Source organism: Anas acuta, chromosome 1 (assembly GCF_963932015.1).
Source record: "Anas acuta chromosome 1, bAnaAcu1.1, whole genome shotgun sequence".
Taxonomy (NCBI): domain Eukaryota; kingdom Metazoa; phylum Chordata; class Aves; order Anseriformes; family Anatidae; genus Anas; species Anas acuta.
In genome coordinates this window covers 137,224,186-137,349,471 of record NC_088979.1, presented here as the reverse complement: position 1 = coordinate 137,349,471, position 125,286 = coordinate 137,224,186, and the positions used below count along the sequence as shown (strand labels likewise).

At 38.5% G+C, this 125,286-nt stretch overlaps 1 protein-coding gene and 2 long non-coding RNA genes across 4 annotated transcripts; 2 read left to right on the top strand and 1 right to left on the bottom strand.

Moving 5' to 3' along the window:
* The first annotated feature begins 8,338 nt into the window (after nt 1-8,338).
* AEBP2 (AE binding protein 2) lies at nt 8,339-64,982 on the top strand. 2 transcript variants are annotated; one of them, XM_068659340.1, is made up of 9 exons: nt 8,339-9,255; nt 27,324-27,531; nt 30,683-30,790; nt 39,459-39,645; nt 51,160-51,284; nt 57,404-57,471; nt 61,153-61,266; nt 61,525-61,591; nt 62,876-64,982. In XM_068659340.1, exons 1-8 carry the CDS (start codon nt 8,525-8,527, stop codon nt 61,577-61,579), a joined length of 1,596 nt encoding a protein of 531 aa, XP_068515441.1. In that variant the 5' UTR covers nt 8,339-8,524; the 3' UTR covers nt 61,580-61,591; nt 62,876-64,982. The 2 variants fall into 2 exon arrangements, with proteins under 2 accessions (XP_068515441.1, XP_068515451.1); XM_068659350.1 differs by lacking the exon at nt 61,525-61,591 and having other exon boundaries at nt 8,340-9,255.
* A 43,796-nt stretch (nt 64,983-108,778) lies between these two features.
* LOC137850248 (uncharacterized) lies at nt 108,779-109,692 on the bottom strand. The gene is made up of 2 exons (XR_011092402.1): nt 109,466-109,692; nt 108,779-109,010 (listed from the first exon to the last, which is right to left on the bottom strand). It is a non-coding gene; the product is annotated as an uncharacterized lncRNA (long non-coding RNA).
* Nucleotides 109,693-109,828: 136 nt separating this feature from the next.
* Nucleotides 109,829-113,715, top strand: LOC137850247 (uncharacterized). Its single transcript, XR_011092401.1, has 2 exons — nt 109,829-109,967; nt 113,493-113,715. It is a non-coding gene; the product is annotated as an uncharacterized lncRNA (long non-coding RNA).
* The last annotated feature ends 11,571 nt before the right edge of the window (nt 113,716-125,286 follow it).

The following is a 125,286-nucleotide window of genomic DNA, read 5'->3' as shown; positions in this document are numbered from 1 at the left end:
CTTTGCCCTTCCTGGTCTACATCATGAAGACCTCAGCCATGCAGTGATCATTTTCAGTCACTTTGGTAAAATAAAAGGTTCACTGTGAATGGAATAGTTTCACAGGTCTCCAAAAGCTGGTGCCTGTGGCAATTACCCAGCAGGGTTCCTAACTGCAGCATGAAAGACATTTCATTTACATGCAATGGAATTGCCAGAATTGACCAGATAGGATCCCACTGTTGTCAGAGTATGACCCCAAGCAGCTGACAGTGCCACAGAAATCCTCTCAGACTCTTGCCCCAAGGCTGCTGTGCAAACATCATGGCATAAGGCACACTGGCCTTTAACACCTGAGGTAACAGTAGTGACACTTGTTACACTGACGGCCTTGGATCACAGAATGTGCTGGTCCTTGGATAGGTTTTCTGCAGGTTACTGCTGCTGTCTCCAAGGCATTTTTGTTGCCAGAAAGAGGCAACAGGGAATACGGGAAGGCTAGGTGCTTCCCTGTTATACGAGATAGGTTAATTCGAGGGAAGGGGCAGGGGTACTGAAGGGGAAAGAGGTGTGCAGGAGAATTCCAGTTTTTAATAGATTGCAAGTATTTTCCAGCTTCAAAAGGCAAGAGTGGGAAAGTTTGCAAAGTCAAATGAGGGGTATTTGACAAGCAGGCACTCCCCTGGCTCTGTTGTCAGCATTGCAGACAGGCAATGTGGTTCCTTTGGCACAGAATCACTGTAGTGAGCTGATGAAGATCTTTTCAATCCCTGGGCTTCCCAGTGCTGTCATGACAACAGCTACTTTCTCGGGCCTGCTGAAACCCCTTTTCACATGCAGTGAATGCCACGCACAGAAAAGTAGGTTGTTCTCATCAATCTCCCTCTCTCTCTGAGATTTGTTTGATTGAGTGTAAGGAGGGACACTGTACATCTATGGACTTGGCTAATTTTCCATGAACATGACAGAGAGATCATTGATCTTACAGGAGAGGTTTGAAGAGTTATGAACTGGAAACATAACCCTGATAGCTCAGAAGAGAAATACACTAGCTATAATAAATATTTGTCCTTAGTGGCAAATGACAATAAAATTATATTGTAATTGTTACATTAGTTTCAATGACTTTAAGCATAATGTCTGCTGTTGAGTGAATACTGAAGTAACGGAAAAGCTAGCTTTTGGATGTAGATCTGAACTTTTCTGAAATTCAGGTACTCGATTGCTCATGCTCAAACCTACCAAATAACAGCTTCTATTTATATACACTAATGTTATCTGTCTCTAGCTGTTTGACAAACATTCCATGACTTGATTTTTTCTTGTAACATTAGCAGAGTAGGGGGGAGAGAAGAGGACTAGTCCAGCTGCTAAGGCTTTGGGAAATCTAGAGTTTGACACCCTGATCCATGACAGCATCTTGCCTGAGGCTGATCAGCCTGTGTGATAAATGCCCATCTTAAGGATAACCTCTCTGCCTTAACTTTCTAGCATGCCAAGATCTGGAAATCATGAAACATATGTATTCTCAGTTGCTGGTCACTTTTAATCTCACAGAATTTAGCAGGACCCTGAATTTGTTATACATGCTGTCACGGGAATTCTGAATTCACTTGTTAGTCTCTTAGGCTGCATCTAAATCTACCTGCAGAGGCTCACTACTTGGTCCCTGTCATGAACTGAGGTTCAGCCTCTGTAGCTGCCAACTGGGCCTCCCTTCTGCTCTTCAGAAATCCCAGTGCAAGGGATGACTGCTGTGAACATGGTTTTCAACCCCGCAGGGACATGGGACAAAGCCGGGATACATGTTTATGTCTGGGAACACAGAAAAATATTTGCTGGTTTTGCAGATTTGATGATGGCTGTGTTTTTGTGTAACTTAGGGATAAAATCTCACTAATACTGAATCACAAAATAGTTGAGGCAGGAAAGCACCTCTAGGGATCATCTAGTCCAAACCCCCTGCTCAAAGCAGTATCAGCTAGAACAGGTTGCCCAAGACCATGTCCAGAAGTGTTTTGGTTATCTTCAGGAATGGAGACTCCAAAACCTCTCTGGGCAATCTCTCCTCTGTTTGACAATGCTCAGAGTGAGAAGTTTTTTTGTTTTGTTTTGTTTTGTTTTATGTTTGAATAGAATTTTCTGTATTTCATTTTATGTCGTTGCCTCTTGCCCATCACCACTGAGAAGAGACTGGCTCTGTCTTCTTTACTTTCCTCATCAGGTATTTATACAACTTGATAAGATCTCCCTCAGCCTTCACTTCTTGGGCTGAACAATCCCAGCTGTCTCAGCCTCTCCTCATTTGACAGATACTCCAGATCCTTAAGCATCTCCAGGGCTCCTCGCCTGTCCCACTGCAGTGTGTTCTGGGAAGCCTACAACTGTGGTCAGAAAGACACGTTTTCATAAGAGTTTGATCTTGAAAAATCATGAGATTCTTTCAGGAAAACAAAAACAAACAAATCAAAACAAAAAAGAGGAAAAACACTATAACTAGATTTCTGCAAGGGAGTTTTCATTTAAATGTTGTAAACTATGAATGTAAAAAAAAAAAAAAATTAAGATCGGTCTATGAAAAACGTATATCGTTGATAGGACCACAAACTGAAGAATGGTAGTTTAAAGTAATCCTAGAAGAACATGGAAAATCTGCTGCATATTTGTACTCCTTCCAAGCTGTGATTTGTATTTAATTAGCATTCAATTCATTATTCATTTCTGTTTGGTTGTAATGGTTACACACCGGTTTTGCAACATGCAAGATCTTGATTATCTTTCTGGTTTTGAAAACATTCTCCATGTGTGCAAAGAAAGACTTGCTCTTGACATCACATCTACATTTTTAGAAAAAAAAATTAAAAAAAAAAAAGCTGTTATTTACTGGCCAGCGTGCTTGGGCAGAATCATCCCCTCTGTTGCAACAACCCATCCCTGCTTTTGCTGTAATGATCTGTAGTAACTGACCTACAGAAAACAAATGGACACAGTGGTGGCAACCCTGTATTTGTGGTTGGGTGCACACCTTCATTTAATGCTGGAACCCAGCTCTGTTTTGCATAAGAATGTAGAAAACATGCATTCCCCAAATTAACAGCATGTAAAGACTCTTTAATCTGGAAGCAAATATGTTAATTATCTCTGGTTAAATCTAATCTACATTGCAGCCTTTCAGAATGTTGATTCTTCTGAGATGCAAGAATTTTGGCTGCCTTTTATTGAAAAAGAAAAAAAAGTCAAGTAAAAAATGTACAGAAGGACGTATAGGGTATTTTGGGAGGACAAAGAAATGTCTCTGATAATTTATACAACCACATTTTTTGAATCATAATGCAAAAATATTAACAATAGTCATGACAAAAAAAATAATCTCTGTTTTCTGTTACAGTATTGCATATATATATATTTAATCTCTTCTACGATGTATTTTATTAGCTATGTAAATTTTGCAATGTGGAAAACTTTCTGAATAGTTTCAAAGGAAAGCAAAACACATTTTTAGCAAATACTTAAGCAAGTCCCTGGAACTCACAAAAATTTAGAGACAGGGTGACAGGATTAATACTCAGTTAGGTATACCAGTACAGAAGTATTGCAAGTTACTGTTCCTTTTAAAGCAAATTCTGAGCTGGTTCTCAATTCTATCTAAATATGAGTTTACCTTACCTGCACAGAATCTATTGAAATTATGTGCTTTTTTTTTAGTTCTTGTAACAAGCTAAGTTTATGTCCATTACACTTCTGTAACAGACATAAATGAACCACATTATGAGGCCTTCTAATTCCTTGAACCCAAAGTTTTAAGATCTTTCAGTTATAAGAAATATTCCTGCTTTCTTGTTTTGCTTCTTGTTTTCTTTCAGTATTATTTGACAGCAAATTTAATGTCAATTAGCATGTGTTTTAAAGAAGAGATTTAATTAATTTGTAAAATATTTTATTCCTTTCAATTGTATCAGCATACCTATAGAACTTGGGCTTCCTCTTACAGTTTGTGCCTATACACAGCTTAACACACAGATGTTCTGATCTTGCAAGTTGTTATAATAATTCAAATGCAAATATACTTAAGGTTAAGATGTGCTTTTGGATACATTCCAGAATGATAGACTGGGGTTTTCCATTCCTGAACAAACTGTTGGTTCTTTGTATGGCCTTATTTTAATGTACACAGTTTCATTCAACTGAGCTCTCCAGAGTTTTCTGAAGTTTCCTGACTCAACATCCACAGAATGACTTTTTTTTTTTTTTCCCTTCTATTACCTCTAAAATCAGTTCCTTGGTCTAGCTCATGGCATGAATGTCACAGGCAGCTGTGCTGGCAGAACAGAAGGGGCAGTGTGTCACCATGACAGCTGCAACAAAACAGGGGCAGGGAAGAGAGGGAAGAGAGGGAAGAGGGACCCTAGCAATACCTAGAATCCAAATTCTAGATACTCAGTTGCCAAAAAAGTGTTGTGCAACACCAGTGTATGTCCGTAGAGAGGCTTCACAGCCCACTGGGAACAAAAGAGGGCCTCCAGCCCAACATACATTTCTGGCTGCTTTCCTTAGGCTGAACCAACCTAAACTGGGCTTGAATTTTCCTATGGTCATGTCCCTGGTTTCAAGCAAACAATATGGGGAAAGATTAAAGGTGGCTTTAAAAAGAAAAGAGTGTGGAAGCTGAGTTTAAAGGGAGAATTAACTGGGTGCTGCAGGAGAGGGTGGGGTCAGGATTGCAGAATGAGGCAGTTTCAGTCTGGTCTGAAGGGAAGGGTGAGAAATGCGGGCTGGATGCTTATTTGAAGCAATGGTAGATTGCAGCCTCTTCCTCAGACCTTGAATTTGGATGAAGAAGGGTGGGGCAGAAAGAAGGGAAGGGTGCAGTTTCCAGAAGCTGCTGAGCAGGCAGAATATTGTGAGCAAGGTGAGTCATGAGGTGCAAGCAGCAGGAATTTCCTGCAGAGTGTTTAAGACATGCATGTGGAGGCAGGAGCAGGAGAAGAGAGCTCAATGCCTTCTACAGAATTTCCCGTGGCATCCTAGCAGGTGCATATCTTTTTTTTTTTTTTTTGTATCTTGGGCCTATGATATTTTTTTTTCTCCTCTCCTTAAAGGCCTTTCTCACTATTCTGAAGTGGTCTGATTTGCTTGCATCCCATATCATAGTATTATGAAGCTGATCAACGTTAGGAAAAAAACCTCGAAAAACCTACACTATATGGACCAAATCTTCTGATGATCTCATCTAACTGTCCTTTAAAAAGAATGGCAGAATTGTTGTGACTCAAGAAAAGAAGAAACTACTTTGGAGCGTGCTCGTTATTGATTCTGCTGTCAGTGTGAATTCCCTGCACTCATTTGATCCTGAGGTAAGAGAATAAAATGTGCACTCTTCATTTCTTCTGCCTGCTCTGCTGTGTCTGCAAAGCAATATGAGTCCCTTCCAGAGGTTTGTGTAGGCTGTTTGTTCTTGTACTAGTGGAGAATGGTTCTATGGTTCTACTTCAACTCTTTGACCATGAACAGTTTTGCTAGCTTACTGTTTTTTTTTTTTTTTTTTTTTTTTTTTCCTGTTGTACTTTGTTGCTAGGTACTTCCAAGTACCACAGATTAATATTTCTCAGCAGAACTATCTCTGCTTTAAAGTACTGTCCCGGTTGTATTGATCATGCCAAGTTAGACCGAGCATACCAGAAGCCCTTTGTGTGAATGACAGAATAACATTCACACTTGAGGTGTAACTGGACGTATAAGTTACTTTTTCTAAAGGATTTCCTAACACGACGTCTCCTGCTTTAGTCTTTTACCAGACTATTCAAACACAATTCATCTTGACATTTTTTAAGTTCTAGACTCACCTGTTCTGAGACTGATCTCTTCTTTCAAGTCGAGTCAGGGTATGAAAAAGTCAAAAACCTTGAAGAAAAAGGTGATTTGCCTTTATTAAGCTGGATAAATTGTTACAGAGGAATCTCACTAACAAGAGACTTAAGTCATCACTCCTCTTAGTGCTTGATTAAGTCTTTATTACAGTGTTTGAGGACCAAGCCCGGACGCAGAATTTTGTGGTTTTGAAAAACTGAGAGCGGGGCACCAAAGATCATCAAAGAGTCCTTGATGACTGACCTCTTCGGTGCTGATCTCTTGCTAAGTGATTTCCATTAGGCAGGTTCGTACCGTCCTTCCTATTCATTTGTGTCCCGAGGTTTCATTCCCTGACCCTCCTTGAATACACAAATTACCTAATGAGCTGGCGTCTCTACCGCTCTACTTAGGGAAGTGGAAAGTGGGCGGTCTGAATCACCCTGTCAGCTTTCGGTACACGAACAGAAGGAGCCGTGCGTGCACACATGACCTCAGGGAACCTAGCGAGACTTGAAAAAAGCATACTGTGACAGGCTTGTGAGCACACGGTGAGATGGAGCTGGACAGCGTACCTTAGGGTACACGGAGCTCTTTGAGAGACATTTTTCCTCCTTCCCTTTTTGCTCATATTCTCAAGTTATGAAAGCTGCCTTTTACCTAGCTCCATTTCGTCTTTTTGGATTCTCATGATCTGACAACTCTCCAATTCTGCCCCTCGCTACAGCTGGCACTCAGAGAACTCCAGCACGGGTCAATGGCATAGGAATGACTTCAGTTACTGCTATCTGCTGACTGAATCAAAGAGTTTCGTTTGTTTTTTAAACCTTGCTTTTTGTTTGATGAGATTAGTGACAATACCACCCACAGGAGTGCCACACCTTTACAAGCACAGAGGGAAGTATAGAGCACTTTTTTTTTTTTTTTTTGGGGGGGGGGGTGGGTACTGAGAGGCAAAGAGGATGTAGAAGCTCAGGGTTTTGTTTGGTGTCTATTTTGATAGAGCTAGAAGAGTGATACATATACTACATAGATGAAACAGCATTTCATTTTTTTTAATTTTTTTTTTTAAGCATTCTTACCAATTGCCTTTTTCTAGCTGAGGCTTGTTTCTAGAAATCTGGAAAGCTAGCATGACTTTTTTTACTGTTGTTGGTTTCATAAATTTGCGTATGCTTCTCTGCAGGTTAAAGATGTTATTCGTTTGTTTTTGAAAGATTAATTCAATATCGTGTCCCTTTGCTCCAGCGCTGTGGTGTTATTTCACCACTGTGGCATTATATTTTTGGTATTGCTACACTGTGTGTTGCTGATGTTGCTACTAACTACATATGTTGATGGGCTAGGAGCCATCCCCATTTAAGCTACTTCAGGTTTTAGGAGCACCCTTTCCAGATTTTAATCCTATGTGGTTAACTCTTCCTTGAATCTAGGATCTCTGTGGATATGCCAGGTATGCCTGCTATAACTTGAATCAGTGATATTCTTCCTATTACGCAGAATGAACAATGTTTTTCTGGAATGAGTTGTGGTTCTGTTTTGTCATTTGTTTTTAAAAGAAACTACAACCACTTCGTGATTTTTTTTCTTAAATGTAGCCAACTCTGTAAGAATTGGTTAAAAGTTGACAAATCTATATGTGATATTTTAAATCCACGCAGAATACTGTTTTCTGCTTTCAATTATTTTCGTCATCCCTCCAAAAATGTCGAATTACCTAACTTCATCTCTGTGCTCAGCTTCTACCCACCTTCCTGTTTCACTGAAAATCCCCATCCCATAAACTTTTGCTAATCGCTTCCACGTGACAATTTATCAAATCCTCTCTTGATGTCTATGCAGACAAGACACTTGGAAAGCAGCAATGCCTGGCTTGTTCCATTTTATATTAAATGTCTTCATTTTTCACTTTTTTTTTTTTTTTTCCCCGATAGTCCTGTATAGGATTGCCAACCATTCTGTTCATTTATCACTCACTTTACACATTCATAGCTATTTTTTCCTTCAGAGGGCACAATTCCCAACACAACCAAGTTAACAACCTCCACCTCGGCTTTATGAGACAAAACCAGCCCCCTCGCTTTTAGCACGTTCAACTCTTCGGGTTTACTTCCACTCAAACCAAGCAGCTTGTGCTCTGCATTCACCTCCGGCCATGCCGCTGTGCCCCGCAGCCACACAGCGCTTCCTCGCAGCAAATGGAGGCTTGAGGCGGCGTCTGTCTCACCCGCAGCTCCCCGCCTCGGGACCCCAGCATCCAGCCCGGGCCCGCCCCGTCCCACACGGGAGCCGTTGGGACCGGCCGTTGTGGCCGTTGGCTCGCCCCGCCCCGCCCCGCCCCGCCCGTTCCCGCCCCCTCCCCGCGGCCCCGCCCCGCACGGTGCCGCCACCCCGCCCTCCGCCCGTTGTTTGTCCCCGGGCGCCTCCCGTAGCGCGTGCGGCGCTGGCGGCGCTGCGGCCCCTCCTCTTTGCGGCTCGCGCCGCCGCCGCGCGATTGTGCGGGTGAGGAGGGCGCGGGGCGGGAGCAAAGGGGGGGAAGAGAGAGAGGGAGAGGGAGAGGACGCGAGAGCGAGCGAGGGAGCGAGAGCGCGCGGCCGCGCGCACGCCGGGCACGCGCGCCCGGGCCGCGCGTCCGCCCCCGCCGCCGGCCGCGCGCGCGCGCCCGGCCCCGCTCGGCTCTTAGCGACTGGCAGGCGCCATGGCGGCCGCTCGCAGCGACATGGCGGAGCCGGAGGGGCTGCTGCCCGGACAGGCGGCCGCCGACGAGGAGGAGGCGGCGGCTGCCGCCGCTGTCGCCGCCGCCGCTGTCGCCGGCAGCGGCTCCTCGTCGTCGCCCTCGTCCTCGTCGTCGGTGGCGGCCGCCGCGGAGCCGGAGCCGCTGCTGCTGCTGAACGGCGAGGCGGAGAGCATGTCGGAGCCCAGCCCGGAGAGCGCCAGCCAGGCCGGGGACGGGGAGGACGAGGACGACGAGGAAGAGGAGGAGGAGGAGGAGGAGGAAGACGAGGAGGAGGAGGAGGAAGAGGAGGAGGAGGAAGGCGGCGAGGAGGAGGCGAGCAGCCTGGTGGGCAGCAGCAGCGGCAGCACGAGCAGCGGCTGCTGCAGCGACGAGACCCGCTCGCTCAGCCCCGGCGGCAGCAGCGAGGCCGACGCCAAGGAGGAGCCCAAGGGCCCCCGGGGCAGCCAGGAGGCCGGGCTGGGCCGCGGCGGCGGCGGAGGCGGCGGCGGCGGAGGCGGCGGCGGGAGCAGCTCCAGCTCCTCCAGCTCCAGCAGCAGCAGCAGCGTGTCCAGCGGCGGCGACGAGGGCTACGGCACCGGCACCGGCGGCGGCAGCGGCAGCAGCAGCTGCAGCGCCACGTCGGGGGGCCGGCGGGGCAGCCTGGAGATGTCGTCGGACGGCGAGCCCCTGAGCCGCATGGACTCGGAGGACAGGTCAGTGCGGGGCCCGCCGGGCCCGGCCGGGCGCCATGGCCTGCGGGGCCTCCCCGCCTCGCAGCGCCGGCCCGGGGGGGGTGGGGTTGGGTGGGGGGGCCCTGCCCTGGGAGCGCCCACCCGCAGCCCCGAGGGGTCCCCGGGGCGATGCTCCCCCCTCCCCGAGCAGCCTCGGGGCTGTTCTGGGGAGCTGCTGTCGGGGGTCCCGCGGGTCGTGCCGTGCGCCCCGCCAGGCCGCCCTGGTGCGGGGAGAGGGGGGGGACGCGCTGGGCACGGGTCCTGCCCGCTCCGGGCTCAAATGAGAGCGGGGATCCCTCCCCTCCTGCCTGGGGCAAAATCCCGCTGCAGCCAACGGGAAAGGGACCGGCCTTTCAGCACTAGGCACGCGCGGGTGATTAGCATGTGCTGCATTACGCAGGGCTTGGTAATTTGAGGCTCTGGCTCCTTTTTGGTTGAATTCTGAATGAGTAAATTTTAAAGGTTACTTCTTTACTTACCACGTCCTGAAGGTACGCGTCTTTTGGTGCCATGACTTCGGCTTGATTCTTGTGGGAAGGCACAAGCAGCTTCTCACACATGGCTGAGTTCTGCATTTCAGGTCTCGTTTAGCCCACGAAGTTGAGCATTTCAAGGAACACGACTTAGCTAGTGGCTTATTTGGCAAACGGGAAACCGAACAAAAAATGGGCGTGGGAATAGAATTTTGTCACTCCCTTTGCTAGTAAGTCATTTCAAATACTTTGGGAAACTTCAGTTTTTTTAAAAAATTTCAGTTTAGCATTAAGAAAGTATCAGGCTTCATTGTAGAGTGAGTTAGTACAGTTCTGTTACTTTTCTTGAGAAGGTTTCGTTATTAATTGTGAAGAATTACATATTTTGGCCCAGACACGTACTTTAAATATGTTAGGTCAAATTCTGAGTAGCTATAGAAATACCCATGCTGCAGAAGTGTGACATCACTAGATCTAACCTCAAGGGATAAAAACAAACAAACAAAAGCCCCATGAGTCAATTCCCCAAAACTGTATAATTGCCTGAAAGCCATAATAGAGGGAAAAAAATGGTTCTTCTGGTTTCCACCTGACTTCTGAAGCTTCAGGACTCACAGGTGTTATGTTTTCTTTCTTTCAAACAAGATAGGAAAGTGGTGTTTTTTTTTTTTTTTTTTGTTTGGAACCTGAGTTTTTTTACTTGAAATCCCGTAAGTATGGATTTCTGGGGAAACAAAAGGTATATAGTTGAATTTTAGGATAACTTTTTTTTTTGGTTTTCATCAAGTTCAGTGCTAATCTCGACCATTTTTTAGTCATGTCAATTTATAGGTTAAGGAAAAGACAGAAATTAGTTGCATGGGTTTTCTGGCGGTACGACCCCATTACTTTTTGCTTGTACACTCCAGAGCTAGCGTACGTTTCTTTTTCTGTCATTGTTTTCATGCTTCTCTTGTTATAGTGGCACAATTAAATCTGTGTGCGCACTCTTCGTTGCTCCTTTCCAGTACCATTGGTGGAAATTGAGCTGCTGAGTGAGACCCTTTGTGCTTAGCGGTTTAAACGAGGGCTGCGTCTTTGGTTTTAATCTTTGCGAAGTTTCATCTTGGAACTTCCATGCTGAAAACAGAGGTGCTGAGAGGGAATTGTGTAGTGTAGTTTCACAGCCTGCTTGTTGAGTTGGGTAGGAAAAGAGAGGTGCTAACAGAGTGTCGTTTATTCCTGGTGATTAAAAAATAAAAATGTTTTGTGTACGCTCCTTGCTGCAGTGTGGTAGACTGCATTAATATTTTTGCTATGCATAGTCCAACAAGTCACTTGGCCTACTGATACAAATGATAGCTGCCCCTTATCAGCTGCTGAGAGCATAATGTGTGTCCTTAGGATGATCAACCAGACAAGCAGAGTGTTGGGAAAGGTGTAGGAAATATGCAGAAAAGCTGGGAACAGTTTGGATGTAGAGGTGGAGATGCAGGTTTATGATAATGTATTAAATTCCTTAAAGGCTTGACCGTTCATTGGTTTGGTCACATCTGCATTGAAGTATAAATTCTGTAAGTACTGGAGAATTATATTTTATCTGAAACGATGTTTTACATGAATAGTATATTGGACAGCAGTCTGTGATCTCTGCTGTCTAACTGTGTCCTGAATGAAGAATCTAACTTTTTGTCTCTGAAGTCCTAAGAAACTTGGTGCCATGTTGTCTCACAGAGTGTGGCACAGCAAGATTACCCGAGGCAGGGAGGAGAGAGGGAGGTTGCGCTAACACGCTTGAATTCACGGTCCCTAGGTTAAGCAAGAGGAAGGTGGCAGAAGGGTGTACTTGGTAAAGATTCGCCTGGTGTAGGCAGGTTTGGGAGCATTCAGATCATGCCTCTAGGCTTGGGATTTTTTTTCTTGTTTCGTCTTTAGAAAATTTGAATAAATAAGAGGGTGTGGTGAGAGTGCCTGAATTCCTTAAGTGATCAAATTCCTCTCTCTCTCTGCATACAGCCTTTATCATTCTCTTTAATTATCAATGGGTTGTCTGTTTGAATTTGTTTTAGTGGAATGAACTACAAAACAAACTACATCTAAAACTGAACAGGAAAGCTTGCATGTAATTGAGATGTAGCTACTGTTCAGCTACTTCTGATAATAATGTTTTGCAAGTATGTTGACAGTTATCTGCTAATAGAGAATAAATAATTTGGTGCATTACTCTAGGAAATCTGTAAACCTTTGAAAAATACAAGGTACAAATGGCACAGAATCAAAGGGGTTGGAAGGGACCTCGAAAGATCATCGAGTCCAACCCCCCAATTTTTTTTAACCTGTTAAATACTGATGCCCTGAAATGTGGGGTGAATTTTAACTAGCTTTTCTCATGCACATAGATGGACTTTGTTGTGTTAAAGCAGGTTTGAACACTCTCCCCCTCCCCACCCCACCCCCCCCACCCCCCCCCCCCAAAAAAAAAAAGAAAAACCCAAACTGATATCTAAGATAACCAGGTGGCATCTTCAGCTCAGTGGTATCAGTAGGGAGAGTTCAGTGCAATAACTCTGAGACGATTACAGATCAGTGAGATACCAGGCCCAGGTTTTTCCTGGGAACCATGCCGTGTTCCCGTTACTGTGCTAAAGTTTGCCTGCTATTTTTGAGTGAGCTCAGATCAGCCTGTCTCACTAATAATGGGCTGCATTCAGGTCTAGTTATCCTCCAGATTTACAGTTAGGACTAAGGGTGTTATCAGCATGTGAATGCTGGTAATTTTCTTGTGCCTTTCTCCAACTTCAGACGAGTACTGAAAGGATGGATACATTCCTTTGGAGTAAGCAAATAATCTTTCTACAATGCTAAGAAACTTTTGTTATGTCTTTAAAAGCAAAAATAATGGTTTATTTGATTATTAAAAAAAAATATATAGCTGAGCTCATCACTGGACTGTAAAGCTAGACATAAGTGTATGCAGGGATTTGGGTTTAAATAGCAGATGTGAATGCAGTGAAAGTGTGTCTGCAGCTCAGTTACTGCTGAACTACAATATTTACTTATAAACACTTAGGTTGCTGAAATTGTTTAAATGTTGTTAGGTTGAAAGCTTATTATGGAAGTGTATTTAAATCTGACATAATTCTATTATCAGGTTGTTTGATTTAGAGCAGTGGTAGACCTTGCAGTTGTAGTAAGATGTTTAGCAGAAGTTAAAATATATGACTTTTTTTTTTAACCCTTGTGAATTTGCTGTGTAGTTTGCTTGGAAGTTATACCTGGTCTTTTGTTCTTACATTAGCCTTCTTTAGAAGTTTGTCCTTTGCTCCCTCCTCTGACTGACCAGGTAACCAGGTAAGAGGTACTGAAATTATGTTTCAGCCTCAGGCATGCACGTGCTGTTCTCCTGACCAAGTACATGAGTGCTCACTGAGTAGCTGGTAGGCCAAACCTAACAGGTGGCTGCTTGACCCGTGCAGCAATCTCTTCCTTAGATGCAGTCTTTTTTACAGAACAGCTGATTTCAGCCTCTTCACCTCTATCATTACTTGCCCCTGAAATCAGTTATTGGGAGGGACTGACGATGTGACAACATAAGCCTCAGCTTTCTAAGAGAACCCAACTAAAACGAACGTTCAAGGAAACTTAACTATCTTATCACATAGATGCGTAGAATGCTTCTAGAAATAATTCTGTCCCAGTGTAATAGGTGAGCAGCTCTTCACGCAGACTTGAAAATGCCCATTTCAAGGAAGGTTTTCTTTAATAATAAACATTTTTATGCTTAAGATTTTTATGTTTTTCTTTTTATAGCTTAAGATTTTTATTTTCTTCTTTATATAGAATGAAATAAGGCAGAGTGAAACTAACAGATTGAACAATAAGATTTAGATGAAAAGATGAAGAATCCAGAATCTAGCCTTAGTTTTTAAAATGAAAGATGTAGATTTTAAAATGACGATGTAGTCAGCAATCTAATATGTGTGCCGATTTAAAAATTAGTTCTTTAGAGTTCTTATTGCAGTTCTTATGTGATCTCGTTTTTAAACCTTCAAAAGCGAGTAATTTTCAAGGCAGGCTAGGCAGTGACACATGAATTGTAAGAGTGATGTTTATGAAGGCAGAATAGTAAAACTGAAATATAATCAGGAAGGCATATGGTACTAATAGGTATGCTTCATGTATCCATGTGACCAGATTAAAAAGTGCTTCAGGCCTCTCTGCTGCATAGTCTCACTTGTTCCTATCCAGGAAGTGAAGAATCATTCATTAACGCTTATGGCAAGGTGGTTAAGTCATTAAATTTTTGTAGTATGTGTGTAATACTGATGCGTCACAGTAGGCCGTATAGGAGATTCCACAAGATTCCAAAATTCTGCTGAAAATTATATCAGTATTGTCTGCATTTGTTGTTATTTGCTTTCAAATTGCAGAATAAAACCACTGTTTCTGTAATTGTTATGCTCAGTCCTTTCTGGCACTGAAGAAAATAGCTTTTGATGGGAAGACAAAACAGCCGAGAAACTTTAAACAGCTAGTATCTTTATTACTAGAGTTGTAGCTTGGTGTAATTGAGTGGTTAACATGAGGTCTTTTTGTGGACTAGATGAAAGAGCTTGCTGTAATGAACTGTGTTTGTAGTAATATTTAAATACACTTCATAGAATTTGAGAAATAATTTCCTATTCAGTGTGAGAGATAATTGGTATGACTTTAATGTTGGGTTTGTACATTCACACAGGCCTACGTGCGTTTTGCTTAACTTTGTGACACCGTTAAGTCTGGCAATTCTTGAATGTGAGGTTTTTACTGGTGAGCAACTTTAGGGGATTTCCCAGGCAGAAGTGGAAGGAGCTGCGTTGATTTCCAACGCCCTCCACACCCAACACACACTTTCCAGTTAAGCTGCACATTGCATGCAGCCTGAGCATCTCTTTGGGAAAAGAGTGATGTGCATTTCTGAAGCCGCTCACAGATCAAAATTCTTGGGTAATGCAGTAAAAATATTCTACTTTTGCTGATGTTACTCAGATCTGCATATTTTCCAATAGCTTTATATATTTGTTTGTATTAAAACAGAAATAAAACATGCTCAATTAGGGAATAATGGTGAGGGAATGAGCAGTATGCAGAGCTGACATGGAATGTGGCAGTATAGGAGTAAGTGCAGACCCCAGTGTGTTGTGGTAGTAGTAGTTCCATCTGTTATTGGGTGAAAAGTGGGGACATAGCTTAGAAGGGAGCAGATAGAGCATTTGAGATTGGAATAGGGGTTTCCAGCAAGGGGAAAAAGTGAGATGCATGCAGAAAACTTTTCTGGTACGATAGGGAGTGAATTATACCTAACAGCCTGAGGAAAAAGTGAGAGCTTAACCTAAAAGAAATGAAAAATCGGTGCCTGCTGTAGAGGAGCCAGGTAAATTGCAGGGAAATAGGTGGGAATGTAAATCTATCTACCTTGAGCAGCAGATTTTTTTTCACCATTACCCCTCTTGCTTAAAAAAAAAAAAAAAAAAAAAAAAGGGCTTGCCAAAAAAAAAAGTGGTAGTTTTAGAAGCTTTCTCAAGTTAGAGATTTTTTTTATTTTGCTATCCAGCTATGTAATTGATTCATCTTTATCATTTTATATGCTTAATGTCCAGAGTTGTTGATATTTAGAAAATGAACATGTTCAGATAAATTTTCCTTATGGAATGTTTATATTTTCTGTTATGCCTGCTATTTATCATTGGTTTTATGATGTATTAAGATGGTGTTCACAATCAGGTTGTGATTCTGCAAAACTAAAAAATAAATCATTGGGGAAAGAAATCTTCAGCCTCTCTCTCAAGATGTAGTATGCTTTTTTCCCTTTGTGGTAGTAAAATGCCAAAAAAAAAAAAAAAGGCAATCTGGGATTTCATTTTCTATGTCTGATTTGCTTCTACATGGTTCTCTTTACACTAAAATTTAATTTTTTAACTATCGTTTGCTAAACTTCAGTTGATTACTTGTGTAGTTGTACTGGATACTTTCATTAATAGAGTATTACTTAAGGCATATGCTAAGATATTCGATAGTGATATAAAACCAAAAGATTTAATTTGATACCATCTTGAAAGTCATGTAGTCATCATGATGCACTATGTAAGGCAGCTATAATCCAAACAAGCTTGTGAAGTATCAGTAAAGTGAACCTAAGTGATCTGGGTTTACAGGCCTGTAAAAGACAAGATTATTGTCACATATTAGGGGTAGTATCATTTATGAAGTATACTTCAATAAGAATACAAATAAAGGTTTTCCACTTACTGTTAAGATTAATGTTGTTCCATGTAGCATCTTGTACAAATTAGCAGTTCCCGTGCAAAATTGCAGTGAGGTCCTTATTTTGATCGTTACAGTTAGTGTTGTAATTGTAAGTAAGGCTTCAGATATAAAAGATCTTAAGGAAATACTTTCATTACATAGTAAGCAGAGAATTGTAAACTTTTTTTTGAAATAAAAATACTTCTGGTGTTTCTTTGGTAGATTTCCTGGGGCTGATTCACATGCCAAACTGTATATTAGACAAATTTACAAGTTGTTAATTTAGCGTCAAGTGGAACAGAATCAGACCATAATTATGACCTCTCTATTATGAACTGAATGAGTTGGAGAAGTAAAACTCCACTGGTTTCTCCACTTTTGATGCCTGATTAATGCTTGAGAAGTAGCAACTCTTCACTGAAGTATGAAGTTGCTATTTCATAGAAGACTGTCCTGTCTGTATTTTTAAGTCAAACAACAGTAACTGAAATTGGAGGGGGGGTTTGCATCTCCTCTGGGGCTCGTTCATCTTTTTTTCTGGTTGTCTTCTGTTTATTTTTTTAAGTTAGATGTTCAGGAGTGGGGATGGGTATCCTGTGAATGGGACAGTAATGGTAACATATGATGGAATTTCCTTAACGCTATACCTGAAGGCTTTTATTTCCGCTTTGTATTAATCATGGTTCTTAGAATGGAAAGCATGCTAAAAGAAGTGACACTTTCTTTTTAACTACTGATTGTGTTTCAGTGAAGATCTAAAATGATGAAACACTTGTTGATGTTCCCTAACTTTTGAAGGTGATAATCAGGTTGAAGATGAATTGTTTCCCAGAAATGAAAGTCAGTGTTATTTGTATCTTTAAGGCAGAACCACTTACAGTTTCTTGATTTGTGTAATGCTTTTGCATATGTTTGCTGTTGTATCACAAGGCACACACATTTAACCTGCTGTAGTTTCTCAGTGCTCTTCTGACACTTTGCATTCCAAATTTTCTTATAATATTATCTGTTCCTCTGTATGCTACAGCTTAGATGAAAAACTGATTTTGTTAAATTAATACATAACCCAAATATTCTAGGGCTGACAATCTAAATAATCAAAGTAGGTGATTCGAGAGAGTGGAAACAGCTCTAGAGAGGTGGTGATTCATAACATGCTTTCTCAGTAGTGTTTTGTTTCCTGTACATGTTTGTTATTTTAAGTTTCTTTGATTTATCTATCTTGAAGAGCTTTTCTATCTTCTCCCAGTTTTATACCATCAAACTGAAATGTTTGCAGTGTTGCTCCCTTTTCCAGGTATTTACATTTAATCTAGAAATAGGTTTACTCTAAAATTACTATCTCCCTGACTACTTGTTTTCCACTATGTAGATTTCTTAGTAATCTACAGATACCTATACAGATACTCAATAAATAGTTTTCCAGACTTGCTTTCAAGATTGATTTATAGCATTATAGAACCATGGAATATCCTGAGTTGGAAGAGACCCACAAGGGACATGGAGTCTGACTTCTGGCTTCACACAGGACTGCCCAAAAACCAGACCCTATGTCTGACAGTGGTGTCCAAATTCTTTTTGAACTCTGGCAGGGTCAGTGCCATGACCGCTGCCCTGGGGAGCCTATCCCAGTGCCTGACCATCCTCTGGGTGCCGAACCTTTCCCTGCACCCAGCCTGACCCTCCCCTGTCCCAGCTCCATGCCGTTCCCTTGGGTCCTGTCCTGTCCCCAGACAGCAGAGCTCAGCGCCTGCCCCTCTGCTCCCTTCATGAGGGAGCTGCAGGCCGCCATGAGGCCTCTCCTCAGCCTGCTCTGTGTGGACTGAACAAACCAAGGGGCCGCAGCCGTTCCTCATACATCTTCCCCTCCAGACCCTTCACCATATTTGTAGCCCTCCTTTGGATACTAACAGTTTTAGGTCTTTCTTACACTGTTGCACCCAAAACTGCCTGCAGGACTCAAGGCTGCAGAATGCTTAAGCCTTGTTCATTTTGAAAAACTTGTGTTAGAATAACTTCATCTGTGTGAACATAGGTTTGAGTTAAAAACAAACAAAAAGCATAAATGACTCAGAAGCACAAGGTCATAAGTGCTTGAAACATGGTAGTGGACTTTTACTTCATGTAATTTTGGCTTGTTTTCAGCCAGATATGCTCATTTCTTATTGCCATATGAACGATCTTATTCTTCTGCAGCCATTTAGTATTCTGCAATCCATTTTTGTTTTGATGATGGTTTGTCTCCATGTGCTATTTTTTCTTCTGGTAGCTTTTTTATTTTGAATTCAAAAACTGATTATTATCAGTCATGAAATGGTGTTGGATGTGTTCTAAGGAGAATCGATAGGAAAGCTCAGAAATGCAGGTAGATTAAGCTATTTCAACTTCGAAAATTCTACTTGGATTACTTGCTGGATAAATGGAGGGAAAAAAAAAAAACCACAACAAAAAAACAGCCTCTGGGAGCAGCAAACCATCATGACATCTTAACGTTGCAGTCAAACTACATCCATTAACATGAGGGGAGCTGTTTTCCTTGTGGAACACAAATGTTTGATTTGGGGAGTTAAATTGATAATCCTGCAAATTTAGTAGTAGAAATATGTGTTACGTACGTAGATATATCATAAATTACTGAACTTGCCAAAGGTGGAAAGGGGAACAAATAAAGATCAGACAAATGTTAAAGTTCTTCACTCTGTTGCTGGCTCATAGTGGTCACTCATGTTTTGTGAGCTCTCTTTTTCTTTGGATCTGCTTTAATCTCACTCTTAAATTGACATGTTCATTTGGAGACCATAAAGCAAAGTGAACTGTGTTTTATTAAATACTGATAATCATGATGTTGATGTTCTGATAGTAATACTGTGAAGAGGTTGGTAGTAAAGTTTACTTGATATTCATACAAGTCAGCAGAAGTTAAATATTAATGCAAAGCTGTATTTATTCTTTCTCTGCTTTCATGTCAGAATTAACTTAGCATTTTCTGGTATTTACAACTGAAATTGTTAGCTCTTTTGAACAATGTTTGTCCTACTTCAGTTTTTAACAGCTTTGCTTTGCAGTTTCTATTGTTGAGCAGATAATCATGTGGTGGTGCTTGGAGAAGATATAGCTGCTCCTATGTTTGGAAGTGATAAGAGATTTATATAAAAAATAAAATCTTAGAGCAGATGCAGTACAGATGTATCCTATCAAGGATGGAAGCTAAGGGTTCATCACGAGATCACTTTTATACTTCGAGGATTTATCTTCACCTGTCCATTGATTACATAGGAATTCTATAGGAAATAATAAGTGTAAATCACTTTGAACTTGCTGGCTTCAGAAAGCTGAGAAACTGCTAGGTGGCCTGCAGTTTTTGTGGAACTGGTCTGTTGGTCCAAGCTGTGCCCCAGACTTCTACACCCTGTCTTGAAAAGGGATTTAGAAATGAGGTAACTTGTGAAGTGTTTCTTTTCACTCTTGATTTGTCCTGGTGAAATGAAGATTATGTAGTACTCAGGTGTGTCACTATGCGAGTCATTTTTTTTCCTTTCAATTTTTGTTCTGTTTTGAATTGGCATTTGTAACTGAATGATTGGGATTGGTGCTGTTTGTTTTGTGTGGGGATTAGTACCTAATTGTGATTTGGTCTTCCATGTTGTAAAAGCTTTTCTGTAGGAATTCCAGGTTTTAACCCTTGAAGTTGTTGTAAGAAATACCTGTCATTCACGAGTTTTCCATTATTCTAAGTTTCTTGAGTGTTCAGTTCAGTCTTTAAATTTGTCTCATACAAATTGGAACAAAATGACTGAAACTTTGTGCAAATAACAATGTACTTCACAAGCTAGTGAAGGCTAAAGAAACTAGCAGGGTATTTTTTATCTTTAAAATAGCCACCTATTTCCAGTGAGGTTCACAGTATTTGGATTCTTGAATGTTAATTATGCTTCTGTCTAGTCAGAGGCAGTCTTCTGTGGATTTGATGCTTTATGACTTAGTCATTGTGTAGTTCAGAAGAAACTTTTAAAAGATTCATCAGTCACAGTGCATCTTAATGGCTATTCTGCAGTGTTTTTAGCAACACTGCAGTGTATGTTCCCTGAAGGTCTATGTTAGTTTTAAATTTGTTCCATTACAAGATGAGTTTATTTATTATAGGATCTGTCAAGTCATTTCCCTTGGTGGTAGCTGAAATCGTCTGGGTCCTCTGCTTACGTACTGAACATCTGGGGACTGGAGGCTGAGCATTCTCAGTGGAGGTACTGTAGCTCTGCAATGAGCTCCTGTTGATCAGGCTGAACTGCTTGTTGACCCTCAAGGGCATGGTATAAGGCCCATCTGTTAGGTCTGAATTTTGCCTGAGGGAAGGTTACTTCAGTTAAGGTCTAGAGGGAGTATGTCTAGCAGACATTAAAAATATAATAGTAAATTGATTGGGCTTTTCTGCATGTGTTTGGTGCCTGGCTCTACTATTTCTTGAAGTGCCCACTGTCTAATGGGGGTTCATGGAAAGTAAAAATGCAATTATGCTCTTCTTGCTGCATTTTTTTTTTAAATTGATACTCTTTCTAGACTCCTACTGTCTGTTGTTCTGAAAGATTAAAAAGGGAAAGAAAAAATTTGGAACATTTCATTCATTAAATTCAATGGAAGGGATTACTTGCAGTAGTGAGGAAATCAGTCTCCTTGGTGAGCTAAGTGTGCGTCAGGAATGATGTGCAATACACCATTTTCTTGAATGCATTAAATCACAGGCTCGTTACATTTTCATTCATGTTTAACTGTATACAGCAGTTAGTACCCAAATGTGAATGTGGTAAGCGAAGTGGTTGGAAATTTGTGTGTCTTAAGTTGGGAAGAATTTGGAGTGTTTTTTTTTTTCTTTCCTCAAAGGAACAGTTGTACTTACATGACTCCAACAATGGCTTAATTTCACTCAAATTCTTAAAGAAGAATAACAAGCCAGGACTGAAAATGCTTGAAGAACTTTTTGTGTGTGTTCTCTTTATAAGGTAGAAATGGCTGCTAACTTCTACCAAGTTTTTAAGCTGCTATTGCTAAGGCTTTAGTTTCAGGATTGTTTCTAAATGCAGTTTGGACTGGATTTAAGCAGCAAGATGCATTTGGTTCACATACACCATAGACTGTGCAGGTACTAATGTTTTAACATGAAAGTGATGCTTAAGAAAAAGTCTTAATACATCCTTGTTATCAAGGTGATTATTTTTAGCTAGAGGTAAAATGCAAAAATAAGACCTCAAACAGCCTTTGAGGTAATGATTCCTCTACTTCAGCTTACATTAATTATGTTGCTTAATGAATGCACTTTAAATGTCAGTTTCATTTCAAGCCGTTGATCTTAATATAGGAAAAATCAGAGAAGGAGAAAAGGTCCAGCTCTTCTGAGAAGACTGTATTTTCAGTTCTACCTTGCTGGAAGGAAGGCATTGTTTGCCAGCGTTTACAGGCTTGTTAAAAATTAGGTAGTGGTTTAGTAGGCATTTTGGATTGGCGTTTGGTCCTAAAAATCTCACTTTTTTTTTTTTTAACTTCAGGTTGATTCTGATGCTTGGATTAGGATGAAAGTGGGGAATAACAAACTGGAAGACTATGTTGTTGTGCTTGCTGTAACAGTTTTAAATTTTAGTAATTAGTCAGTCTTTTGAATGGTGCTTCTTAAAAACAGCTATTGTGTATGCAGGCTCTCTCCAGCAGTGACTGTTTTTGATGCTCTATTGTTTGGGATGACCTCTGAGTTGAACTCTCTGAAACTCAAATGTCTAATGTTCTTCATCAGGCTATGGTCTATAGATCCATTACAATAGAGCTGGAGCCTGCTTACAGCTTGGGAGCAAACCCAGACCTGTCTGTCACTAGCAATAGGGGAATGCCACAAGCGCTTAAATTCGACTAGTGTCATTCTGCTTTGATATTGGCAGTCAGGATTTAAACAGATCTCCTGGCGAGGGGAAAAAGGACTGGGAGGGGTGGGGGGTGGCAAGGGAAAGCTTGCTTTAAATTATTTACCTAAAATATGTTTGTTTATATATATATTTTAATCTCTGGTTTTCCAGAATGTCTCTGCTTTCTTCACGTTTTTTCTGTTCTCTTCTTGATTCATGTTATTAGTTCCTTGTTTGGAGGTGTAGAAAGCAAGAAGAAAGCAGAGCAGGAGATGTACTTTCCATTATTACCTTCCCTTTTGTTACAGGACTTTTCCCTTTCTTGGGTCATGCTAAGCAGATAGCGTCAGATTGGATTGGAAATCCCTATTCAGAGATTGAAAGATACACAGACACTGCCATAGTGGTCCAGCCCTGTTTGGGCTGGGTTGCCATGCTTCACGTTGGGAAAATACTGAAGTGGGCTAGATAAAATGTTGGAACATGTGCACACATTTTACCCACTTGAGTGTCCTGCTCTTGTGTCCTTTCTGAAGTCCAGAGGAATGACACAGTGGGTAGGTAAATCAGCAGATCTAGCAAAAAGTATTGCAGCGAGTTCTTGACAGACTTCAGCAGCAGCCACCGTTTTGATTATGAAACCTATCATCATTTTTCTCCTTTATCTTGAAATGGCAATTGAAGAGCAGATGACCTTCCAAGTCAAGTGTCGTCTCTGATGCCGTATATACTGTGAACTTTTCTGTGAAAAGCTTCCTGATACTTCCTCAGCGTATGGCCTGCTAGAGAAAATGCACATATGCTTAAGCTGTATACAACATGTCAGATGTTGCTGGTTGTTAGGTATTTCATGGATTCTCTTCATAGGCTTTAGCTCTTTCCCAGGTGTCTCAGAACTCACTGAGAAAGACCCCCTACACCTCCCCAAAATCTAGGTTTTTAGAGTAAAGCAGTACTATATGGCTGATGACCTGCAATAGGCTGCTTCTGGAGGGGAAAGAAAAATTGGTTATTTCTTGAAAAGGAATGTATTAGAGTAGCAAGTTTCTTGCATTTTATGGGAACGTGTCAGAGAATGGCGATCTCCGGTTGTGTGACCCCTGGCCGTTTTGGTTTATAAGCAATTAACCTATTTCTATAGTAGGTTCTGTTACAGCAATATTCATCTGCACTTCCAATGTCTTGGTTAAGCAAGCTAGAAGAAAGGAAGGCGTTCTGTTGAATACTGACCTATTATCACTCATCTGGATTTCAGTTACCTATTTTTAATTTTTTATATCTCTTGAATAGACTATAGAAGCATAGTCCAGTGTAAAACTTCATCCTTTGCTTCCAAGAAATTCTGTACGTTACCTCTTATTTTAAGTGCTGTGGGCAACCTTTTTATTCCAGTTGCTCTAATGTTAAATTTTGATCTTAGAGTCATAGAGTAATCTAGATTGGAAAAGATCTTCAACATCATCAAGTCCAACTGACAGCCTGACCTACAGAGTCCCGCTGCTAAACCATGTCCCTTTGTTGTACGTCCACACGTCTCTTAAAAACCTCCAGGGATGCAACGCTAATGTTAGCCTTTAGCAAGCACTTAGGCTATTAGAACTAAACTAAGCAAACATTTAAACCGTTACAACCAGATTGCCTCCTGAAGTGTTACTGGTTTCTCCTGTCATTAATAAACTTACCCATTGTGTTGTTGGCTGGATCATTATTTCTAGTCCCAATTTTTACATATTTTTCTCCAAAAATAAGAATAATTTTCTAGAAGTAGGATAGCATATTGAAGGAAAAAAAAGCCTGAATATCTGCATTTCCTGAGCTGTAAAAACGCAGACCTGTGGTTTGGAGGAGGTCAGTGTATGTTGCATTACACTTATAATATGAAATAACCTCTCTCATGGTACAAGTTGATCAATGAGTTTTTTTCCTTGTAGTTTAGAAATTAATTGTGCTGCATGCCTGTGAACTAGTGAAACCACACATGCAGACATGCACGCACCCATCCTTCACTGAACTTGTACTGGGCTGTGCTTTGTAATTGCTTTCCCACTCAAGACCAAGCCTCAAAAGCAGGGAACCCATGAGAGAACTAAGCTGAATAACCAGCCTGAGACTGTCCTTGTGGTCGCCAGCACCATGTTGCAGCTTAGTCTTTTTGCAACAGGCGTGTTTGTGGGTTTTTGGGGAATGGTAGTAATGCTGTCAGTGAAACAGGGACTGACAGCTTGGAAGTTTGAGTTCCCGCATGAAACGTTGATTAAAATCCAGTAGGTTAGTACCTTTCAGCTGTGAGAAAGTTAGGGCTCTTTCTTTATTCCCCTGAAACGATCAGAGAGGGCTATTGTAGGAGCAGTGTGTCTGTAGTGCTTCGCCAGCCTTCATTAAGCGACTTCCTGTTGGAACCCTTGATCAATGTAATGCTGCTTTGTTCAACAGAAGTGGTCGGTCTGGGTTCAAAGCTGCTGCTGAATGCTGATTTTGTGGAAACTCTTTGGGTAACTCTAGAACTCAGGTGTGTGGGAGCTGCATTAAGTTATTTAGATAATTTTCTTTTTCATCCCGTTGGTAGATTTTGCTTCCATAACTTGATTTTTACTTTCAGAGGTAATTTTGGCATAGGTATCAGCTGAGGAAGGAATGTCAGTTCCTTGGTGCATCTATTGTAGTGGGCCTGGCATGGGGGAAAATTGGGATTGAACGCAATGTATTTTTCACTTAAAGTATGGCAATTTCGTAGAAAGATACTAATGCCTATTTCAGTAGTTTGCAGTTAGTGGCTGTTAGGTCTGTAGCTTCAACTTAGTGTTAGTTGTGTTTTTTTTGAACGGTTCTGGTGACTATAAAACAGGCTTTTGGGGAAAGACAGAAATGTGGAACAGATTCAAAACCATATCTGTAGTCTTCTGTTGGCCACCTTTGCTTTATCACTAGTCACAGATTGTGAACTTACATTATGAAAGGAACCAAGACGACTACATGTAATGCAGAAGAAAGAAGGTGGGGTGGCAGGTGGAGCATGGAAAGCTGGGTGTATTCAGGATATGGAAGATGGAAGAGTATAATCGTGGGCACATGGTAAAATGCTCTGTAGCATGTAGAAACTGCCAGTATGGCTTTCACTGAGAGAAGGCATGCCTCGTAAGTTGTTAGACCTTTTTTGAAAAATCAAAAATAAGGCATGGTATTTGTATAGTAAGTTTATTTTTGATAGATTTCTATTAAAGTCCAAACCTGTTGAAAGGGTCTCTAAAACTTTCTCATTTGGATTAATTTGGAAAACAAAAGCCTAAGAATAACTTTTCAGTTTTAATAATAGAAGGAGATTAATGAGTTGGAAGGCAATTTCTAAGGGTTGTCTGGGTAGTGGTAGTCAGCATTTTCCATAGTGTTACCTTACTGGTAACTTGCTCTTCTAGATCAAAGTTTGCTCATGAAACCGAATTACTCAGGGTAGTTAAAACTAAATCTTAATGGGAAAGCATTGCAAAGGGATTCTGTTATTTTTTTATTTATTTATTTTTTACTAGGGAATGAAATTTGATATTGAGAAATGCAGTGGAATACCTATGGTGGGTGAGGGGAGGGGAGAGGAAAAATGCAAATGAGGAAAACTATGATTTTGAAATCATCAGAAACATCAGGAAAACTGCTAACACAGTTTAAAAGAAAAAAGTACAAATGATTTGAGATTGCTAATCAAGGGTTTTAGAGCAAGGGAACAAACATCCTAATGATATGCTCTAGTTTTGAGTAATGATGCAGTTTTTGTTACATCCATCTTAAAATACGTAATACAACAGTAATGGGTATGTAAGCAGCAATGGTATGAGAAATATGGAACAGCACTGATGCATTTAAAAGCAGAATGCTCTAGCACAGAAATCTGTACAAGAGGTGGAAGGAGAAAAAGATGTATGATAAAAATTAGAAAATTATAAATACTATGTAGAAATGAATAGGAAATGATATTCTGTTCCTTTAAAGTAACAGCATTAGTTTTTTTTTTGTTTGTTTTTCCTTGCACTTCACTGAGAAGGATATCTAAAGACACTTACATAAAACACTGCCACATGCTGTGTTAGTAAAAGGGTATATGTCAGGTCAACATAAGTTATTTTCCCTCTGTACTTGGCACAATTAAGACTGTGTCTGGATCACTGTGTCTATTTTGGGGCTCATCCCAGATACTGACATACTGGGTAGTGTTCAGCAGAGGACCTCCAAAATAGATAGAAGGCTGATGCAAATCCTGTACCTGGAGAGGCTGAGAGATTCGGTTTCTTCAGTTTTAGAATAAGAAGGGTAGGCTTATTGCTGTTCTCAGTGATCTGATTAGGACTGCATAGGAAAGGAGAAGGCAGTCATCAACTGTTCAACTAAAAAAAGATGGAAGGGCAACAGTTGAGAAGTTACAACACTGGAAATTCTGATGAGACACTAGGAAATTTTTCCCTTTCTCCACAATTAGGTTACTCAGACATTGGAAAAACTGTTCAGAAAGGTAGCAGAAGCTCCAACCTTTGAAAACACCCATAAAAAACTTAACCGTATGAGACTATGAGCAGCCTGACCTCACTTGCTCCTGTTCGAGCAGCGAATTGGACCAACCGACCTCCTGAGATCCTGTCAAAGACGAGCTGTTCTTTAGTTCTGTGACTTTGTGGAAGACAGAAACATGAAGGGTTCTAAAAGGCAACAAGCAAGTTTAGAAGTTTTTAAAAAAGTTATGTCAGTAGTTACTTAATTTTTAATTCTATTATTTTAATTTTATTTTTTATTTTTAATATTAATTTTTAAGTTATTTTATCCAGGAACAATATCTGTCTATCTCTGTGCTGTTTGCCTTAATATGAAAAGAGTACTCCATGCTTTTTTTCTGCTGAGATTGAGGGCAGAACAGCTGATAAGAATGACCCTGTAAAGTGTCAAAAGACAAACACAAACCTCAGTAGTTTAGATTATATGTGTGATAGACATGCTGCTGGGCCTTGGAGTTAAGTGCAGGAGTCTCTTAAACGTTCTGTAAAACTTCACTTCTGTATTATTTTGAAGGCTTTAGTGTTAGTTGTGGATGCTGGTCTAGATATATGTCTGGTAAAAAATATGCTTAGCAAAAACAATGAATGACTGATGTTGTTTAAAAATAACTATGTTAATAAACAATTTTCTCACAAGTCAGTGAATGGGAGGAAAGTTTTCCAGCTCTCCCGTTTGTTGACAGTGTCCAGAAGAAGTTACACTATGGAGTGATAGTGGTTATGCCCTGACTGAATATTTTACTGTATTTAAGGTGATGAGCCGTAATAAATACGTTTCAAGTCTCCTTTTTATCCTGTCTTAATTAATCTGCTGCAAAGCCCTAAAGAGCTACAGTTTTTATATGTTCCATTAATGTGTAACAAATACAAACAGTCTCCTTTTCTTACAGCATAAGCAGCACTATTATGGATGTAGACAGCACAATTTCCAGTGGGCGTTCGACTCCAGTAATGATGAATGGGCAAGGAGTTCCTGCCTCCTCTGCAAAAAGCATCGCTTACAACTGTTGTTGGGACCACTGCCATGCTTGCTTCAGCTCCAGCCCGGATTTGGCAGATCATATTCGCTCCATACATGTGGATGGTCAACGAGGAGGGGTTGGTGTTAATTATTTTTCCTCCCTCTTTTTTACTGTTGTTTTATTCTGTGGTGACAGTAGTAAATTTTATGTTTTATGTTATAAAGTATCAGTAGTTTAGCTACTAGCAACTGAGATTGGGCCCTCAGTGGTGTGGCACTAAGCATTCAGCTGCTGTGTTTTCCATAACACACTTGATTTGGTGTTCTGTGGTTTTGATTGAATGATGACCTTTAAGAAAATAGTATGTTCCTAATGTTTAAATTTATTGGATATTTGATAGATTTGCTAATTTCTCAGCATCCCGAGGATGCTGGTTTTAATGCTTATATTTGGAATTCATTTTCTTACAACTTTCAGTGTATGTGCTTCTGCATATTAACTCAGGCAAAGTTATATCATGATCATTTTTACAAATATAGTTTTATTAGAAATAATATATAAACAGAATATATTATAGGGCAGATGTAAGACTGGTCATCTTGGGAGTACAAAGTCTTACCAAAAACAGTTCAGTTTGTAGTACGTACTGACAGCAGGTCTTTGGATGTTACACCTTCAATATAACTGTGTCTAGTATTATTTTTTAAATTAGGATATATATATGAGCATATATCTTTTGGTCTAATATCTGTTCAAGTGGTGCAGTTTGGGTTGGTCTCACGATTCTGTTTTAACACCTCTCCAAATAGCGTAATTTCAAATCTGTACTGAACTCTCTGCTTCCCAACTTCCCAAATTACTTTTAACGCCTGGAATATTTCAAGTAATACATATCTATATCAAACACGAGCAGGCTGCTTTCAGTGCTGTATGTTGCATGTCTTTAACTTCTTGGACAACTAATACCAACTCTTAACCTAACATAATGTTTATTTTCAACTTTTGTCTTGCTGCTTCTTTAAAATGTGAATATGTCAAATGTTAGGTCATTACGTATTATCTTAAGGATACAAGAGACTTAAATAAGGTGCAAATTTGCATCACATTATGTAGTTTATGTAACTGTGTCACTGTGACAGGTGTGACTCATTGGTTGCATTTAGCTAATCTTATTTGCTATGACTGCACTTCTAGCTTGATACTCAGTGACTCTTCTTCAAGTCCAAGCTTTAGCTGGAATCATTCAGCTAGTGAGACAGCTGTTTAGTCACTCGTGAGATAGATTTCAGTAGTTCTGTTCACAGTTTTATAAAAGTGCTATGTGAATCCTGGATGAGACAATTAAATGGATGAGGTGTATCAGTGTCCTGGGGTCTGTCAACGTAAATGCATGACTTTTGTCCCATCCATAACCCCTTTTAATTTCTTAAAAAGTGATTGGAAGATTTTTCTAGATTTTTTGTACTACTTTTCTGCTCATTCACATTATGTGGCATGATTTGTGGGTATTTTCACATTGAAAATGTTAAACTCTATTTTGTCTTTCTGAATGAGACAGTTGTTGGAATCACCAAACAAGCGCCTGAGCATTGCCCTCAGTTCACACTTTTATTCCCCGTGGTGGAGTTGGTTTCTTTTTCAAAAAGTTCTTCCACTAGATGCTGTGGAAAGGGACTGATGCTGGCTGTTTGGTTTCATGGATTTGTCTGCCACCTGCTGGCGAGGCGTTTAAGTGTTATTAGAGAGCATGTGGTTTTGGTAGGATTTCAGGTATTACTCAACTCAGTGACTATAAATTTTAAGGAAAATAGTTGTAGTATTTGCTTCTTGAGAACTTAAAAACAATGTGATAAGCTTGCTTGTATGGTTATAATGCATTTTTTTCAACTTAATATTGAGATAATGGCTCTAAACCAGCCCAGGAAGCCCAAGCCAGAACAATGAAGAGCCCAGGAGACTAATGAAATAATTTTACTTTTCTGAAATACTTTGTCAGAAATATTTTGGGTTCAGATTTTAGACAGGTTCACAAGAAGCCTTGCTAGAGTTTCTGGGGGGTTGTTGTAAAACCAAGTGGATGTTTTTTGAGGGGATTGCATTTCAACTATCTGTTGTTCTCCTTTGAGTGCTCTGCAGTTTGCAGTTGATGGTGGAAATTTTGAGATAGTTATGTAGCTGTTGCACTGACAGCAATCCCAGACTTCCGTCCTGTGGCTGCAGGGGTATCTTAAAACTGATGAGCAGTAGGCACTAAAACAGAAGTTGGGCCTTATTGGTCAGGAGACCTTGATCAGTCATACAGGCATGCATGGTTGTCAAGCTTTGCTTTAGTAAGTTGAGGTGTCTGTTATATAGCACGTACATCACTTGCTTGTCTGGCTGTTCTTTTGTTTTGAAAGTACAGTCTTCCGATAATTCATTTTTTTCTTTTTGAAAGAGAACAAGAAGCTCAAATCCAATTAGTTCCCTGTAGTTCCGAAAGGTATTCTGAAAGTATTTTGGACAACTCTATTCCTGGGGACTGTATTCTGCTGCTAAAAATTAGGGCTGTATCCCTTCCTCCTCCCCTCTGCCCTCTGACTTGTTAAAGAAATTCTAACGAAGGCCAAGTTCATTGAGCTTTTTTATTCTCTAGATTATAGTCAGACACAATGAGAGGAGAGAGAAAAGCAGCATGAGTAAGTTCTACTCTTTAATGCACTATTGTGCATATGACTAATCTGTATACCGGAATAGCCAAACACCCACAGGTTTTGAATCCTATGAAAAATTTTCCCTTTCTTCATCAGGAAGGGAGTGGAAGGCCTTAACTAGGGGTATCTAGTATTCCATAGTATAAAACTGATATTTAAATAATTGGATTTTAAGACTTTGCTATTCTCAAGGAATTAAATCATTACTTGCTTATGAGCATAAATCATCTTTCTATCTTTGCTGTCTGTAAAATGTAAATCTTACCGCTTACAAGTTTTCTATCTCAATATCTCTGGTGATACTGATATGCAGTACAAACGCAAACTGTGGCTGGATGTTGTGGCTTTTTGATTGTGTTTATCTGAAGCATCTTCTGGGTTTTGATGCTTGTTTCACTGACCTGTTTTTTTTTTTTTAATACTTGTGGTTGCAATTATTTTTGCTTTGGTGAGACAAGTGTGTTGCCAAATAAACAGTGGTTTCAGCATTCTTTGAACTAATTTGTGTTGTGGAAATAAGCTTGCTAATCTACTTCTGAAATGTTTTCTTTTTTCTTTGACTTACGTAAACTTACCATGTTTTTACATTATTAGGTGTTTGTTTGCTTGTGGAAAGGTTGCAAAGTATATAATACACCTTCAACAAGTCAAAGTTGGTTGCAGAGGCATATGCTGACACACAGTGGGGACAAACCTTTCAAGGTAAGGTTCATAGCAAGGTACATCATTTTTTTAAGAGTGATCCTATTCATTTTTTCTGATAGAATGTATTAACTGAAAAATGCCATCGCAGGAGGATTTCTTAACATATCAAGCTAGCTGAGCTTTGGTCTTCGCCTTGATGGTGCCCAAAAATCCTGTTCTGTTATGAAAACATTTGAAGATACCATTATTTCTTCTCTGTCCATGCTGCTTTTAATCTATAAATGGTAGGGGAATCTAAAACTAAATAACGATATAGTTTACTTTTGTGTACATCTTCCTGTTGAGTTGTTTATACACTGTAACAGATATTTTGCTTCATGCTTTACACTTTGGATGATGCCTAGTGGTGTGCATTCTGTGCTTGAATAAGAGCTGTTCTTGTTAACAAAATTCAGTTGAAACAGTCAGTGACTATTTATGGTTAACCTCTCTGAGAATAATAAGGAAGTCAGGAATGCAGGACCGATTGAGCTGACTGTATTTCCTGCATAGTATTTTCTAACTTTCTCTTTCTTTCTCCCCCTAATCTGTACCTGCAATTCTAGGTATAGTAGTGTTTATCATTCCCATATCCACCAATCCGTTATTAATGAGTTGCTTCATCCTCTTATGGATACAGTTGGGGCAGTTCATAGCTGTCAGTCCTGGATCATTTTATGGTAAGTTCCACCCACACTACTTCAGACTGAAGTTCTCCTTCCATCTAGGATTTAAAAAATGAATAGGGCTTTTTATTAAATGTAGGTAGCATTTTATATCTTCCTCCCCCTCCCTGCCCCAACCTCACCAAGTTTTAGTCACTACTTCTCTATTACCCTCTCCTCTCTTTCTTCTCACATAATGTCGTCTGTTTGTTTATTTTAGGTCAGTTTTATTACTAAAAAGTTTTTTTCTATTTCAGTGACCTCTTCCAGAAGTTACTGCTTCTGCACAGATTTTAACAGTAGTTATGACAGATAACAAAACTATACTCAAAGCTTAGAGAGTAAAAATAGTTCAATGCAAGTAAAAGCTTTTTTTTTTTCCTAGTCTTGTGAAGACTAGGCTTTCCAAACTGATTAATTTAGTCTGAAAACTTCTGACAGAGTGAATGACGGTGGGGGAAACTTGCTATGGAGTTTATTCCTTTGTTCAAAGGAATTAAGTTAACATACTCTTGAAAGCATAGTGTAAGGATCATAGATCCCTGAAATCTTGCAGATGTGATTGTTCTAATAACAATTTAACTGCTGATCCCTGAATCAAACTTGAAAATAAGTCATTAGAGGAAACTTGTACCTTATTTCTTCTTATTTCAGAACTAAGTAGTTTATGTGACAAAGTGTAATAGCAGGTTTCTGTCTTAAAGAAAAGCCTTGTGATAGGTTAGTGTGTAGACTTGCTTGGTGTACATCAAAGAAAGTCGATTTAGAGGCATAGGGTTTAAAAGAGGTGGGCATGCCTCAGGAAATAATAGTATTTCTTGAGTCTTGTGAGCTATCTAGTGAAGTTGGTAAAAGCTGATATCCCATTTTTTTTGGCTAAGCTGGTTACAGCTAGAGCTGTAAGACTTCAAACAGTTCTGATAAGCATCTTGTGTTAACTAGCTGGTGAAATAGTACATACTTTTCTGTAATTTCTGGTCATGCTAGGGGAAAGGATGAAACGCAGTAGTTTATCATGGCTCAAAGTCTGTTACTTCATTTTTTTTTCCTACTGTTGTTTTCAGTGTTTCTGTTTGCATTTTATCTTTGTATTTCTCGATCTGTTCCTGGGAGCTTTGAATAGATGATAATTCTGGTCCTGTAACTTCTTTTGTTCCCGTTTCATTTATACTGAATATAGGCTTCAGAGCCCCCATGACTTAGCCAAGTATGTGATTGTGATAACTTGTTAGTTACCTAGACCCCTTAATTCACTTGATCTTTTTCTTTTTCAAGCTTTTGAAATCTATTGTCTGATGCAAAAGCATTTAAGAGTGTTGAATATTAGTCTTGATCAGTTCAAGAACAGTTACTGCTTCATTTTATGGCAGTTTTTCTATAAAAAATAAGCACTTTTTGCATTTAGCTGTTCATATAAATCCTAATAGCTCAGATTTTTAGCAAAACCCAATTTTTTCTATTTGGTTGTATTAAAGACCTCTTGTTCTTGATTAGTACAGTGGCTCCCGACCCTCCTACCCTCCCCCCCCAAAAAACAAACAAACAAACAAAAAAAACATACAAAATATATAAATACATTAGTTCAAGTATAAAAGTAGGAGTCATTGTCACTTCATAGCACTTGCTGAAAATGCCAAGTCATTCAATCATTTGTTAAAAATAAATAAATGTCAGGATTTGTGAAGAATTGACTTAGAAGGCAGTGGAAATGATGGAACTGTATGCTATTTTCTAGAGAACTGTTCAGAATTGTTTTAAGAACGACAAAGAACGTTAGCTAGGAAGGTGATGAAGCTCTTGTAAAAGGAAGACTGTTGTAAAGGCAGGAGGAAAGCCAAAACTGTTTAATGATGAGTGGAGACTAATGAATATATGGCAAGCTGCTACATGCTTATACCTCTAATGAAAATAAGAGGAAAAAAGTATTTTCTTAAATTGAAAGGCAGCTGGGGACTGTCTCAGGCATAAAGCTGTCTTTTGCAGAACTATTCTGTTGAAGAATATGTCCCTGTCCTGTCTGCCTTTTGTTTGCAAACGAATTCATTTTATGTAGTTGCCCATTTTGGGTTTAATTATCAATTTTTGTGATGCATGTAATGCTGTCCTTTGATTTAAAGGCTGTATCCTACTTTAAATTAGCTTTTCTTTTAAAAGGTCTTTGTGGGTTTACCTGCCTTTTCCATGCGTGCATATGAACTACATGACTGCGTGGTTCATTTGTCACTAAGGTGAACCCACTTCTAAATTGCAAAGACATTTGTTTCATATTTTTGTGAATTCCTCCTGTGGTTCCTGTTCATGTGGTTTAGCACGTCCCCCTTGGTATTACAACACCTGTGACATAGAAAAGGTACATTTGCTTATGAATACCTATTTTTGAGATACTAGCTCTATTTCTTTACAGGGCAATTTCCTAATAGTGTGTGATCAGATAATTAGGAGACATTTTACATCTGAATAATCTGCTAAACTAAGGCAGAAAATATAGGTTTGACCTTTGGGGCAGAACTTTGGACCTTGGTTCCCCTTTAGTCATCAGATTTCTTTGCCTTTTTTTTATTTCCTCCCCTTTTCTAAACATTTTTAGTGCTGTTGGCCTTAAGCTTTATGTGGAACACATGGATGGATTTTATTTTCTTTTTATTCGAGGCCGTCATCACTAATTTCTGTTGTTTAGAAAACAGTCTTACCTAGGACACCCATGAATCCCTCCACAGTAAGTGTGTCAAATAAATGAGACACAGTTATCATTGATGATAGTTCTCAGTCTCTAATCAAGTATTTCTGCAAAGCAGTGTGCTTTTCTAGTCATTCTTTGGATGTGCTGTTTCCTAAATCTGTTTCTCTTGTCAAGAGGATCAAAGATTGGTCTTGCAAAATATTTCTGATATGAGAATTTACTGTCCTTCTTTGGGACCACTGTTACGTATTTTTGGAGTTACACTACTCTTTTTAATACCTGAAGTTCATTGCTTTTGTGCTGCTGGAAGTTCTCTTTGTTTATAACAGTCTGGTTCTAGCCATTCTTCCAGCCTTTTTTGTTGTTACAGGCGTTCATTTAATATAGGTGTGTTCAGAGCATGTAATTGTTTCTCTGAAGATATTCAGTATGTTCATGTTTGCATATCATTTTATATCCAGAGCTGAGAGAGAGAACACCTAGATATTACTTTTTTAATAGTTTTACTGCATAATTTTTGCAGTTTTTTAGAAATCGGTGGAATACTGGAAGTATCATCATCATGTAGTAGTTGTCCTATCTCAAGTTCAACAACCTTAACTTTCAGGCTTTCAGAACATACAGACAGATAGAACTAGAGGAATAGTCTACAGAGATAAATAGAAAACTGATGCTGGTAGCTGTCTTTGGCAAGCCGAGAAAGAATTGTCTTAACTTGGCTGTTAGAAACAGTTGAATAGTTATTGTGCTGTGACAATCTGCATTTTTTTAGCACTGTTTCTGGTACTCAGAATTTTTTGAAGCGCTACTTGCCGCTGCAGAAGGCATTAAAAGTTAGTTACTTGTAGACGTACCAAAATGACTCTTAGCATGTAGTGTAGATGACCAAGTACAAGGTGTTAGGCACAATGAAAGGACAAATGGTAGAGTGAGCTCAAATGTGTGGGACGTAATTATAAAAATAGTTGCTTATAGCAATCCTCTGCAGAGGAGGACTCTGAAAATAAAACTGAATATGCAACCAACTGCTTTCAACATGTGGATATGCTCTTAATGTTTAAGATCAGTCATGCAGGGTTTGTTCACATGGGGTAAATGCTTTCAGTAGCAACAACAAATAACAATAAATAAATTTATTGTAGGCTTTCATCCTTTGGTTAAAAGGGGAGAAAAAAATAGTAGTAAAAATGGAATTTTGTGCTCATTCTACCACCTGTAACTTCCAGAATTCATTAGGGAGTAATTCATTAAGGGATGACTGCACTTGATATGACTATTAATAGAGGAACATTAGTTGAAATCTAGACGACAAAGCCAAGCAAATTCAGTCCTCATTTGGAATTCATGTCAGTTATTCTTTTGGCAGGACATCTTCTGTCCATTAGAGCATTGCAGATGCAGATAGAAAATGTAAAGTCATTCTGCCTGAATGCTTAGATGATGAGACAGTAAGGTTTGTCCAGATGTCTAAAATATTATTTGTCAGATCTATTGGAAAAAAATGCATGTTAAATACTCTAAAAAGGGTACTTGATTATTTTGAATTCAATAGAAAAAATCTGTATTACTAGATATTTTATATCCTGGTTGTTAAAGCCACTGGTCACTATTGCCCATTAATAATGGTGGGTATGGGTACACTGGAGAAATTAAATTTCTTACTTGTTGACTTATTTTCTCTTGAAGTAACATATCCACCAATCCGGACCCAACCTATCATACTGCAAACTGAATGCAAAATTTTGAGATACAGGGTTTTGGGGAAAAAGTAAGAGATTGGTTTAAAGTTGTGCATAATAGTTGAGTCTGATTTATTAGAAGCCCTCTAGATCTGTATAATTATCTGGTGGGAAGCTGATTTGGTGTGACTTACCGTCCAGAGATCCTGAAGTGACAGCCTGAACTGCTCCTTTATCTTTGGAGAGAAGAGACTTTACCCGTTAGTAACGGATTGCTGGATATATTATTTTAGAGAAAAAAAGGAAAAAAACAGGTAAGATTTTTCTCCTCTTCTACTATTTTTCTGTCCACTACAAAGGCATTCTGTGTCATCTTTGATATATACACCTATATATCAGCTGTTGATTATTTGATGACATAACAGGTAGTGTCCAAATACACAATATGTGGATGTGATGGTCTTTGCAAATATTTCATACTGAGCTGCAGACTGTAAGTAGGCTTTCTGGAAAAAGATAATTCTTAGTTGGGTGTTACATATGCTGAGGACTTAACTTTTGGGGCTTTTAAGGTAAAACTTAAATTACAAGAAGTGGTAGCTTCTGTAGAGAATCTGTATTGTATGTCCATGACTTTTTTTTCTCTGTACTAGACAGAAGTCAACTTATGACATTGTGTGTAGTTAGTCATAAAACCGTATTTCTTATCTGACAAGGAATTCCACGACAGGTCTTAAGAACTTGTGATTTAGAAATGTGGCCGACGCAATGTTTATATATTATTTTCAGAAGGTATTGCCTTTTTATACTGTACTTAAGTAATTTGGCATATAGTAATGTGTGCACTGTACCAAGACTTCAGGTTGTTTTTTACTTTTAGCAGGCATTGGCAAGACTGAAAGTTTAATCTCTCAGTAAGGTTGAACTTCAGAGTAGTTCTGTGTTCATTTTCCTTTTGTCAGTGTTTGTAGAATCAGAAAGGGCTAGAAGCTTGTCAGTGGCCCTTTCATTAAAGTTAAACCTAAGCTTAGATTTAGTTGCTTAGTTTAGTTTCATGAAACTGCTTTTATGAGCAACACAGCTTCAAGAACTACGAAACTGGAGAATAAAAAATTGGTCAAACTAATGCATGCATGTATTTTGCTGCTATCTGTTGATTGTGGGTTTGTTCATCTTTAATACAATGGTGTAAATTTTCATCTTTAATATTAATTTGAAGTAATAATATTGCTTTGAGGTTCCTGTACCCTAAATAAGAGCAAGATCTCTTGTTTTATTTTGAATTTAGATGTGGTATGATGTCTTGTTGTAGGCTGTTATGGTGTAAGTGTACGGTATTGCTGTTGTTTGAATTTGGTAAATTGTAGGGCAAGGTAAAAAGTTACAGATAGGTTTTTGGTAGAGATGGGCACAAATTTAAGATGCTTATTAGTGGAGGAGACAGAGAGGAACGTACACAGTTGCATTAACATTGCATGTTTTTAGTTAGCTTAGTGCTTAAACTTCCCTTAAGCTTGCTAAAAACATTTAAATAAAATTCTCCTCCTATTTTTGTCTTTCACTGTCTTGTAATCATAGAATCATAGAATATCCTGAGTTGGAAGGGACCCTTAAGGATCATCAAGTCCAACTCTTGACACCGCACAGGTCTACCCAAAAGTTCAGACCATGTGACTAAGTGCACAGTCCAATCTCTTCTTAAATTCAGACAGGCTCGGTGCAGTGACCACTTCCCTGGGGAGCCTGTTCCAGTGTGCAACCACCCTCTCTGTGAAGAACCCCCTCCTGATGTCAAGCCTAAACTTCCCCTGCCTCAGCTTCACCCCGTTCCCGTGGGTCCTGTTGCTGGTGTTAATGGAGAAAAGGTCTCCTGCCTCTCGACACCCCCTTACTAGGAAGTTGTAGACTGCGATGAGGTTGATTGTTAATTGATTGTTAATTGATTGTTATGCTCTGGTAAAAGACGTATTCAAGTGGAGAGAATATCTGTCCAGGCTTGGAGTCAATCATATGCAGTCAGTAGAACCTGGCTCAAATAACAAAACCAGTTTCTGACACTAGGTCCTTACTGCTTCAAAAATGAGCAGCTAGGTTCATTTGATGCTAGACACTGCCCCTCTGGTAGTCTACCCAGGGCCTAGAAGGGACATACCTCCAATCTCTAATGACCTAATAGGTGGGCTGGCAGGAAACTGGCCATCCAGAAAATGACAGGTCCAACTTATATATATATTTTTTTATTCCTATAACAAGTATTATGTCCTTGGAGATTATGGAGGTTTGTCTTCAGGAATATAGCGTTCATGTTTTGTAATGATCAATGAAAACCTTTTGCTGGGATTGAGATAGAAATAAACTTTTCAGTTCTTTTACAGCGCCAGTTTGGAAACAGCAAAGTTGGGTATCAGGGACAAAACACACTGAGTGGTATTCTGCTGCTGTTGTCCTGTCTTTCAACCAAAATTCAGAGAAAATTTTACATTATGGATATAGTTGCAGCATTACTCACTGCTGAACTCTGCTGAACACTGCTGGAGGGGAGTGCTAGAGAAAAGAGATACAAACAAGAGAGCTAAGAGAAAGGATTGGGGGAAGCAAAACAGATGTGGAAGAAGGAAAGCTTTTCAATGGTTTAGAGTGGTGATGGGTCCTTGCTACTGGATAATGAATTCATTTGTCCTACTACTGTTTAATCAGGAGAAGAAAAATCAGTCGTGGATACATAATTCACTGCAGCCCAAGATGAAATGCATATCAATTATTTTTTTGTTACCCTTCTAAGCTAAGAGCACAAGAGAAAAAGTTTGTGCTTTCCACCCCAACAATATAATTTACAATTATTTTTATATAAAATAAATGTTTAAACATAAACCAAATACTTAAAAAAAAAAGTCAGTACTTGTTTAGTTGCATGTATCTTGTGATTTCTGTGTTTCTGCTTAGTTATTGGGTCTAGTCTTATTTTTCTGTTTGAAAAAGAGGCCATTTTCTTTGAGTGAGAACTTTTTTAAATACTTCTGAAGGAATTGCACCTTGCAAAATAAGTGTGTATATTGTCGTGTTAGTAGGATTTTCAAGGTAGTGAAGTCACTTCAAGCCAGAAGTGAAGGATACTGACCTTGTATAGCATTTATAGAAAGCGTTAAGCTTTGTTAAATTCAGTTTTGGTAGGGATGCTTTTTTATTTGAAAAGTTTACTTCTAATCTCTCGCAAGAAAGGAGATTAGAGAACACTGCTGTTATCTACCACTAGGGAAGACCGTAGAGCTGTTGAGAAATACAGAATAACTATGTAGTGTTTTGAAAAGCAAGGGGATAATGCTGGTCTATAGGGAAAAATCTTCAGATGTGTTTTTCTGTGAAGAGAGTTTTACTGCATTGTTCAAGATTAACATTGTTCCAGATTAATTTTATGCTATACAATATTGTAGAATATTATATAGCATTTAAAAAGGTGATTACACCACAGAAAAATTATGAGTTACAAAGTTCAGATGGAATTTTCAGATTATTTTTGTTTCTCTTTAGAAGTGCATGGTCTTTAAGAGTTTGTCTATCTTTTAGTGTGTTGGAGGCTGAGCCAGAAAAGGCAAACTGAAAAATCTATGAGTTTGATAGTGCAGAGTGCACTGATACAGTCATTTTATTTTTTTCCTCATCAGTGTGTAGTTGGTGGATGCAATGCCAGCTTTGCATCTCAGGGAGGACTTGCCCGTCATGTGCCCACACACTTCAGCCAGCAGAACTCTTCAAAAGTTGCCAGTCAGCCAAAGGCCAAAGAGGAATCTCCATCTAAAGCTGGAATGAATAAAAGAAGAAAGTTAAAGAACAAGAGACGACGATCATTACGTAAGTATGACTAAAATGTCAATGTAATTGACTAAAATGTAAGACTAAAAATGTCTAGTATTTCTAGACATTTTTATATCCACAACACACTTTATTAGTGTAATGACAGTTTTATGAGCATAACAGAGGCTTAATATTGAAGATATTTGACTAGCTGTATTCTTAATCTTTCACTGCACAGTTGAGGTTTGTTAATTTGATGTGAACCAATGTTCTGTGAAGTGTGACTTACCAATTTTAAGGTGAATTGTTTCCTCTAGCCAGGATACTGTCAGTTGTAATGATTGCTTATCCACTAATTTTTCTAGTCCATTTAGATCCAGTTTGATTCCTGCATTGTCCTAGTGTCAGACTAATAACTATTTCAAATCTATTCAGAGATTCTTACGTACAGAAATTTTTAGAAGAGGCAATTGTTAACAACCTTTCTCGTAATTGCTTTGGCTACAACTTTTCAGTACTGAATTGATTAGTTACTAACTTTTAAACTTACTTGTGACAATTGCATTTTAGAGTACAGAGATGTAAAAATCCATTCATATTTTTCTACTACTAGTAGTTGAAGAAAAAGCTTCACTGATTTTTTTTATTTTTTTTACTGCTGTGATGTGAGCATCACAACACTACAGGATTGGAGAGAAGGACAAAATAGTTTTTTTTCCTTTTTTTAAATGAACCACTGTGCCTATTCCATTTCTGTGCACAATACAAGATGCAACTATGTTCATAAGAAAGCAATTGTCTGTCGTGTCTCCAGCCTGGCAGTGTGATTTTAGTGATGGCGCGTTGAACTTGTGTTACTTCACTGGGTAAACAATTGCAGTCTCATTTTGCCAGAACTCTTCTGTGGTGGAACACTAAACTGTATTGATCTTTCTGTTTCTGTGAAGAAATACAGTTACCAACTATTCAAATGATACTGCAGCGATGGGTGTATATACTAGTGGTCTTAAGTGATTACTATGAATTGGTTTATTACTATAAATTGATTTTTCTTATTTTTAAACCTTACCTGTTTTACAAGTGACTGGGAACTAATGAAACAGTGGTCATTCTTCTGCCTTGAACTAAAAGAAGTCTGTCCTGGAAAGTTACAGTATCTCCTAGAATTCACCGTAGTTGATTCCTGTGTCTTTTCCTTCTGTACTAAGTGGCAAAAATGCAGTTCAGTGCTGGAACAGCCATTATTAACTTTAGTTATGATGGTGGCTTGTATTCGTTTTTTGAGGAGAAAAGGGGAGGTGAGATGATAGGGGACACCTGAGTATCTTCAAAGTATACATGAGCAAATTATATTTGTTCAGATATGTAAATCTCAAGATTTCTTCTAGTTTTGACACTGATTCACTGTTTAAAGAAGTTACCTATTTCTGTTCTTCTCAGATTCTGTCTTACAAAATATTTCCCTTTAGCAATCTATGTAAATGAGAAGGTTCAAGAAGGGAAGGATGATCAATAAAGTTAATTGGCTGCTTTGCATCTTTTAGGTCATCTTAGGTGTAAAGGAAGAGACTTATTTAAAGTAATGTAGGTTCCTAGAAGGCTATCTTGATTTGTTGACTGTTATTCAAACAGAATACAGATGTCTAAGACTGGTCATTTCAGATTATTTCACTTTAGGAGATTCCCAAGTTGCATCTTAGCTTGTATAATTATATTGATCTCTTTAGGTGACTGATTTAATGCATCCTAATTCAATTTCTTCCTCAGTATATGTAGAAGTATTATTATACATTTGCATTTTATTTGTAATTGATAAACATTATTGATTTACCAGTTTCAAATCAGGGCTTCGTAGTTAAAACTTTGAATTAATCTGCTAAGATGTCTCAGTCATAATAGGAATATACTGCAGAATTTGTTCTGCAGATATGCACAGAGTCATCTTCATAGAGTGGTGGGGGAAGCAAATAGAAAGCTCTTGAATGAATCGATGGCAAAAAGAAATATAATTGGTCTTCAGCATTCCAATAATATTTACTCAGCGGTAGAACTTGAATGGTTTGCTGTCTTGATCAGGTGTTGCACAGGAAGAAAAATGACAGCTGCTCGAGCAATTTCTTATCTTTTTGCCTCTTGAGACAAATGTGATGCTGGCTGTATAGTTTTGCCTTCAGGCAAAAACTCATCGCTAACCGAGTTGGGAACTGACTACTGTAATGTATTTCTCCAGAGGGTATGTGACCCAGAAATATATCCGAAGTTGATGACATTTTCTGAAAATGCTAAGCATTGGCAGCTTTTCTTTAAAACTTTTCGTGAATTATTGTTGATTTGCTGAACTAGAAAAAGGGCTGATATAACTTTGCTCATCTTACTGTTTCTTAACTTAGCTTTACTTTTCGTTAAAGAATGAGGTGTGCAACTGTGTAGATTTTGTTTAGAAGAAGAAGCGGGGAGTGCAAGAGACCAAAGTAACAGAACAAGAGTATAAAGTATTTTCAGTCTAGAGTATGTAAAGCCATGAACATAGATTCTATATTTAGATATTTAAAGTGTCCAAAAGGAGAGGTAACTTCTGTACCATTTTATCTGCAAGTAGGGTTACAAGTTATGACAAATAGGTAAAATCATTGAATGGCTTGGGTTGGAATGGATGCTGAAGATCATCTAGTTCCAAACCCCTCCCTGCCATGGACAGGAATGCCACCCACTGGATTGGGTTGCACAGGGGTTGTCCAGTCCGGCCTTGAACACCTCCAGGGATGGGGTCATCCACAACTTCTCTGGGCAGCGTGTTCCAGTGCCTCACCACTGAGTGAAGAGTTTCCTCCTAACCCCTAATCTGAACCTCCCCTCTTCTAGTTTAAAACCATTCCCCTCCTTTCAACCAACCCTTCCCTAAAGTAGAGGGCAGTACCTCCTCCCCTCCCATAATGCAGGATGCATTAAATGATGTTTAAATATTTCACAAATAATCATTTGATTAGTTATTTTTATGTCAGGAGACAAACTTTCTACTGAAAAAATATTGCTAGCATATTCTTTCTACCTCCTCATGGTCTGATTACACACTGATTTTTTTTTTCAACAAGCAAATGGCTTAAATATTTATTGACAATTAATTGCTAATACATGCTGCAATTGAAGCACACTCATGTATAAAATAAAGGTTTAAACACTGCAAAACAATGAAGTATAGACCTGTGTTTTATATCTGAAGGTTTGAACCTCTCTGGAAGACATTAATGCATAAATAATAATTAAAAAATATGAAACACTTTACTGTAGCTTTATATGTGACAAGAACATGTTCTAAATTAAAGTATAAAGACAAATCAGGCAGCTACTTCTTTCTTTCTTAATATCTTGTTCTTCTTAACTTGTTTTGCTTTTCTTTCTTCCTCTCTGTGAACAATGTGTGCTTTTAAGCTTAGAAGTGAATGCGTTTATGATAAAAGCATGTTTTACCATACGTGCATTTATAGCTTTTTATATAAGTAGTGATATAAAGACTAGCTGATTTGTTGTATAAATTTTGATGTTGCAGAATCATTCAGGATCACAGTAGCTTTCTTTCTCTTCTATATACCTTTAAACATACTTATTGCCACACATTGTCCCTCTTTACCCATAGGTAGAGAGCCAAATATATTGAAAGTTTCTCACTAAAACAAGTCCTAGCATTGCTATTTTTAAGCTACCTCAAAGTATTTTGTAGAACCTGAGATTTTATTTACAATATTACCTTGCTTCTCCAGTAGAAAAAAAAGGCATTTTAGTTGCTAACACCTGTATCAAATGAGTTTACTAGAAGGATAAGTGGGATGTGAAAGTCTCCTGTTTATGGAATTTACAGTGGGAATATGTTAGTTACACAGGACTTGGCATTTCATTTAATGGGCTACTTATCAGAAGCTTTTCCTTTACTTAAATAATCCGTGTATGTGGAATTTGTATTAAGAAAGAAGGGAGATGCCTTACTCCAAAAATAATTTTGAGGGAATAGATTTAAGAGGAGCAAGAAGATACAGGCTGAACACTCAATAAAGAATTAGTAAAGCTATTCATGTGCATTTTATTAATTGTACACTTTCTTCTATGTCTGAATGTTATCTGTTGGTAAATTCTGGAAAAAAATGCTGTATGAAACTTAAAGCAAAAATTGGGAATTATCCTCCACATATGTATTTATAAGTATTTCACATAAAAATAGTTGTCATATATTTGTCACATAGTGAGACACACTACTCTGGAGCTGGGTGTAGGGGGACAGATGTTTTAGAGCCAGGGAAACCCTAGGGTAACAGGCCTGCTATGAGCTAGCAAGCTCCTGGGAGAGAGTCTGATGAGGCTTGGGGGGCCAGCCCCCGTCATGGAAAAGGCAGCCCTGTGAGCAGAAAAAGGGCTTGTGAGCAAAAGCATTATGACCAGGGCACCCAGACAGGGACGTGGAGGGTGCGGCAGTTTGTGCAGTATTCTGTGTGGAAGGATGTGTGGGAAGAGCTTTACACCTTCCTTGATGACTGTGCAAGCTCCAGTAACTGTTGCCTAGAGGGAATGGTGGGCACTGGTCTTAGGATAAAGGCTGAATTTTGAGCTGGAGTGTCTTATCCACATACCTCAGGATTGTCTGCCACTTCCACCCAGACAGCTGCTGAAGGGGAAGGCGGCGTGAAGGCAGCTCTGACTGTAGGAAGCACCTAGACCTTTCTTTTGAGTGTCAAACCTGCCTCTGTTGGTGGTTTTACCCTGCTGGGCAGCTAAACTGCACAACAGCCACTGTCTCACTCCCTCCTCCTCAAAAGAAGAGTGGGAGAAGAAAGTATGATGGAAAGAAAAAAGCTCATGGGTTGAGATAAGAATAATAATGATAAGGGCTCCCAGTACAAGAAAGATATGGACCTGTTAGAACTTGTCCAGAGTACAAAGATACACGGAGGGCTGCAGCACCTCTCCTATGAGGAAAGGCTGAAAGAGCTAGGACTGTTCAGCCTGGAAAAGAGAATGCTCCGGGGAGACCTCATCACAGCCTTTCAATAGAATTATAGAATATCCTGAGTTGGAAGGGACCCATAAAGATCATCAAGTTCAATTCCTGGCACCACACAGGTCCACCCAAAAATTCAGACCATGTGACTAAGTGCACAGTCCAAACTCCAACAGGCTTGGTGCAGTGACTACTTCCCTGGGAAGCCTAATTTAGTGTGTGACAACCCTCAGTGAAGAAAAGAACCTCTTCTTGATGTCTAGCCTAAACCTCACCAGCCTCAGCTTGACACCATTCCTGCGGGTCCTGCCACTGGTGACTAAAGAGAATAGATCGGTGCCTGCCCTTCAACTAGCCCTCATGAGGAAGTTGTGGACCGTGATGAGGTCTTCCCTCAGCCTCCTCTTCTCCAGGCTGAATAGGCCAAGTGACCTCAGCTGCTCCTCATACGTCTTCCCCTTTAGGCCCTTCACAATCTTTGTTGCCCTCTTCTGGACACTCTCCAACAGTTTTATGTCCTTTTTGTACTGTGGTGAATACTTAAAGGGGTCTTATAAAAAGGATGGAGATGGACTCTTTACTCATTTAGATAATGATAGGACAAGGGGGAATGGTTTTAAACTGAAAGAGGGCACATTTAGATTGGGCGTTAGGAAGAAGTTGTTCTTCACTCAGAGCGTGGTGAGGCACTGGACCAGGTTGCCCAGAGAAGTTGTGGATGCCCCATCCCTGGAGGTGTTGGGGGCATCCTGCAGGACCAGGCTGGATGAGGCCATGAGCAACCTGATCTAGTGGGCAGCATTCCTGCCTATGGCAGGGGGGTTGGAACCAGATGGTCTTTAAGGACCCTTCCAACCAGAGCCATTCTATGATTCTGTGATAATGTAAAGGGAAAATGAAGAGATGGGGAAGAGCAAGCAGGCCAAGTGGAAGCAAAGGAGGAATGGGGGAGGGAACAGTCATTCTCTGCTTCTCATAAATGAGTGATGTTTGGCCATGTCCTGGGAAGCAGGGCCTCAATAGGTATAGCAGTTGTCTGGGAGGACAGATGTCTTCATAAGGAAAGCCTGCCAACCCTCCTTCCCCTTCCTCACCTTTTATTGCTGAGCATGACACCATAAGGCATAGGATATCCCTCTGTTTGGTTTAGGTCAGCTACCATGGTGGTGTCCCTTCCCCACCCCTGGCCTACTAGCTTTGGGGGGGGGGGTGTTGGAGAGGGTCTTGGTGCTGTGCCAGCACTGCTCAGTGATAGACAAATACCAGTGATACCAGTGCTGTTTTAGCTACAGGTGCAGAGCACAGCACAATATGGGCTGCTGCAGTGAAAGTTCTATGCCAGCCAGACACTTGCAAAAGATGCCTCCAGGTGGAGGACTTCCTGCAGCTCGGCCACCTGGTGAGAGGTGGTGAAAAGGAGGTGCAGGAGGTGGTCAGAAGGCTAACAAAATCAGGAAAGCTGAGGAGGAGGTAGGTGGTTTCATACATAGTCTGCAATGAGCTCACAGCCAAAAACCTCCCCCTTGAAACATCACAGAAGGGAGTGATACCAAAACCCCAGAGGAGTGGAAGTTTGTTATAGCAAGGACCAGCAGGAGGAAGAGACTTCCCCCATTACCTGAGGTATCCTTGCGGAACTGTTCCACTGCTCTGGGGACTGCAGAGGAAAAATCTGTCATGTCAGGCTTGCCAAACTGGTGAAGAGAACTTTAAACTAAGGTTGCTCAAGGAGGTGAATCTCAATTGACCCAATGTACTGCTTTGAGGAGTTAGAGGTTAGCAGGGAGGAGAGCACCTGAAGAGCAGCACAGAGAAATTCCAGCCACTTCACCAAATGAAACAGTCTCATTAGGGACCAAGCTTAAGTGCCTCTACACAAACACACAGCATGAAAAAATAAATAAGGGGAACTGGAAGTTTTAGTTAAGTCTTACGGCTATGTTATCATTGGCCTCTGTAAGACGTGGTGGGATGACTGACCTGCTTGGAGTGTTGGGATAGGTGGTTTGGGGCTCTTCAGGAGTGATGGGGAAGGAGAAGACATGGGGTACCCCTGTATGTTAGGGAATGCCTTGACTGCAGGGAGCTGAGTGGTGGTGATGAAAGGGTTAAATGTCTCTTGGTGAGTCAGGGGAAAGGTAGCAAGGCTGGTGTTATAGTAAGAATCTATAATAGACCATCCAACCAGCATGAAGAGCTAGATGAAAAATTATACAAGCAACTAGAAGTCTCCTGATTGCTAACCCTATTTCTCATGGAGAACTTTGGCTTTGTAGATGTTAGATAGAAATAGAGTACAGTAGAGAATAAACAGTCTAGGAGATTGCTGGAGCGTGTGGATAACATTCTCACAGGTGGTGAGTGAGTTGATGAGGGCAGGTGCCCCACTTGACCTGTTGTTTGTGACCAGGGAAGGAGTTATGGGTGGTGTGATGGTTGGAGGCTGCCCTGGGCACAGTGATCATCAAAATGATAGTTTTTGTTCCTTGTTGAGGTAAGGAAGGTGATTAGCAGAACTGTTACTTCTGGTTTCCAGAGGACGGTCAAAGGCACAGGAGCAGACTGTCCCAATGTGCCAGTAGGGGAGAGGAATAGCATGGCTGAACAAAGAGCTTTTTCTGCAGTTTGTGAAGAAAAGAGTTCAGGAGCTTTGGAAAAGGGGGCAGGCAACTCAGGAGAACTACAGAGCCATTGTCAAGCTTTGCAGGGAGTAAATTAAAAGGGCTAAAGCCCAACTGGAACTCTATTTGGTTAGCATAGTAAAAGGCAATAAAAAATGCTTTTGTAAATACATCAACAGCAAAAGGAGGATTAAGGAGAATCTCCATCCTTTATTGGATGTGAGGGGAAATGTAGTAATGAAAGATGAGGATAATGCTGAGGTACTTAATGCCTTGTTTTGCTTTGGTCTTTATTAGTAAGGCCAGTTGTTCTCAGTGTATGTAGCTCTCTGAGTTGGAATACTGACAGGGAACAAGATGAATCCCTTATAATCCAATGGGAATCTCTCAGTGCCCTTCTAACATGTTTTGAATGTTCATAAGTCCATGGGGCTGAGCAGGATTCATCCAAGGATACTGAAGGAGCTGACAGGAGTGATCGCCAAGCCACTTTAAATAATTTATCAACAGTCCTGACTAACAGTGAGATCCCTGTTAACTGAACATTAGCAAATGTGACTCCAATGTACAAGAAGAGTGGGAAAGAAGATCCAGGGAATTACAGGCCTGTCAGTCTGACCTTGGTTATGGAGCAGATCATCTTGAGTACCATCCTATGCAAATTGTCAAATATGTGATGACTGGAATGATCAGAAGCAGTCAGCGTGTGTTTCTGAAGGGTAGGTCCTGCTGTACTGACCTGATTTCATTCTATGACAAGATGACCTGCTTAGGAGATGAAGGAAATGTTGTGGATGTCATTTACCTGGATTTCAGTAAAGTGTTTGACATCATCCCACAGTATTCTGGAGAAACTGGCTGCTCATGGCTTGGACAGGTGTGCGGTTTGCTGCATGAAGAACTGGCTGGAAGGCAGGGCTCAGAGAGTCCTTGTGCATCATGTTAAGCCAGTTGGCAGCTGGCCACCAGTGGCTTGGTCCCCAGGGCTCGGTTCTTGGGACAGTTTTGTTCTAATGTTTTTACCAATGATCAGCATGAGGAGTTTGTACACCCTCAGTAAGTTCTCAGACAGTACCACGATAGGCGGGAGTGTCGATCTGCTTGAGGGTAGGACGGCTTTGCAGAGAGGTCTGGATAGATTATATCGATGGGGGCTGAGTTCAGTCACAAGACATTTAGCAATACAAACTGCCCAGTCCTGAACTTGGGTCATAACAACCCAATGCAGTGTTATAAGCTTGGAGAAGAGTGACTGGAAAGTTGCTTGGCAGAGAAGGTGGTTGATAGCCAGCTGAACATGAGCCGGCAGCGTGCCCAGGTGATGAAGAAAGCTGATGGGATCCTGGCCTGCATTAGAAATAGTGTAGCCGGCAGGACTGCAGAAGCCATTGTCCCATTATACTGGTGAGACTATGCCTTGAGTACTGTGTTCAGTATTGGGCCCCTCACTACAAGAATGACATTGAGTTGCTCAAGGGTGTGTGGAGAAGAGCAACAAAGCTGTTAAAGGGACTAGAAAATAAGACTTATGAGGAGCAGCTGAGGGAACTAGGGTTGTTATTCAGTCCGAAGGAGGCTTTCTACAACTGCCTGAAAGGAGGTTGCAGTGAGAAGGGTGTTGGTGTCTTTTCTCTGGTGCGAGGAGATGGTATTAAGTTGTGCCATTGGAGGTTTAGATTGGACATCAGGTAGAATTTCTTCACAGAGAGGGCAGTCAATCATCAGAACAAGCTGCCCAGGGAAGTGGTGGGATCACCATCTCTGGAGGTATTTGAGACGTGTGGACATGGCACTAGGTTTAGTGATGGGATTCAGTAGATCAGGTTGATAGTTGGACTTGATTATCTCAAGGGTTTTTTCCAATCTAGATGATTCTATGAATCTCTATATTGTACAAAACATACTACGTCATATAATTTACTATATTACAGTTGCTTGTATCTGATATAACAAACTGCCTAAATCAGCATTTGGATTACTTCAGTAGAGAACTTTAGAATATCACATCAAAGGGAGATAAGGCTTTTTTTTTTTTTTTTTTTTTTTTTTGTAAGAAGAAAAGAGTAGAAAGGATGTCTCTTGGAAGATGCTGAACTCAGGAAATTTCATGTATCATATTTGTTACTACTCAGTAGTAACAAATAGTTTATAGTAATAATAAAATGTGAACCCATTTTCTTTGGTCTGTTTGTATATACAAGCTTGTGTTTTTCCCCACAAACTCATCTTTAACTTTGCATTAAGAAAGAAAACTCTTAGTCCATGCCCAAAAATTTGTCCCATACTCCTTTTTACATGATAGACTAATAGTTTCAATGTAAGAAATGGTTGCATCAATGACCTTCTGTAACATGACAAGTGACCACTTACAGTGAGAAAACATTTCAGAGAGATGATTGCCTGAATGGCATTATCCAACTGAGATATGGTAAGGACAGAACATAATATAGAAATGAATGCTTAACAACAATTAGTCCCTGGAGTGCAGAAAATACTAGTTGAAAGTGGAATTTGTAATTTGTTTTGAAATAAAGGACAGACAATCTTGATGAAAAGGAGTTGTTTTAATTAAGGACAAGAGAATAGCAAATCACTGTTTTTGCAGATTATAGGATGATACAGTTGATAACGTAATTTAACTACTGTTCTTTGTTTTAATTTCAATGTTGTATACTGAATCATTGCTCTCACGTACAGCTTAAAAATTTTAATGCTTTCATTAATACTTCTACTCATAGTTCTGCTACTGTAATATATATTTAAAAAAAACGTTAGAATGAGATATTTCTAAGCATGTGCAAGTACATGCTTAGTAGCAGTTATTTTTGAATTAGATTATTGTTAGCGTAGAATTAACAGACCTTTACACTCCAAATTGGAGCTCAGTAATTTTTTACTGTTCAGGAAACTCTTATCTATAAAATTATTTACTAGTGCATGCTGTTCATAGACTACTCATAAAATATCAGATGGATGTTGATTGCAGTCTTCTCTTTATAGATTGAAGTGTGGTTTCTGATGTAGAAGGTGCTTCTTGGATAGGAAATGTTTACTAATAATCAAAGTGTGAAATGAAAACTTTTAGATAGAAATGTCTAGCAGTGTTTTTTAACATGACTATTTATTATTACTCTTCAGAAATAAAGCTTTTTTTGATGAGCTTGTATTTTCTGTATGTTAACAATAATTCTTATTTAATCCTCTGCTTTGTGTTCCACAGCAGTACCGAGCAGTCTTATTTCACTGTCAGTATAGATAGATCTCTTTGCCGCATCCCAGTTTTCACTGGAAGTAGCTCTAGTTGTTTTTTGTTTTGTTTTGTTTTTTTTTTTTGTTTTGGATGCAATTATAAATTACATCAGGGTAGATTGTTTTTAACAAATTTCAAAAATAAGGTATAGATTTTAACATGTAGAGTGTGCTATCATGTTTTGAAGTATTTTAATACTATTTATAAGAAATTACAGCAGTAATACTGAAACTATTGATGATGCTTTAAGGGTGATTTGGCTGGTTAGGTTGTAATGTTTATTGGAACCTTACCAGGCTGTTCTTGCATTAAAATACAAGTTCTGGCTTTAGTTTCTTTGTACGGAGACTTCTTTAACAGATGGTAGCAATGGATGATCCCAGAAGTACTCAATAAAAAAATGAATTTGTAATTCTGAAAGGTAAAAATGAATAAAATTCACTTGAAGTTTCAAAACTGAACAAGTGTAATTCAGTTTGTCAAAACAGCTATTTCATCTAAAGGGAATATAGTTTGATCAGACTTGAATGGATCACCACTCCACATTTGGAGTCAGTACATAGTCTTCATTAAATTAATGTTTACAACTCTTTGACAAGATAATCCTATTTTTATAATGATAAATGGTTTACTAATGACAATTCAGATTTACTTAGAATGTGCTAGAATGCTTTCAATGTGTTCATCACTAAGGATCTTTCTTTTATTTCTAGCAAGACCTCATGACTTCTTTGATGCACAAACACTGGATGCTATAAGACATCGAGCCATCTGCTTTAACCTCTCAGCACATATAGAAAGTTTAGGAAAAGGCCACAGTGTTGTATTTCATAGTACTGTAAGTATTAAATTATGCATTGTTTGTTACCTGTGTCTCTGAAAAATCTAATGGTGTGTTCCTCTTAGTAATGCAGACTTTTAAGTAATAGTTTGTATTTTACAATGTTGATTTTCCCATTTCTTTTAGTAAATTAAGTTTTTAAAAGTGGTGTTAGGAGTAGTTCTATGTCACAAATTGAATAGTTTGCAACATTTCTTGTCTGATACGCTTCAGGAGATACCTGACAGCAAGTCTGTTTGGCAGAAATAAATACAGTTAACTCTTCTAAATAAGAATGCAATTCAGATGGCATTTTCATGGTCACGAGTCACAGTGCTTATTTATCACAAGGAGTTCTCTAAAAGTAATTGTATAATTGAATATTTTAAGATGTTGATGTGAAATTTATGTTTACTTCTTTTTCAGTTTAAAAGATGTCGTACTATATGAATATATTGTTGTTCCTTTCATCTTTCTATTTATTTATTTATTTAATAAACTTCCACCCAAATGTCAGTGAAGTGCAGGGAGGCAAGTACCAGGTGGGGAAATGTGCTTCAGTACTATTTCCATATCCTTTTTTTCTGTTAATTTCACCTACCTGTGGATGGGATTGACATTAGTGTTCATTTAGAAAAGCTCAAAAATAGGGAAACAGGTTCTGAATTGGGATAGAGGGATAAGAATTTCAGAAACATTAATACTTCATGTTTTCTTACTAAATTGAGAGAGATAGCATATAAGACGTAGAGACTCTTCTTTAAGAAGAAAACAATTAAAGGATGGGACAAAACAAGGGTCTTTGTAAATTGCCAGACTAGTGTAAGATTAACTGCAGTCCAAGGAAGGAATGCTGTGACTGCTCTCTTCTCAGCTATGGCTTAATCTTAACCAGTGATTCAAACTATTGAACTGTCATTCTCTTTCCATAAACAATTTTATGTGCATGAAACTTAGTTTCCTCCCATTCTACAAGACTGATGATTGTTAGAGATCTCTGTAGACTGTGTTAGACATTTTTCCAAAAACATTACTGCTGAACTCCTGTGCATTGAGCACCAGCTGCAAATGGAGATTTAAAAGTGCCTTATTTTGTTGTTGTTGAATTTAGATCTTATTTTAGTTTCCCTGGCAAATGCGGAATTTAAAAATCTTCAAGAAAAGCAGATTGTCTTTCAATTCACAGCTTGATTTAATCTGAAAGGTTATACAGAGAGACTGTTCAGTTGTGGAAGCTCACTTCTGTCTGTTGTAATAATTCATAAAGAGATGGAATTAGAGGGAAGAATGTGCTCTAGAAGTGCTTCGAATTAGCTTGGAGGAAGCAGTGCAGACCCTTTTAGTTCATCCATGCTTGTGCCACTCAGGATGGTAGGGGGTTGATTAGATCTGAAGACTAGAAATTACTTTCGCCTCAGCTGTGGGAGAATTTGTTTCAGTGGCAGAACTGCTTTAAGATTCTGGCCATACAGTGCACTTTGCTACCCTATTAAGGTGCTGCTACACTTGTGTGGAGCTGTGCTGACATCAGCTTTGCAGATGAAACTGTCTAAAATTTGCTTTAAAATTAAAAAAAAAAAAAAAAAAAATAGAAGCAGTCTTATGGATGTACATTATTGTACTGAGCTAAAGGTAACCTCAGATGCAAACAGATTTTGCATAATTTATAAGCATTAGGAGATTAAATTTGAATGCTCACTGGTTAAATAGTGTCGTATGGTTTGTGTGGTCTACCTTTAGATGAAGAAAAATGTAGTTAGCAGGGGCATTAATTTGAAAGGTGAAAAACGTGAAGATCGCTGAAAACTGAGGTAATTGGTGTAAGTTTATTTTTTTAATGCAGCATAAGTATGTCAGCATAATGCGGTATTTTACAAGATGGATATACTGAAAATTTTCTAATGTAAACAATTTCTATGCAGTCACTGTACATAAATCAACTTTTTTTTGAACCCATTCTTTATAGACATGGAGAATTGTAAAACAGTCATAAAAGTGTTTTGCAGACATGTTTTTGCTATCTACAGTTCACCTATGACTTCATTCTGATTTTATTTTTATGATGAGCTTTTTTATTGGTATCAAATTCTTACTATATTGATTCTCTGCACTGTCATGTGGAAAACGTCAAGCCATTTCCATTTAACCTGAAGAGCAGGTATAAACCTGCTAAAGAATGTACCTTATAGGTTACTCCGTCTTTTTTTTTTTTATGGATAGGATTAATTCTCTAAAATACTTTCAGAGATTTTAGTTCAGTAATCACATGCATTGATTTTATTTACATTCGTTCTGACATCTTAACATTTTGAAACACAGAGAATGAATAAAGATGCAAGAGGGTGAAATTTGTTTCTTTTTCCAGAAGAGGTCAGCAGAACTCCACTTCTCATTTGAAACAACTTTGCAGGTTTCCTCTATAGAGATAAATTCAAAATAAAATTTCTTTTCCTTCCAGGGACAGTGCATGAAATTTAGATAATACAGTAATATATCAAATAAAACTGTATTGTGCATCTACTGGATGAACTATGTTTTTTAATGTAAAACTTCAGTGGAGTTGAAATTACTACTTTGTAGAGAACTTCGTAAAAAACTTCAGAGCAAGAAAACCAGTTACTGCAGACAAGCTAGGTATCTTCCATTTCACTTGTAACTTTCACAGACCTGATTGCAACAGTAATTATTTTTGTCAAAATTGTGATTCTTTTCTTCAGTTGGCCATTTTTGTCTACATCATAACTGCATTTCTGACTCTAGCCTGCCTAGGAAATGGTAAAATTCTCATTACACTAATTATAGTTAAAGCAGTATATTTCATATCTTAAAAAACAAACACAACTTTAAACTTGACGATTTCAAAATACATTGTGGAAGAAGCAATGATAGTTCTATATAAATATTTCTATTGTCTCCTAACAGCAAACATACTACTTTAATATTAAACAACACCAGAGTATTTAGCAAGGATAAGATAATCTGATAATAGGGAGAAACAGTCTGCAAAATTCACATTGGATGCAAGTGTGTCTGTGAAAGTATCTCTAGCTCTAATTGTCATAGTTTGTGTTGTGTATGATTAGCTCTTTTGTTCTGAAAAACTACAATTTTTTTAATTCCCTACAGTTAAAAGTTACTTTTCCCTCACATTAAGCTTCTTTGTGTGTAATGTTGTTACTTCAGTCCCTTTTAGGCCTTTTTTTTGGGGGGGGGGGGGGGGGGGGGGGTGGGAGGGAGAATGCAGAGAGTAAGTTTTTACAAACATCTCTTTTTTTCAGTCTGGTGATGGCAGTACTGAAGAGTCCTGAGTTTCCTGAGTTTTGTACTGTTTCTTTCTGAAAATGAGAAATTGTTAATGTCAGAGCTATCAGTTTATCCATACTATTTGTTGTTCTTGGTGTTGGAGAACATAGATGAGTGCAGATCCTGGGTGGTTTGCACAGGTTCTCTGTGAGGTTCTGGAATCACCATGTGTTACACTGTAAATCCCAGTAGATGCAGCAATCCCAGCTTTAATTAGTACTTAGGTATAATATATATGTGGGGCTTGTTTATTCTGGTTGGTTTCCTGGCTCATATTCTTAAAGTTTTACATAGGATGAAGAGTGGTTTGTGGAGAATATTTCTTCTCTCTGACTGGGATATCGCTGGTTTACTATGTCCAAATAATATTTCACAAAGTCACCTGTGAACTTTTTAATGTGATATCCATGATGCTTGTATTACATGAGAGAACATCTGCGTCTCCTTAAAACCTGAAAGTTAATATGAAAATGAACTTGACAGTACAGAAAAATGTATGGTTTTGAATGGAAAAGCTGGTGAGCTTTGTTTGCCCTGTAAAGTGAGCTATAATGTTATTATTTGATTCCAGGCTCAGGTGCTCCAATCTACAGCAAAGAAACTCAGTTTGCAGAATATGAATCTGAGTTCTGGGCGAAGGCTAAAACTTAAAGTTGGAAGGGACTGGAGAACTGCTCTCTAAATCTTTATGTCAAAAAAAGAGGTCAGGGTTTTCATCCCCGTTCCAAACTTAGCAAAACGATGTATCGAGTTACGGATATGGCTTGAGACTTGTGAGGAAAAATGGTAGCAATAGTCCAAATAGCTAAATATAAGAACCTGATAATATTTTTTAATGGAAAAGTTGATTAAATTTTGTCTAATTGGCAAAGATTACTGGAAAAATGATTTTTACTAACATTTATCTACTGTATCCTATTATTACAGGCTCGTAGCATGGTTTGAGTTGGGAATTGAAAGATTAGCTAATTCCAACCCCCCTGCCATGGGCAGGGAGACCTCCCACTAGCCCAGCTTGCTCAAAGCCCCATCCAACCTGGCCTTGAACACTTTCAAGAATGGGGCATCCAAAGCTTCTCTGGGCAACTTGTGACAGTGCCTCACCACGCTTTGAGTGAAGAATTTCTTCCTTGTATCTAATCTAAACCTACCCTCTTTTAGTTTAAAGCCATTACTCCATGCCCTGTTACTGTACTCCCTAATAAAGAGTCCCTTGTCAGGGACTCTTCTGAATTCACGTAACTCAGTGCCTCAACACTTCTCTCAGTTCATATCTGCTAGTATATTTATACCTTCAGATACCTCAAATGTATCTGTATTAATAATCTTGCTGTTAAATCCATGGGTACTTCTCTCTGGGCTTTATTTTTGTTGAGAAGATTGCTGCATAGTTGTAACAATACAGCTGGAAACAAATTTGTGAATTCCTTAAAATGTCATGACTACCTTTAACTTACCACAAGAGACTAAGTTTAATTTACCATGATACTCAGTTGTGGAGAATTACTTTGGTTGATGCAGTTTATGGACTTCAGTACTTTATGTTCCATATGCTACATTTTTGTTAAGATTTTTTTTCATGAAGAACATTTGCCGTCCTGCCGCATTTCTATGCTTTAAAAACTCTATAATGACTTTTTTTTCTTTTTTGAGGTTATCTGCAGTGTTTGTATGTAGAAACTTTGAAAGATTTAATAAATGTGCCTAGCAGAGCAAAAAGTAGGACCGATGTTTGAAGCAAATCAGAAAATCTGTGTGCCTAAACTGTATGGAGTATAGTGACATGTTGGAAAGGAGGAGCCAGGGGCAGAACAGTAGAAGTGGAAGCTTTTTGTGGAAGAAAAGTGTCTTTTTCTTGTTTTCCTGAATACCATAACATTTTGGGTTTATCTTTCAAATGACGTTTTTTGATGAGTATATTTACACCTGAGTGAACAGATTCATTTTTTAATACTTTGTATATTTCTAACATTAAATTTTGACTAAAGATTGGTGTTAAGCTTCAGGGTCATACCCCTGAAAACATTGTTCTCTGTGAGAGCATTTTATATGCTTCTCTACTGTGAGCTAGTATAAGAAACTGTAAGAAAGGAGTTGTAATTTCTTAGCTGGAACTTTACCAGGGGAATGTGTATGTTCTGCTTAAATATTGTGGATTGTCAACAGGTCTTTGAGATGTCATTTGTACTCATCATTCATATAATAGTAGTAGTAACATACACTCTACAGTATTAAGGTCCCTGTTATGTATGCGTTAGACAATTTCTGTGAGCCTGTGAATTCTTCCAAGGAGCCTTTGCTTCATTCAGTGCTTGGCTTAGATGTTGAAAGGGAATGAATAAAGGTTACCTAGGAAGTTATACATACGATGGTTTCCAGATGTCAAAGCATTTATGAGAGAATATTTCCTTATGTCATACTAGAATTAAAATATAAGCTGCATTAATTTCTGATTCTCTGTAGATATTTTGTGAAACAACATGAATGTATTCATAAAGGGCATTTGTGAACCTCATCTAAGAACGTGTACGCCTCAATTTTTAGGCTGCTACTCCAGAAGCTTTGAACCCTTTTAAAGATGACTGTGTATGCATGTTTTTCTTTAAAGCACCACTTAGTAAGCAAATACTAAACCAAAATTTTAATGAAAACGCCAAACCATGCTAAGAACTGCTTTAATAGTGACATGTACATTCTACCTATGTATAGAATTAATAAAGCTGTTAAGAAGTAAAACAGTTTGCATTTTCTGAATGCCAGTTGAACATGAATACTTAATTTGAGCAAGAAAAAGTGGATTTGATTTTAATTATGATTTATGTAACTATTATCAGGTAATAGCTAAAAGAAAAGAAGATTCTGGAAAAATAAAACTCTTGCTTCATTGGACACCAGAGGACATGTAAGTATATTGTTAGTGATATGATTGACGGTGGGGTAAATGAACTGTTACTAAATTGTTATGCCTTTTTTATGTACTTCATGTTTTTTTGTTTGTTCGTTTTAAGTAATTTGGAAGTTTAAAAAATAAGCAACTGTGTTGTACTTCTAATTGACTTAAGTTTAGCTACCAAATCTTTAGATTCTGATACCAGTTCACGTAAACTTTAAGCTGTATTTTTTTAATGCATTTGCCACTATGGGTATAAATAACAAAATCTTCTAATTATTGAATGGGGGAATTCAGATTGGTTTTGCCAGCCACATACATACATTGGAAAGTTTATCACTGAGACAGCTTTTTTGCCCATTGATTTGTCATGATCATCAAATATTTTTAGGCACTGAAAAATTTCTAATTATCGGTTTAATGGTAGAACTACAAGAATCTTTGCATAGGTGCTACAATATAACAGTGAAATAACCGCAGTTGGTCATTCAGAGCGTCCATCTCATATTACTGCTTCCTTGGGTTTTCCCACTGAAGTTTGGAGTTTCCTTTCCACCATGTTTGTTTGCTTTTTCTCTTGTTTTTATCCACGTTCTGCCCTTTTCCAAGTAAGTTGCCTCTTAATACAGAACATGAGTGTTGCCCTCAGATAGTCTTGGGATATATGGAGTAGTAACTGAAAGACTTTACAAAAAATAATTTTTCGACTTCATTGAAATAGCCGAGATCTACTTTCCTTTTCCAAAGGAAAGAATTTATATGTAAATATTATGATCTTTACTATATGGAACAATAGAACAAATACTTGCTTTCCACTATGCTCTAGGAGAGCAGTAGGCAGAGTAGTTTTAGGAGAGGCAGTATGAGAAGTAGTTCTAGCAAGTGTTGCATGATCCATGTTTTCCACAATTTTAAAGATAATTACTTACTTTTTCTTTTAAAGGTAAGTATAATTATAATAGTTTATTATTGGGTCCACATGTCTGCACACAGGTAAAGTTACTGAGATACTAAGATTGCATTAAGATAATAGCTGCATAATTAGGTGGGATGCGCAGGTTTAGAGGTTCATTCTTAAAAGTAAAGTTGTTCTTACCAGGAAAATATCTCTAACTTGGTAGGACTCATTAGATAAGGATTTCTAAGTTTCAGATGAAATAGTCTTAGTTTTTGCAATTAGAATTTAGAACAAAGGAATCTTGTTAGATTCAGTGCTGCCTTTTAAGTGATTGAGTGGGAAGGTGATGCAGAGCCTTAGTGTAATAAACTCTATCTTTTGCTTTGCTGAAGTGGTTTAAATTACTCAGTTTTCTAGTGTCCCAAATCAGTCATGTGCAGTCGTGTGAACTCAGCAATGCGATTCAATTATAACTTTAATCCCTAGAAGAATAGGGTTGCTGTTAAGTTACCTGCAGCCCTGTTTGGCATTTTGTTGCAATTTTAAACTGTGGATTTTTCATCTCTCTACAGCACTTACAGACTACAAGTTTCAGTTAAACTTGGGAAAGAATAACTGAAATATTGTAGTAAAAAATGTCATTCTTTGCTGCCTTTTAGGTCAGCTTGGTAATACTGTATGTATGTCATCCATTTGTCTTACGAAAGGAATGTACTCACGCTTTAGAAAGTTGAATACGTTCATGATCATTATTTTCCATCGTGCTGATCTGTTCATCAGCCTTGCAGATGGAGCCAGCAATAATGATTTCACCTTTTCATATGTGAGTCATTTTGAAACTGTTAAATTGCTCAAGGTTTTCTGTACATTAAATATTTTTTCCGGAGAAGTAAATGGTCTTAACCAATTTCCTATTTTACTCCTTTATCACTTGGATCACTTTATCACTTTTGGATCAAGGATTTATCCTGATTTTTTTTCCCTTTTCAAATTTTTTTTTGGGGGGGCAGTACTTATTTTACTGAGTTTCAGTGTTTATATTTCCAATGATCTTTAGCAAGGTGGGGATTGGGCTTTTCTTCCAAGCACCAACAGATAAAACAAGGTGAAATGGCCTCAAGTTGCACCAGATGTTCAGGTCAGATATTAGGAGAAATTTCTTTTCTGAAATGGTTTTACAGCTTTGGAATAGGCTGCTTGGGGAAGTGGTTGAGTCATCATGCCTGGAGGTCTTCCAGAAACTGGTAGATGTAGAATTTAGTAGCATGGTTTAGTGGTGGACTTGAGTACTAGGTTGGATCTTAGAGGTCTTTTTCAGCCTGAATGATTCTATGATTCTGTGTGAAAAGCTTTACTTCTTTTTTTTTTTTTTTTAATCATTTTGTATCTTCAGCATACAGTTTCTAATTAAATTGTTTTCCTAATGTTTCTTTTTATAAAAAGTTGATATCCACTTTTTATAAAAAGTTTTATAATGTTTTTTTTATCTTATCTGAGCCATATTAAATCTGAATAGAGACATTGCATCCTGTTTTTTTTTTTTTTTTTCCACCTTCATTTGAAAGGGGAAAATAGTATCACAGGAAAAACTCTTTTTCCTTCTGTGATAGAAGTTCTTTTAACCAAAAAATTGAAGTTGAATTGCAATTAACTTTCAGTGCTAAAAAAGACAATTTCCAGAAGTCTGTAAAACTGCATTTATATTTGGTTGGACAAAAAAACAAACAAACAAAAACACACACACACAAAAACTGTTTAGATAGTTTTAGATGTTGTTGTTCTCAAGTTGAAACTTGTTTCAGAATATTAAGGTTCTTAATTACAACCTTTTTTCCCCAGCCTGAAATGTTTTTTTTTTGCCCGTGGGTAATAAAAATAAAGGAAAAATACTCATTTGTTTTTATTTTTATTTTAGAGATGGGAATTTTTTTTATAAGGCACTCATGATCTCCGTAAGCCCTGTGTCTCTCTTAACAACCTGACAACCTCAGTAGGGCCTTAAAAACTTAATTTGCTTTCCATAAAAGAAGCCGTAATGCAATAAACAGCTCAGAAGCAGACAGGTTTGGTTTCAAAGATGTAAAGAACAAACTGTAGATCAATGGGTGAGTTAACCTCCAGCCTTCTTCCAGTGGTTTCATTGCAAGTGCCACTGAGGCAATGTGTAAAGACCTTTCCTTTAATGTGTAAAGACCAAGTTTTATTTTGTCTCACAATAAAAACTGTTACATAGCCAAAATACTTTACGATGATTGCCTGAATTTCCTCAGAAGAGAATTGAAAAATTAACATCAGCTAAGTAGGAGCATTTTTACACTGAAAGCTTTGACCTTGGAGGAAGCAAGATAGTGTGACCTGAAATTCAGTAGCTGAAGTTCTTGCCTTTCCTTTCCTTTTCTATTCTTTGACAGCATCAGATCATTTGAAAACACTTTATTTTACTAGGTATGAAAGATCTGTTTAGTTCCTGATACCATTTTCAAATTAAACCATTAAAATGAAGGTTGTAGTTTTACTGCAATACTGTTACCATTGTGTATGTTTGTTTTAATATTCTTCTGGATTAATCTGAATTCCGTTTAGCATCTTTATCATGCTGAGAATTTGAAAGACTTTGAGGTATAATGTGTAAAGATTGGCTGTCTCTTCCTCGCTCCAGTGAAGGTGTTTTTTATCCAGTGAAATGTGGTGATTACATTTAGAAACTTCGTATGTACTAGTTTACCGCATAATTTTATGGTAAGAAAAACAATTGATCTTTTTTGAATATTTTTATTTTATTTATTTATTCATAGTCTGCCTGATGTGTGGGTAAATGAAAGTGAGCGACATCAGTTAAAAACTAAAGTAGTTCATTTATCAAAACTACCAAAAGATACTGCCTTGCTTCTGGACCCAAACATATACAGGTAATGTCCTAATTTTGAAATTTTCTTTACTTAAGTATAGTCTTAAGCCTCGCTTAACTTTTTGACGTTGGGAAATCAGGATTGTTAATGTATTATACACCAGAACAGGGAGCCTTAATCCTGTCAGCGTCCAGTAGTTAAGTTCTGAGGTCTTATGTTGTTTCAGAATTAACTTCTTGAACTGAACTCTAGTTACTGAGAAACGGGGAATGTGTGTATTTACCAAGTGTATTTTACTTTTTTGTGCTTGGTGTACAGAAATTCTAGTAAAGGAGGTACATACAGTGGAATCCTGAAAGATCACTTCTGTTAAGATCACATACTGGTTTGTATACCAATTTTTTTAAAGTCCAAAATTATCTTTACATAATTTATACTCAGCTGTAATACATGCAGTATTACCTTGAAATCTGTACTTGTGTACAAGTACTGTTATTTTTTTAATACAAAAGTCTTTGGAGGGGGACAGTACATATCACTTGTCTTTAAGCTACATTCACATTTGTGTTTTTAGGACTTGATTGGCTTCTAATCCACCTTGTTTCTAATAATTTCCTGATTTTCCCCCCTCTGTATTAATGTGTTCACATAATTGTCAGTACCCACAGTTGTATGTGTGTACAGTTTTTAAAGGTAATCTGAAATGCTTAATTTACTCTTAAGTTTTTGAAGATGCAAAGATATGTGTTTATAGGCTTATTTAAAAATGCATGAAAATGGCTGGGGAGGGAGGAACAAAAAAGCCTCAACCAAAGTTCATTGTTTCTATGTTTGTTAACATCCAATGAACTAGTGTCTAAAGGAGTACCTAGAATGCTAATCTGAGGTTTTGATATGCAATAAGCCTTTCAGTTCACCTTTAATATTCAGTGTATTTCACTAATCAAATTAATGAAAGCTTGGTTTACAATATGAAAATAAATCATCATGCGTGCTATCTTTTAAAATGTAAGTATTTAAAATACTTACTTTAGTGTATGAATTATTATTGTTAATCGTAAATCATACAAACGTTACGAGGAAATTGGATTGTGTATTATAAAACCACTTAACACAGTGACTGTTTTATAACCTAATCTAGGTGTTAATCGCCTTTATATTGATTACCGTTGTAGAACTTGATATATTGGTTTGATTTGAAAAGAAAAAAAATAACCTTTAAAAATAAAAATGATCTTTGGGATGAAGTCCATTGGGAAAAATGAACAACCTTTTCTCCCTCTTCTGAATAAAATTAACGTCCCTACACATAATCTTTTACTAGATTTTTTATCAGTATAGATCAGTATGTGATTAAAAAGAGCTTTGGGACTGACTGGGGGAGATCAAAGCTATGAAACTGAAGGCCAAAATTTTTCACAGAGGAAAAAGTGGCTAGGAGAATTCAATCACAGTTATTAATGTCATGATAAAATGCTGATACTAGTAGAAAGTTTGCAATCATCACCTGAAATATATGCTAATTCAGGATCATATAGAATGGCTTTTAGTTATAATCAAAATAAATGAAAATAGATTGTATATAGTCATGATTTCATAATACACTCAAGCAGACTTGGATTTACAACTCAGGGTCTTTTTGTAAAAGTTGTCCTATCTTCTTTTCCAGAACAATGCCCCAGAAGAGGTTGAAGAGGTAAAAAAACAAGCAAGTGGGGACACCTGCAGTCTTAGTCACTGACAATGGATTTAGAAATAAAGTTGCACATTAGTCAAATCCCATCCTTTTTTCTTTTTTTTTTTAGATAAATATTTATGCTTAGTGTAAACATTCTGTGAATGAAGTTGATGCTTCCGTGGAATATATTAATATATTACTGTATATCCACATTTTCATGGAATGGTACAGTGGGAGACTGAGCAAACACTCTTCTGGCAACTTAGTGGAACAACTAAAAGGCTTTGCATGCTTGCTTCCTTAAGCTGCTTTTTTCATTAGTGAATACAGTAGTTTATATTTGATGAAAAGAATAAGTAACCATCATCATTTACTCACAATTCCCAGGAGAACTGTTAACAAGCTATTAGGCTTCTTGTCAATATTAACAAAATATGATATGCCAGACAATAAAACAGCTAGCAAGGGATTATCCTGTTACCCTTTCAGTATGGTGGATAGTAATCATTTGTCATTTGTAACCTCGTGTCCTTTCTCAGATCCATAAGATATGTTTAATTATAATGTTTAAAAAAAAAATGTTGATGGAATGCTTGTCTTTTCCAATCAACTACAAATACACATAGTATGGTTTAAAGATGTTAAGAGTGTTGCAGTATGTCTGATCCCCTTTTCAGGAGTAGTATAGTATGTTAATGAGATCTTCTCTTATGTGATCTGTATCAATGGACGGTTTTTGAAAAACCTCTACTTAGCAGTTAGTGTTACTGGTGTTTTATTTTACTTTTTTTTTTTTTGTCCCTGTAGAACCCCCATTCACTTGTAAAGTATACTTTTTTATTTGGCCTAATTTTTTCTAGATGTAAAGAAAATGGTATTTTTAAAAAAAAAATAATCTAGAAAATCAATCCTTTATGCACCAAAGTTGGCTTTGAAAAGGAAAATAAAATCATTTTCTTGCTTAATAAGCAAGAAGCCATGGATTTTTTTAACTGACAAATAGAGATGTGTCTAACCTGTTAGTCTTTGTATGGAGACAAAAATGTTGCATATAGATAATAGGACATTGCTTGTAAATATTTCAGCAGATTTGTAATATATTTTTATATTATGAAATGTACTGTAGATGTTTTTCTAGAGGCATGAAAGTTAAAATGTATATATTATGGTAGAAATAATATTGAAGGATATTGTAATTCACTAGTGCTGCCAGAAGAATTGTTTAAAAAAGCACCTTCCTTAACAATAAAAAAAAAAACCTTCTTTTACATACCTAAGGGACTATATACTACTGTTAATATCTGTTGTAAGAACAAAAATGCATTGAACATCCTTCCCAGAAATCTTAGAGGGATGAATAGTACCCATAATTAATTCATGGCGCTCCTTTCTAATAGTGAACAAGAAGTTAGTTTTTTCCTTGCTATTGGAAGGAACTAATATGTAAAATTTGTATGGATATATGCAGTCAAACTGCAGAGTTAGTCCTCCTTATTGGGGAGGAATTTACTACAGTGAAACTAATAACCAGCAGTTTTTACACTAAATTTTTATTAAATAGAATAAAAGTTAGAAGTAACCCTTTGGTTGCAAAAGTGAGCATATCCTAATATAATACAAATGCGTTCCGCATTGGTACTGACACGAGAGTCTTGCTTAGCACCAGTGGGTTAAAAATGTTACTTATATACATGAAAAAGTCTTATCAAGCAAAATAAAGTGCAGATTAAAAGCACCACTAATATAAGATGTTCTGGAATGGTTGTTTAATAAGGGTATTATTCATAAAATCTGTAGTGATGTGACTTTATTTTTGGAAAAAAAATGCAGTGTTTTGTTTTTATTTTATTTTATTTTTTTTTGCTTGAGCACTTCACCTACTGCTTTTTCTGTACCTATAAAGTAATCCGCAATCTTCGTTTCTTTTATGAATTTGTTATAAAATTGCCAAATAGAAGTGTTTCAGATATAGTTTGTATTTGTATTTTTTTAATTTTATTGCTTCATGAGTTTCTTGTAAGTCATTTATAATTGACAGATGATTGTAGACCTTGCCTGAGTATTTTTTCTAATAAAACAAAGCAAACAAACCTCACTAGCTTCAAAATTGTAAGATTTCAATTAAGTTTTCAAAGGTAAATGTAAGCATGTCACTGTCTCTTATTTTGCCCCTAAGTGGTGAAACACACTTACATATTTAAATACTTATCTGATGTTTTCATAATACAACTTCTCTCTTGGAGGGAAAAAAATTTAAAGGTTTAAAATCGAAACACCTGGGAACAAATAGATATGCTGGGATTAATTAACCTTGTCATAGTAATCAAAAGGTAAGTGGATTTCTGGCAATTTTAACTTGAATTCATCCAAGTGAATTAATAAAACCATTTTAAACATGTTTAAAAATTTATATTGTACAAATTATGTATGTACTTGATGGTGTTTTGTTTCAACTGGCAGTTGCTTTTCTCTAGAAGTCTGCTTTTGCTTCAGACCTTTCTGCTTTTTTGCTTTGCCTCTGAATTCGAGCTTTGATAGAGTACCAGACAGATGGAACTATCACAGCATGCCAGGAGAGATGTATTAGTTCTGAAAAAAAAAAAAAAAAATCTCTTTTTCTTACTGTTTTTCTTGAAAAGCGTTAATGAACTTGCTTTTTTTCCTTCCACCTTTTGAGTAGTTCTAGATACTTTATCTCTGGATATAACATCCAGAGGCTTTCTTCTGTCTTTTTTCAGCAACTTTCCTTTTGGAATACATTTTCCAATTACCTAGAGAATGCATTTTCTCCCAGTTGGATTATTTATTTGCTTATAGAGAAATGCCACCCAGACAAACCTATAGTTATTTTACCCTTCATCGCAGTCTGTTTCCAGCCAGATACAGTAAGTGTATAAATATTTCCATTTATATAGTTTTGGTCAGAGATTCTGCATTCTTTAACATAGTACAGAAGGTGAACTAAAGAAAATTATTAATTTTACAGTTGAAGTTAAGTCATGGCAAACTATGCTGGAGCATGTACCATGAGGCTTAAGGGAACCAGACAAGTTCAGACTGGAAAAGAGAAGGCTTTGGGGGAACCTGACAGTGGTGTTCCAGTAGCTAAGGAGTTACCAAGAAGGTGGTGCTAGAACTGCACAGCAGGGGTATGAGTCAGTGGTCACAATTTGAAATAGATCTTTTTTCAGTACGAGGAAGGTTGAGCGTTAGAACATGTTGCTTCCAAAGATCACGAAGTCTCTGTTCTTGCAGGTTTTCAAGTTCCAAGCAAAACCTTGAGCAACTTGGTCAGGATTCATTGTTGTTAGTGTTGTGCTGAGTAGGAGATTAGATTAGATGCTTTCCAAAGGTACCTCTCAACATGAATAATTCTGTGCTTTGATACAGAAATAAGCTTTCTCTTCCAGCCTACATTCTCAGGCTTGCATGTCAGGCATCAGCTATGTTTAGATCATGTTAGCAAACAGTTCATATGTTCATAGATCATGGTTGGAGTTAAAGTTGTTTGATCTGGAAATTCATCAGCTGTGGCAGTAACTTGGATCAGAGGCTTTAGTCTTCATTTGTTTTGGCATGCTATATGCTTGAACTACACTGGCACAGTTTTAAAGTAGATGCTGGTGCTTGGTGATGTAGGGCAAAAAGTGACATGGGATGAAATGTTTACTCATTCACTGTTGGTTGACACCAGCAAGGATTTTCAGAAATCACATCTGAGTTTGTGCATGTCTTAGGTCATCCTGTTTCTGAGACACCTTTAAGGACCAAGTGCCAAACCCAGCTCTCTGAATATCACAGTTTCAAGGAGTTGAAGTGCACTCAAATAGCTGTACCCAAAATTGCCAGTCCTTTTGGAATATGTTGGCTTGACTCTCAGAGTTTTCTGAAGATGACTAATGGGATTTTGAGTAAATTTCGGGAATGAAGAACTACTCTACTGCTTAAGTGGATGGAAATTCTTGTTTGGAAACAATGGATTGAGAGCAGCCTGGAGGAGGACTTAAGGGTGTTGGTTGATGAGAAGCCCAACGTGAACCAATAATCTATGCCTGCAGCCCAGAAAGCCAACCATATCCTAGGCGCCATCAAAAGTGTGGCCAGCAGGTCAAGGGAGGTGATTCTCCCTCTACTCTGCTCTTGCTGTACTCCACCTAGAACAGTGCGTTAGGTCTGGGCCTCCCAGCACAAGAAGGATGTGGACCTGTTAGAGTGAGACCAGAGAAAGACCATGAGAATGATCAAAGTGCTGGAGCACCTTTCATGAAGACAGGCTGGAGGAGTTTGGGTTATCAAGAGAAGGCTGGAGAGACCTCATAGCCTTCCAGTACCTTTAGGTACTGGAAGGGGGCCTTCAGGAAAGCAGCAGAGGGACTCTGTCAGGGAGTGTAGTGATAGGACAAGGAGTAACGGCTTTAAACTGAAAGAGGGTAGACTTAGATTAGATACAGGGAAGATTTTTTTTCTGTGAGGGTGGTGAGCTACTTGAACAAATTGCCTAGAGAAGCTGTGGTTGCCCCATCCCTGGAAGCATTGAAGGCCAGGCTGGATTGGGCTTTGGGCAGTCTGGTGTAGTGGGAGGTGTCCATGTCAATGGCAGGGGTTGGAACCAGATGGTCTTTAAACCATTCCATAATTTCCTAGCATTTGGGCATAGCGTACATCCATTTGATTGATATTAGATCTCATTCTATCTACTAAATCACTTTCAAAACTGGGGCAGAAACGCATTGGCTGCATCTAAGTAGTTCTTCTGAAGTTACTGTGATTTTTCATGTTTTGGCTCAATTGCAGTATGTGCAACACTTGGTGTATTTTTCTTGACTTAAGTATACACCATAAAGTGATGACGTAAGTAGTTTGCAATTTAAATTACTAATTACATCTGGACTAACTTATTTGTGGACAAATAGGTTAATTATGTTTAAATCTGCATTGTTTTTAATAAAAAGAATGTAAGTGGTTGATTCTGTACCTTACAGATTTTACATGCATCATGTGGATTGTTTGTTGTAGAAAACCAGTCTTATTTCATACTTCAATCTGAAATTAATTTATCCTCACTTAATGCATTCCTGCCTTGACATTTTTCACTGGTTTATGAACCTAATCACAAGTATTTCTCTTTTCACATTAATGTATGACAAATGTAACAGGAAAAAAAAAAAAGTCTCATTGGGAACATTTGCTTTTAAAAAAGCAGTGAGCTGTATCTATGGTTTCTTTCAGTCGTTTTCTGTAACTCGTTCAGTGGGTGTTCTGTGAATGGCCCCTGTATGCACATGGCTGTGAAAGTAAAATATGCAGTTTGATCCCTAAAACTATCTATTCTGAACAAAACATTTCAGCAGTGGAAGACGGTCTTAACATCACACAGATTTTCTTGGTCAAGTAGAGGTGCCCTTCGGTCCATTAGTTATGGTATTTACTTATTCCAAGCTAATACTCTTCAGTAGACTATGTTACTTCAACTTTTAGTAAAATTTTTTGAATTAGAAAATTTCCTTATTGGAAAAAGTTAAAACCACACACCTGCGCTATTCTGTTTTGCTTGAGCAATATGATGGAAAAATGTTTTAAAGTAATTTGGAATATCTTCATATCTTTTCAGTTGGGACCCTTTTTTCTAAAACCTGCTTGCAAATACATAAACTGTATTGAGACTAAAGTCATATTAATACAGCTGCAGTCTTCTAGTGCTTATAATGAGATGAATCAGAGTTCACAGGTATACAGGAGTTGACTCTCCCAAAGTATATTAATGAGAAGAATCGTTACAGTGCCGAAGGATTTGAGTTCACTATTGTAATTGCCATTATAATATTTTTTTCTAATATATAATAAACTAAAATTTAACCAACAGTGAAATCTTTTACTCCGAAAGATCAGGATTCTTTTTCAACTATCTGTTCTGTTAATTTCCATGAATATAGTTGAAAAAAATAAAGGTGACTGATCTAGATATGCAGTCAAATCGCAGGATATCTTCTGGTGATGAGGGTGCAAGGGTGTGTGGGGAAAAAGGGATTAATGGTTTCTGTTTAAAGCAGAACATTGGATCGAGGAAATAGCAGCTCAGAATTTCCTCTTTCTAGATGGAGATGATTACAGACCACTGTTACTACCAGTATTCTTTGGCTTTTTGATCAGAATTGACAGTGTGAAGAACTTGCTTTTGTTCAAATACAAGTTCTCCCCAGACTGTATGTCTAGGTGCCTTAGTTTTTATACTGCTGCAATAATCTACAAAGTATGTATGTTTGGGTTTTGACCTAATTTTATCAAGATCATATGTAATCAGTGCTTTTTTTTTTTCATTTTAATGAAACATGTAGTTGGGATGCTGTTATCTGCCTCTCTTAATGTTTTATAATCCTTAAATTTTAACTAACTTGCTTATGTTTTCTATCCTATCTTTTGAATAAATTACATGGCCTGAGGTACTTTCTGTGCTAGTCCATTTGCAATGTATGTACATTTGCAATGTACACAGTACTACAAGTATAGAGGTGGACCAAGGTAAAGTTCTGTGTGTATCCATAATACTTGCATGCCCTAACTTTTCAAAACTGGTATTGTAACCTTATCTTAAAGTACTTTTATCTCTAATTTCCTAAATGGGTTTGAAGTACATACTAATTCTAGTAATAATAACATTTTACAATAATTTTCAGGGTTGATAATGAACTGGGAGGTATCTGTTGATATCCACAAGGTTTATTGTATTGAGCTTTCCTATTAGAGCTAACAGTAACTCAGACCGGTGGTTGATTTCTTTCATGCAGACTTGGAACAAGAGGGGATGAAGGAGACACTGCTTGTGAGTTAGGTATGTGTAGGCTGAGTGTTAGGAATACTGGGTTCAATTCTAGGCTAGAAATAATTATGAACTAGATTTCCAAGTACAGGAATTCTGGAAGTTTTTGTGAAAACTGTTTTAATTGTAAAAAATGATGGGTTATGGTACATTGGAGATCTACAAATCCTTGCCTCATAACATTATACGTGACAGTGTAAGTTAACAGCTGGTTACTTGAGGGGAACCCAAAACGTAAGAACAGAAAAGAGAATGTACGTTTTCAAATCAACTGGGCAAGTCCAATTGCAAGTTAGTAAAAAGACCATACTCAGAAATTATTTAAAACAAAGCAAAAAATAAATAAAAAAGGTGAGTTTGCACATGAGTGGGAGGCCCTTATCCTCTTCTCAGGTCTGGAATGCAATGCTCCCACAGATGGCGAAAAAAAACAAAGAATGAGTAGTTGTCTTGTTGTTTGGTGACTGGAATTTGGCATTATTGGTGATAGCCATAGGAAAAGAGCTGATTTTTAGAGGGTGAACTCCCCAGATTAATGCTTTGCAAATTGACATGAGTTGTCCATTCCACAGTGTCAGGTATGTATGTCTGCTACCTTTCAGTGTAGGTTAGTTCACCAAGAAAAATGCTATAATATACCAGCCAGCTTCATCTATGATGTTTTCAAGAAATTTTCCTCCTAAACTAATTTTGCTTCAAGTATGTCACAGCTGAATTTGTTACATTTGCCAAAGGGAGGGGACATGACATGACATGGGACCACCCACTCTTGCAGTTATTTGTGAAGATTAACCTGCTCCGATTGATGCTGTGTTACTGTATTAGGGAGACAGGTGAACTTGATTGAAAATGTCACTCTAAAAATGTCACGTTTGTGAGAACAGCTGATTTCAAGAATATCCAGCAAAAGACTTGAAAGATATTGTACCCTTTCCCAACAGTTGTCTCCAATTATAGGCATTTCAGATCATCAGCTTTCAGATCACTGTTGGATAACACCATGGTGTATTTTTATTGCTGCATTTCTGGGGGAGTGGGTTGCTTCAGCTTTAGTGAGTTAATGAAAATGATGCTACCTAAAGCCAGATGCTATGCTGGTCTAACCACAGACTGTGTAAATGTAATCTCTTCCTGACAACTTTTGACTTAGAACAAAGTCCCAAATAGACTTATGAAACAGTTGAATACTAGTAATGCACAATTACAAAGTCAAAAGCTAATTCTGTAACAGATTCATAGGATGATTTGAGTTAGGAAATTAAAGATCATCTAGTTCCAGCCCTGCTGCTGTGAGCAGGAACACCTTCCACTAGATATGATTGACCAAATCCCTGTCCAACTTAATGCCACTGATGAAGCTTAGAGACCCCATCTGTCAGAACATCATTACTCACTTCATGTTTTTTTGACTTGTTTTATCTGTGTTATATCTAAGTTCACATAGTTCAGTGAGATTTGTACAAGCATACTGTCTCTGCCCAGAGGCTCACTGACTTCAGGAGGACTTCATTACAGATGCTTGCCATGTCTACCTCAGTTCGAATCCATTGTCTGAAACAGATTGTGAAATCAGGGAATGGGACAGGATGTTGCTTATGGTTCATTTAAGCCAAAATGTTCAATGTGAGCCGCTTAAAACGTGTCTAGGGAGTGAAATATATATTTGAATTTACATAATGTCAAGACCAAAAGATTAGTAAATATGTTGTTTTGGAGCAAAGCACTGGAATGTGGGATTAAAGGCTGCCTTTCAGCAATCAAGGCATGTTAAATGGTTTTATCTTTAAACAACAGTTTGCAGCTTTTACTTTCAAGTGACTATGAAGCAGGGACTTGGACCCTGCTTGCTTTTTCTTTCTTCATGTCATAAATAATCTCTCCTAGAGCATGGAAAATATGTCAATTACACTTAAAACAGTGTTTATTGCACAGCAGATGTGTGCATACAGCAACTGTATTGGAAAGCCAAAGTATTTAATTAGCAGTTGCTTACAGCTGGATTTTTTTAAACAAGTGGGAAGGTGGGGAAACATAAAAGGATGTCAGGAGACGTTCTGCTGACAGTGCGCAAGTTCATGTGTAATTACTTATTAAAAACCTTACTCCTTCTGTACTCAGAGCCATCATGTGATATTACTTCCTATTCATTATGCATGAGCGTCATGTCCTCACTGACCAAGATACATGTGCTGTCTGACACAAATCACATTTGATTGGATTGTATGGTTTTTGTTTGTTTTTTAAGGAAGGTAATAGGTATGAAGATTGTTAATAGACATGTGCTCATCTGTTAGTTTCATTGTAGCTGTTCCCTCCATGGTTGTTGAGAGAAAGTGGTTGATTTGAAGGCTGGACACTTTCTATGTTACAGTCATCTGGATTTACTTCCTCACATGTTGCATACGTTCTCAGGTGGTAAGGTACAGTGCCACCTACATTACAGTGTACTGTGGGGTCAAATCTATGGTGTACACCAGAGTACCCCAATGGGTCAAATCTGTGGTGACAGCAATTTTTTTTTTAAATGTTTTACTTCTTGTCGACTGGTTGGTAATAGCTTTCAAAATAAACATATTAGCATAAAAGCTGAATGTATTCTGTAAAAACATCAAAGAGATGGTTTTGGGATGGAAGGTGGACTCTTAAATAGTTCTATTTAATTTTTCTTCAGGAATGAATTATTATGGAGGAAAGTACAAAAGAAAAGTTTTATATTGACTAATGCCTCATGTGGGCAATCTACTACAAGTTTTACAGACTGCGCAATGTGGTTTCTGATGTATTTATCTCCATGGAATCATGTCCGTCCCCCCAAACTAATATACTTACTAATTTTATTCTTAGAATGTATTTCATACTTTAGTAACCATAGTATGCATCTCAACGGGAGCCGACTTAAGTGGTAGAAAATAGAAAGATATTTTAAGCTGGAAGGTAAGTGTATTTCAAGGCATTCGACCACACACTGCATTTTATGGAAAGTATAAATGATGTTTGTCCCAGTCCTACTGTTTCCCCAGATCCTAAGACCCCACTCGAAGTATCTGATTGTACGTTGTATGCACAGTATGCAACATTAGATGTTGTTTCAGGTAGAAGTTTAATTTTGTAGCAATCTATAACCAAAAGGTGGCAGCAATCCACCATGTTAAGACTATCCATAAATGAAATATATCACTCAGTAGTGATATGACTTCAAGTGTTTACTTGCTTTTTCTAAAGTGGTCTCTTTATGTGTAATTTGTTGCCTTTGTTGATATAGGATGGAATTACGTATTGCTGTAACAGATCCTCTGTAATACTGTACGGTCTATGTTTCAATATTGCAAAGGAGAGTAGAGGCTTAGAGGCTGCAGAGGAGAATAGAATTGACTAAATAAGTGAAAATACATTAAAGACATAATTATTTTATTGTCCAAGTGTTCAAAGAACTGAGCATCCTCAAATTTTCTAAAATGAGGCTGACTAATCATGGTGCTTGGTCAGTTCGTTTTGCTATTTACTTTTTTTTTTTTTTTTCCTCCCCCAGTGATACCCAAGACTACTTTTGACCTCCTGATTATTTTATTGAAGGTGCAGGACAGAAGAATGTTTATAGAGTTCTGTATCTATTGCTGAAGTTGGTCAGGTCAGGCTTTTTCCCGCTTAAGTGAAAATCTGGCACCTTCAGCATGGGTTTGGAGGGGAAAAAAAAAAAAAAAAAGGAAAAAAAATCCTGCCAATTGCAAGACTTTTCATACAAGTATTCACCTCAGGGGAATGGATAATGGGGCTGCTAAAATTGGAATCATAGTTTCTTTTATATCTGGATCGTCCTGTTGGCAGGGTAGGATTTTTGTTTGTAAAATGGGTAAGCCCGTACAAGACAGGATTAAAACAAACTTTCTGAACTCATAGCTGCAGTAGAAGTTTTTACTAGTTATAGGCACTGAATTAATAACAGCAAGATGTATCAAACCTTCTGCTAAGCTGGTGTTTATAGAATTTCTCTGAATAAAATGCTTTTTCCAAGAAGCGGGATTACAGCTGGTTTGCTTTCTAATGTATTTCCTCAGTGGTGTGAGGTCTCTAATGACATTTGATGTGCCAAAACTTTGCTGTGCATCTGCTGGTTTGCAACCACTTACATAACCATTATCCTCTAGTAGATGAAAGGTGATGCAACATACTACCTTTCTTACTGGGAATGGAATTTACTTTGCAAGATAATGCAGTAAGTATTGCAAAGTCCTTATTGCTCCTGATTAAAGCCTGAATTTTTAAACTGGCATCTCAGAAATTATCTTCTGTAGTCAGACATAGAAGAATAACATAGCAATGGCTGGGCCATGCTCCCTGCCTACACCAGGAATTAATGCCAGTGAGGAACTGTAGAACCTGAGTCTTACCTTATACCAAGTCATTTTTTTATTATGGCCCTTTTTACTTCCTTTAGCAGTTGTCTGGACAATTGGCCAGCCTATGACCCTCTCTGCAGCTTTCCAGGGATTGCGATAGTATTGTCTTCAAGTTTCTGATGTGCTGTACTTGTGGTTATAGTCTCAGGCTCTTTGCAGTTTCAGCTGGAGATCAGTACCTTTTGCACACTTAGGTCATACTTTCCAATTTCTACTCACAACTATGAAGGCTAAAAATATGTGAGTAGCTTATCATCAGATGAGTCTGACAAACTGGTGGCCTGAGGACTTAGACTTAAATCTCACTCTTGCTATGGCAAGGATTTGCAAGGAGAAGGTGGTAAGATGCATGTTTCTTACCCAGCCTCTTTTCTGTATTTCTGCATATCCAGTTCTATATTTGATGGTGAGTAAACCTTGGTTCACGTTCTTTTTGGCAAACAGCTATGCAATAATTCGTTGAGCCAAATCAACATTGCTTTTCAATTTGGTAGCCATCCAAAATGGATGCAAAGTGCTGGCAAAGCAAAAGTATAGGCTTTATGTACTTGTTCTGCCATTATTTGAAAGGCAGTGGATGATTAACTGTGAAGAAGACTAGAAATTATAATGGGATAGTGGTGGAAGAGTCACAGTTGAAAATAGGATTTGGCTGCTTTGGGGGATTTTTATGTTCCTCTGGTTTAAAGCTAATTTTTTGTTTGTTTGTTTCTGTTTGTGAAATGGATGTTTTCTTATGATCCAGCTGTTTTTCAGTTTTCACATATTAGCAAGGTGCTTATCAGGAGGTATGGAAAAATCAGATAATTTTTGGTTGGAATTTATGAGATAAGGCCTTTTTTCATATTCTTACACGTTGTTGTGTATAAATGTTTTGCATTTTACAAAATGTAAAAGCATACAATACGTTTACTCTCTGGTTTCTTTCCATGTCCCCAACAGAAGTGGCATAGTGGCATCACCAAATAATCTTCGGACTTAAAAACCTATGTTTTTATAACTCAGGTAACTATTTATTGCATATACCTGAATTAGCTCATAATTCTTAGTACACAAGCAGTTGTTGAACACTTGCATGTGCATCACGAAATCTGATGTTATTTCATAAAAGTGGTGGTTTGGGTCAAAATCATGTGTGTTTTCATGGTCCTTGACTATATGTTTTGTACGATGCACTGCAGACCTTGTAGATATTACTGTTCTTTCTACAGCTAAAAGGAGCACTGCAGTTACTGTTTTATTTTTTTCTTTTAAAAAACAAATCTGTTCGGTCAATCTGTGATGTATACATGGACAGTAATTTGGCAATTGGTGGTAAATATAGCTTTGCAATGTGTCACTAGATATTGGCTGCTTATTTAGGAGAAATTCAAGCTTTCACGGAGCTTTTAGGAAACCTCTGTCTGAAGCTTCAAGTCAGTTATTGATGTACCTTTTTTGTGCATTGTCCCCATTTGTTTTCAATTATGGACGACTTTTTCCAAAGCTGATTTCATTCCAAGGAGTGCCTAAGCATGAGGTCAGTTAGGAGAAATGATTGCTTGGGCAGGTTTTATCTTTCCAGTGGTTAATTTATCACTTCTGTAAATAAAAGATAATCTGGGCTCTGCATTCTTTTTATATTTCATTGTTAAAACCCCGACATGCCAAAGAGTAGAGATGGGCAAGATATTTTACAGTCCTATATAGCACAAAATCATCAAGTGATAATCCCAAGTTTATTCCAGATGGATGAGGTGAATTCCATTTTGTATCCACCACAATTAGAGTTTATGAAACAGCCAACTCAATACACAAGCTGCCATCTGCACTTCATCATAGTTTCTTATGTATTAAGGGACAAAATTCTAGTTCTCAGTCTTAAAGATGTGTGTTTTGAGTGATCATACATTTTAAATATAAAAATCCAAAAGTCAATGTCATTGCATTCTTGTGTGCGCTTTCTCCCACTTTGAAGATTGGTTATCTTCAATCTGGGAGCTCTTTTTTTTTTTTTTTTTTTTTTTTCCTTCTCTGTTACTACCTTACCACAAAAGAAACTCTGCTGATTTTCATGGAAAAGTGGCACCCACAGGGAAGGAACAAATGGTTTGCAGGCAAAAAATGTCCTTTCTTACCTTCCAAGATGACTTTCATTAGAATTCCAGTACTAAAGCATCATCCATATGCAGAGGGTTTTCAGGACATATCTTAAGGGGAAAAATAGAGTTTAAAATATAACAAAAATTAATATGTTCCCTACATTGTTCTCTGTCACTTTCTTCTTCACAGTATGCTGTAACTCACAGCATCTTTACTGTAAATCCTTCTGTGTGACTCACCACAGCTGCAGCCCTCCACATTTCACTATGTTCCCTTTCTCTTTGGCTCAGCTGAGCTGCAGCTTCGAAAGACACCAGTCACAGCAAAGGATTTGGAGTCAGGAGCTGGTTTCAAGCTGGTCCAACTCTGGGTTTTGCTTCTGTTTGGTTTAGTAAATTTGTTGGCAATGGTTGCTTACCCTTTCCCTTTTTTGACCGTTCTAGGAGCATCTCACCTGAGCACAGGACTTGCATCCTGGTAAGAAAGGTGACTCAGATGTGGCAAAAGGGTTCTGTGATTAGCGTGCGTGCACACTGTAGTCAGGGCTAAGATACAGGAGGTGAATGGTATATGGAGGTGGTCTCGCCAGCTAAACAGCTATAGAAGCAGAAGTTCTGCAATCTTCTAGGCCACAAGTCTGCAGGATGGACTCTGAACTCAAGCTCTCATTTGAGGTTCCAAGCTACAACCATAGCCAAATTTGATTGTATTTATGTCCAAATGATGACTGAGCGGAAGACTGAAGATTGGTCCTGAAATCAACATCACAAAGTAAAAACAAAGGGAAGAGTAAATGAATATGCCCTCTTCCAACCTTCTTTCTATCAATTACTGCTTAAAACATCAATTCTGCTGCTTAACAGTGGATATAAAAACATGTTTTCAAGCATCCAAAGTTATTTGCTGTTGTTTCATTCTGTCACAAGTCCGTATACTATAAAAGAAAATCAGAAAAGATCACTACTGCTTTTTAACTGTGTTACCAAAAAGGAGCCACACTTAACCAGTGTTGACATACAACCAAGATGTGATATAGTGGGTATTTCTGTGAGAAATTTCTTTAATGATGCACAACTGAATTGAGAAATTTGTCTTGGAAATAAATTGGAATTAACATTTTGATACTGTTCAGGTGCCCTACATCTGATAACATTGATTAGCATACAGTTTTTTTCATAACTTCCTAAAATATTTTGATGAAGGAAAACCAGCTTATCCTAAGCATCTCAAAAAGAGGGTAGTTTGTTTACTGCTTCAAACCAGTTTTATTAAATAGTGTCTAGAGAAACTAGAGACAGAGGAATAAAATGCATCTTTTGTTACATGAGATCAGCTATGTTAAATGTTCAAGTTAACCTAATACTAAATGAAGAAAAGTAAACTGTAATGATCTGAATGCTTTGTGATAAATTACTCGAATGGTAGTCTCTAAAGATGGAACTCTTCTAGCACATCTGGATCTGGAAGAGTGAATTTGCCTAAAAGCTTACAGTGTATACCAGTGTAAGTATTCACTTGTAGTCACTTTTCTGATGCTGGGGGGGGGGTTTCTTCAGTTAGATGGAAGGATGTCAAACCAGACTGAACAGTCACTGGGATAAATATGCCTTTGTGCTTACATTGGGAGGTGAGTATAACTCTTATTGGTGTGATGTACTGGTAAAAATTCTGGGCAGGCAAGTTCTTGTTTTCTCAGGGTAAAGACAGCTTATAATTAAAATGTATTAAACCATACAATATTTGGTGTCTGAGAATCCCTATGCCTTCAATCTTTCAAAAAAAGAAAAAGTTCTTTTAGGGTTGGGGGAGAAACAAAAAGGGGCTGAAGCATGAAACTGTATGTGGATTTTAGCTATTATAAAGAAATCTCTCATCACTGAGGGCGAAAAGTGCTGAGAAACCATACTGAAATGGCAACCCTTATTTTCCCGTTAATGCCTCAACCCACTTCTCATTTCCCCTACTTGTCAGTTACCTTCATATGAACTTCTGGGTTCTGGAATGATCAGCCTTTTTGCTACATTCCTGATTTGTTTTAATACTGTTAGATAAATGACCCCAAATGACTCCAGTCTTCTGGACCTGTTCACTAATATTAGCAAAGTTCCATGAGAAATGCAGGGACTGATGCATTAACTGAGTCTTTAGTAAACACAAGTTATCGGAAAATCCTGTTTTAGCAGCAGAGAGTACAGAGTGTCTAGGACTGATGCTTGAGTTAGCTGTACTAGTGTTTCTAAATTAACAAAGTATTTACTGTGTTAGTACTATTCTATCAAGCAGCTGCCTTTGAGATGATTACATGAAAGGAAAAATTAATAAATTTTCTTCAGTGCGGGCTTTGTTTTCCAGCGCTGAGGCAGTGATAGATTAACTAGTCTTATTCTGAAATGTGTTTGTGTGAATGAAAGACAGTAGGCTGTAATGCATAAGTAAGGGTAGGTACTAACTGTACAGTTAGTAATGATCAGCAGACTGTGGTTGGTTATAATGTAGTGATACATTACAAGGCATTGGGAAATGCATCTGCCTGCAGTACAAGACCAAACCATGAGGTAAAATAGGGTTTGAACACAGGCTGTAAAATAGATAGTAAGGAATCTACACTTATGCATACTGTCAATTTCATGAAAGATATCTCTCTCCCTCTGAAGGATATTTGGCTCCTTGTTTGCACTGAAAGCATCTACACAAACATAACACAAATTTTCTTTATGCCTAGGTTCTTAAAAGGTGGTACAACGCTTAGTGCCCAGGCTGTAGGTCAGAAGGCCCCAAGTTTCATTATCTGTCATTGTGTGAATTAATTTGTGTACCAAAGTCAGCCTAGTTGTTCCGCTATACTGGCTATTGTATTTTGATTCTTCTGATGAGTAAATGGTGTTAAGAACCCTTGCCGAGTCTCAAACTATTACCAAAGGTTTGTTGTCTTTATTGGTATTTCATAATTAGCCTATTTTCATGTTATACGTTTGGATATATCATCAAAGTTTTTCAGATTTTAACACTTCAACAATTTGTGTGCTTGACACCGCTTCCTATTCCTGAAGGAGCCCGAGTTGGATTGGGTGTTTTTTCCCCCTTTCAAGATTCACTGGTTTTGAAAGTACAGCTTCAGTCTTCACTGTAACCAGAATTTTGGTGCTTAGCTGAGCCTAGTTAGTAACACATTCTTCTGCTTACCTTGTCTGCATACCAGATGGTGGAGTTGTCTTCATAGTGTATCTGCATGATCAGTGTAGGTACAGAGCATCTATTAGACTGCATGTCCTTAATAGGAGTTCTTTACAGGATACCATCAAACAACTTGATTTGCCCTGCTGTTTACTTCTGTATGCCCTGTCCTTCAAATCTGGTTTCTTCTTGAGTGCACATGTTTAAAAAACTGAAGATTCAGCAAAAGTTATTGTCTCCTTTCAAGTGCTTTTTCTCTTGTCTAGTCTGAAGAAAAGAAATTACTGCAGGAAGTGTAAGTCGTTTGTGAACATGCAGTTGCAATCATGCCTGCATACAACTCATACAGTCACATTTTGTGCAGCTGACTTTATGGTGAAAAAAAAAAAAACACAACTAAACAAATGAAAAAAAAAAAAAACACAAACAAGCCGATCATTCTACTGTAGGCACAATGGGTACTCTTATAGACAGGATACTGTATAAAACAGATAAAATATGGGATAGAGATTTCACTTTGTCTTTAAGTAATAAACTGAAATGAGGATAGTGTTTTCAGGTAGATGGGCTCTGTCATTTCCACAGTATATATATTTTATTCATATATATAAATAAATAAAATGTATATATATTGTTTATTTATTGTTTATTTATATATATATATAGTATATATATTGTTATTTATATATATAATACATAACATTAATAACCTATATTTTAATATATTTATTAATATATTAATACAATATTATATATTAATATTATATTATGTATATATAATATTATATCCATTATTTAAATTGACAGTTGTGTGCTTTACAATACTACTGGGATTTCTGAAGCAGAAACCCTTAAACCTGCTAGCAAGTAAAGCTTTGGGTCTCAAGATTTATTTTGCTATAAAAGGTTGTTAATAGAATAGACAACAGGGTAATCTATATATTCTGTATATATGCTACAAAAATTGCTAAATGTCTGTGTATTCTATGTACAGAACATATGTACTCCACTTCTCAGCATCTCTTCATCATTTTGGTTTATATAATTATACTACATATGTCATAGTGTAGATACTTAGGAAAATTGAAGAGAAATTTAAAATCTCATGTATAGTTAAAACTACGCTCTGCAGGAGGGTCAGCTGTGCTGCAAAGGAAAAGCAAGTCATGTATATTCGTCATTTATATTTTAAGGGGGTTGGATTTTGTAGATTTTGTTGTTGTTTTGTTTTAAGACTAGATTTTAATGTAAGCATCCTAAGAACTGCAGGGGATGTTGGGATGTCTGTCCTTAGGTATGATTAAAGAAAGAGGGTGATGTGGTTTTCTCAGAAATGGTAGTCAAGGGGTGCCTAATTCTTAGTGAAGTCTCTTGCAAGAAAACCTCATTTACTTTGTTTTTACTTCCTTCAGATGTCTGATTATTTGATTTAATACAGCTATAAGATGTACTTGTATGTCAGACTGCCCAACCCAATCCTTGGTGTTACACTGGTTAGAGTCCATGTTTTCCTCAGTTTCTCTATATTAAGTGTAAGAGTGTAAAACTGTATGAGGAGGAGCAAGATTAATGATTTTTAATTCAGGAAGTGGTATGATGTAATGCCTTGAAAAGAAAGTGCGTATTTTGATTGGTGGAATACCACAAATTTGGTTTTATGATTTGAGGGCATATGAACCCCAACCCAATGACTGTGAAGGAAAAGTCCTGATCTTTCTAGATTTATGTGATCAGAAACCCCAACAACCAAATTCTGTCAGCTTCATTGACTATTTATGCAAGCTGTTGAATGATCTAACTTCATTAATTTCAGCTGATATGCTTGTAACCTGTTTTTTTGGATACTTGGACATCAGCCGGACAAGTTTTCTCATACACACCTGAAAAGTGATCTGGTACAAGACCTTTGCACTGGCAAGCATCTCTTGAACACAACGATCTTTGGAGGTTATGTAAATAGGGAAAGCAAAATAGTACACATTTTGAAGGGGAGGGTGGAAGTGAGGTCCATCAGGATTACCTCTGTGGCAGATAATACGATTAAGCAGGTGAAAACAATCTTCAGTGGTCAAGGTTCCCTTCAATATGGTATTACAGGTGAAAAATGTAGTTAGCAGTCTCATTGTATGTAGTCTCACATGAGTTCATATAAAAGAAGTTGTTTGTAACCCTGAGGGCTGTTATTGTAAATCCCATGTAATTTGCAAAGTCAAGCTCTGAACATCACTCAGACAAAATAGGAAAAACAGATTTAAACTTAATCCCATGTGTGGAATGCCTGAGGTTCCATTTTGTTTTACAATGTTACAGGCTATTTTTATCTATATACTCTGTCAGTGGGAAATAAGCATATAGCTGTACAATATTAGATGCGCTTCAGATAAGATTCATAATGAAAACTAAAAGAAGATTGTTACTAGTCTTGTTCCTAAAATGATGTGTGATTAATTGGGAATCCGTTCAGAATAAATAAATAAATAAATAGATAAATAAATAAATATACAGGTGAGACAGTAGTGAACTGGCTGTTTAGGACTGCTTGGTTTTGGGAATGGTGTGTATTATAGTTTCCAGCAAGAATTGCATGTAACCACAGGCAAGCTTTTTAGGTGCAAATGTTTCTGTATGCAACTTGATACAATTTACGCTGTCACATTGCAGTTGTATGTTATATTGTAGGGAGAATTACAAGCCCTTGTTAAAATAACAGTGATGAGGACATGAAAAAGCACTACCTGCAGCCTGAGGATAACATTAAAGAATGGAATCATTACATAAAGCTTTTGCACTTCCCCTCAACAACAGCATTTTTTTTTTTTTCTGGAAAGTGTGTGTCAGCAGGAGGAAGAAGGGGTCTCGTGAAATTTTAACTTTCTTATATGGAAAATGCCAGGTGTTCAACACTCGGCAAATCTGGAGTCATTGTGGTTCCACAGTGGGGGGCAGGAGACATTCCCTGCTGGTATAACTGTAGGCTTGGATGTCGGGGGGGGAAGGAAGGAGAGTGGAGAGGGGTAGCAAGTTTTATTTTAAATGACTGCTTTCATTCTGCTTCCTTGTTCTTGAACACTTAACTTGCTTTTACTCTTGGTTGTATTCTGTTTCTTTTTCCTATCTTTTTGGGAACGATATTCAGTTTTCACAAGCATGATTTAGTGTTTTCCACTGTCATAAAAGAGGCAGGTTTACGAATTAGACCACCCAAGTGTGGACTATTATGTCAAATATGATGGTGCGGGAGGTCTGGACTTGCTGATTTTATTTATTTATTTATAGCTTTGGAGGTGAGTATAGTTCCCAGGAGATTGCCAAAGCTCTGTGGAATGGGGAGTTTATTTCAATTCACCTCCAGCTAATGGATGCAAGCCCAAGAGCTTCAGTTGCTTGTGATCCAACTGTGACTCCAGTTGTTTTTCTTTTGGTCTAGGAATTTTTTTATTTTTTTATTTTTTGGTAAAGCAGCTCTATGACAATGGTACCTCTGTTTCATTCTAGCGGGACGTGCCAGAAATTCCATTCTTCAGATGTACAAAAGAGGCTTTTCAAGAAAAACATTTTTTCAAGTGCAAGTCAGTGTGGATCTTCTGGTAGGTGTGCATAAGCCCCAACTATATCTGTATTGTAGTCTTCTGAATAGTGGCATCTTCTCAAAAGCATGTTTCTCTGCTTCTGTTCAGGATCTGTGACTTTTAGTGAGGTTGGCTACTAGTATTCTCCACAGCAAGATGGAAGGTGGAGTCTCTCATCTGCTACTTTTTGTTTCATTCACACACACACACACACACACACACACACACACATTCTGTACTCTTTTTCTAATCTTCCATTGCTCCAAAAAAGCAGATGAAAACAGAATGAGATACTGCATGTACTAGTGCCTGGTAGGGTATAAGCCCACACAATTTATACTCTATTTATTGTGCAAAAGTTGCCATAGTCTTAGTCACAGGAGATATCCCTCCTGTCTCAGAAAAGGAAACATTCCCTGAAAGCAGTCAATCTGTTTAGTTTCTAACCTGCATCCAAAAATTGTGCTGTAATGCTCAAAGAAAACATCTGGTAGCAATAAAATTTCACCGAGACTCATGCAAATTTGGAAGAGAAGCATCAACCAAACCACTAAGTTCTCCTATGTACCACCTCCCAGGCTAATCAGCAATTTGTATCCTAATTCTCTACTGGAAGAAAAGGGTCTTATATTCCTGTTTGTGCTACTGTAGCTTCTAGAGAAAATGCAAATATTTGTAATAAATAAATAATAATGCTGCAATAAACAAAGTCTCCAATTGTGGCTACAATAGTCACCTAGGGAGCAATTTAAGCATCTAAATATAGGCACCTAGTATGTTTTCTAAACTGTAGGGTATTTGCTCAGAGTTGGCAGAGATAATTCAGAGTCTTTGGGCAACATTCTCCTTCTCTAGCAATAGCTGCAGACCAGGTGGGTCATGTTAGGATATCTAGAATTTCTTAAGACATGAGCTTAGTCACCCAAAGTACTTCCATGATAATACTGGGGATTAAGAAGGAAAAAGACAGACAGTTGTTAGAGGAGCACTCATGTAGGTCTTATTAATCTGATGAATGAGTTGCTTCCCTCACGAACCTGAAAGCAGTACTGAAATTATTGCTTCTCCACTGCCAGTTATTGGTCCTCACGAGGGCACAGAGCAATGTATTTTGCCTATAATTTTTACATACCATTTCCCAAGAGAAGAATAGCTAGCTACTTATCCTTTCTTTCTTTTCTCTGTTCCTTATATATTAGTCTCTTTCCAAAGGCAATAGATGTAGTTTGGAGTGTTGGAAAAGCCCTTCAAGATCATGCCAAAACTGATCTGGAAATATTATGTTAATCTTTATGTGGGAAGGAGTGTAGCCGGTTATATATATATATATATATATGTACATATATATATATAAAGGTGTATATATATATAAGGTGTATATATATATATATATACCTTTTCTTCCATGCTCTGGTGGATCTGGGACATTTTCCCTCTGTTTTTTAAAAAGTCTATCCTCAAAGCTGGTTATTTTGTTTCATTTCAGAGAGATTCCAAGGAGGATATTGATTTAAGTGTGTGTGTATGTGTGTGTGTGCATATATATATATGAGTGTATATATATAAATGTATATATATGAATCTACAATAAATCCATGCTTGTTCAGTTGTGTGAGGGAGTTGCACAAATTTTTATTTCCCATCAAAATAGTAACAACAAAAATATCAGCTGATAATAGTGATAAGCTGGTATAGCTGATAATCACGTCACAACAATTAGCTATAGTACTAGTATTAGATGTGGCTCTAAAAATCTGGTCAATCTGGTCTTTTATTATCATAGAATCATAGAATATCCCGAGTTGGAAGGGACCCATAAAGATCATTGAGTCCAACTCCAACTATCCTCCTAGTCCATTTCTTCCTTCATGATCAGCGAAGCTGAGTAGAGCTCAGACTTTTTTATTTTATTTTTTTCCCCTGAAATCGATCATTAATAAAAATGAAGGACAAGCTGTAGTCTTTGTGGCACCTCAGCACTGCTTCATGGCTTTCGTAACCATAACGTTGTCTCCCACCATGGGAATGGGCTCCCACCATGCTAATGGGTGTGTGACTTGCAAAAGGATCTGCACTGAATTCTCATTAAAGGAGGAATAACTTACCTTATGTGGCAGCTGGAAATGTTTCTGCTGTGGAAACCAGGAGCTGCCTCTGCTTTCAGACTTTCCGGTACTGTGAAGTTCAATAGAAAGACTTCTAGAACAGTCATGTTACAGCCTTGGTGCCCCTCTTCTGTGGGAAGGTGGGACAAATGTTTGCCACATGAGGGACCAAGGTTTTCAAGAGATCTCAGCCTTCCCCCATCAGAGGGACAGATATCACTGGTGAGATTTATGCTGACTGAACTGTCCCAGTGTGATTACTGATAAGCTACGTGACCTTGCTTTACTATGCAAACACTTTGGGTATCATGAAGTAAAATGTAGTGGTTTTTTTTTTTTTAATTATTTTTAAAAGTATTTTTATTCCACAGTACTGGAGTTCAGAGACAATAGTATCTTCTATGGGGTCTATGGGATTTACTGATTTTGTTGCTACTGGCTTGCAAAGCTGATATTACCCTATTCTCAGATATTTCTGGGATCACTGTCTTACCATTAAGCATAGGCATCAGCTGAGTTAGAAATTAGTAACACCTGAATACACAGAAATCAGAAAAGCGATGAAATGGAAGAAAATGTCAAGGGCACAATCCTTCTTATTCTAGGATGTAAGCCAGTTTCAATGGGGGCCTGTTCAGTGAGTGAGCTGTTTGCAGGATCAAGCCCTAAGCTGTACAAGAGCATGTACAAAGTCTTCAAGAGGCACTGATTTTAGGCTGTTCACTTCCAGAGCAGCAACGTGTCGTGTGATTGTACTTCTGCCACAGATGCAAGTGTGTATTACAAGGGAAAAACTGCCAGCAGTACTTAGGGCAAGTACCTAGGCCTACAGTGTGTGAGGCAGAACAAACACCCCCTTTTTCCAAGCAAAATATATCATTCAGTTTAAACCTTTTTTGTACAAACTATCCTTTTTCTTCAAATAATCTTTTATTCAGGAGCTCATGGCAGCAACGGTTGCTGGAGACATTATGGCTATAGAGTGCACAGGCCGTAACCTAACAGCAGTGAGCTCTTCATGGCCTGGGGGAGCCACCGAGGTGGTAAGTGAGAAGCTCTGCTAAGAGGGTGGGAACCCTGCAGCTGGCTCAGGGTCCTGCCACACCACTGGTATCACCTGGGTGTTGCTCTGGGCTGCATGGTGCTGTCAGCACTGCCTGCAGCAACCCTTTGCTGACCTCAGTGTGCTGAGTGAAATGTCTGCAGGCCACACCTCGGCCCGAGTAACGCACTTCTGCTTTCAGCCACCAGAATTTGACCCAGGTTGACATTGCTCATTTCAACTCCCTCTGGCTCCAGGGTTCCAAATACACAACCCTGCAAGGGCTCATTTGTTAAGGTCCTGAGAACTCTAATCCTTTAGTGATTGTAGAGTAACACAAAGTTTTGGAGAAGAGCTTCTTGCCTCATGACAAACCAGTGCTATCTGTGTTAACTGTGTTTCTATGTAGCTTCAAGGATGTCTCACAGATTCATTTTATATGCTGGGCAATTAGTCTCATCATGTCAAGTTCAGGGAATCATAGAAACTCATGTCTTAGTGGGATCAAACTCTTGTTTTCTGACTTGTACTGAGGGAAAATCAGTGCTATAATTTAGACCAGAGGGAATGACAGTTGTTTTTGAGTGGTCTCTCTATTGGCTTGAGCTCTAGATCAGATCCTTTTGGATCCTACATGCGTTGCACCTGGTGTGTATGTATGTGCCAGTAAGACCCTTCGGACAGAAGTGAATTTCACTCTGGCTGAAACTATGTGGTATGTGTATTCTCTGGCAATAAAACCTGCAGTTTATCAAGGTTTTTCCTCACCCTGTGGTTACAATGGGTGGATGTTTGGCAGCAGGCTGTTTTACACACCCCTGAAATTCAGCCCTAACCCTGTAAATTAATGAGAGCTTACAGCATTTTGGAATTTTTGTTATTGTCTAGCTGGACAAGTTGACTTTTCTTGGACTCATAATTGATTATAATATTTAATGTGCAGATGACTTAAGTCTGCTTAAAAAAAAAAAAGATGTTTTGAATTACCTATTATCTTGTGCAAAGTAAAATTATTTGCCCAACCTCATTGTTGCCTTAGAGACTTGTTGCAAACAGTGGATATAAGTATGAGTTTAATATGAAGAATGTCCAAAGGACAAGTATGTGAGTACTGAAAACAGAAAATTGCAGCAATATCATTGCAATGTCTGTCAAAGAGCAGGAAACTATTTGCAATATTTTCATTTCATTGTATAATGTTTATAGGCCTCTGGAACCTAGACAAGCACCTGACATTTGAATTTCTTCCTGAAAGCCATTAAGAGCTTCAGTCAATGTTTAATCCGTTTCTATCCCTCTGAGCCACTAGATCTTCTTCTTTGAAAGCAGAAGAGATCTGCTTACTTTAGGTGACATGGGGAAAAAAGTTTTGTTCTTAGTATTTGGGAATTGGAATCCCAAATTCTAGAGTCCTGTTTAATTTTTTATTTGTGATCACAGATTCTGTAGAATTTACCTGATGTAAAGGCTTCTGCATTTGTCACGATTCTTGTATCCATGTGTAAAATAGAAAGGTCGTAGTTCATGTTAAGCTTCCTTTTATAAAACAAAGGTGCTTACAGTAGTCTACTGAGTTTTAGATGTTTATGAAAATGTAGGTAGAGTTTGTTATATAGGCTTATAATCCAGTTATTCAAATATCTGTGAATAAAAAGCATTGCAAATAGGATGTGAATGGAAACAGCAATAATGCAACTTACGATCCCTGACCTTTAATAAATCTTGCCCTGCTTGAGCTTTTATATTCATGCATTTCTCTATGCATATGTCCCAATACCTTCCAGAAAGAAATCACAACAGAAGATGGAATCTGTTTAAGTGGTGCTTTTGGTATTTAATTTCTTTCTCTTGCATACATTTATATGCAGTGAAAAAGAACATGTAGCCAGCAAGGTTTAAGTTTTCTAAAACACTTAGAAATAATAAGCTTCAGTTTGTATGGGAGAGGATTGCCTGGTGGCAACAGAAATGATGGTAGTTAACTTATATTTAAATCTTAGACTTTTTTTTTTTTTTTTTTAAAGAGATTACTAGCGTACCAAAAAGTCGTTGGTGGTATTTCAGATCTGTAGCTTGGATACAACCTAAACTTTTGTTTATTTGACTCTGTACGTAGAAGAAGTGTTTAGACAACTCTCTCAGACATATGGTCTGATTTTTTGGGTGGCCCTTTGGGGACCCAGCAGTTGGACTCAATGATCCTTGTGGGCCCCTTCCAACTCAGATATTCCAAAATTCTATGATCTATATTTCTTCTGGCTTCCATGATTAAAGTGGTTGTAGCAGCTGTTATTCTCCAGCTAATGAGATCCTTGAAGTTTTCAATCCAATCTAATTCTGAAAGCTTTGAAGAGGAGGAGGAGCCCTGAATGATCTGGAGGATATTTTTGAAGCACACCTAAAACCCTGTTGGATCCAGCAAAAGAAGGGCTGCAGGAAGCTCATCAGTAAGTAAAGAAGAAGCAGAATGCCCTTTCCAAGAACAGTTAGGGATAATCTGCATGACAGCATCCTTTCCACTGAATTTCCCTTGAATAAACTAAATGTCTCTCACCTGGCAGACAGGGGATTGGGAAACCCTCTTTGGCTCTTTGCATGTTGTAGGGTGGCTGTGCAACGGGGGGCAGAGCACCCCACTAGGTACTGACCTGCTCTAGTACTAAATGTAACACGTACACTCACTCAAAAATACCTACTTTGAGTGTTAGAATTAAGAGAAAGTCTTTAAAGTTGTAGAAACAAGGAGTCAAGAACTTTTCAGCCTAATTTTATGTACTTTGCCTTGTTCCTTGTGCCTCTTTCCATTATAGGTGCAGGCTATGTTTCATGAATGTCATGAAACATCATGCATGTTTCTGGCCTTCAATGGGGGAGGAAATCGATAGTTTGATTTGTATCTCAAGATAAGTAATTGATACCCATGGAATAATTTCAGATGCTATCATATTTTCTGGTTTATGAGCTTAAAGTCTGTCCAGAAGTAATTCACATGATAAATAGTTGGTGCTAAACAACAGAAGTACAAATTGGACTTTCCTCATAAGCAATTTTATTTCCTGTTTAGTTTGTGTGCCTCTTTCAGGGATAGAGATCTGGTTATTGTTATACGACATGCTAAACCTTCAAATAAAGGTTTTCCACGTTGTCATGGCATCCAGTCAGTAGCCAGGAAATAAAAGCAAGTATAATCAAGTCCTAAAGAGAGACAGGAAGATTTAATGTCTGTCCTGTCTTGTTTGAAGTGCAGGTTTGCTCTTTATTGCATCAGTGTCATGTTCTAGCACACAGAAATTTGCATTTTCAAATTAGATTTTGTCTCCCCTCCACAAATTGCTTATTCCTTGCACGTATGCAAAGGGGGACTTTACAAGAGGTCTGATTTTGCTTAGCTCTGAATTCAATAGGGACTTTTCACATGTTGGATGTACTTCTAGTATAATCAGTGACAAGGCTTGGCATCAGTACAGAGAAAACACTTTAAAATGCTTCTTAGTGCATGCAGGGTTTCAGATGAGTTGATGTGAAACTTCACTGCAAATAGAATATCAACACAGATTTTGCTGCACATGGCATACTGACCAGTCCAACAGCATCCTGATCCTGTGCCTATGTAGCTTTCATAAACACTTTTATAGGCAACTTTAAGAGTTGCTCCACGGATCTCTGGTCACTCTTTTTAAGTGCTCCACAGTAATGCTCCTGTTCAGTGTTTTTTCATGAAAACATCTTTAAGGCAAATTGCCCAGAGACATCTCATCTGAACATCATCACAGAGTCACAGAATCATCTATGTTGAAAGAGACCCCCAAGATCACATAGTCCAACATCTGACCTAACACTAACAAGTCCTCCACTAAACCATATCACCAAGCTCTACATCTAAACGCATTTTAAAGACCTCCAGGGGTGGTGGTTGAACCACTTCCCTGGGCAGCCTATTTTAATGCCAATGTCACATCTAGTACTTCCCTGGAACTTACTAAGAAATGTCTTAAGTTTATATTACAGTCATTATAGGACAGTGTGTGTGTGTGTTTAAAAAAAAAAAAAAAAAAAAAAGCATAAGTATTGCAAGATAAAAGCAAGAGAAAAAGAAAATGCTTTACAGCAGATGACACACTTATTTCAATGAAGTGTCTATGGTATTATTCTCAGCAACACTTCTTGTAGATGAACATGATATTTCACATGTAGGACTTGTGCATCTATATCCTACTTCTTCACCAGAATAAAGGCACCTTACTATTTCTTCCCAATACTATGCCAATGCACCATTAGTGTTAATTAGCATGACAATTTTCAGAACGTGATGCATGAAATCTGGGAATGCAGGTAAGATGCAGCATGTTTCAACATCAGGGTAGTGTGGGCTTCCTTTTTGGTACAGCTCTGTAGTGGGAGATATATCTGTCATGCAACTTTCTGACAATGAAGTGGGCTTCTGCTTCATGTGGCTTAATGTATGCAACTTCTTTTGTTGGATCAAAGGAGATGTGCACACAGGGAATATCCATGGTGCACAGGTAAGATTCAAAGCACTAGATAACTCTCAAGATTCTTGCTCTCATAAATGTATTTCTAATAGGTTGTGTGGATTATTGTTTGGTTTTATGAATACCATTATGTTCAGACCTTTTGTGATAGCAAGATAGAATTCAGTGAGTCATTGTACAAAAACAGAGCTTTCATTTTGAGTTGATGTAATTTAACCAAATGCATACCTGCTGTACTGGATAGAGAGAAAGAGGAAGATCAGCAGACATATGTCTGTTCTGACATGTCTCCTGGTGTTTCCCAGGTATGATATATTCATACAAGGTATTCCTTTTGAAAATCTTTGGCATTTGCACATTTTTATTTTTGTATAAGCAGTAGCATATTACCAAAAAACAAACACACAAACTCAAAATAAAAAACACAGAACAAACCCCAAAACCCAATACAATACGTTACGTGAGACAGAATTTTCTATGCATGTGTGCTCTCTTTCTTGAGAAAAAGAGAAATAAGGAAAAAAAGACCACCTGGTAAGAACACTCATAAAAACACTAAATTTAAGCATCTCTGGATGCGTGTGGTCATGGATAATAGCAAGTAAAACTCATTTAAATGCTACAGATGTCTCTGTATGTGTGTAAGTAAAAAACAGTGACATTCAAGTTGGAAAAACTTCGTGAATTCTACTGCAGTGTTAATTTGTCTTGATCTGTTAATTTTTGTGCTGTATGTTTTGTGATACACAGTTGAAACCATAATAAAGGGTACGCCATAACAAGAAAAGAAATTTAAAAGCACCATGCTGTTATGTAAATTTGTCCAACACACAATGATGCTGTTTTTTTGTCTTACTTTGAATCTGAACTGCAAAGTGTTGATAGGAGGAAAAAATAAGTCTTACTGATTTACCTCCCAAAGGACATTGGCAAACCACATCAAGCACAGAGAATGAGAGATGGAAGAGCAAGCACAACAAAGCATGGACAATATGTGAGGGACAAGGCACTGGACAGCAGAATATGAGTTTCATGTTCAAAACCAAGGACTGAAATTGGAGAATTGATTGGACTGGAGCGGAGATGATTGTATCTACCATGCATTATTTAATGAATTGTAGGATAGCATCCTTCAGGAAAACCGCTAATGGCTGGCATTTCTGAAACACTGTCCCTGGGTTCCCTGAAGTGATTTAATGCCATCTCCATCTCAGGCAAGCTGTTGGATATATACTGTCTATAAATGTGTCTGTCTTTACTGCATCTCTATGAATGCAGAATGTCTGAATGGATTGCAATGAGCACTTGCATCTGGTACAAATCCATAAATGAAAAAGAGAAAGAGAAATATGAATGGATCAAATAGCTAATGCAGTAAAAAAAAAAAAATAAAGTTTATTCACCACAGGGAAGAAGAGAGCAATGAACTGCATATTTTGCACGGTTGCTTAGTTTGCTGTTCACAGAAAATTGCATGGTTACCCAAGCAAATGCCACATCAGATGAATTATCTGTGATCTACATGACATCTCCTTCAGTGAAGCACATGTGCATGACTCAGTCACATGGGCTAGTTCTCACATAGATGTGTTTATTCTTGGACTAGCTACAAGAAGCAAAGCACTGATGTTTACCACCACAAGAATTTAAAGCTGTACAACTCCTACTACCCCTCACCTCAAAATTTTATGTATAAATTACTTAATCGCTATACTCTATCTTCTTTCCTCTACTCCTCTCCATTCCTCTGCCTCTTGTTTTTTCTATAATCTACTCTCCTGGAATCTCAGTTTGGCTAACAGGTTATAAAATACTTATTGTGTGCTTAGATGTGCTATTTATATATATTGACCTTTTCATCTATTCCTTTCATTCCCTGATTTCCCAAGTCACTCTAGCCTCTTGATGCCTTGCTTTCTAATGTGTTTCATTGCCCATCAGGCATAGGGAGTAGTATTACTCCTTCTTTTACAGGAATAATCAGTCCCCATCCCCAAATATATTTAAGTCTGTTTCATCTTCAGAAATATATCGGATATATCTTGTCTGTAATTTTTTCCTTTTTAGGGGGTTGGGAGGACTTTTTTTTTCCTTCAAAAGCATCCAGCTCATTTGGAGTGATATATATTTCTTCAAGGTTGTGCTGGGGATCTCAGCTTGTTCCTGAATGAACTGTTACAGTGCACTTTCTATTGCTGGCTGCTTCTCCCACCTGCTGGAGGGATGCTGGTGGTTAAGTCTTCTCTCCCAGCCTTGAGCATCTTCAGGTATAAACCTAAGGCATTCATTCCATAGCTGCCCTTTCCTTTCCATTGCCAGTAACCCTACTTCTCCTGGGTCTCTGATTCTGCCCCTTCTTCCAGACTTCTAATAATCAACATATGTGTCTATGCTCCATATAGCTGATAGAAGGGGCAGTAAAGAAAATGTGTTGGAACATGGGATTACAATATTTGACTTTTCCTGATGTACTTTTGCAAGCGTTACTCTGACTTTCTGATGGGCATAGAAACACTAGAATGAAAGCAGGTTTTGATCCTTTTGAGTCACCACCAAACAAATTTTACCTGTCCCTTTTGTTTTCTGTCTTAACAAAGAATCATGTTAAGTGAATGCAGTGTGAAACTGAGGAAGCAGAGGAAGTTCCTGATTTTCTTGCACCCTCCAAGCACGCTGCAGTGGCTCTTCTGAAAACAACTATCAACAATTAAACTTTGTTTAAAATGATGAAGTATTACACCTCTCCCACAATTCAATATTCTAATGAAAAAAATAGGTAAAGTGTGTTCAGAGTTATCTATCTGTTTTGTGGTACTGGCCTGACATGTAAGGTGAAAATGCCTAATAGAAGTTCCACCCCCCCCCCCCCCCCGACAATGACTTCATGACTTCACAGTAAATTTCTGCTAGGTTTCTTAACTGTATTTTGCCCTGTAGAGTAGTCTCATATTTTTTTTTTTTCCTCCAGACGTGAACTGCCAACTCTGACGCATGTGAGCTGGAGCTACCTGACTCACTTCAAACTTCGATGATCCTGAATCAAGAGACATCTTACATCAGCAGTAGTTGTTAAGTGCTGCTAAGGGGCTACTTAAACTGCCAACTCATAAATCAAGTTATTTTTGGTATAGCTCTCTGAATGGTTTAGTTTCTAATTAAGTGAATTCAAGCAAATCCTTTATATTCTTTAGCTGAGAGTGTGGTGGTGATGCACAGATTAGACATAGCAAATCCAGATTAGCAGCATGCAGATGGTAAAATTTGGGTGTAGAACAAATAATGGGTAGACTCAAGTATCACAGCAATAGATGAGGCTGTGCACTCCTGGCAGAAAAAAAAAAAAAAAAAAAAGTAAAAAAAAATCACTTTTTCTAAATCAGTAAACATTTACTGTAATATTCTAAAACAAATCATGAGGCAAGAGGAGTGATAATGCAAAGATAACAATATAAAAAGGAATAAAGCAGGCTGTCATTGAGGAACTGGACCCTCTGATGCTTGGTTTGCTGAGATTGGACCATACCAGCAATGGAGCTGAGAATTTTGCACCTCTGTGCAGCAGCACCTGGAAAAACTTTAGTTAGCAATGGTGTGATCATGTAAGAAGAAATGATCAAAAATTCTGTACAAACTAGGATCAAACACATGACCATGGTAATAGAGAAAGGAACAGAATTGTAGGTCAATCTACAGTCCAACCATGTCTGATTTTGGCAAATCACTTTTTTTTTTTTTTTTTTTTCTCTCCTGGGCCACATAAAAGCAAAGAGAAATACCGGTCTCTCTCAGGTAGGTTTTGGGAGGTTTTTTAACCTGGTACCATTTACAGAAGCTGGTTGGTAGCTACTCCAATCTGCTGAAAGTGAACCTATGCAATACATCTCACTCCCTCTTCTCCCTTCTTTCCTCAGCAGTTTGAATAGGCACAGCATGATTCACAGGTAGAGGTGCTCCTGGGTGATAACCACGCTTCTGGTCCTTTTCTTGGTCTGCATATCCCAGAATTGGAAAACTACAGCTTCTGGAGGAAGTGCCATGGCCTTCCTGTTGTTTCACCACAGAAAACTACCTGGTTATGGAAGAAACCAGATAAATCCTTAAAAGAAGGTATGTTTGGTAAGCAAGAAAGCATTAACGAAATATATATATATTTTTTAAACTATAGACTGGAAAGCTCTAGGGATCTTAATAGCCTTTTAGAAAACAACAAGTGGACCTGAGTGCTCATCCCCACTGAGTGCAGAGGCTTGGTTCAGCATCCTTGGGCCTGGCAGCTGGCCTGATGCAAGGGCTGTGCTGGTGGTCTGGGCCAGTGCTCAGGAAAACAGACATTTCTTGTTATTAAGATTTGCCTCACCTTTGCCAATGTGTTTTAGCTGCTGAAAGCCCCTGACCCAGCCGTACCCAGTTTCTTGGTAGACAGTAATTCAGATCAACAGCAGTACTTTAATTGCCTGTAGGTCCAGCAAAGGAGACTTGTTAAATATTGTCCTGAGTGATTCTCTTAAGGTTAGCTCTATTCTAAGCACATGAACTCGTAGCACAACCGTGGCATCAGAATTAACAGATGTCTAACATCAATGAGTTTTTAACTAAAGCTGGGGTATCTCAATCCACTGCAGAGGTTAAAATACAGTGAAAGTTATAATTATGATGACATTCATAAAACCAACAGGCAATTACAATTTCACACAGATGAAAACCCTTGTCTGTCATGATGTTTTTAGCACATAAGCTAGTTAAGTGAGTAAGAGCTGCTCTCTTTTAGCAACTTCTGAATGCTCCAGACACTTCCAAAAACAGATCTTAGCTTCCAACGTCACTTTTGTGCTCTGAAAATGTTATGTGCTTCTGAAAAGAGCTTCTGGAAAAGCAGAAAAAGACACTGAGTCACACCTGAGCATTGTGCAATCTACCTGAAGATGCAAAAGCTCAAAGTTCTCTGTCATCGCAAGTCAGACATATTCTGAGAAAAAAAAATAATATATATATATATACACCAGATATGTTAATTTATCATAAGAGTTACAGGGTATAAAATGACTATTCCATATAAATATATATATATATAAAACCCTTCCCAATTTTGTTAATTGAAAAGCACTAACATATAATTTGTAGGTATTTTAAAATTCTACGGGTAATAGTAGGAAAGATCAATGAATACATTATATTATCTATGTACGGTTTTGCTTTGCAAATCACGTGGAAGAGGTAAGAGTGATTCTACTTTTGGAAAAGAAGTGCAAACTATGAAAAGAATGGTAGGATTTGAGTTTTTTTTTTTTTTTTTTTTTTTTTTTTAAGTTGTAGAGTCAAATGGATTTCAAAGAAATGACTTGGAGTGCAGGCACCTTATATGTTTGAGCTGTCTGTCAAATTACCCCTCAGTTTGTTCTTACAAGCTGTTGCTGTGAAGCAAAGGTAATTGCTAGGTTTCATAACCTTATGAGTTTGTAGTTATCATAATTGACTGTGAAAGATGAGCTAGGAGAAAGTACATAAACAGAACAGATATTGAGGCTGAAACTTCTGGTGATAGGAAGATGCTGTAGTACCTCCAAATACCTCCAGAAAATCCTTCCCAGGAAGTCTGCACAATTTAGAATATTTGCCAAGGGTAAACAAGAAAAGGTATAGATGCAAAAAAAAGATAAAAACAATGAGAATCAATGTACTCATATTGTCCTATGTGTACTATTTACCCAGGACACTGACAAAGGAAGTAGTAGAGTCAAAAATTGTGAAAAGAAACCCCTAAAAATTGCAGGAAAACCGCAGCTGAAGAGCATGTAATTGTAAAAATTGGTAGATATATATATGATGGCAAGATAAATGATAAAATTGCTGACTTGGATGAAGCACGAGACCAGGAAAAGTCTGTGGATAAATGAGAAATTGTCACTGCCACCTACATACTAAAGAAAACCATAGCAAATAGTAATGTGGTGTTATGCAACTTTCCTGCAACAGACATTATCAATGAAAGATACGAAGGTAAAGCCAGTCTCAGCCTGGAAGACTATAACTTGCTCAGATTTCCTCTGCAAGAATCCCTGTACAGGCATCAAAAAGGCCATCAAGTGGAAAGGAAGAAGAAACACAGTCGTGTGCTTGCAGGTTTTATTTAGAAGCTTTCACCATGATCCACTAAGGAACATTGTGAAGTGTGATGATAAACCAAGAAAAACAATTATAGTGCAAAGGTCTGATGCTATTTTTAATTATCAACTTGAACAATGGATCCATTGTAGGTGTTAGCATCAAACTTGAATACTTTCTCTCATTGAAGTAAATAGCATTGTTATTGACTTCATTACGAGAAAATTTGCAGATACACACACCAACTCATTACAGATTTGGATAACAATATATTAGAATAATTACATGTAGACTATGTAGCTCTTTGGTTTGTTAGTTCAGCCAAGAACAAGTAAACACAAGAAAACCATCCAAAAAAGAGGGAGTTGGTCATCATTTATGGAAGAAGGAAAAAAATAAAAAAGCCCTACAAATAAATTTAATGAGAAATCTGATTCTGGATTCTACTTTAGAAGACAAAGAAAAAACTGACTCAATTTACATAACTTGGCAGTCATGTCCACATAAAAAAAATGTCAGAAGCTGGCTAAGACAGGGTTGCGTTTGGCAGCTTAAGATTTGTTTTTGTGAAATCTGCAGTTTGAAGTGAATCACTGCATCTTCACTTTCCATTTTTTAATAACTGTATTCAAAAGTTGTAGGTCTTCTAAAAGTGCAGAAAGAGATCTAAACACTTTTGAAATGCTACAATAAATCCCTATGAAATACAGGGATTCAGCAACTGTCAACAACCCCTCAGGTTTGAAGAAGCTATTAAGAGAAGTGATTGGAAAAATTTGTGCCCTGTGCTGAGAAAGAGTGTCTACTTGAGTACTTGAGCAACTGAGTAATTGCCAATTTATGCAGAAGAGATCCAGGAACCTAGAACTACTCCAGGGGAAAATTCAGAAAGGGGGAAAATATCCTGCTACTCTGGAGGACCTCAGAAAAAAGGCTCAGTACTGACAAACGTGGTGGATTCTGGTTCATGAATAGTAACATATAACACACTGTAAAGTCAGTGAACATATAGTTATCTAAATCTACAGTGATGCTTAGTGTATTTAAAAAAAATACAAAAACTCTAATGAGAACTAATTTATATCCCACTTTTTTTGATATCTTAGGAAAGTCAAATGTGTAAGTAGAAACTTTCTCTCCAGGGTTTAAAAAAATATCTATCATATTCAATAGGCAATGTCAATGAACCTCTCAGTGCTATGCCCAAGTGAGACATGGATAAAATTTTGTCTGCTGCAAAAATTATTGTATTGAGGAAGGAAAAATTTTTTAAACAAACAGCCTGATGCTTTGTTTGTCAGTGAGGTAGCAGTTCTCTTCAGTCATGGCTGTTAAGGGCAGCCTCATTTGTCTGCACTTACACCTGTGTCAGTGCTGGGTTTTGGGATATAAAGAGTCATAATTATAGATGGATTATTTTTGCCTTTTTTTTTTTTTTAAGGAGATGGAAGGTTTATCACAGGCAAAGGCTCATTTCTTGCTGAAAGGAATAAGCTCTTTTTTAGGTTCCTTGGCTTGATGTCCAAGAGATAGGGTGCTCCTTTCATTCTTGTGTACTAAAACAATCTTAATCAGTGCCAGTGCTCTAGGATTATTTTTGTTATTCAATTTATCTTCCTTTATGTCTATTTTTTTTTCTATATAGGTAGAGTCATTTGAACTCAACTAGTTGCCTTAATTCTGAAACAATATATGCAAATTCATGACTTGATTTGTGGTGGCATAGCCAAGTTAACTTTTCTGGAGGAATTTAGGGAAGTGTAAATAACTGTTTTTTTTTATACGTAAGGGATGGGACATGATCTTTTGCCAAGGTGTGGCCTCTTCTAAGAGATAAAGGTAGAAGATGCAGATAGGCTGACAAAGGTGAAACCATATGTTTGCAGTTTATAGATTATACAGACCATAATAGAGAAAAACTGAACAATACCAAATATTTGGAAAACTGAGCCAGCTGTGAAAGTTGGATTGGGGGGATTACTATTATGTTTCTTAGGAAATCTGTCATTAAACCTAGACCAAGAAGAATAAGTAATACTAAATTTATATATTGCACTTTATTTAAGTTTCTGAAAATGCCTAAGGAAAAAGAAAAACAAAACAAACAAACAAAACAAATGAACAAAAAAAAATCAGCACAGCAAGGTAGTGGTGAACTGGGTCAGAAAGGCTGTGATAGCACTGCATTGGTTGTGAGTGCCTGGATAAGTGACCTCAGGCTGGGCTCCTCTGCTCGTGGTCCAAATACCTCAGAAAAAGAATTACTTTTCTCCCATTTAGGGTTGCTCTTTTCTCCCTTCATTTTGCCAGATTCTTCCTTTTCTGCAGCTCAGCTTCCAGAAAAGAGCACTGAGATTTTGCAGCAAGAACTTCACGGGACCTTGCACTGTGTATTGTGTTTCCATCTACTATGTCTTCCTCTATGCTGTTCATCATGTTAATAAGCTTGGCTGAACTGCCATCTTCTCTCATTCCTTAGCTACAATGCTTACTGTTAGCCCACAAAGCCAGCATTGCCCACTGATTCCAAAGAAACTCTTCAGTTTCAAAGGATGCATTAAATCTTCTCACACAACTCGGTTTCTCCAACATCAGCTATCTGACAGAGTGGAGAAAAACTTCAAACTTCAGCAGAACAACATCCAGTCCCAGCTGTAATATTCTCATTTTCTCCTGGCCTCTACGGACAAGTTTAAAATTTTCCAGGATTTAATGAAGTACATGGCAGAAGTCTTAGGCATTCTCTGGAAGGCTCTCCAAGAAAAACAGCAAAACTTTTGGAAATATTGCACTTGTCAACACAAGCAGTTTAGCCATGCCCATCTGGCATACACCTGTATAGACCTTGACTATATCCAAAAAAAGCAGACGAAAGACATCAAGTTCCTGCAAAAGCTTTTAACATGTTTTTTTGCTTCTGTGCCTGACTGCAGTGCTGGAGGGAACTGAGTAGAAGATCCAACCTTAATGAATTCTGTGGGGGAGAAGACATCCTTGATGCATTTTGCATGAAAGTATTTGCCCTGCAGTTTTTTAATGGTAGTAATGGATTATGTTGTATAACTTTTGTTAGAAAATCTACCTCTATATAACTCATTAAAGATTAATAGACTGGCTGCATGTCCAAAGAAGTCATCTGATGTATACATCTCTAGGTTGCACTAAACATAGCTGCCACTCCAGCGTATGCAATGACAGCTTCTATGACTACATGGATACCATCATGATTTTAGCTTTCTGAAATCCTCTGAATGATCTATATAACAGCTGAGGACATCTGTCTGAGATTGTCTTCATCAGTAGTGTATGTGATGCATTCCACGTCATAACATGCTCTCAGGCAAATTCTGTGGGGCTTGTGTGTCATCATTCCTTTTAAAACAAACAAATAAACAACAAAGTCTGTGACAGCAAACATATTTTACTGTGGTGCTATTCTGTTACCAGCCACTAAGACTTACAAGTTTAACATGGTAATGTTAACCAGAAAAGTCACCTTGTGCCTTGGATGGGGCGTCATGTAGGTCGTAGGTTTGCTGGACACTAGGAGCATTTTGCACTTTTTTTTTTTCATTCTAATGTCCTTGGGCTCTGAGGAAGACTTTGGCATAAAATTTTGTCACTTAATAGATCTTAGCTTTCATAAATGTATTATGTCAGATGCATCTACACAGCTAATGCAAAAGACCCTTTTGTCTTTTTCTTTTTGTAAAAGGATCCTTTTCAGAGGAGAAGACTAGTCGTCATTATTTGGACCTGGTGACTGAGGTGCTCTTAAAGTTCAGAGGTATGTAGTTTTTATTCCTGATGCTTTTCCAATTTCAAAGAAACAAAGGGAGTGGAGACACGTATTTGACCTCTGGTGTTTGACACCATTTACCATTTCAAATTTTGAACGATGACTTCAGCCATGTTTCCTGCATTTCATCTTGTTATGGTTTATGGACCTGAAAGACGTAAGGAGTGTGCTTTCCAGTTCTGATGCAATCAGTTAGCATCCTTCAGTGACTCAGGTCTGTAGAGGGAAGACTTGCCTAAATTACCTTCTAATTCAGGGTCTGTGATCCACTTGGGAAGCTTGCTTATGCATACATACATCTCAGAGCACAGAACTCCATGACTGGTATACAATTTTCCTCTCCCTTCCTCATAGAATAATTAATCACACAGGCAGATGATACCACAATAATGCAAGAAATCAATAAACAAATTCTTTTAAGACAATTACTGTCTTTGTTAGGATCTCTTACTTCTGCATTCTACCCCAAGACATTTCAGTACTTATGCACATTTAATTAGTAGGAATTTTTGAGAGATTCTTGAAGATTTAATCATTAAGGATTTTTTGAATAAACAGGATTCCCCAGAACACAGCTAGTTAGAACCAGAGGAATTGTGAACCCTTCATGTTGTCTGGGAGATGGTTTCCTTCTCTTCTGGACTCCATGACTGATGTACAGATTTAATTCTGGGAATCCTAAGAAAATAAGTCTCAGATTGCTTTGTTATAAAACAGATATTACTGGTATTTTGCTCTGCTAACAATTACAAATTAATCCATCACTTCATGTCGTCTACCAGATATTGTCTTTCAGAACAACAACAAAACTTTTATGCTGGTCTCTTATCTGTTTTTATAGAAATTAGATTTTTGCTTGTCTGAAGGTCCAGTAAGAGACCTGTCCTACTTTAGAGAAAATTAAATTGATTCTATTTCAGTACAGTTTACTTCAAAATCCATTTTTTTCTTTCCACCTGAGCATTTCAGAATTAGTTTTCGCTGCAGACCTTGATAGTAATGAGTTCTTTGCTCCTTCTGAAACATGCTTTTTTTTTTTTTTTTTTTTTAATATTTCCAGTAAAGTCCACTACTTTGTAATATCATGCAAAATATCTTGCCACCTTCTTAGTGCTCTTCTAGAGTTTCTTGCCATGGCTGTGCAAATTTTCATACAGAAAAAGCATAGGATAAAGGTAAGAAATGCTAATTTTCTTTCCTTCATCTCAGGTTAACTGGCTATGGAGTCAGTAAGCTCAAAGACAGGAAGAGAACATTCAAGTAATATACTGGGTTGAGTTAAAATTATTCATGCCATTATTACTTGATTTCAATCTTTTGTATGTGTAAGATCAGTTGAATTCAAATGAAAAAAAAAAAGAATATTTCTGTTCTTGGAAAGGTATTTGATGAAGTGTTGGAATATTATGTGACATATTACATATGAAGAAAGATGATCTATAGTAAGATGGTTGTATAAGTTCAGAAAGTTGTTGCTAGGTGTTTAATAAGTTGGAAATAAGCGCCCAGTGAATTTTCATGCAGGGTCTACTTGGTGAAGGGTTTCTGTACTTCATAAGGTACTCATTTCAATTATTGTTACTGAGATAATGGAACCTCTAGTCTCATCTTATTCAGCCACATGATTTAAAGAACCTAATTTTATGTAATTCTAGAAGGTTTGCAGAAAGGGACAATATATGGTCAATTCAGAAAAAAGTATGCTTTTTAAGATAAGTGGAATTGTAGCAGAAGATGGACAAAAATTTGGTTATCTGAGAAGGATAAAGTAAAGATTAAAGATTAAATTCAAAGAAAAGATTGGGCAAGTTACTTTGACTTGGAAAATCTTTGGGACAGATACTGTTTTTATTTTTCTTTGTACTGGCTGGTAAAATGTGATTGGCAGCATGAAAGAGCTCCTGTAGTACATATTACAACTAAAATAATAGTAGAAACAGTAGAAAAGAGCTGTAGCGATAACACTGTAGGTAAGAGAATCTAGTGGTGATGTAATGACAGTGGAAACGTCAAATAGATAAATATTAAAACTTATTTACTGTAAGCAATGCAAGTCTACTGTTTAGGTTATGAAACAAATGATTTGCTATGTGAAGACAGAAAGTTATGTCTTCTGTGTTGGTGGGATTTGAGTAGGTTGGTTGCTTCAGAAGACTTTTTTAATTCTCCTAGTGCTCAGGAGTAAATTGAAGGGGTTGATGTGTCAGTCAAATGAAAATCTGGAAGAATCCTACAGCTGCAATATCTACAAGGTATCATAGATGAAAATATACCTACCATCCTGTTAGTCTGAGATGTTTACTTAGTTCTTCTAGTGACTTGCGCCACTTCATACATGACTAATTTCCCAAGTATGCATCTTGTGCTGAAAGGCAATAATTACTGTATATGCAATATCCCCTGTAAATTCAAGGTGGTTTTGCACTTTAAAATAAAATAAAAAAATATTCCTGTACTGCACATAAAACTGCTACTATAGATGGTTCTAGCATTCAGAAGAAAAAGTAGGTGGCAATACCTACCAATTTAATGCTCTGATCCTCCCCTCCCCCCTCGCCCCCCTCAAAAAAATAACCTGTTTCTAGATTTAGGCAGATCCAGAAAAACCTGGATACAGGTGATTTTTCAAAGCACTCATGCTCTTTGCACATCCAAATTGTTTCCTCTACAGGCTACCCTGTCTATGTTTTAGTCTTCAGTTCATGAGAGCGTTTTATCTCCTTTTTTTCTTCCATTAGTAGCCTTAGAAGTAATCCTTTTACCCATTGTTCATCATAGTAGGTGTAGCTGCAAAGGACTTTGACATTCTAAAAGGTAGTAATGACAGTGTTTGGAAGCTAAATAGCAGAGCTGGTGAGATAATGGAGCTTTCAGTAGAGATGATAGAGATGATTCTCTTCTTTCCACCCTCCAAACCCACAACTTTAACAGGAGTTATTTCTGAGTGTCAGCAAAGATGACTCCTTGGGGATACCCTGGTCACAGGCTCTGGACAGGAGTGCTATGTCGTCTGTGCAGAATCTTGACGAGTTTGCCCAGGATTTGGAGATGTGAGGAGCAGCAGAAACAAGATGGTGGGTTGTGATCAGTGTTTTCTTTTCTTTGGCTCCCATTGGGCCCAGTTAGGTTTTTAGTACTTTCCTCAGAGGAATGAGACTTCTGTAAGGTTCCCCTCTATGCCCAGCTCTCAGGCCACAGCTCTGGCCTGGAATTAGTGGTTTGTCTACCCTGCTTGCATGCTGAAGTTGTTACAGCTGTGAGCAATTGCAATTGGCCCTGGTAGCCAGAGCAGTGCTGTTCTTCACAGCTGAAATGAACAGAGATCCTTTAAAAAACTTGAGAGAGATCTCTGAGGTCAGCTCTGGGTAGTTGTTTGTTCTGACTGTGAAAATAACTTGATTGTAAAAAAACATTTATGACACTTTCAACTCTGTCAGTCAGTGTATGTTGTCAAGATTATTTTGAAAGATAGAGGATAGAACAGGGATAGAAACATGCTTATTTTTTAAACAAATTGAGATTACAGCAAGCGTTTCCAGTTTCACAAATCAAAGGAGCCTGGGATTTGCGTCTTTGGAGACCCTAAAGGCCGGCTCTGTCAGCCAGAAATAAAACTTGCTAGATAAGACAACATAGTTGTATTCTGAATCCTTGTCCCACGGTGACATGATCCTGCTGTGCTGAACTGTATTAGATCTGTGCCATCAATTGCTCCTCCTGGGGAGCAGCGTGACCTGTGACCTGTCCAAGCAGTTCTCTGACAAAAGCATCTGCTCGTGACTACAGTGGTAAAGTTGTTCACACAATCTGTTTACAATGGCATGTTGCAGTTCTGGCTGCACTTCAGTGTCATGTCGTTGGTTTTATTTTGAAATGACTACTTAACTTTCTCCAGTGTCCCTCATCCCTTTCTTCCTGCCTTCAGAGATTTGATGTACAAAGTATTTTAGTCTTTGGCCAGGGTAGCCTTGACCGGTCCCTTTTTCTAGGAGAGGAAGGAAGAGAAGAAAAAACAACTGTTGATTCTGGCTTTGTAAGTGTAAACACTACTGTGCTGCAAAATAAGAAATGAAGCAAGCAGATTAGATATATAACTTTGAAATGTGCAATGGTAATTGAGTTTCTTTCTTTTTTTTTTTTTTTTTTAAACATGATTTGATTAAAGATTCCTTTTGACCAAATTTGGAGACATTCGGGTAAAGGCTTTTGAAGAATGCCTTTCTGCTCCAGCTTTCAGTGAAATTCATCCAAACATACGAAATGGAAAGGTTGTTGATACAATTTCTTTGGAAGCTGTGTGTTGTATTTTCTCCACATTCAGGCTGTTTCCTTAAAACTTGTTTTCTGCTTATTGCTCTTCTCACTAAACCTGAATCTAAAGCAACAACAAAAAACTGTCTGTGTCTGTTTTAAATTCTCTTCTGTGGCTCCCAAAAAGACACTCTGCCAAGATTTTCAATGAGCATTTTATGTCTGGACAGCTGTAGCGGTAAGCTGAGGCAGGGAAGTGCTATTACAGAACTGTACAGGAGCCTTTTGTGGGCTCAGTAATTGTGGAAATTGATCCCAGTTTGATTGTGCCAAGCTCCACAGTCCCTCAACTAACTGCAGGATTTCCTTCCAAGCTTAATATCAAATATAAGCAACTATTCCTCAAGCTCCCCCTAATCTATTGCCACTTTGGCTCAAATGTTTGTCAGCTCCTTTTCTTTTCATTAGTGGTAACACCATCCTGTTCCATTATACCTCTTTCTGCCTTTTTCTGGAAGATCCTGCAGCTGCAACAAGCTCAGCCTTTTTCTTTTCATTTTGCTATTCTTGTAAGCCTCTTGTGAGACATCACAAATATTAGTGCTAAAAGGTTCTAATCTAGTACAGTGGTGGACTTCATTCTTTGTATCTCATCCCAGTTGTATTCTGTGCTGCCAAGACAAGTCTTTGAAGCAAATCCTGAATCTTACCAATCTCTCCATCTAACGTTTTATTCTAGAGACGGTATGCTGTGTTTTGTGACCGTATTTTGTGTGTATCCTTGACTTCATGACTAATTGCATACCATACTAAACTTTATTACTAAAATAGTTTTGACAGTCTTCTGTAAGAATATTACTTCTCCATTATGCTTCCCTTTAACATAAGAAATAAGATACTAGATATAACTGATCTAAGAGTCTCTGAATTTGCTTTTTCTTGCTGCTTCCCTATTTTTTTTTTTTTTAATGATTTCACTTGTTTTAGAGACTGGCAATATTTGGAGATTCTGTAAAATTCCTCATTAGTAAAGGAATCCCTGTCTCTTTATGGATCGGCTTTTGCTTTGTCATTAGTATCATATCCCCTGTCTGGCCTACATTTATATTCCCACCTTCAGTTATTTATTTTTATTTTTTCAGGCCAGGCTTGCCTGAAACTGATGTAATTACACACGCACATTTTTTGGAGGAATTAGATTTCCCAGAGAGAATGATAGAGAAGGTTTTTCCACCAGTTTTCCATGAAGAAATCTGTTCCTGGGGAGGGCTGGTACTGTCTTAGGTATTGCTTTAAATAGTCACAGCATCATCATGCCTGTGATTCACTTTGTTGATGTGGAAGATGTAAAAGATACATCTTCACTGTCAAGTCTGCTCATTTGCGGTGATTTCATCAATGTTTTCAAAAACTCTCTGGGCACTGTTCTACTGAGCTCAATGTTCTCTGTTGCTTTCTTGAAATCTTTTTCATGGGATGAATACTGCATATATGGACTATTCCTTTCTTCCTATAATTCCTGACCTTTGGCCGTATTGTTCTCCTATCAAATACATCATCAGTTTTCACTCATTTTGAAACACTTTCATGTTTGCAGTGACTGGGTTCTCTCCAGACAGGGAAATATGTTCCCATATATGACAGCATTGGTATTTCAGATGAATAGTTTGGTAACCCGAGTGCTTCTGTTTCATTTTGTTATTTGCATTTTTAAATCTTGCTTTCTGATTTCTTTAGTCAGCAAAACCATGATCATTCTTCCCCCATTCGTTGCCTTCCTGAGAAAAGAGTTGGCAACAAGTAGAAGAAAAAGAACTGCTAGCCATACCTCTGGTCTGTCAGGGCCTTGCAAGGATGGTAGGGCTACCCTTTGTGTCTGCCTGTGCTTTAAGCAATCAGGACTGCTCCAGTCAACGTGAGCCTCCACAGCTTTGCTGATGACTGAAGTCAGTTTCAATTTACAGTGTAATTTGTACAGATAAGTGTTCTACAAATCACACTTTCTATGCGTAACAAGTAATGTTAATAATTACAGTTATTTACATTCACAGTAGCATGATGATTGATGTTATCACCTTGTCTTTAACATATTTGCCAAATGCTGCTGCTCATCAGTGTGCTTTGTGTTGCATATGTGCTTTCTTTTAAAGATTTTAATAATCTGAAATCAAATAAAACAGATTACCAGACTTTAAGTGTTCATAATGATGAACATATAGTGATTCGTGATAATGAGTCACAGTCTAACAAAACCAGTATCTTGATAGGGGATCTCTTTTAAGCATTCTTGGTTGGTGTTACAGTCCTCAGGATAGGATTTAGAGGTGGCAGATAAAGTTGTTTCCAATACATTCCAGAAGGGACTAGAGCAACAAAATATGGATTTGTTTTCTGCCAACATCTTAAAATCTAAATCCTTGTATTTTCCATCAACACATGCTGAAATAGAAGTTGTTAACAATAAGGCAGTAGAGTTTGAAGTGCTGTTAGTAGAAGGACAAAGAGGTTTTGTTAGAGCACAAATAAACCTAATACACATACTCCAGAGAGCAGAAATGACTTTGTGCTTTTCACAACCAAAAAATATGGCCAGTGTCATTGGTTCCATCACAGATACATCTGCCACACTGAGAAAGTCACTTACTTACCTTGAGAGGTATCTAGGTGATGGATTTTGCAAAGCTGTAAGCTATTTACACTGATTGTATTAGTGCCAAAGTACAGATTATTGTGCCTAATCATCCATGTTAAAAATTGCTAATCAAGTGCCATTTTTCTCACCTGTAAAAGCATGATTATGTGTTCTTTCTCAGAGGCTTTTTGTCTTATTTAACTTCAGAGAGTAACCTGCGTGGGAGAAAGTCTGTGTCTTGGTGTGTTTATGGCATCTAACCAAATGGAGTCATAAGCTTTGTAGGGGTCTCTAAATAGCTGTTACTTTACAAACAAGATTAAAAATATGCTGTTTTCCTTTTTCCTACACATTCCGAGGCTCCTAAGAGTATCTTGCCGAGGCGATCGGCTCTGGGGCAGACGCGTTCTGCAGCAGAGCGGGGTACCGGGACAGGCAGGGATTTTTTTCCGGCACCGAGGCCACTCGAGGCAGCCAAGGGAGCCGCCAGGGCCCGGCAGCCCTTGCGAGGAAGGCTGACGAGGCATAGGCGGAGCCAGCAGCGTCCCCTCCCCAGCTGTTCAAAAGCCGCCCCTGGGGAGCGCGGTGACCAGGACAGGCAAACAGGGCGGGGCATGGCAGTTCACGCAGGGAGGGCAGAGCGATCCCCAGTCCATAAGAACAACTCTTCTAACGGCTGTCTAGCAGTAGATAGGCCACAATGGTCTACAATAGGCAGAGAGCTCTCTCTAGAAAGTCTGTAACCACCCAGACTGACTGCCCTCTCAACAGTGTGGCAGTTCAGGTCTCTGGATGCAGGGAGTGCCTGAGCCTGTTGCTGCCCTCTGAGGGAGGCAGAGACACCATGTGTGTGAGGTGTGAGCAGGTGGATGACCTGGTCCACCTGGTGGCAGGGCTCGAGGAGGAGGTGGAGAGGTTGAGGGCCATCAGGGAGCGTGAGCAGGAGATAGTCTGGTGGAGCAACTCCCTGCAGGGCCTGAAGGAGAGGTACTGGGGTGAGACACCCCAAATGGGGGTGGACCCCCTGCCCTGTCGCTGTTGGGCTGAGGGAGGGGACCTGGGAGTTGAGAAGGAATGGAGACAGGTCCCTGCTTGACCTCGCAGGCAACACCCCCCCTGCTGGCCCCACCTTCCCAGGTGCTCTTACACAGCAGATTTGAGACCCTGGAGCTTGAGAGACCAGTGGGTGAGGATGAGGTAGAAAGTACACCCAGGAGGATGCCTAGGGTGAGGAAGTGGACTCCACGCCTCAAGACTGCCTCCACCAAGACAGATAGAAGGGTAATCGTTGTAGGCGACTCCCTTCTCAGGTGGTGGGAAAAGGATGAGGTTGAGGGTCTGGGCAGTAGTCTGAACCCAGGAAGCAACACACTTCGCAGGGTTAAGATTGGGGGAAGTACAGAGCATAGGGATCAGGGCCAGGCGGAGCAGTGCATCACAACCAGTGCCACAAAAAAAAAAGAATGGAGAGTCTTAGTGATCGGAGAGTTCTTGCTGAGGGGCACTGAGGTCCCCATTTGTCGCCCAGGTAACCTTTCCAGAGAGGTGTGCTGTCTTCCTGGGACATGTGTCAGAGGCATTAGGAAGGCTCTGCCACAGCTCATTAAACTGGAGGATTACTATCCTCGTGTTGTCATTCAGGTTGGATCCCGTGAAGCTGCAACTAGAAAAATGAGGTATATTAAAAAGGACTTTGCATCCCTGGGAAGGTTGTTGAAGGGATCAAGGGTGCAGGTAGTGTTCTCCTCTGTCCTCCCTCTGGGTGACTGAGACCCAGGAAGAAGGAGGAGAATGGGACAGATAAACGACTGGCTGAGGGGGTGGTGTCTGGGCCAAGGATCTGGGTATTTTGATCTTGGGCAGCCCTTTGAGAAGCCAGATATGTGGGCTGCTGACTGACTTCAACTCAGCAAGTGGGGTACAAGTGTACTGGGGAGTAAGCTCTCTGGGCTGATTACCAGGGCTTTAAACTAGGTTTGATGGGGGAAGGGAAGGGAGCTAAAATTGACAGAGAAGGGCTGGGTGAAGTTGTCACTGTTGAAGATAGTAGGGAAAAACCTCAGAATTGTCCCATAGGATTGTCCGAGGGCTCTTCAGAGAAGGTAATGATCCTGATACCTTGTCCAGAATTTTCTTCTTGCATTCCTCCAGGGGTAACTGTGCCTGCTGCTTGCCTAAAGTGTCTGTATACCAATGCGCAGAGCATGGGAAATAAACAGGATGAGCTCAAGATCTGTGTTCGGTCGCAGGGCCATGATCTCGTTGCAATCACAGAGACATGGTGGGACAGCTCGCGTGACTGGAAGGCTGTCATAGAGGGCTATGTCCTCATTAGGAAAGACAGGCTAGGGATCTGAGGGGGAGGAGTTGCCCTTTTATGAAGGGAGCAATTAGAGTGAACCCAGCTCCACCTGGGGGAGGGTGAAGGACAAGTGGAGAGCTTGTGGGTGAGAATTAAGGGGTGGGCTGATCCGGGGGGGTCACTGTTGTGGGGGTGTACTACAGGTCACCAAATCAGGAGGAGGAGGTCGACGAAGCCTTCTACAAGCAGCTGGTAGTAGCCTCACGATCACGGGCACTGGTTCTCATGGGGGACTTCAATTTTCCAGACATCTGTTGGGTAAGCAACTTGGCCAGGCATGCGCAGTCCAAATGGTTCCTACAATGTGTTGAAGACAATTTTCTGACGCAGGTGGTGGAGGAGCCAACAAGGTGGGGGGGTGCTCCTGGACTGTGTCCTTACCAACAGGGATGGGCTTGTTAGGGATTTGAAGGTTGGGGGCAGCTTGGGATGAAGTGACCAAGAGATGGTGGAGTTCAAGATGGAACTTGGTGGAAGAAATAAGGCAAAAAGCAGGATTGCAACCCAGGACTTCTGGAGAGCCAACTTTGACCTCTTCCAGGACCTGCTTGGGAGTATCTCATGGGCTACATTGCTAGGGTGCATGTGAGAGCTGGGCAACATTTAAACAGCACTTCTTCCAAGCTGTTTTTTTTTTTTTTTTTTTTTTTTTTTTTTTTTTTTTAAGTGTGTAAACAGTAAAAGGAAGACTAAGGATAGTGTGGGGCCCTTGCTGAACGAGGGGGGTGTCCTGGTAACAGGAGACGCTGAGGAGGTAGACATACTGAATGCTTTCTTTGCTTCGGTCTTTGCTTCGAGGACTCCCCTGCTGGGACTCCTTGACCCTGCAGGGAACAGAAGAGTCTGGGAAGTGGAGATCTCCCCCCTTGTTGACAAGGGCGTGGTTCGGGAGCATCTGAGTGGACTCAACGCACATGTGTGCTGAGGGAGTTGGCAGAGGTGATCGCTGAACCACTCTCTATCATCTTTGAAAGGTTCTGGAGAACAGGAGAGGTGCCTGAAGACTGGAGGATAGCCAATGTCACTCTGGTCTTCAAGAAGGGCAAGAAGGAGGATTCGGGAAACTACAGGCCAGTCAGTCTCACGTCTGTCCCTGGAAAGGTGTTGGACCAGCTTGTTCTGGATGCCATCTCCAAGCAATTGAAAGAGAAGAATGTTATGAGGAGTATTCAGCATGCATTCACCGAGGGGAAGTCATGCTTTACCAACCTCGTTGCCTTCTATGATGGCATCACCAGCTGGGTAGATGGGGGGAGAGCAGTGGATGTCATCTACCTTGACTTTAGCAAGGCTTTTGATACTGTCTCCCATGACATCCTGCTAGCAAAGCTGAGAAAGTGTGGGATAGAGGAGTGGACAGTAAGGTGAGTTGAGAACTGGCTGACTGGCCAAGCTCAGCGGAATCCAGCTAGAGTCCTGTGACTAGTGGTGTTCCCCAGGAGTCAGTGCTGGGTCCGGTCTTGTTCAACATCATCATCGATGACCTTGATGAGGGAATAGTGTCTGTCCTCAGCAAGTACACCAATGACACAAAGCTGTAAGGAGTGGCTGACATGTCAAAAGGCTGTGGTGAGAGACTTGGACATACTGGAGAGATGGGCAGGAAGAAACCAAATGAGGTTTAATAAGAGCAAGTGTAGAGTCCTGCACCTGGGAAGGAACAACCACATGTATCAGTACAGGCTGGGGGATGACATGCTGGAGAGGAGCTCTGAGGAGAAGGACCTGGGGGTCCTGGTGGACGACAGGTTGACCATGAGCCAGCAGTGTGCCCCGGTGGTCAAGAAGGCCAATGGGATCCTGGCATGCTTTAAAAGGAACGTGGCCAGCAGGTCAAGGGAGGTGATCCTCCCCCTCTACTCTGCCCTGGTCAGGCCTCACTTGGAGTACTGTGTCCAGTTCTGTTCTCCATGGTACAAGAAAGACAAGGATCTCCTGGAAAGAGTCCAACTGAGGGCCACAAAGATGATACGGGGCCTGGAGCATCTTCCCTATGAGGAAAGGCTGAGAGACCTGGGTCTGTTCAGCCTGGAGAAGAGAAGACTGAGAGGGGATGTCATCAATGTGCATAAATACCTGGGGTGTGGGAGACAGAGGGATTTGGCCAACCTCTTTTCAGTGGTTTGCAGGGAAAGGACAAGGGGCAATGGTTACAAGATAGAGCACAGGAAGTTCCCCACCAACATGCGAAAGAACTTCTTCACGGTGAGGGTGACTGAGCACTGGAATAGGTTGCCTACGGAGGTTGTGGAGTCTCCTTCTCTGGAGATATTCAAGGCCCATCTGGACGCCTACCTGGGCAGCCTGCTCTAAGGAACCTGCTTTGGCAGTGGGGTTGGGCCCGATGATCTTTCGAGGTCCCTTCCAACTCATTCAATTCTGTGATTCTGTGATTTTCAGAATGGGTCATAGAAGTTACAACATCAGTACAAATCACTTTTGACCATTCTTGCAATATAAAATTATGTATTATGTATAGCCGTTGTTGTAAGAGAGCTTGGACTGGGTAACGTGCAGTTTGTTTTAAGTGAAGTTTATCCAAAAAAAAACTTAAAATGTGTTATTCTACAGTGGATAAGTGACAAAACTGTTGAAAGCTCTTCTGCTCCTTTTATTACCACATGCCTCAGTGGGAAGAGGTAGAAAACTAAGAAGTGTGGTGGGTGGATTGTCTGGTGGGATAAAGCTACCGTTGGTTTATATCAGAATATTTGTAAGATTGAGAGGAAAAAGCTTTGTAGAGAGGGTAGCATTTCTTACACAAGTTGTTAAATGACTTTTTTTTTTTTTTTTTTTAATCAAGACCATCTACAGCACTTATTTATGGGAAAAGAAATGCTTATTTACAGAAAAAAACACCTGCTGAAACAAAAAAACATAGGACTGCTTTAGAATAAATAAAAGTTGCAGTGCTGTCAGCAAGCTTGTTACTGTTCTTGGCGTGATACTTTTCTGTGACTAGGGACATGGTGTAGTGGGTGACATTAGTGGTAGGGTGATGATTGAAGGTCTTTTCCAACCTCTATGACTCTTGACGAAAAAGTGCATTTTCAGGAATTTTAGGTGGCACCTACAGAAAAGACACAAAGGCAATCTGGACAAAATGCCCAGGACTAATTATCTGTGACATGGAGGAACTTTATAGCACTTTTATTTTGAATGAATAATTCCAATTACTTGAGGACATTTGTAAAGCAGTGACTTGAGGACATTTTTAAAGCAGTGACAAATATATTGAGGGGGGAGAGGTGGAAGGGGACTGGGCATCCAAACGCAACTCTTAAGTGGAAGCTGTTGATGCTGGTGTTTAGTGGTGTAGATATTAACAGTGGGATAATAGTTGCAATTCATTTAGCTTGAAAAATTGAAGCATCTGGTGAAAAGCCAAGGTTTAAAACAAATGGGTGCCTAAAAATAGACTCCTCACTCAGTGTTTGGTAACTGAATAAGATAGCTTTTTCTAAAGTATCAAGTACTCATCAACTGCTATTAACGTGAGCAGAATTAGTAACAAAGTATACAGCTAAAAATAATTCCATAATCACTGGTTAATCTATGCATGTGGTCAGAAGCAAGCCAAGAATTCAGTCTGTAGATTCTGACCCAAAAATGCCTACTTTGATATGAAGAATAGAAAAACAAACAAATACACAAACAAACAGAGAATAGTATGTTGCATACAGGAAGATAATGAGGGTCATGGAAGAAAGATGGTCAGCTCAGGGAGGTATATATTTCTAGTGTGCATTTGACATGGTATTATAACTATCCTCATTCCTACAGGCAGCATGAAAAGCAAACATTGAAGAGGAAGGTAGCTTGGCAGATGGACTTGGGCAGCATGGAAGGTGATACTGAGGCACCTGCAAGTCTCTGAAGAAAGAAACAGGAGATATAGACAGATTGGAATGCACATGGCTAGTATGATGTGAGCTCAAAATATAGGCTTGTTGTCTGAATTAGTTTCAGATGACATGATTTTTAATTACTGATTATATTTAGAATATGTGGTAATATGGTCTGAGACCTCCCATATGCTAATTCTGCAAATTTCAATATGTATCTATAGCTTGTGAAAGTAAACCTTCTTAGGGAGACCTAACCTTAAGCACAGTTCTGCAAAAAGTCACATACCACAGCCAAAGTTCTTGTTTCTTTTTCTTTTCCTGTATCTAAGTTGCTTGTATATTATGTAGAATTAAAAAAAAAATAAATCATAGAATATCCCAAGTTGGAAGGGACCCACAAGGATCGTCGAGTCCAACTCCTGACACCACATAGGTCTATCCAAAAATTCAGACCACATGATTGAGAGCACAGTCCAAATGCTTCTTAAACTCTGACAGGCTTGGTGCCATGACTGCGTCCCCAGGGAGCCTGTTCCGGTGTGCGACCACACTCTCGGTAAAGAACAAAGAAAGAAGCATACTTATATATTCAAGCTTGTTCATATTTTGCGATATGAAGGTATTTGGTCCATATTTATCAAATATAGTGGTTATATTGTAAAGTAAAGACAAAATATTTCTAATGTATTACATTATAGCAACAGTCTGTACAGGCTGAAATCCTGGTGTGGGATCTGTTCAAAGCACTGCCTCTAAAATATATTAGTACTTAGTATGCTACCACATATGTGGATGAGCTGAAGAAGAAAATCTCTCTTGTAATCTTCATGTGTGAGCTCTCACACTGTTCATTCTTACAGTGATCTTAGAAGTATAATACCAAATACCTGAAATTTTGAATGGTTATCCTGATAGCATCTTTTGTTGAAAAGTAGCCTGAGCCCTTAGACTCTGGTACAGGGAAGGTTAAATAGCTAGAAGAACATTAACCTTGACTGAGCTGGGACTGAGGCACACCACCCAACAAAGTGTTCCTTCTACCTTTAAAAAATCCTAATCCATTTTGCATGGGGTAAAGCATGGATTTCAAATGAGCATCTGTGGAACAAGTTGTCCTGTAAATCTGTAATTTTTAAATAGAAAAGCATAGTCTTTTATAGAAAGTTTAGTGAAAAAAATATTTTTCAGAAAAGTCCCAAAATATTTTGATTTGCAGCTACTAATTTGATTGGAAAATTCTGAAAAAACAGTTTGGAATTTTTGATCAGTTGTTTTATGCTCCCAGCCTAAAAGAAGCCATTATGTATAGGCAGATCCCATAACAGAAGGTGTTGAGTAGCAAGATAGTTAGCTGTTAATCTGTTGGAGGAGCCCAGTTCAGACAGAGTGTACAACATTCAGTTTCTGAGCTGCAATGTCTTATCAAAAGAGATTTTAGATATGAGATGAAATAGGTATGTTCAGTGGAAAGCCTACGCACTTCTCGTTCCTTACATGACCCCCAACATATTAGCCTCAATTTTAGATGAAGTGTTTTAACAGAAAATATTTGACTGACCTACTTGAAGCATTCTTCATGGGTTAAAAATGGTCTGCTCAAGACTGTTTAAAGCCAGATCTTTATTATGCAGGGAAGTTGTGACACAGCCTAGGTCATATGGCAGTTAGATATTAGGGCTGAGAGAAGTCTTTGGGAAGAGTTTTCCCTCCTTCTTGTCTTTGCATTACGCATCTCTCCTCCCCTGAATCATTTTCACTGTTATATGCAGGACTGAACTACCAGGCTGAGAGAGAACTGGCCATGTATAGGAGGAGCGCAATTGTTTCTTAGAATATTTTATTTGTTTTTGAAGTAAATTCCCATGTGCTAGTGTTCCACCATGAATGTTTGAATTGTGAACCTGCACCTTCACATTTTACCCAAGGCTGCCTTCTTTTCATTGAAGAGTTCCAAATATACAACCTTTATTTTAAGGCCGTGATAATATGACAGCACTTGTCTGTAACAACTGGGAGTCTTTGTTCTTCTGATATGAGTAGTGAAGGGATCAAAGAAACATGTTTTTTCAATCTCATATTTTTGTGCTCAGGTAGGTTTTTTTTTGTTTGTTTGTTTTTTTCCTCCTCCCCCCCATCAGTAAAATACAATAATAAATTAATCCATAATTCTACTAAACCAGATCAGGTAAATGCTCCGGAATGCAGAAGGAGGTACTTGCTGATTGGCACTCATAGTCCTCTCCCAGTGCTTGTAGTTGGTGTGAAGCAGTGGAAATGACTGAGTAATAACATCAAGGGGCTGAGTCACCAAATAGAGAATTTCATTTTAGCAATAAGGAAAGTGAAATGAGCATCATTGGTACAATATAAACAATGCATAGCAACAATCTTGACTGAAATAGATGGGAAAGATGTTCGATCTTTAGTTAAGGTAGGTGGTTTTGCACAAAGTGTTAGTAATAAAATTTTCTGCAGAAGAAAAAAAAAATTTTGTGGGGGGGGGGCAAAATCACTTTGGAGAATGTTAAAATAACATCTATTGGGAAAGTCTGTTCTAGACCATCTGGACTGACCTTAAAAGGGAACAGAGATGTATTTCTGCTGTTAGAAAGAGAGCTACAACTGGGAATTGTACCATTATGTGAAAGTTCAATTTTCCCACATTAGAGAGAAGATGTTGCAGAGTCCAGCAATAAAAGGAGAAGAGAACAGGGGAGAGGAAAAAAACAAACAAAGAAACAAACAAAAAAAAGCTCACAACCAACAAGCCAGGAAAACTGCTACTACTTAAGGTTTAGTTTTGGTAGGCAATGGAGGGCCAAAAAAACACAGGAAATAAATTTGGATATTATGATTATGTATGAATATAGGAATTGTTGTAAAACCATTTCGTTCATTTTATGGCTGCATTGTTGTAGTGATTTGATGCATTGTTTTCTTCCCAAATGCCACTGGTGGTTTCTTCACTGCTTGTCTTTGCCAGAGAGTTCTTCAAGAGCTGCTCAGCAGGAATTGCCATGAATCCCTTCCCATGGGGCGCCAGGTAATTTCTTGCTTTGGTTTGCAAGTACTGAGGCTAGTTCATCTGCAGCACCACACTGATCATGTTTACTGTATCTATGAAAAGTGTGTTTTTAGTGTTTTTAGCTTTTTTTCTGTCCTTTTAACTGTCCTGCAGTTTTGGCACAGGAGTTACGTGTTTCAAGAGGTTGCATGTTAATTACTTGCCTTCTTGAGAGGTCAGGCTCTTGCTTCCTATGAGACAAGTTTAGAAAGGCTTGATGGCTTTCTTGATTAACCTCTTATTTATTTATTCTCATAAAAAAAAAAAAAAAAAAAGATGCATATGGGACAGGAGTATCACAGTTTTGTCAGTGTGAATAGGGAAGCCAAGAGATGATATCTTGTCATACTCCTTGTATACAGGGAAGAAAGCTAAAAACTTGCAAATTGAGGTTGTACTACAGGCCCATCTATAGGTAGGAATGAGGAGAATAAAGAGGGAATAAGAGTTGTGATGCGTGTGAAAAGTTAGTTTAGAAGTATCCCTTCCTGATGTTAGACTCATAATTGCCGCCTGCCACTGGATCTGTCTCTAACTTACTTGCTTGTCCAGATCAAGACACCTTGCCTGAATATCATATCACACATGCAATGCAATTTGTGTTGTGATGGATGATCAACTGAAAGAGACTTTAAAATAAATCCCTTTCCCTGTTACAGAAAGAAGCATAATTTCCTCGATGTGTACAGTGCAGAGGGGAACTCAATAGCTAATTAGTAGTTTGTGCATGGTATTTAAAATCAGTATGAAGTTACCATAATCAGCAATAGATTGTTAGAGAAACCTGTTCTTTGCTTCAGAAATAATTTAAATATTCACAGCCAGGCTCTTACTGAGAGGAAACTCTTCAGATGAGCTTAGAAGAGCAATGAGGATCTTCCTTTGTTGCTGGTGTCTGAATAGTGATCTATTTATTTATTTTCCAAGGGGGAGGCACAGAATTTGGTGGCATCTAGAGGAAGCCCCTAACCTCATTGCAAGGCTCACCTGTGAACAAGCTTCCCTAAGAGAATAGAATGAAACAACGTAATCTGTCATCATTTACCTACAAAATGTAAAAAAAAAAATATAGCACAGAGGTTTTGAAAAGAAGTGTACAGTAGTCAGACAGAAGGGCAATGGAAGCAGCAGGAAGGTTACAGAAGGGGGAGAACATAATAGGTAGCCAAAACTTTTGTCTGACATACATGTAGGTTGAAGAGAATGCACGACAAATGTAATAGGAAAGACTTTTGGAGCTGCTTTTGGAGCTGCTTCAGTTGTGTTCTGTCTTCTGAAGCACCTGCAGCACTGGAAAGTGTTCTTGTGGCACCACACACTTGAAGTTAGGGGCTTTTCTTGAAAGGAGATGAAGTGCAACTCCAGTCAGATAATAAAAACCCTCCTCAGATCTTCTTCACCCAAAGGACTGACTTAGCTCTGTTGTGTTAAAACATTGTCTTAGTTAGTCAATGCTTCTTCTTTCTCCTTTCCTAGTGTACAGGAATTAGAGATTTGAATAGTGTTAAAATATATTCTTAATGCCCTTAAGTCCATTTAGATGCTTCTAAGGAGCTGTTGTACTGCCATGTGTGATGAGAACTCTTTGTAGTAACTGAGTACCTCTAACTGTGCAAGTAATCTAGTGTATGCCAACCAAGCAGAATGTTTTTATAGCAGCACACGGTCTTAGAAAAGCTTTGTGAGTCTTGTTGTTTCAGGCTTTTAGGACACTCAAAACTCTTAATGCTGTTCTGGTTCTGTGTTGCTTGATCTTCATGCTCAAAAAATTTCAAAAAGAGGTTTGGCTTTACTAGATACTACATACCTGTGTGCATAGTTGCAGATGTGCACAGTTGAGCACTATCCGAGGCTTTCCCAAATGTGCTTTCATTCCTTCCTCCATTTCATGCCCTCAAGTTTTCTGAGAGAAGTCTGGCACCAAACATAAGAGAAAATATTTTGCTCTTTCAAGTTTGAATCACTAAATGCTACTGTTACCCTTGGGGCCAGTACATGTATTTTTTCATGTTCTAAGCAGGGTAGAAGATTGCCAACATCCTTTTCTCCCATCCTCACAAGTGCATCCTTATGCAGATGCCATGTATTCTCCCTCTTCAGGCACCCAGCTGTGCTGCCTAATTGTTCACTGCAGCCTGCTTGCCAATTTTAAACACTTTACAGGGTCATGATTTTATTGAAGACAATCTGAATTACACATTGCATCAAATGTTCCACTTCAAGTCCATTCTCCTATCTCCCCTCCACCTAGAAAAAAAGGAAGACAACTGCAAAACACAAAAACTCAAACTGTCACATGGATTAATTTTATTGGATCTCCTACCATAAAATAATGAGCTGGTAGGGGATGAGCTGTATTCAAGCAGGAGTTAGGTTGGGCCATTGTTGAGACTTCCAGTAGCTGGGTTGCCCTCTTTCTCCTTGAATATCACACTTTTTTTCCTGCTATGGCAGAACTCTTTTCTCAGTCATAACCGTAGCAAGCTTAATATGCCATTGTACATGGCAACAAATCTCTTCCTGCCACCTTCTGCACCAAAGAAAAAATGTCCTGTTATGTAATGGATAATGTTGTGGATGTTTCATAACATTTTTTTTTTCCTACGTTGAATGGTCGCTATTTTTTTTCCTCCTGTCCCAGGAGCAACTTTATGTATTTTTGCCTTTCAGTTTGAAACCTGAGCTCTTTCTGTGAGCCAACCATTATGAGCTTGGGAGAATCAAGGCTAATTTCAGTACTGGAGGGAGACCTTGTGAAAATTAGGGGATTTATGGTCTTTTGACTCTACAAAACAGAGAAACTGCAGCAGTTGTAAATCTTGATTGCCATAGAATCATTAAGGTTGGAAAAGATCATCTGTTTCAACTGTTCCCCCTGCCACCAATATAATCCACTAAACCATGTCCATTAGTATCACATCCAACCTTTCTTAAACACCCCTCAGATTGCTATCACAGACACTTTTCTTGTACATTTTTCTTTAAAATATTTCTCCCTTCAGTATGTTTGAATGATAGAATTGTGTGTTTTGAATGGGCAGCTGAAACTTCAAGATCAGTATCTGTTTACATGAGTGGTTGTTGCTATTTCTTTCTTTATGCTTTTATCAAAATGGGTGTGACATTTGCATCAAAGTTGACTAGAAACACTTTGATATATATATATCATTATCCTGGCCTTTGTTAGAAGGATTTCGAGTTTTGCAAAAAGAGAAGCTAATCTTTGAATAATAACATATGTGAGCTTTAATTCAGAAAACCATTGGAAATAATGGAAAACTGACAGAAAGTTGTCATGGAAATTGCTAACACCTAGATATGGGTGAAAAAAGTAGTTTTCATTCAGAGACTGCAATTATTTGTAAAATAATCTGTAGGTTTCTGAAACATTTTTTCCCACTTAATTCTGATGGTAGGATTGCTTTTAATTTTCAAAGATTGTGGAGTCACACATGCATACAAACCAGGAACACTGTGCTTTGTGCTGAATGAATGAGAATAGTTTTGGAAGGTGAAATTGCTGAGAACCAAATACAAAGATGGAGGAGGATTTTATTGGCTGCTTCTGTATGATGAGTAAAGCTTTTTCATTTTTAATAAAAATTGTTTAATCCTTGTTGACTGAGCATAAGGGAAATGTGCAAGGGCATAAATGCAAGGGTATCATGTGGAATAGAGACAGAATATCTGATAAGTCTTGCTGATCATGCTATAACAGCTAAAATAAATAAGAAGAAAATAAAGAAGAAGAAGGAATGGGAGGAATCCAGACCTACATCATTTATTTATTTATTTATTTATTTATTTATTAAGTCTACACCCTTTTTAAAAAATGCTCTTCTATTGAGCTTTTATTGGGAAAATTAACTCAACAGTTTCTAGTAAATGGCTATCTAAAAATGGTTTTACAAAACAATTTTTTAAATTTCAATTGTTTTAATTATTGAAACTTTGTGTTGGACTATGATGGGTCTGGGCCATTAAAATGTTACTTTATCTTTACAGAACTCTTTCAAATCATATATTTAAGTGTTACAGTAATCTTGAATTTACAAAACTGACAGTTCTGCTCATAAAACTCATAGTATTTTTGCAAAACTTTCGAGAAATCAAAATATGTCAGTATGGAGTGACTTCAAACAGGGAGAAATGAGTCAGACCCTGAATATTTTTTGTAATCTTCAGGTCCATAAGAGAAATAAATCTACATAAAATATTTGTGATGGTTCAGCAAGGCAAATAGAATTTAGAATCATGTTTCAAGCCTGCTGGGACATAAGAACATCCGTAATTGTTTATAGAAATCATCCACAAAGTCCAGAACTTTATGTCTAGAAGTGGCCATAAACAGACACTTGAGAAAGAGTGAGGACAGGTCAAACGTATGTGTTGCTTCCACCCTAGTACTTTTCAGGCTCTGACTATACTCTCCTCAGAGACTTCCCTGAGAATCTCTGCTTTGTAACCTGTGATACATTTTGACATGCACATTTGCTTTTAATTCTGTACAAGCTTCTTGTTTGTGTGCTTTCCTTTGGTAATGAGTTACAATGGTCTGGTCTGCCCACTGAATTGAGAACCATGCATTAAATTTATTTTCTACCAGCCATCTTCACAGGATTTGCTTCCATTTATAAGTACTGGTGAACAATTAAATAATGTTTTCACAGAACTGTCTGCATTAATCCCAGCCTCACTCCTGAGTGGCAATGATCAGCTCAGAATCCATTCTTCTACCTGTGATTGTTTTTGCCCCTGTGGATCACAATATATTAATCCACAGTGTATCTGCCACTTTACTGTTCAGCCACTCAGGCTCATGTGGTTCATATGGCTCCTGCAATTTTTCAGTCTGCCCACATTCTAGCTACCTTAAATGAATTTGTATTAACAGGAAACCTTATTTTGTCATTGACGACCCCTTTTCAACAGCATTTTTCAGCCTTTTTTTTTTTTTCCTGCATAGAAGTAAATGACAGTGTATTGATACCATCAGAGCTGAGATCTGAAATGCTGAGAAGGGGCCATTGTGTGAGGCTTTGAAGTCATACCTGGTGCCAGACGTAGAGATAAATGTGTTGAAGAAATCAGGGAGTGGAATAGCATTTGAATTGGTTAGGAGCCTCGCTTCAGTTTCTGCAATGTGGATGGTCTCACAAAAACAGGAGACATAGTATTTTGTTTATGAGCTGTGTATGTAAGCCATCTGATTCATGTATCTCTGTGTGTCTGCCATGAGACATTTCTTTCCAAAAGTCTGCATAACAGATTTCATCAGTTTTGCATGAATTATGTGGTTTTCAAGGATCTTTATACAGGTCTCAGGTCTTCAGAAGTCCTAACATTTTCTTTTGTTGTTGTTGTTTTAATCAGAATTTCCATGATGAGACACTCAATTTAGCATGCTCCCACAGCACTTATTTACTACCTCTTGTATATTATTAAGATTTAAGATCAACATTTCAGCTGAAAGATCAGGAACACTTGGTGAAGGGTGAACCAACTGCAGTGGTTAAGCTCTTCTAGCTCAACAACTGTTAGAACTGTTTAGTTTTCCAAACAATAAATTTTGTTTCTGAAGGTACCCCAGACATATTCTTGCTATGAGAGATGGGAGGCTCCAAGTCTGCAAAGAGTTCAGTGAATTGCCGCTGTTGTATATTGAGACAAAGCTGGTGAGAGAGAGTCATGTAGCTCAACATCAGATTACTCTGCTCTGGCAAATATATTTACCTGAGTCAAGGTAGTGTCTTGGAGTTTAAAAGAGAGCAATATGGACAGCAGGTGTGGTAGCGAGCTCTTTGTTCAGCCTGTCTCATCTGGCACCGGTGTGTGCAATGGGGGCAGGAACTGCTTATAACCAATCTTCAAAGTGCTGCAGTGATAGTATTGTGTACATGACCAAGGACTATAATGTCTCAGACTGCAATACTTAATGTGCTTCATCTGGACAAAAGGTGCAACTCTGATCCAAAGGAAGTCAAATATGATTTCTTATGTTTCTGAAACTTAAACTATTGTGGCTTTATCTTTTAATGCATTCATTTAGCATTTCAGGACTTGTGAAAATCATTCTTTCAAAAGCTTTCTTAGTTGACTACTCTGCCTTGTTCTGCTGACACTAAAATAAAACAAGCAAAGGTTTAATAAGGATACCAAGTAGGTAACCCGCACTATTCGTTTTTCATGAATGGTTATATACTCATGTCTGTTTAGATATTAATTACCTTGCCCTTTGGTACAACTGCTAACTAAAGTCTACTTTATTCCTATTTTTATTAAAAGGAAGTGTACTTAGTGCTGTAATGATGAGCAACAGACTAAATCCACTGTGGGAGAGAATTACATCTGGAGCCGGAGGAGATCAACATAACATTTTTTGGTGGAAGAGAATGGTAGATTAATAAAATATGAAACAAGAATAATGTTGTAGATAACCTTAAAATACTGAATAGCAAAGAGAAGAATGGCAATTATATGTATAGCTATAAATATCTGATGGTGGTGATGAGTGCTTGTAAGTTTTAAAAAGATAATCAAAATGGTATAAAAGACACTAACTACAGAATGATTGTGTTCATATAGTTTAATGTGAATGCAAGCTTACTAGAGAAATAAAGAAAAATAAGCTAAATTATTTCTCTCATTCTATGAAAACTTAAGTAAATGTGTTTTGGAAAGAGAAATTTAGTGAAATAAACTTCACTGTGGTTGACTAGGGTGTTGTAACTGCTTGGGCTGGTTTGACTGTCTCTCAGGTTGGCTTTCTGTTCTCATGCAAACTGTTTCTCTCTCCATTCCACAAACCCTGCCACATACTAGGGGTAACCATGCGGCAGATTGTTGTCTTCAGCTGGGAGCAGTCCATGACCTTAATCCAGCACTGCACATGCTGAGTAGCTCATATAAACAGCAGATTATTTTCTTTTGGTGTCATGTTGTTGGAGGTGGCTAGCCAAGTTTATTGATACTGGGGAGCACAGTCTACCTCCAGCAGGTTCTACCAGAACTTTGGGGACAATAAACTGTGTTATTCCCCAAGATCTCACCAGTTATGTTTACAAATGTTCACTTTTTAATAATCTCCAGCAAGCATTTCTCTTCTGTCTTAGTTAAACCAAGGAGATGTGTGATATGTTCTTTCCTTGGCATTTTGTAGTAACCTTTTCATTTAATATCTAATTCACAGCAAAACCAGCCAAAACTTACAATGAGATAATACTGAGAGTTGCTTGCACACATTATAAAACTTAAGGTATTATAAGAATGTGACTGAATTATCATTCACCTTCTATTTTATTGAGTTTTAGGATATGCATATTGAAATTGCACTTTGATTTTTTTCTAGAATTACGAAAAACATTTTATGCATTTTTTATTAACATTTTCATATGTTTTTCAAAGACGTTGGCTTAGTTTTATTAGAAATTAATCAATTTTCATTATACGTTTTATCACTAGTAGTACCTAGCCTTATACTAACATACATTTCATAATAGCTGTGCTTCAATTTTGTAAATCTAGCCTTAGCCTTTTCTCACAAGAGAGGTACTCCAGCCCTCTGGAGATCTTGATAGCCTTCCTTTGGGCCTGCTCTAACAGCCCCACATCTTTTTGGTGCTGAGGGCCCCAGACCTGGATGCAGCACTCCAAGTGGAACCTCATGAGAGCAGAGTGGGGGGGGGACAATCACCTCCCTCCACCTGCTGTCCATGCCTTTGTTGATGATCCAGCCATCAGGATGCAGTTGGCCTTCTGGGCTGCAAGTGCACACTTCTGGCTCATGTCAAGCTTTTCATCCACCAGAACCCCTAAGTCCTTATCCATAGGACAATTCTTATTAGGCATATCAAATAGTTGTATGCCCGTGGGTATTAGGCCTTGTTCTGCTTTAGTCATAAACTGTTTTCCTCAAATGTTAGTTGTTTATGCTAAATTTGCAATGTGGTTACAACAGGCTTTGGCACTTGTTGATGGAACATGCCAAAGAGGTATGGTAAAATGAGGAATTTTACAGAAACCTGGTGAACATGCTGGGCTGTAACTGAGTCTGTAGTGTACAAGCAGTCGCTGATGTCCTCAAATGCTTTGGCTGTGGCAGAAGGGTCTGCAGGAAATTGCCTATAAGGCATCGAGGAGGAACTCTGATCACTTCTGTGCTACAGTCATATGGGTTTTAGATATGGGTCACACTGAGCATCTCATTTGGGGCATATCTCTGAAGTGAGACAATTGTTATGTAGAACGTATCTGTGTATATATAAAAGTAACGTATTCTTTTAATAATCTTGGTTTTTGAGCGCTTTCAGTATTAATCCTGATTATGGATTAGGCATGCTGGTTCCAAGTGAATGATTTTAATGTGGGTTTATCAGGCTTCCCACAATCAGGCTGCTACACATCTCCATGGCTTTCATAGTTGTCAGCCTCCAAACATGTTGCAGGCTGTAAGAAGTGATGCAGCTAATGTCTGTTGAGTGTTGTTTAGTCTCTCAGCTTTTCCCCTGGAGGACAAATGTGCGTGCTGTTATTTGTACCATTTTGTATGGGTTTTGTTTCAAAACAATCCACAGCTGTATGCTTGTGGTAGAAAGAGAAAAGTGCAAGGCTAAAGAAGTGAGTTTTGCATGCAGGCTGGGATGTGGCAAGATTTGTCTTAGCTTCT

What these genes read in the sequence shown, in the direction of transcription:
- AEBP2 (XM_068659340.1), top strand. Translation starts at nt 8,525, where the DNA reads ATGGCGGCCGCTCGCAGCGACATGGCGGAGCCGGAGGGGCTGCTGCCC. An exon ending in TGGATGGTCAACGAGGAGGG is followed by an intron (nt 27,532 to 30,682) that starts GTTGGTGTTAAT and finishes TTACATTATTAG; the next exon opens with GTGTTTGTTTGCTTGTGGAA. An exon ending in GTGGGGACAAACCTTTCAAG is followed by an intron (nt 30,791 to 39,458) that starts GTAAGGTTCATA and finishes TTTCCTCATCAG; the next exon opens with TGTGTAGTTGGTGGATGCAA.